This window comes from Hyperoodon ampullatus (assembly GCF_949752795.1).
Source record: "Hyperoodon ampullatus genome assembly, chromosome: 6".
In the NCBI taxonomy this organism is placed as follows: domain Eukaryota; kingdom Metazoa; phylum Chordata; class Mammalia; order Artiodactyla; family Ziphiidae; genus Hyperoodon; species Hyperoodon ampullatus.
The window spans coordinates 122,334,454-122,478,632 of record NC_136919.1 but is presented as its reverse complement, the minus strand read 5'-3'; the positions used below and the strand labels follow the sequence as shown (position 1 = coordinate 122,478,632).

General features: G+C 46.6%; 1 protein-coding gene and 2 long non-coding RNA genes across 3 annotated transcripts; 1 reads left to right on the top strand and 2 right to left on the bottom strand.

Annotated features, from left to right (window-relative positions):
• Positions 1–25,742: 25,742 nt before the first annotated feature.
• LOC307054448 lies at positions 25,743–88,658 on the bottom strand. The gene is made up of 5 exons (XR_013810938.1): positions 88,504–88,658; positions 86,901–87,012; positions 61,819–62,002; positions 32,537–32,682; positions 25,743–25,882 (listed from the first exon to the last, which is right to left on the bottom strand). It is a non-coding gene; the product is annotated as an uncharacterized lncRNA (long non-coding RNA).
• Positions 28,225–30,782, top strand: LOC307054178. The gene is made up of 3 exons (XR_013810930.1): positions 28,225–28,725; positions 28,869–28,917; positions 30,481–30,782. It is a non-coding gene; the product is annotated as an uncharacterized lncRNA (long non-coding RNA).
• A 26,164-nt stretch (positions 88,659–114,822) lies between the features above and the next one.
• Positions 114,823–116,812, bottom strand: HAND2 (heart and neural crest derivatives expressed 2; the record flags this gene model as incomplete). The annotated part of the gene is made up of 2 exons (XM_079706359.1): positions 114,823–114,921; positions 116,258–116,812. The coding sequence occupies 2 exons, from the start codon at positions 116,810–116,812 to the stop codon at positions 114,823–114,825; spliced, it is 654 nt and encodes a 217-aa protein (XP_079562485.1).
• Positions 116,813–144,179: the final 27,367 nt, after the last annotated feature.

Sequence of the window (144,179 nt, the reverse complement as noted above, 5' to 3'; positions counted from 1 at the left end):
AGTGATATAAAGAGTTTACAGGGTAACAGTTCCCTCTACTGCAAGTAGGTATCTCCATTTCGTGTCAGCATGTCTCTGAAAAATGACAAATATTCTCAGCTGCTTCTTCTCCTAACCCAGAGTCGCCTCCTTAAGTAACGTAAACTTGGGATATGTCAGGAGATCAGGAGGTACACGACGGGCACAGAGCGCCCTAAAGAGCAGCTGGTACGGAGCCAGGCTTCTGGACCATCAAACCCAAGGTCATTTTCTGTACACACTGAGCCTAAGAAATGTGTGCAGCTCCTCACTTTGATTTCACAAAGCAGACAAGCTGCTGTAGAAATTGTCAGTCATCATCTGTTTCTGCCCATTTTCCACATTCCTGTGCCAATCATCAGAAAGAAAATTACATATACACTTTATGACTTCTGAACTGACAAAAATTTGCTGCTGTGGAAATACTTGCATGGTTCTGTAACAATGAGTAAACCCAGAAGTAGAAGAATATTTTAAAGAAAAAGAAAAAAAAGGAGTTATCAGTGAGTTGCCAATTGCATGACCACCTCTTTGACTTAACTTTTTTGGTCCTGTGGCATTCTTTCCATTTTCCAAAAGATTTCTCATTACTCCTTAGCAGGGTTTAGCCAGAAACTCAGAGGGCATAAGCTGTTCAAAAAGATCACAGTATGTTTTTCTTGAGTTTCATTCAGCAGCCAGGAATTTTCTTGTTGTTTTAATTGGTAGCTGGCTTCCCAGTAGTTTTCCAATGCAGTCATACTACTTCACTCCACTTAATTTAAAAGACATCCATTTCTGTGTCTCTCACGCATCTACTGAATCTCTCCTACTTCCCCTAAGGAGTAAGTATGGTGGCCGCCGTGTCTCCAGGCCTCCGTCCCTTGTGCTCTTAGCTCTCTGTGCTCTTTCATTCCATCGGCCCAAGACCGATGAGATGCACAGAAAGGCTGGATCTGCGGCATTCATTCCTTGAACCAACATGTCTCACCCATCTTTTATCTTCCTATGTTAGCCCTCCAGTGCCAGTCCACCCCTGGAATAATAAGAATATCTCTTCTCTTGTTGCCTTCTGCCTTCCCCTCCCCACCCCTGCATCTTCTCCTGAGACCTAATGGCTTTCCCAATGGCTATAATAACAATAGGCAGTATTTATTGAGCATTCTCAAGCATTTCCCAGACAATTCAAGAACGTCACACGCAGAGCAGGCCTAGGGATTGACACCTCTGCTGCCACTTCTGTGCCATCACTCCCATGCCATCAGGGGCTGAGACCCCAAACCAAAAGTTCTCCTGGGGAAGAACTTTTAATTGCCAGACTTAGCAAATAGAATTACAGAAATCCCAGTGAAACTTGAATTTCAGATAAACAATGGGAAAAAATTTAGTGTAAGCGTGTCCCAAATATTGCATGAGAGGTACTTATACTTGAAAATGCTGTATTGTTTATATATCCTTGCTCTCCCAAACCAGGTCACTGGCTGTACCTCACTCTCGAGCTTTCTGTGATAACTCACTCACAAAACATGGGGAAGTGAGTTTTCAAAAAGCTCTCCTCGGAATAAACAATATAAAAATTCCTTGATTGTACAATTCTAGGTGTGTCCAGGAAACCCATGTGCAAACATAGGTTTGGAGGCAGCATGTTATAGCAGCAAGCACGCGGGCTTTGGAACAAAACAGATCTGTGTTGCCTGATAGCTCTACCACTACTGCCTGTAGGACTCTGGGTAAGGGCTTTAATCCTCCTATGATGCAGTGTCCTCCTTTATAGTAAAAAGAGAATAAGACTTAAATTGTAAGGTTGTGCATTAGTTTTCTAGGGCTGCTGTAACAAAGTACCACAAACTGGGTGCCTTAAACAACAGAAATGAGTTGTCTCACAGTCTGGAGGCTGGAAGTTTGGAATCAAGGTGTTGGCAGGGCTGGTTCCTCCTGAGGCTGTGAGGGAAGGGTTTGCTCCAGGTCTCTGTCCTCAGATAGTAGACAGCTGCCTTTATATTCACATGGCATTCTTCCTGTGTGTGTCTCTGTGTCCAAATTTCCCTTTTTTTCTAATAAGGATACCAGTCATCTTGGATGAGGGTCTTCCCTGATACATCACCTTGACCTAATTACCTTTGTAAAGACTTTATCTCCAAATAAGGTCCCACTTTGAGGTACTGTGAGTCTGGGCTCCAGTGTATCTTTTGCGGGGAGCAAAATTCGACTCATAACAGGTTGTGAAAAGAATGGAGTATGGTAACTTACGTGAGGCACCTAACAGAAACTCTGGATTATAATACTTAAGAAATAGCAGCTTTTATCGTTATTATCAACAGTTCTGTGTTCTGTTGTTTTGTAATGATCTTATGAATACACAGTTACTCTCTGGGATTAATGGACACATATATAGAAGGCCTAGGTGGGGAAAATGTGTAAGTATCTGGAAAATGTTAGACATAAGAATCAAATATTGAGGACTTCCCTGGTAGTGCAGTGGTTAAGAATCCGCCTGCCAATGCAGGAGACACAGGTTCGAGCCCTGGTCCGGGAAGATCCCACATACCATGGAGCAACTAAGCTTGTGAGCCACAGCTACTGAGCCTGTGCTCTAAAGCCTGCGAACCACAACTACTGAACCCACGCACATAGAGCCCGTGCTCCGCAACAAGAGAAGCCTCTGCAGTGAGAAGACCATGCACAGCAACGAAGAGTAGCCCCTGTTCGCCACAGCTAGAGAAAGCCCGCACGCAGCAACAAAGACCCAACGCAGCCAAAAATAAATAAATTTATTTTAAAAAAAGAATCAAATATTGAGAATAAAGGGCTTTATGTTTCTGTATGTATTTGGGGTAGAGGGGAGAGAAAGAGCAGGGACATAAGATAGATGGTGAATAGAAGTGATAGGATTTAACTATCCAGACTGACGCATGTTGAATTAACACTCCATTTTACTTCACTTTGAAAACAGAGTCAGAGAGAGACAGAATCAAAGTTTACCCTTGAACAATACAATCTGCCAGAAACAGTCAGAATCATTGTGGTTTTTAGAGCAAAAAAAAAAAAAGTCATCAGAGAACCAGTCACTCGATTCTGATGACAGAAAAAGTCAGACTGTAATTATTCTACAAACAGCATTACTTGGAAAATGTTTACTAAAGCAACAGTTTCAAGCCTCTGTGGGATCTAAAAGTGGTGCATTTTCTGTGGCACCCTTCATTTCAATGTATTACTTGAAGAGAGATTCTCACTGCTAATAAAACTAGAAAGGAGAAAATTGCATTTGTTAGTTCGTGAAGAGAGACACCCCGTTTGATCTTGGACATTTCCCTCCAGCATACCCTCTGTGCGGCTGGGTTACTCAGACAGTGCAGTGGAATGTGTGGCAGGGAGGTTGGGTCTTCAGTACCATGAAGAAGGGTGATTATTTAAGGAGTCTGGCCTCCATTAAGAATAGAACAAGAGGGGGCTTCCCTAGTGGCACAGTGGTTAAGAATCTACCTGCCAATTCAGGGGACACGGGTTCAAGCCCTGGGCCGGGAAGATCCCAAATGCCGTGGAGCAGCTAAGCCTGTGCGTCACAACTACTGAGACTGCACCCTAGACCCTGCGAGCCACAACTGCTGAGCCCACGTGCCACAACTACTGAAGCCTGTGCTCCACAACAAGAGAAACCACTGCAATGAGAAACCCGCGCACTGCAACGAAGAGTAGCCCCTGCTCGCCACAACTAGAGAAAGCCCATGTGCAGCAACGAAGACCCAATGCAGCCAAAAATAAATAAATAAATTTTTTTAAAAAAGAAAAAGAATAGAACAAGAGGAAATATGTTTGATTTGCAGAAGAAAGGATTTAGGCTGGATCCATATACTCTCTGTATTGGTAAACAGTAAAATAGATGCTCAAGAGAGGCTAAGTAATACCACTCCTAAGAAGATCTATAAAATTATGATAGAAATTGCATTGTTAATAGTATTTGAAAATCATAAGGCCTTATGAATCTTCAATCCAGCATATGAGATTTGCGTAGGGTAATGCAGCCTGAGGCTCTCATGTGTTTGCAGATTCTCAGGGTTTTACTTTCCATCTCCTTTCCCCCATAGGTCAGGCTAAACAGAAGAATTTCCTTTAAGTCTCGCTTTGGGAGGGGATAAATGTTTTCATTTCTCCCCTTTCACAGATGTATAGTAATTCAAGGGTTCTTTATTTGAGGGTGCTAGGTCCAAATTTCTGCCCCTCGTGGACCCCAAAATTTGCCTCCTGTACTTTCATAGACATTAAAACTCAAACCCATTTTTAAACCCGGAACAGTCAAAATATCAGTTTCTGGAGTATTATTTCCCTTACTTTCCTATTAGCACTTAAAAGCATACTTGTTATATTTTTGTCCAGTACATCTAAGTGATTTGTAGTAAGAGGGTTTTCAGATTATCTAATCAGCACTATTGCTAGCAGTGAAAGTCCTGTGTTGTTTTTCATGTATTTATACTTTGAACATTTCGTTCTTATTTTTTGTCAAGATTCCTTTGTGTATGTAGTCACTTCTGAATATGAACTTGCTTGATAACCACTTCTGATCCTATATAGACTTACACTGAAAATACCTTATTAGGCAAAGTGAAAAGAAGATTTGTGCAAGGTCAGCTTCAGGTTGCCCTCCCTCGGGTTTAAGGTTTGAATTTGGACTGTCTGGAGGGCCTAGATTCCCTAACAAAATAGTTTGAAATGCAGTCTCAGGCAGATAACAATCCTGGAGTCTTCAATAAAAGTTATTAAAAGCCTTCTCTAGAAAGGTGTATTTTCAGCCCTACACAGAATTCCTATAGATAGTCTCACCAAAATGAACTTGCAATTCTAAATTACAAAATACATGAAAGAAACAATCCAGAATCATCAGCAATAACAACCTGTATAATTAGACCTTAAGAACTTCAGGAAAAATATTTTAAGTACATTTAAAATTGTTAAAGAGAAAAAGCAAACGTTGCTGAAATATTTACAAGGAGTAATTTTTCAAGCCTACAAAGGGGTTAACTTGTAGGCTCTCCCATAGGTCATTTTACTTATGAAGTAACTCAGGGCCAGAGTTCTGCTTATGGGCAGGAGGGCACTCGGTTATTTTCAGACCACCCTCTGCACGTGCTAGGGTTCAGTGAGCAGAACTAAACTTGGGAACGGGAGCCACTGCTGGCCTTCAGTCATGGGCCACTGAGCAAAGGGAAATTTAAATCTGTATTCCAGCTGAAGTCAAGTTTGGAAAGCAAATGGATTAATTCCAAAAGGGTAGAAAGAATGAGAATCAAGCGAACGAGAAGCAGGACAAAAGCCAGTGAATTTAGGAGGTGGACAAGGTGCTGTTCCTTCAGGCAAAAGCATACAAGTGGGAGCAACCTTCATAGGTCACCTTCCCGGGAGGCTATGGTTGGGAACTAGCTTGGGGGATGTTCAGAAGTGTTGTTTTGACGGTGAAGTGAGGCCAGACATGCTGAAAGAAGTCTAATTCCAGAAAGAGACTGTGTCTGCTAGGGTGTTAATAGGAGATTCTAATCCCTGGGACTATACATATTTACCTGGGCTTGGTTTCTCCTGCCTCTGCCCCAGGAACTTCTGTCCTTTGTTGTGTGGGTGTTGGACACAAAGCTACCAGAGACTCTGTCTCAACTGATCAGCTTCCAGATGAATGGGACAGAAATGTTTCTCAGGATTAGAATCAGGCCGGAATGTTTTAATATGAATCTAGTGCCATGTCAGGTCTGTAGATAGCAAGTCATAATGAAAAGAAATAAGCTGGGGCTTCCCTGGTGGTGCAGTGGTTGAGAGTCCACCTGCCGATGCAGGGGACACAGGTTCATGCCCCTGTCTGGGAGGATCCCACATGCCACGGAGCGGCTGGGCCCGTGAGCCATGGCCGCTGAGCCTGCGCGTCTGGAGCCTGTGCTCCGTAACGGGAGAGGCCACAGCAGTGAGAGGCCCGCGTACCGCAAAAAAAAAAAAAAGAAAGAAATAGGCTGAAGTCATGTGATAGCTACTTGCATCCACATTTAAGTGTTTGGAATTTTTGGTACCTGTTTTTAGGGTACAGAATGGAATAAATAGGATACAGTTAAATAAGTAAAATCAATTCAAACTGCTTTTGCATAAGAAATTTCCAGATTTCCAGAGAGGAAAGAGCTGTCTTCATGAATGAAATCCAGCTCAAAGGTAAAAGCCAGATTAGCATCACTTGATGTGAGTGTGGGATATGTCTATGAGTTGGAAACGTTCTAGTTGAACAGGGATAATTTAGAGCCCGTTTCCAGGGCGTCTAGAAGATCACCAGGCAGCTGTTTTTCCTTCCTTCCTTCCACCCTCCTCCCCCTCCCCCCTCTCCGTCTTCCCCGTCTCCTCCACCCTCTCCGTCCTGGTTGCTCCTTTTCTCTCAGCGTCTGCCTCTGCAGACAACCTCTCAACCCCGACGTCTGCATCTGCCACAGAGAGCTTTGCTGCCCTGCACCCTCTGTTTCCGGGTCAGCCTGTGTCGGGGGTCAAATCAGATGCCTCTTCCAGCCTGAGGCAGGGGTGGAGGAGGTCGAAATGATCAGAGTCCTGAAAGTGATGGAAAGGTAGAGAGTGGAGCTGCCTTTTACGGCCTTGAATGAAAGTGGAGCTGCCCTTAGCCCCATGGGGTAACTGTCAGGCCACTCTGCGTGTTTCAGGGCAGTGGGCGCCCAGGCCTCTCTGTGATGCTGTGTGCAGCTCCATGGAGCACTTCCCCGTTTCTCTCAGGTTATGTCGAGGCTGGTGGTCTTTGGTTAGTGGTGCTCATGGTTAGTGATTCTTCTGGAGGTGGAGTGAGGAATTCTCTTCCTCACAGTATGGTGAAGGGCGGGGGGGATGTCCCCTCTACAGATAAGAGGGACCGTGGAAGTGAAATAGACTCAATACTTTGCAGGTAGGATTCTGTTTTTCTTCCTATTTCACGTCTATATGTTATTTTTTTCCAGCTCCAGAAGCTAACAGATAAAAAAGCAGTTTGGGCTGAGGTAGTGCCTTTTTTAGAATGGCATTTACAACACAGTTTGCGTGCTCTGAGGAATATTATATCTGAAAAAATAAGGAATTCATACTAAATAAATTTGAGAAACAATTAACAAAGTAAAGCAGGATCCTTTACTGTAGGACTTCTCAGATCCTTCAATATGCTAATGGCATTGGTTTTCCCAAATTTATTTGACCATCAGAAAAGCAGCCGCAGGAACATCCCTGGTGGTCTAGTGGTTAAGACTCCATACTTCCAATGCAGGGGGCGCAGGTTCAATCCCTGGTCAGGGCGCTAAGAGCCCACATGCTGTAGGGTGCGGCCAAAAAAAAGTAAAAAAAAAAAAAAAAAAAAAGCAGCCGCAGAAACAAAAGCTTTTAACCTTGTTTCTGCCAATGCAATTTTCCCTACTCTCTTGACCCAAAGGTTCATCTGATGCTGTGCTTGACCAAGACACTGCCCCCCACCCCCAGCTCCAGACCTTCCCTTCTCTACTCTGTTTTGTGACACAGGGGCCAAGGCTCTGGAGACCATCCTTTGTGCTGGTCAACTGGCTTCCTACTGATGCACCCAAGAGGGAGACTGGGCAGCAGAAGGGAGCGGGGGTTTTCCTTCTTCCCTTTTGTTTGCTGCTTCTGGGTGTCAGCCTATCAATGGCTCTTCACCAGGCAGTAGTGGCTGGTTGCTGTCTTCAGCCTCTCTCCATGGTCCCAGAACCTCACTGCAATCCATCTGAGGTAGCAGTGGTCCCAGGGAGTCAGAGCCCTAGATCCAAGAGGCCTCTCCTCCCACCTCCTGAGGTACCAGTGTTACTGAACTCAGGTTCAGCTGCTCGCTGCTCAAAAGCCAATCATTGGAGAGGCAAGTGTCCGTAGAGGGGAAAGGTGCTTTAATCAGAAAAGCTGGCAATCTGGGGAGAAGGTAGACTTGTGTCCAGAGACCAGCTCTGAAGATTCTGCTCAGCCATGACAGTCTTTAAAGGGAAACCATGTGGGGAGGAGGAGAATCTCAGGGAATCATCAAGGCAGGAGGTTGGGTTCTGCATCTCCATTGCATGCAGACTGGCTGACTCTCTCTTCAGATGTCATCTTGTCCGAGTGATCTGCCAGCAGGATTGCTAAGGGGGCTGCTGGGGGTAGAGAGCTAGTCATTCTTTAACTACTTCAGTCTTCATTCTTCTTTTTATCTAGGGAAAGAATCAACAGGTCAGGCAAATCATGGTGTGCATTCAGGAGAGCATAAGTCAGGGTGTAGTTTCTATTGGTTAGTGACCTCATTCCTATAATTCAGTTTTTAAGGTTAAAGAGGGACAGAAATGAGTAAACAGGAAAGGGGCAAAAGAGCTGCTTTCAATTCCCCACGGTTAAACATCGTCCCATTTCTGTGGGATTAGGGGCGAATGTCCATCTTCTGTAACTGCTGCATGCTGACATTGGGCGCCTTCTCAGAGTGGAACTTGTCAACATGGGTCTGTAGCATCTCTTTGCTGACAATTGTAGTTGTCATGTAGGGGCAGAGCAAGCTATAATTATTTTGATGTCACAAAGGTACAGATTGTTATGAGCAATGATATTAATCCCATTCTCTTGAGGCCAGTTCTTGGAATTGTGCTGGCCACAGAGTCAGTGCTGCTCAGGATGGAGCAGCTTGTGTCGTGCCCTCTGGTGGCTGTTACAGTATCTGTAAAACAGCTCAGGAATGCCCATCAGACACTGAGTCTGTGACTCTGTTGTCCTAATCATTAACTACTTGAGCCTACGCTTTTGTGACTCAGGAAGGCCTGGGAGACGAGCTTTTCCACAAACAAGAGGCAGGGGACATGGGGGGCGTTTGTACTTGTGGGGACGGGGCTGCGGGGTTCGCTGCGTTCCACCAGCAGTGGCTCAGCCGGGCCCTACCCTGAGACCTGGGTCCCAGCCCTGTGTCGCCCTCAATCAACTTCCAGGTCTGGTGACTCAAACTCTTCCCCAAGAATGGAAGCTGCTTCCTACCTATCTCTGTATCCTAGTGTCCTGTTTTGCCTTTTTCGTCTTCTAACGTCTGTAACAGACTTCCTGTATCAAATCCCCTCTGTTGCAATACCTAGTGTGGTGTCTGTCTTCCTGATTGGACCTCAATGGGAAAAGAATGCACATGAGAGCTTCCCCTGCAGAGGAGTGTCTTTGGAGACGGAAGGAGGGTGGGAGGGTGGGTAGAGGGGGCGGGGGGAAACTCCTGGAATTCTTCCCTTGAATGGAAAGCAGTGTTCTCCAAACCTTACAGGTTTAAATGAACTCAAATGAAGTTAATCTAGGAAATGTCACAGCATGCCTTGAGATAGTAGGAGACATTCTGGGGTGCTGTTAAAATAGAATTATGAATTGCTTTCTCATCTCTTAAGTTACTCAGCAATTTTAGTAAAAGTGGAATGAAATGTCTCTTTCTGTACGACTGTATCTGCCACACCTATAAACCGCAGATTAGTCATTCCAAGACAGTGGAAGAAGACAGTTAGTAGAGGGTTGGAAATGGGAGTAAAACACAAGCAGTACCTTCCAAATGGAACCTCCAAAGATACATTTTTAAATATTTGGTTTTTAAAAATAACTAAACTAGGGCTTCCCTGGTGGCGCAGAGGGTAAGAATCCGCCTGCCAGTGCAGGGGACACAGGTTCAATCTCTGGTCCAGGAAGATCCCACATGCTGTGGAGCAACTAAGCCTGTGCGCCACAACTACTGAGCCTGTGCTCTAGAGCCCACGAGCCACAACTACTGAAGCCCACACGCCTAGAGCCCGTGCTCCGCAACAAGAGAAGCCACCACAACGAGAAGCCCACGCACCACAATGAAGAGTAACCCCCGCTCGCCACAACTAGAGAAAGCCCGCGTGCAGCAACGAAGACCCAACGCAGCCAAAAGTAAATAAATAAAAAACAAAACAAAACAAAAAACACTAAACTAAGTTCTAGTTCTCAAATATGGATGATCATTAGAATCATTGGGGGGAGAATTAAAAATACAGAGTGCAGAAACTGACCCTACGACCAGGATTCAGACTCTCCCAGTTTGGGGCCCCGGAACTGGTATTTTTTGAAACCTTATGTGAACAAAGGGTTCTGATAATCAACAGGTTTAGGATCCATTATTATACAGAATTTTAAATTTTCGATTTTTTTTTTCTAACACTTAGATTCAGAATTCAGTCTTTTGGGTTTTCTTCCACTAAAGGTCTGTGCGAGGAGCCGAGCTGACATTCTCTGTCCTGGCGGGGACAGAAGGCAGCGGAGCGCCGCCCTGAGACTGGCTTTTGAAGGGCTTCTGATCACCTCCACCCCCTGCCAGAGCCAATCTCGGATGTCAGAGCCCAGGCAGCTGTGGCAGCTCAGTTTCCATGGCAACACTGCCTCTGTCAGGAAGCTGGGATTCCCTGATCCCTGGGCCTTTCCCGCATCAGCGCTGAGCTTTTCCCAGCTGTGGGATCCTAAGGATGACCAGGCATCTGGCTCCTTCAAGAAACAGCCCCAAATGTCCATAGGTCCTGCCAGGAGCTTATCAAGTCCCTGGAAAAGGAAATAAAGGAAAGAACGTAGCCAGGGTCAGCAGCGAGAAGGAGTCTCATTTACCTGTAGCCGGGTCAGTTTTCTGGCTTGGTGACTTTGAAATGAAATACAGAGCAGAGGAGAGCCTCAGTATGAAAAACAAACCCACAAGCAAACGAACAACCACCGTTTATGAAAAGAGTGCAAAGGGTGTCCCCTTTTCCTGCTGCCCCCTGGCCACCTGTTGCAGCATTGAGGAAGTCAGGAACTTTCTGCTCACAGCCAGAGGAAAGGACACCAGGTCTGTTAAGATCAAGAAAAATAAGGATCGCGTGAAGGTGGGAGTTGGGTGCAGCGGTGCCCTTTACACGGTGGGTGTCACGGACCGAGGGAAGGCAGAGAAAAGAGGCAGCCCTGACCTGGGGTTGCAGCTGAAGCCACCAGTCCCGCTGATTTAAGTATGTTAGAATTTCAAAAATTCAAACAAACTAATTTTTTAAAGGGATGAAGAGGCTGCTTGTCTTCCAGCTGAGCCGGCCGGTCACCTGTGCCGCCCAGCGTGGCTGATGCTGGTGGGGACTTAGCACGGAAGAGCGGGTCCTGGATGTGATCCGGAAACTCATCAGGCATGTGGCTTCGCAGTAGTGGAATCTGTCGACGTGAACAATCCTCAGCACGTTGGGTGATTCGAGTGCACTTTCATGATTCCCTCTCATTTTACCCCCCTGCAATTTCCACACGCCACAGGAATCCCTCACTCCCCTCTGAATTATGTGCCACTGGAGACGGATGCTCGGACCTCCCACTCAGGCGGGGCAGTCCCAGCGCCAACTCACAGGACCTTTTGTTCGTCCCTTCCTTACCCAGTGCTGTGACTGCAGCCCGGCGCTCTGCAGCCCAGCCGGGAGGGCGGGAAACCAGTCCCCCGACAGCCATCCATCACGCTCGTAAACGCTCTGTATTTTACTAAGTTCCATCAAAGTTCACGTACACACCAAAGCAGAACCATCCTCCTCTATGCATTCTTTTTTTCTCAACCTATATGCAGCCCACAGACGTGCGTGAAACGTTCGCGGGTGTGTGCTGGGAGCACTTTGAAGCCCTGCGCGCATCTGTGCAGTGGTGCGTGTGCGCACCAGGCCGCGTGCCAGGGCGCACAGGACACCTGGTGCCGGGTGGGACCGCCTCCTTCGCAGGCTGCACATGGAGGCCGAGCTGCTCCTAGGCTGGACCCTCATGAATCACTCTTTGGCAGTTTCCTCCCCAGCGTGCCATGTATTGGTTTTTTGTTTGTTTTTTGTCTTTTTTCCTTTTAATAACCATTTCTTTAAAACGGAAGTGTAGTTAATTTACAATGTTGTGTTAGTTTCAGGTGTACAGCAAAGTGGTTCAGTGATACATATATATGTATAATAATATAAATATATTACATATATATAATTTTTCAGATTCTTTTCCATTATAGCTTATTGCAAGATACTGACTGTACTTCCCTGTGCTATACAGTAGGTCCTTGTTGGTTATCTGTTCTGTATATAGTAGCGGGCGCATCCCATGTGTTGGTTTTAACTGCCTCACTCATCTCAGCATCTCCAAAGACTGTGTGATGAGTTGGTGTCCCAGCCTGCTGCCGGCTCTCTCCTCCCCCTCTTATGCCCCCACACCCAGATTCGCCGGGAATGTTTATCGCTCAGTAAACGATAAGGGATTCCTTCCGCGAGTCCAGGAAGACACGAAAGGCAGCTGTCTTTTGTGTTAGCATCAACTCCGGCTCTCCTTCCCGTCTTCTTTCTACTTGTAGGCCCTCTGCCCACATACTTTAGAAAAGAAGCAAACGTTACCTGAGCTCCCCAGACCATGCAGTCCTGTTCTTGAACAACCTTCCAATGGTTTACTATGTAAGATACCTGGAGCAACACACACACACACACACACACACACACACACACACACACACACACACACACACACACACACACACACACACACACACACACACACACACACACACACACACACACACACACACACACACACACACACACACACACACACACGTTAAAACCAAGCAGTTTGGCATCCTCTCCTTGTTTTTAATCAACGGCTGCTTCCCATACACATGAGAAATCTGAAGTCATCACCTCAGCTTCAGACTGAGTGTTCTGAGGAGTCCTAGAGGGCAGATGGGACAGGAATTTGAAGGCTGTTTCTCCATATTCTTGGATCCTTTCAATATGCATCTTTTAGCCCGATGCTTGGTGCATCACAGTGCACATCTGAAGTATCAGGTTAGGAAAGTACCAAGAGTGGCAGTTTTGAAGCTAACGAGAAGTACCTGCAGATTCCTTTCTCGTTCAGCTCGAGGATTTTCTAATCTCTTTCAGTGTAAATCCTCTTGACTGGAGTGAGGCTTCTAGTATTACCTCTTACGATGAGTGCTTTTCAGACCCCTTAGAAGGCATCCTAATAGTCGAGAACAAGAGAGAATTACCACAGAACAGGAGGGAAATGATACAGGACTTGTATCAACAGGGTTGGACAACAATGATGAAATTCCACATTTTTATCTAGAATCATCCTGGAATGATTAAGGCTGAGAAGACATGAGGAAGGCCAGGGGACTGTCCCGTTACAGCCTGTGGTGCCAGCGTCCAGACCAGCCTGCATGTGCTGGTCACCTGTCTTTGGAGAGTGAGCCCCCAGATGCAGGGAGGCTGGAGAGAGCAGCATCTGTGTCTCGTCTCCAGACATCTAGGGGAGAATTCGTGTCCTGGGGTGATGCTTTTGCCTTGCCTTTATTGATGACTTTCTCCTCTGAATTCTCACATTACTTTTTTTTTTAAGTAATTTTTATTGGAGTATAGTTGCTTTACGATGTTGTGTTAGTTTCTGCTGTACAGCAAAGTGAATGAGCTATACGTATACATATATCCCCTCCTTTTAAGATTTCCTTCCCATGTAGGTCAGCACGGAGCATTGAGTAGAGTTCCCTGTGCTATACAGCAGGTCCTCATTAGTTATCTGTTTTATACACAGTAGTGTGTATATGTCAGTCCCAATCTCCCAGTTCATCCACTCCCCTTCCCCCTTGGTGTCCACACATTTGTTCTCTACGTCTGGGTCTCTGTTTCTGCTTTAATCTTCATGCATAGTTTATATGATCCGTGTAGTGTGATGATACGCCGTTAGCTTTCTCTCTGCATTTCGAGGACAGAGTTTGTTTTTAGGGCCACACTGACTTGCAACAGTCATTGTGGGTGATCTGTCTCCATCTTATCCCGCCCTAAGCATCCTCTACATGAGAGGTCAGCAAATATTTTCTGTAAAAGGCCAGTGTGTTTGGTTTGAATGTTTGTGTCTCCCCAAAATTCAGATGTTGAAACTTGATATCCAAGTGGTGGTGTGTGGAGATGAGAACTCTGGGAGGCGAGTGGGTCGTGAGGGCAGAGCCCTCAGAAGGGGCGTTGGGGCCCCCTCAGAGGGCTCCCTTGCCCCTGCTCCACGTGACACACAGCCAAAAGGTGGCCGTCTCTGAACCAGGATATGGACTCTCTCCAGACACTGAATCTGCCAGCGCCTTGACCTCAGACTCCGCAGCCTCTAGAACTGTGAGAAAGAGATGTCTGTTGTTTACAAGCCTCCCAGTTTATGGTAGCCCAGGGACTTCCCTGGTGGCGCAGTGGTTAAGAATCCACCTGCCAATGCACGGCACATGGGTACGATCCCTGGTCTGGGAAGATCCCACATGCCACGGAGCAACCAAGCCCATGTGCCACAACTACTGAGCCTGCGCTCTAGAGCCTGCGTGCAGCAACTACTGAGCCTGCGTGCCACAACTACTGAAGCCCGCACGCCTAGAGCCCGTGCTCTACAACAAGAGAAGCCACCACAATGAGAAGCCCACGCACTGCAACAAAGTGTAGCCCCCGTTCGCCACAACTAGAGAAAGCCTGCGTGCAGCAACAAAGACCCAATGCAGCCAAAAATAAATTAAAAAAAAAAAGAAAAAAGAAGCAGCCCAAACAAACTAAGACAGCCAGACAGGACACATTTAGGCTTTGTGAACCACATGGTCTCTGTTGTAACAGCTCTGCTCTGCGAGAAAGCAGCCAGAAACAATCATATGTAAATGAGCAAGGCTGTGTTACAATAAAACTTTATTGAAAAACAGGCTGAGGGCCAGAAGCAATCCTTGGCAATAGTTTGATGATTGCTGGTCTAAGTCAATTCTAGTCATCCCATTTCCCTTGTTAGTGATCAGACCAGGCAGGCATGTGTGTGTGTGACCTTATCCTCGTCAGGAAACAGGAGGAGACATCTGGTACGGGCCTCTGGAAAAGGCTTCCTTGATTCTAAGACCTTGTCCCTTATTCCCTCTGGACCTTGCTGTGTTGGGAGCAGCCATCATACTCCCTGGCTGAGGAAGGCCCAACACTGGAAGGAGGACAAGGCTGAGAGGAACACAAAGAGGAGAGAGACCCTGAGGCCCTGACATTCTCACCCAAGCCTGCTCTGGTCTCCAAACTATGCAGATTCATCGATGTCCTTCTTGGGTAAGCCAGTTAGCCTTTTTGTTTGCAAGAAAGCATAGTAATTGATACAGCTCTACCCCGAAATGTTTAAAATGATGTTAAATTGATGTAAATCGAATCTGGCTTCTCCTTGGGGAAAAATTATATACTTCATACTACATTTCTGATAAAGAGCCCAGTGTCCAACTTTTTACAAAAATGATAAAAAATGCCATGTTGAGTCAAACATACATGGCGTGTTTCTAGAAAGTTGTTTTTACAGTGTTTATAACTGATGACTAGGACAGAAGACAGTGAGTCGCTTCAAATTCAAATTCGCGTGAGTGTGTATCACCTGAAGTTCTCGTCTTACATCTTCATAATTCCTACGTCTTCGTGCAGGGAATATAGTAAACACTCAGGTCACAGAATCGACTGGGAGTTTTAGGGAACATTTCACAAGACTCTTTGAGGAGAATTTTAAGGATATTTGGGTCCACATGATAAATCTAAAGAGTGTAAAGGGGTCCAGAACCACTGACTTGGAAGTATACTTCATGAAACATGGAAATATGGGAAATACGATGTCAGGGGGTAAAAAGCAGAACACTGAAGTGGACATGCAGGGACTCCAACTATGCAAAAAATATATGTGCACAGAAAAGGAATACGATGAAACTATAAAATAATAATAATTTAGGTAATTCAAGTTTTCATAAAATTTCCAAGTTTTCTACAATAAAAAAGTTTTGCTTCTATAATTGGGAAGAATAAAATTTCAGTACCAACCACAGAGCACACGTTTGCCTTATGACAGCGGCTGCCACCAAAAGAACATCATTCCTTTTATAAGTTGTGTATAAAGATTTAATAGGCCTGACTATAAGACAGTGAGATTTTTAAATAAAGAAACTCCAAAATCAAATGGATGTATTCCTTCCTGGTAGTTCCTTTAGGAGACGATATGCTTATTCAAATGACGTTTTCTGGAGCTCCTATGGAAGAACTGCCTGTGAAGAGTCAGCCACGGAAGAAATGGATCTCCTGTCTCTATGGAGGCACAGCGTTCTCTCTCCTCCCTCCTCAGCCAGCTTCAGCTAATGGTTTGTGTGCCTGTTGACACCTTCAGCGCCATTGGGAAGGGCTGTGGGGTCATGGGCAGGGGTGGAGCCCAGAAGCGCCCTCAGTCTCCATGTAAGAGCAGGTCTCTGTGGATTCCAAGATCCTTTAGGAGTTAGCATAGGTTTACTTGGCTGTACCCTGTAAAGGTGAATTCAAAGAAGGTGAGGAATTACTTGCACTTTCCTTTTTATTTTTATTTATTTATTTTTAATTTTAATTTTTTTAACATATTTAATGGAGTATAATTGCTTTACAATGGTGTGTTAGTTTCTGCTGTATAACAAAGTGAATCAGCTATATGTATACATATGTCCTCATATCTCTTCCCTCTTGCATCTCCCTCCCACCCTCCCTATCCCACCCCTCTAGGTGGTCACAAAGCACTGAGCTGATCTCCCTGTGCTATGCGGGTGCTTCCCTCTAGCTGTCTATTTTGGTAGTGTATATATGTCCATGCCACTCTCTCACTTCGTGCCAGCTTACCCTTTCCCCTCCCCATGTCCTCAAGTCCATTCTCTATATCTGTGTCTTTATTCCTGTCCTGCCCCTAAGTTCTTCAGAACCATTTTTTTCCTTTAGATTCCATATATATGTGTTAGCATAACTAAGGAATGGATGGATAAGCCAGGAATCCAATGCAGCCATAAATATATACATACATACATACATAACTAAGGAATGGATGGATAAGCCAGGAACTCAACACAGCCATAAATATATACATACATACATACATACATACATACATACATAACTAAGGAATGGATGGATAAGCCAGGAATCCAACGCAGCCATAAATATATACATATATACATACATACATACATACATACATAACTAAGGAATGGATGGATAAGCCAGGAACCCAACACAGCCATAAATATATACATATATACATACATACATACATAACTAAGGAATGGATGGATAAGCCAGGAATCCAATGCAGCCATAAATATATACATATATACATACATACATACATAACTAAGGAATGGGTGGATAAGCCAGGAACTCAACGCAGCCATAAATATATACATACATACATACATACATACATACATACATACATAACTAAGGAATGGATGGATAAGCCAGGAACCCAACACAGCCATAAATATATACATACATACATACATACATACATAACTAAGGAATAGATGGATAGCCAGGAACCCAAACTCTCCCAGGAAAATTATAACCAGGTTATATGTGTCGGGCCCTGTCTCTGTGCAGTTCATCCCTTTGTTCTGGCTTGTTCATCTCCAGGACAAAAACACACAGCAGAGGTCGGATGGCTGGGCCACTGGATGCCTCCATCCAGCCTTGGGTATGTATGTATGTATGTATGTATGTATGTATGTATGTATGTATGTATGTGTATATTTATGGCTGCATTGGGTTCCTGGCTTATCCGTCCATTCCTTAGTTATGTATGTATGTATGTATGTATGTATATATTTATGGCTGCATTGGGTTCCTGGCTTATCCGTCCATTCCTTAGTTATGTATGTATGTATGTATGTATGTATATATTTATGGCTGCGTTGGATTCCTGGCTTATCCATCCATTCCTTAGTTATGTATGTATGTATGTATGTATGTATATATTTATGGCTGCGTTGGGTTCCTGGCTTATCCATCCATTCCTTAGTTATGTATGTATGTATGTATATATTTATGGCTGCGTTGGATTCCTGGCTTATCCATCCATTCCTTAGTTATGTATGTATGTATGTATATATGTATATATTTATGGCTGTGTTGGGTTCCTGGCTTATCCATCCATTCCTTAGTTATGTATGTATGTATGTATATATGTATATATTTATGGCTGCATTGGGTTCCTGGCTTATCCATCCATTGCTTAGTTATGTATGTATGTATGTATATATTTATGGCTGCGTTGGATTCCTGGCTTATCCATCCATTCCTTAGTTATGTATGTATGTATGTATATATTTATGGCTGCGTTGGGTTCCTGGCTTATCCATCCATTCCTTAGTTATGTATGTATGTATGTATATATTTATGGCTGCGTTGGATTCCTGGCTTATCCATCCATTCCTTAGTTATGTATGTATGTATGTATATATGTATATATTTATGGCTGCATTGGGTTCCTGGCTTATCCATCCATTGCTTAGTTATGTATGTATGTATGTATATATTTATGGCTGCGTTGGATTCCTGGCTTATCCATCCATTCCTTAGTTATGTATGTATGTATGTATGTATGTATATATTTATGGCTGCGTTGGGTTCCTGGCTTATCCGTCCACTCCTTATTTATTCATTTATTTGTTTATTTATTTATTTATTTACTTATCTTTGGCTGCCTTGGGTCTTCGTTGCTGCGTGCGGGCTTTCTCTAGCTGTGGCGAGCGGGGGCTCCTCATCATTGCAGTGCGCGGGCTTCTCATTGCAGTGGCTTCTCTTGTTGTGGAGCATGGGCTCTAGGCACGCGGGCTTCAGTAGCTGTGGCACACGGGCTCAGTAGTTGTGGCTCGTGGGCTCTATAGCACAGGACCAGTAGTTGTGGCGCACGGGCTTAGTTGCTCCGCGGCATGTGGGATCTTCCCCAGCCGGGGCTCGAACCCATGTTCCTGGCATTGGCAGGTGGATTCTCAACCACTGCGCCACCAGGGAAGCCCCTGTCCACTCCTTGTAAAGAACAACTGCCTCTCAGGTTGGCTCATCACTTCTGTTTTGCCTGCGACATACAGAAAGGCAAACTGACCAGCCCAACATGACCCTGCTCAGAACAAGGTTTTCTGCCAGGTTTTCACATGCTAGAAAACTTGTGTCCCTTGGAAAGAAACCCCAGCAAAATGAAGCCTAATTTTTATTTATTTTTGCATTCAGAGAGGAATGGCGATGTCTTCCATGTCCTAGACACATCTTAATTTGTGGATTTTTTTCTTATTTGACTCTCTTAATAGGAGGAAAGTATGCCAGGGCTGATTTATGGGTCTCCAATGGTGCCAGGCATCATTTCGCATGTGCACAGCTGCTCCACAGTAGTTTAACTTGGCGGATAGTATTAAACCCTGGAATCGTGTCATCTATTCGTACACGTGCACAATAGTCTCCTTGTGCAGGTTCTTCAAGGATCCTCGCAGGCATGGCTGAGACTGGGCGTTCACGGAGTCTCACAGAGTGATTTATTCTGTTGGAAGGCTTTCAGAGTTTCCAGAATGAAGGATGAGATAGCATTTTGTGCCACCGATTAAGTTCCCCGGGGAATTAGAGTTGGGCTAACGTGGAGAGGCCTCAAGCCCACGGTGGGAACTCCCGTTTCAGTGGTCGTCCAGGCGATGTGGGACATGTGACTGCTGACAGCAGGCTGGCTTTCATTCTGACTTGTAGCAGGGAAGCAGCTAAAAGTGGGGGCGGGGTGATCTAATGCAAGTTGCCGCGGGCGTAAATAACTTGAGAAGCTCTGTTGACAGCAGAAAGTCCACCCTCTGCAGTAGTTAACAAGGCTATCTTCAAATTCAAAGGGCCCTGACATTTGTCACAGTTGTCCTTTGTAGTCGAGGGTGCTACTGCGGACACTGTGTTTATCCCTGCAGCAGAGTGTGGCTGAAAATACCCGTGTGTGACAGATGATAAGGCCTTTCTGTGGAGGGGGTCAGGGTGGACGTGAAAGCCTGGCTGGGGTTTGTGTGCGGGCCTCCCAGCACACAGCTTGGCGTGTCACAGAGCATCTTGTCTCCATCTGCAGCGACCTGGCCGCTCTGTCGGCCCCTCGGCTCCAGTGGCCCGCGAGTGTCTCCATTCTTGAGCGACTTTCCCTGGGTCTTGCTTGCTGTCTCCCCTGCCCGCACAGGGCAGGTAGGCTGGTGCCAGACTCCCTCCTACACCCCGGCTCGGGGGAGAAGGCCTTTGAGGTGGGCTGGGTCCCTCGACACTTTTGTCAATGGGTGATTTTATTTTGCTACTTCAGCACTGAGTGTTTTCAACTGGAAAGACCTTGGAGGCTGAAAGGACTTTCCTCCCTTTCTCGGTGTCACCTGTCTTAGGACAGGGAAAGGCAGAGGCAGTGCTTTGGGTTCAGGGTGCCTCTCCGTCGGTGGACTAGGTGGACACTTACACAGTTTGTTGCCTTAAAAAATGGTACCTCACCAGCCTATTCTCAAAATCCTTTTTTAAGGCTAGAAATTCCTAAAGGCTCATCTTGGAAGTCTAATAATGGGTTCACAAGCCAGCGACAGGGCTCAGAAAGCCTTTCTGCTCGAGTGTCTTGCTGGGAGCAGCAGTTAAGGTCAGGCCTGGGCGGCGCTGGTGGCCTCAGCCCATGGCCAGCACTGCGTGACTGCTTATTACTTCGCCTCTTTGGCAAATAAAAATCTTTTTACCCGTGGGTTCAAGATGGGGCTTAGGAAAGAGAATAAAAGGGCTTCTTGGTGATACCTTAGCCTTAAAATCTCCTATGGGAGGAACTGCTAATTGTCTTGAACAGGGAAACCCCAAGAACCTTACGAGCTCCTTAACCACTGAGTGAATCGCCTTATCAGACCTTCTTTTAGAAGAGTCTGGTGCATAAGGAAGTTGTGATGAGGATGACTGAGAGATGAGAGTGTGGTGCCTGAGACCCACCCTGGGCACTGGACTTCCCCGGGAGGGAAAGACGACCTGAGCCTCCATGAGCAGCTAAGGGACATCTGGTGTCCAAGAACGGACATCTTCTCAGGAGGGAGAGGGGTTCTGGAATTGGGAGGCAGGGGAACTGGGCACAGACTTTGTCTCCTTCACAGTTCTGCCCCTTTGGTTTGAGGTCATCCAGTAGAGTTCCATCCCACACAAGTCTTGAAGTTGTTTCTCCAAGGAACATCTCTGAATCAGCTTTCATCTCTTCTTGACCCTCTAAGGACACTGGGAGGCAGGCCCAGAGTCCCCAAGGCTCCAGCACTTGTAGCAACGGTCTCTGATCCTGTAGATATTGTTGTTTTTTGTTTTGTTTGTTTTTTGAGAAACTAGGAGGAATGGGATTGAAAGTAACAAGCATCTAGTATGTTCTGTCATTCCCATTTTATAGATGAGGAAACTGAAGTTCAGTTATGGGACCAGGATTACGTGAAAGCAAATAGCAAAGCTGGGGTCTAAACGTAGGCCACCTACCAGGGGTGAGCAGGTTGACATGTTAGCCCAGCTCAGAGAGCCCCCTGCATCTGACTTCTGTGCTCCATCTCAGAACTGTGGGCTTCTGTCTACAGTCCTGACTGAGCACTTCACCAGGAAGACAGCAGGTTCTCCTCATGGTGTTTGAGAAGCCACTGACTAAAGAATGAGCCTCGCCTGTATCCCTGATGATCTTTTAAAATAGTGAATAGTAGCACTGCTATAATGGTGAACATTGAAATGCCACCATCTGCCCTTGGTCTTTCGGAAGGTACCAGGCAAATCTTGCTGTTCTGAGACCGATATCTAAATTCTTTTAATTAACTCATTTATTGACCAGGGGATTTTTTCAGAATCTAACGCTTGTGGCTGGTGATTTGTTATGTAAATCAATATTGAAACGTCTCTGGTCAATAACGTTTGGGTAACAAAAGACGTATTAATAAGTCTCTGGTCAATATTAATAAACCTTATTTGGTTTGATGAGTTAAAGCAATACCCTTAGCCTCCACTGTGTATGTTGGACAAGAGGTCAGAAGGAAACAGTTCCTCTGAGATAACTCCCCAAAGAAGATCCTAATAGGTTTGGGTTGATAGACATCCAAGAAGTTACAGATGATAGGGGTTGACACCCTTCCAAAATTAATATATGCCCAGTAGGCTAAGTCCGTGGTTTCCTTCCTTTTCCATTGGATTTCTAAATGTCAGAAGTCCCCGTCTTCATGGTCTGTGAGATGATGGGGCCCTTCTAGTTACAGAGCTCTTCCTCGTGAATTGCTCTGTGAAACCTCAGAGACTGTGCTTCATTCCTTTTCTGTCAGGTGAGGACACGGAGACAGAACGCCCGTGCATTGCTGACGGCAGCACAACTGGTGCACCACGGAGCTGGGGCTAGAATCTAGAACGTGAGTGCTTTTACCATTGCCCCGCCGGGCTCCCTCTCCACATTCCACAGAAGGGTTTCTTAAGGATCCCATTTTGCATAAGGCAGCTGATGGTAGCAATGGTCACCTGAAGCCAAGGTCCCAGGCTGTGGAGCTGGTAGGGCTGGGGCGTCTCTTGCCTTGGCTTGGGGTTGGCCCAAGGGATTAAAATCACTGGGGTACAAGAGGAAGGATGCCAAGGTTGGAAGCCGGGCCCAGCCTGAATTGGGCTGTGCTGACGGCATGCGAAGTTATGAAGCATTTTCAAAGTACCTGTGACCTTTTTCTTTTAGGTAATAAAATCTTTACGTTCAAACTGTTAGAAAATATTTGAAACAAGCCATTCCTAAATATGTTTATGTAAGTATTCCTAAGACACACTACACACATGTGTGAGTCAGACTAAGTTCTTCATAAAATAGAATTGAATTCAGTTGTTTAAAATGGGTTTGCTGGGCTTCCCTGGTGGTGCAGTGGTTGGGAGTCTGCCTGACGATGCAGGGGACGCGGGTTCATGCCCCGGTCTGGGAAGATCCCACATGCCGTGGAGCGGCTGGGCCCGTGAGCCATGGCCGCTGAGCCTGCGCGTCCGGAGCCTGTGCTCCGCAGCGGGACAGGCCACAACAGTGAGGCCCGCATACCGCAAAAAAAAAAAAAAATGGGTTTGGTGTTGGGTTGCATGGAGACGTGTACGTGGTTTGATCGTAGCCCTCACTTTTCAATGTTTTGAGTGTCAAAAGGACATAGGATGGCACCTTTCTTAGAAAGTGTGATTTATAATATACTCTACACTCAGTGAAAATTGAGTTTGTATAGTAGTTAGGATTAGGTTACTAGAAGATCCAAAATAACTGGTTTAAAGAAAATAGAAGTTTCTTTTTCTCTCATGAAACGAAGTCAGGAGTCAGTTCACAGATGGTTTGGTGGCTTCGTGGTATCAGGGGCTCATGCTCCTCCTATCTTGTTACTCACTATGCATGAATTCTATTTCCAAATTCACCTCATGGGCCAACATGTCTCCTGGAGTGCTAACAATTATATCTGCAATCCAGGCAGTAGGAAGAAAAAAGGAGTGAAAATGAGGGAACGCTCTCTTCCACTTCCACTATGTGTCCTCAACTAGAACTCTGTGATACGCCAGATCTGGCTACAAAGCAGACTGAGAAATGTATGATTTTTAGCTAGCCATGATGTTCTCAGCTAAAACAATAATCAGGATTATTTTTACAAAGAAAACAAAGGGAGAATGAATATTGAGTGGCAGTTAGGAATCTCTGCCACAGCTTGGTTATGGGACCTGTTCCCTGCATCTTGTTCCCTAGGCTCCCTACACTTGCTCCTTGCCCATCCCCTCTTGCACACATGCAATTAAAAAAAAAGACCCTATTGCTTGAGAGACCCAGAGCCATGCAGAACAGAAAAGATCATTATGGGTGGAAACTGAGTCAAACTAGGGAGCTTCTTGCTATGATTATTTGCCTTTATTATCAATGTCATTTATTTCATCATCAAAAAACCTTACTGTGTACTAGAATGTGTAGGGGAAAACATCAGAGGTGTTAGGAAATATAATACAGGATTTCTGTCTCTATCCTTGACTTTCTCATGTGGGGGAGACGAGACTCCCAGAGTAAGGTCCTGTCAAGAGCTGTGAAAGGGCTGAGATTTTCCCCCACTTGTAAGTGAGGAGCTAGCCCGCCAGTGTCCTGGGTGCTGGCAGGAGACGCAGGACCCTGGGTCAGAGATAAAGGACTTAATTATAGCAGTAGTCTGGGTGCCAGTCTTTTCTTGTGCTAGTTCCCCAGTTCCCGCAGGGTGACTCAGGTGGCCACATGGCGACTGAACGGCAGCGGGTGGCATTACAGGAGAGGAACCTGGAGACCAAGGCAGGCAAGCCTTGTACGATGGGAAGTAAGGCTGCCGCCCGTTCTCCAGAGGGAACCTCCGTCTCCGAGGTTCCAGGCTGTCCACGGTGTAAGCATCCTTGTAAAGACGGTCCATCCAGAACAGAGGTGTCAGCGTCTCCGCCTGCAAGATGTCAGACACAGGAGAGGCCCTTGGAGAACCGTCTCCCGCCCGACGAGGCACAGCGCACGCCAAGCACGGCACCAAGACAGAAGCACCCCGGTCCCCTGTGAGCAGAGCGCGCTGGGGGCCACGCAATCGGGGGCCTGGAAGGGAGGGCGAGGCTGGACCAAGAGCGGGGAGAGGGCTCCACCCCCCGTGCTGGTGCGCAGACGTGGTACGAGGCGTTCGCAGACCTACCGAAGAGCAGTTTGGTGGAAGGGAGGGTGTTACAGGAAAGCCGTGGGGTCTGGACGTCCCGGGAGGGCCTGGGATGCCTGAGGGACTTCCCACAGTGAGGAGGAGGGTCGGTAATGGTGCCGCCGGCGACACGGCTCGGGATGGCCGGAGCGGAGGAGACGGGAGGCGAGGCAGGGACCGGTCTGGGCATCAAGTGCTGGGTACGCGAGCGCTTCCCACAGGGCAGGGCAGCGCACCCGTATTTATTGTTTCGCTTCCTTTACTGTGGAGCAGGCAGGCAGGCTTGCAGGGAACGTCGTGCCTGTAAGGATGAAGGCGTCGCACCATTGATAGACCCGTTACCTCAAGCGGCATTTCCCGAATTTCTCACGAGGGCATCACCCGGGTGTTCCGTGCTGGATCCTCTCGTGTGTTTTAGGATCAGGCCCCTCCCTGCAGGTATCAGTGTCAGGTTCTAAAGGACCCCGGCGGCCCTTCCTGCCCAGGATAAGGGAGGGCTTTGGTGTGGGGCGGATGGATAGAAATACCTGTGTCGTACCTGGGTGACCAGTCACGATAGCAGCTCTGAAAGTGAGAGAACTAGTGTAAAGGACACATCCCCAGGGAAGCCCGGATACTAACAGGCAAACGGCTTCAACAGAGGAGCCCCTGACAAAGACGATGCTGGACATCCCTGTCCCTAACCCTCAGACTGGAGACGGAAATTCGGCGTGTCCTCGAGTGGCTTCCTACTCTTCTCACAGCACAGTCTTGGCTCCTCGACCTGGTGTGAGAAGCAGCAGCACGTGCCCCGGCCCCGCACCTCCACAGTGAGTGAAGTGCCCCCGACTCGGCTTGGCTGCCGCCATCCATCATAGAAGGCTTGGCAGACTGCTGTGGAAGCCAGCTCCTAAGTATTTTAAACAGAGACCATGGCTGACAGGAGTCAAACTTTCTGTATTCAGGGAGGATCAAAACCTCAGCTATTTCCAGTAATTTATTATGCACCCGCTCATCATAAGCACACTGCACTGGTCATGGAATGCATACGTGTAGCAGGCCATCCAGAGACAGATGAAGAACACTCCAAGGGCACCCAGGTTCCAGCATGGAAGCACAGTCACAGTTGTTTGTATGTGTGCGTATCAGTATGCACTGGTCAGTGGAAACGTCTTCGGTAACAGGGTATCCTTCCCTACTGTGTTGGGTTTCGCCTGGGGTCGAGCCTTGGTTGGGATTTTCCTTTTGCAGTGAATGGGTATCTCCCTTTCTGGCGCTAGGGAACTGTGATCCTGAAACACCATTTTGCATTGCATTTGTTTGCTTTATTAATATTAGATAACACCGGCCATGAATGAATAAGTATGGATAATCAGAGCTCTGTTCCATCTTATAGTCCCCCTAGCATGTATTTTGCAAAACTGGGAGATCTTCAGTATGCTCCTAGAAAGAGAGAGAAAGAAGATTTTTTTTAACACCTCACCACCACTACATTCTCTGGACTCTGGACTAAATTAAGATGAAACTCTCTTAAAATTCCAAAACTGGTTATTTTTGCATATGCAGTTAAGAGAAAGCTGGCTTGATAAAATACCTTTTTTTCAGAATTCTGACCCCAAGAGAACGAAAATATTCTGAGGAGCAAGCTTGAAGGTAGCTAAGTAAATTCAACCTATTCCAACTGTTATTTTTGCTTTGCATTTGCCAGGTGAATTGCCGTGACACGTGTGGTAATGATTCCTTATCTTTACATTTGTATGTTGTTTGTTGTTAAAACGTGGGATCCTTGTTTGAAAAAGTTGAGGAAATTGTTGGACTTCACCCTTTTGTTTTTGTTCTGCAGGAATTAGATTTTGTTCTTTGTGTGTTTACATTTGTCTTGCATATAAGTATGCTGGCTATGAGATCTCTGCCTATCTGAATGTATGTACATTTCATTATGATTAGGTGTCTTTGTCTTTGGATAGTATTGCTGAGGTTAACTTGTAAATGAGCTCTATTTAATAGACTTAAAAGTAAATGCTTACAAATTAAATACTACTATTTAGAAAACAGGCCAAAATGAATTTCAGCTCCTCATGATCTGGGAAATATTCAGTATGGAATTGATATCTGGTATTGAAGCTAGCTTAAGCTTGTTGGTTTGACTAATACAGACATGTCTTTTAGAAAATTCAAACTATTTAGGATAAACCTTATAACCAGCGATAGAAATTTGTCATGTCTTTTAGAAAATTCAAACTATTTAGGATAAACCTTATAACCAGCGATAGAAATTTCTAGTAAGCGTTTCCGAAAAGTAAGTATAAATTGTGAGAGATGCCTTTAACATTATTACTTAGGATGCTTTTAAATGCTTGTAATAGAAAACACAACTAAAAGTATCTTAAACAATTATGACTAATTCCTAATGGTTCCAGCATAGATTCAATCAGTGAATCAGCGACATCAAGGATCCAGGTTCTTGCCATATTTTCCTCTGCCATTCTTACATGTCAGTTTTGTCCTCAGATTTGTTCCCTCATGATCTTAAGACAGCTTCCACGGCACCAGTCCTCAGCCAACAATGACCAGATTCAGGAAAGTATGAACCTTTTGTCCCTTTTAAGAGCAAAGGAAACCCAAAAGTTCCCTTATTTGCCTTCACAGTTCTTAAGCAAGGTTGCACCTGTATTAAATCAAATATTGCCAAGAAGAAAAGGAATTACACCAGGATTGCCTTAACCTAATCCTCATTCACCCACTGGGGCTAAGGAGGGAACAATGAAAATCATGGGCCTAATAACTGAACAGTACTGGGGCTCTCTTGGCAAGGAAGTATGAAAGGAATTGTTGGTGTGGTCAATACAGACATGTCTTTTATTGTGCCTGGGTTTACTGAGGGTGAATGGGTTTATGTTGTTTCTGTTGCACAGTCTGTCAACAGAGAAAAAAATTAGCTTGGTATGATGAAATTCTTAAAGTAAATTAGATGCAAATAGGATGAGAGCTTTTGGGTGACCTCTTTAGAAATGGCTCTGATTTGGGAATGTCTACTTAAGGGTGGTCCCTCCAGATATTTGGTATTAAATTTTAGAGTTGTGCTAGTTTGGGTTGGATGGTGGGGGATTACTGAATAGCTAGGTCGTTCCCAGGCAGGGTGCTGAAACATTAAGTACTGAATATAGAAGCTAAAGGTGTCTGGGACTGTTTGGTGCCACACTGAGATATTTTCTATAAAAAGCAGATGTTTTGAAAAATTATTATAGTTGTTTCCCAACCTACAGAATGCTAAAGGACAGTTAATAATTGATTGCTTCTTGGTTTTCACTAGAAATTAAGGGTTTTTTTTAGAGCTTCGGATTCAAATTTAAATATGTAATTAAAGCTACTAAAATAATAAAGGAAATATTTTAGTATACAGCAGGAAAGTAGGATATGTTCTTTTAAAAGGGAGTTTTACACATGGTTGGGCTGAGATTAGGTTAAACTTAAATGGATTTTGTTATTAAAAATAGGCTGGTTCAAGCCTAGATTTGGCCCCTCTCTACTAAGGGAACAAGTTTACTTAGAATGCTGCTTTTGATAACAGATTATGTGAACTCCCCTGCCTTTAAGTGATCTATATTTGCTTCTGAGGCCTCTTCTCACTTTGATTAAGAAACAAGTATTGTCTTACAGTGACCTGTGATCTTTTTTGACGAACTTCCCAAATATCAAATCTTAGTTAAAATTCTTTTGCCCTCCAGCTAACTTTGGGATGCTTTAGAGGGCCCTTGACGCATCTTAGAAGTATTTAACTCGTATTATTTGGTATGTTGAATTACATGGGAAGCATTGTCAAGTGGGTGATAAGCCTCCTCAGATTATACAGTACAGATGTTATTAATATAGATATTCTAGAAATTATGTAAAGTTTCTGAAATGTAGATATGTCCTGGTATAATGCTATCAGTCATAATTCTGGTTATCTTAAAAAATGTTGTATATCGCAGCAATGTGACTAAGCTTTTTTGTTAACACACTGTAATCAGATCTTTAACCTTGCCTTTTTAAGTCTTTAATAGACAGTTAAGCTGATGCTTTGCAAAACTGCTTCATCTTCAAGAAGATTCATAGGAAGGACTAATACATTTTAGATTATACACCTTTTTTTTTTTTTTTTTTTTTGCTGCACGACATGGCAAAATTAAGTCACGATCTTAATTCCCCGACCGGGGATTGAACCCGTGCCCCCTGCAGTGGAAGTGCAGAGTCTTAACCACTGGACCGCCAGGGAAGGCCCTCAGATTATACTGCTGAACTGGGTAAGAAATTAAAAACCCTAATGGAAATCCTGATGGCTTCATAAAAAGTTAACAAAAGGATTGGCTACTAAGTGAACGGGTGAACACGGTTATGTTTGTGGGTTTTGTCTGGAATATTACTGATTTTGATTTGTGTTTTCCAGATATAGGGAAGCACTTCCCCTGAAGTTACTCATGACTTACAGCAATTTGGTAAATTATACCTTGTTGAGTAAAACTGAAATGTTTTTCTTTTCTCTCTGGCTGGTCCCTCCAGAAACTAGAGATCCTTGGGTTCTGAGCAGCCTTATCAGGTGAATGGGAAAGACTGTCTCCTGGCATGTACAGGAATCTTGGTATTTTGGGGACCAAGAATGCCATCGAGGCAGAATCTGATGGCAGGCCTTTGGCATGGATTTCCTGGCCTTGAGAGGCCTTTGGGAATTCAGTCTAAGACTCCTGAGGGGTTCTACCACAGCCAGTTTGGGAAAGCCTATGTAGTCAATGGACCAGACTTAATTTACATGTTTGTGGAGAACACTGCCTGCTTTAAGTCTACTGCTAGAAGCACATGTACAATGCTCATGTGGCAATTGGGTATAAGTGATAAAATGTATGGCCTATACCCATTAACATACCTCTGAGCCTGTTCACAATATTTGATCAGTTTTCCCCCATCATGAGTATCTAGGCAAATATAAAGGAGGCCTAGCACCAAGGGACACGATCTAGACCTGGGGCAAGAAGCTAAATCAATCACCCTGGCATCAAGGGACATGTTTTGGTCTGTTAAAGAATTTGCAATTAACAAGGGAGATGATGGGAAATCTGTACATATTTTGAGGTCTGGGGAAGTCATTCTAGCTGATACATGATTTAACTTAAACTTTACTGACCAGAGCAGCCTGTTTTGTGGCCTTTCGGACATGCATTGTACATCTGCCTTGGCCACTGAGGAGTGGAATACATTTGAAAGTCAAAACTGGAGTAGATGTGGTTCAGACGTTCAACGTAAAAAACTAGGTGGCCATTGTGCATGTGATTTCAGGCACATTCCTATATTGCTGAAAACTTGAATTTTCTGAGCTCTGTCATACTTGGGAGGCCACCAGCCATTCTCAAGCAGTGTCTGCTGGCAGATGGCAGCTGTAACCATATGACCTCAAGATCTCCTCTTGTAACTATTAAAGTTTTAGACAATAAAATTGTTTTAGTCACATGTCAGCAGAAAAAGGAGACGTGGTCAATTGCCCCTGTTATATATATGTTAATACCACATCAGAAGTTAAAACCTACTTAGATAAAAGTACACAAATGGCTACCTGGCTACAAGTCTCCCCCAAAGTGCCAGGTCCAGACTGGTTTTCAGGCTTATTCTCCTGAATTCCTCAGGGAATGAGATTTTTAAGATCCAGGACTTGGAATTCGAGAATATTTCCAGCTCTGTGTCTGTTCCCCAAATCCAGGTAGGACTATGTCCCATTTCAGCAGGAAGTAGCCAGAGTGGTAATCACCCCATTCCCTGAAAGAACTGGGGAAGGATGAAACGGGAGTGGAGTTTGAAACCAAATCACTGTGAGATGGAGTTCCTCTGCTGAGTTTATGATTAACCTCTCCATCCAAAACACCGTTCCCCTCTTGTGGTCCAACCCCTTCTCCTCAAGATTGAGGACTATCAAAGAAAAGGGAAGAACTGTAATATGCAGGAACAAATCTGACTCCGTATTAGGTCTGCTCCTTTCACTTTAACCTTTGTGTTCTATTGCCTGTGCTTAGTCACGCTGGCTCTGCATCTTTTGTAAAAGAATGCTGCCTAGAGCCTGAAATATACAGGAGAGCCTACAGGACATCCTAACCTTGACCTGACCTGAACAGAGAATAACAGGAACATCAGGACCTGACTGAGCTGGCCTACATAGACAGCTACATCCAACACAAAGAAGTGTGCAACAACTAACCACGCCCCTCCCTCATCTTGCCTTTAAAGGGCTTTGCTAAAAAGCCTTTGGGGAGTTACGGCTTTTTAAGGCATGAGCCACCCATCTCCTTGCCTGGCCCTGCAATAAACATTTCTCTGCTCCAAACTCCGATGTTTCAGTATTGTTTGGCCTCACTGTGCATCGAGCACACAGTGTGTGTGTGTGCTGCATGTTGTTATGTGTAGACTGTGTGTGTGGTATGCATGATGTGGTGTTTGTGTGGTATGGGTATGTGTGGTGTGTGTGTGGTGTATATGGTGTGTGTCTGTGGTTTGTGTGGTGTGTGTGTGGTATGTAGGAGTGTGTGTGATAGGTGTGCATGGTATATGTATGTGTGTGGTCTGTGTGTGTGGGGGGGGTATGTCCAGTGTGTGGTCTGTTTGTGGTTTGTGTGCTGTCTGTGGTGTGTTGTATGTGTGGTGTGTTGTGTGTGTGTGTTGTGTGTGGTCTGTGTCTGTGGGGTGCGTGTATGTGTGTGATCTATGTGTGTGTCATCTGTATGGTGTGCATGTAGTGTGTGTATGGTATATGTGTCTGTAATTTGTGTGGTGTCCATGGTGTGGGGTGTGTGTGGGGAGTGTGCGTCTGTGGTTAGTGTGGTGTGTGTCATGTGTTTGGTATATGTGTGTATATGGTATATGTGTATGTGGTGTTTCTATCTTCTGTGCTGTGTTTAGGGGGTGTGTTTGGTGTGTGGTATGTGTGTGGAATACATAGTGTGTGTGTGTGGTCTGTGTGTATAAGAAGTATGTGTGGTCTGTGTGGTGTGCATGTGTGTGTGTGGTATGTGTATCTGTGGTTTGTGTGGTGTCTGTGGTGTGTGTCTGGTGTGTGGTGTATGTCATGTGTTTGGTGTATGTGTGATATATGTATGTGTGGTGTTTGTGATGTGTGTGGTTTGTGTGTCTGTGATCTGTGTTGGGAATGTGGGGTGTGTGGTCTGTGTGTGTGTGGTATGTGTGTGTGTGGTATCTGTGATGTATGTGTTGTGTGTGTGGTATGTGTGGTGTGTCTGATATATGTGTATGTGCGCGGGTGTGGCGTTATGTGGTGTAGTGTATAGTGTATTTGGTGTGTGTGGTCTGTGTGTCTGTGGTTTGTGTGGTGTCTGTGGTGTATGTCATGTGTTTGGTGTATGTGTGATATATGTGTGGTGTTTGTGATGTGTGTGGTTTGTGTGTCTGTGATCTGTGTTGGGAATGTGTCTGTGGTGTGGGGGGTGTGGTCTGTGTGTGTGTGGTTTGTGTGGTGTCTGATGTATGTGTTGTGTGGTATGTGTGGTGTATGTGTCTGATATATGTGTATGTGTGGGTGTGGCGTATGTGGTGTGTGTGTGGTCTGTGTGTGGGTTTTGTGGTGTCTGTGGTATATGTGTTGTGTGAGGTCTGTGTATGTGGTATATGTGTGTGGTGTGTAGTGTATGTGTGTGTGTGGTGTGTCTGTGGTGTTTGGGTGAGGCATGTGGTATATGTGTGGTGTATGTGTGTGTCTGTGAACGTGTTGTGTGGTATTTGTGTGTATTTGTGTGTGTGATCTATGTGTGGTGTGTTTGTGGCGTATGTGGTGGGTGTGTGTTTCTGTGGTTTGTGTATGTGTGTTTGTGGTCTCTGTGGTATGTTGTGTTTGTGTATGGTGTGTGTGGTTTGTGTTGTATGTGTAATGTGTGTGGTCTGTGGTGTGTGTTTTGTGTGTGTGCTTTGCATGGTGTGTGTGGTGTGTGATGTCTGTGCGTGGTTTGTGCTGTGTGTAGTGTACGTGGTGTATGTGTGTGGTGTCAGTGGTGCTTGTACGCAGACAGTACACATAACGTCCTGACACTGTCCTCTGTGTATGGGATGAGGGCTCCGTCTTACCAGCCGTGACAGGGGTGTCCTTTTCTTTTCCTCATGCCTTCCTTTACACACACAGGAAAACCAACGACAGGGGAGACTTGGCAGTAGCTTAGAGCCAGGCCCACTTTCGGTTAGTTTAAAGAACATTTATGGATGAAACGGCCAATCTGAAGTAAAAAAAAAAAAAAAAAAAAAAAAGAGGTTGTGGGGAGGGAGACAGGTTAAACAGAGAAGAGGAAGCAGCAGGAGGAGGAGGAGGAGAAAAGCCTGTGAGCTTCAGTGCACTACACTTGTGGTCACACACAACAAATTCCTTTTTACTTGGTACATAAACTTGTCCTAAGCAATGTGCTCGAAGGGAAAATTCCCAAGCTGCAGTGCTAGGTTCGGAGTCATTTATCAAGTTAATCATGATCTATTTTCTTGCCCTGAATAGCGTCAGCTGGAATGTGTTACATTCCATCTCAGGAAGGGAATCCAAGGGAACAATTCCCAGCAAGCAACTGTTCAGTCTGCAGAGTGAAAACCTCCAAGTCCTTTCATTACTGTTGACAATATTTTTCCATCATCTTCCAATTGGGGAGATAATAGTCAAATGGGAAAATAAGGATTGGAACATACATTATACAGTTTGGGAACCAACACGGTGTTGGTGTCAGGAGAGACCAAGATTCCAATCAGAAGGCAAGGCGAGGTTTGGTACAAGATACTCACTTACGGAGGGTGGAAAAAATAATAAGGTGGGCCTGGTACATACTTGGCACAAACTTGTAAGAGTACAAATGCTTAACTCAGTTCCTTTCACAAGTACCTGAAATAAGTGGTTGGCCTAATGATATTTTAGCATTCAGCTATGTAATATTTGACAGAATAACAGAATATGCAAAACTATGAAAATGTAGTGAATTGTACACTGTGAATTGTAAAAATGAATATCAATTTGAGGGATACAACAGATCTAAAATGTAAATTTTTATAATTCTGAAGTGTTATTATGTTCATTTACTTCATTTGAGATAAAAAATGCCAATATTCTATTTGACTCACAGACCTGATGTAGCCACCTTAACCATGAATGTCCACAGGAAAAAAAATGAATTGGGCTATGAACTAGTTTCTCTAGTTTATGAATTATTTGTCAGCCATGAGTTCTCTCCCTCTTCCAAATTTTGGCCTGATATTAATACTACAAGGGACATATGTATCTATATATGAAAAGGAGGAAGCTGGGAATTTTCTGGATCACGTGGGCTAACAAAATATTTCTCATGGAATACACAGTGAATTGAAACAATATTTTTAAAGAAAATTTACTTAATTATAATTTATCAAGTTAATTTCTTCTATTCTTCCTTATTTGGATGTGAGTAAACAGTCTACCGACAAAAGATATTTTCCTGTTGTACTAAAGAATCACATTATCCAGTTTTTGGCATTGGTCTAGAGTCTAGATATTTTTATATCAATATTATGCAAAGAAATCACTAGAATTTAACCTAATTGACTACTTAAGGCACTAGATTAAAAGTCGGTGAATCCACCCAGGAGACAAGCGAGCACAGGTGCACAGCAGTTGACCCCTGGCATTTGCCAGCTGTTGCCTTCTGGGTTCGTGTGAATGTGGGGAGGGAGGAAAAGAGCGCATTTGTTGACACAATTTGCTCGTCACCCAAGGCCAGAGTTTTTGCCTTGCATTGTTTTGGGAGAACACTGCCAACATTTAGGAAAGATGATAACTTGGACATTTGCCTATAATTCTTGTAACCCCTCCCAGCTGGAGCTAAGTATTAGCATTAAAACACTCATGTTAAAATGGTCCTCCAAGGTTCAGCATCTCTAGGCTGCCTTAATCTGCTCCCCGTTCCATTTCACCTCAATTCTAAAAGCCCCATGTGTTCTTCCTCTATCCCAGTGATGCTGAGTTGCATCAAGTTGGCCGAGCCAGCAAGCTTTGGGAGTTGGTGGAGGAGAACATTTTGAAATCATCTAAAAAGAACATGCTTTTTAATTACAAGAGGGTGGGGAGTGAGGAGACTTCTCCCCAGATAACTGGACCCAAATGGAAATAAGGCTTTGCAAAAATAGAATTATTGAAAAACATCAGCAACAGTGATGTCTAGATGGTAAGTCAAACAGGGGCTCCCTACAAAATCCACCGATGTATCCATTCCCTGATGAAGACCTTTACTCAGTGTTTCCTCTGAGAAACACTGCCAAGCACACGGGTGGGTGTTAGACAACACTCGTGTAAGGGAGATGGCCCTGCTCGGAGAGCCATTCTCAGAGCTCCAAACGGACAAGGACAGCTGCCTGATGCCCGTAGTCTCTCTACCACTGACATTTCCTCACGTAACCCAAAAGGAGGAGTCTGTGACTCAAAAGGTCCTTAGAAGTATTTCATGGCTCCACCCTTTTCAACTGACAGGCATCAGAGAAAGATCCTGACAAGGATCCTGACAAGGATAGCCGAGCACACTAATGACACAAAGCATGGCTTAAGTGAACTCATCCCTGTTTTGAAACCCACTGATACACACAAACTTTTTGCAGATAAAACAACAGAGGCAGAGAACAGAAGGTGGTTGCCAGGGGTCAGTGGGGGAGGAGGGAGCTGACCACCAAGGGCAGCAGAGGGAGCTTTCTGTGGGAGGGAGTGGTTGGTTCTGTGTCCTGATTGTGGTATATCTATGACTCTGTGCATTTCTCAAAGTTTACAGAAATGTACATACACAAAAAGTGAATGGTACTGTATGCCCATTCACAGTAAACTTAAAGAAAAGGGGACCCTCATGCACTGTTGGTGGGAATGTAAATTGGTGCAGCCACTATGGACAACAGTATGGAGGTTCCTTAGAAAACTCAATAGAGCTACCATACGATCCAGCAATCCCACTCCTGGGCATGTATCAGGAGAAAATGTATATTTGAAAAGATACATGCACCCCAATGTTCACAGCAGCACTATTTACACAAGCCAAGACACGGAAGCAACCTAATGTCCATCAACAGAGAAAGGAATAAAGAAGATATGGTATATATACACAATGGAATATTACTCAGCCATAAAAAGGAATGAAATAATGCCATTTGCAGCAACATGGATGAACCCAGAGATGATCATACTAAGTGAAGTAAGCCAGACAAATACCATATGATATCACTTATATGTATCATCTAAAATATGACACAATTGAACTTATTTACAAAACAGAAATAGACTCAGACATAGAAAACTTATAATTATCAGAGGGAAAAGGGGGTGGGGAGGGATAAATTAGGGGTTTGGGATTAGCAGATACACACGACTATATATAAAATAGATAAACAACAAGGTCCCACTGTATAGCACAGGGAACTATATTTAATATCTTGTAGTAAACCATAATGGAAAAGGATGTGAAAAAGAATATAAACACGCACACACATATCTGAATCACTATGCTGTACAACAGAAAGTAATACAACATTGTAAGTCAACTACACTTGAATAAAAAGTTATTTTAAAAGTGAACTCAAAAATTATATACATAACACTATCTTTAGTCAAGTGTGGAAACAGAAACCATAAAATAACCCATTGGAAATATACAGCACTTTCCAGGTTAAAACTCCTCAATGTAATTTAAACTGCATACTCCCATTTGTCTTGACTTTAAAAGATTAGGAGACATGTTGATATGAAGATACATGTTTAATAGATGTATTGGACAAGAATAAAACTCTGTCTCCTAACAAACAGCCAGGGCAAGAACTTTTTGCCCCCAGAGACAGAGTGTGCAGTGACAGCACAGTTCAAGACACCATTCCAACCATGTCCATCAAATTGGGCACTCAGCCTGATCCACCTTTGTATTTTCAGCACTGTTTTGCTAAGAGTAGGTGCTCGAAAAATCTTGTTTTACCTAAAATGAAGGGAGGAGAAGGCTTCTAGCTGGTACATACAGAGCAGAAGCTCGAAGTATCCCCCGTGTGGGATCCATGTAACTTCAAGTTAATTTTGCCACCGTGTGTAAACCAAGACTGCCCAAGGTATTTTCATTTCATTTAGTTTGGAAGTCACTCAAGGTGGAGTTCAGAATTAAGAAACTGGATGCTATCTTGGATATTGGTGATGGGCCATGAAAAATAAATTAGGTCCTTTAAATAGTAAGTACTGTATAAAACAACCCAGGAGTTAGCCAGAGAAAAAAATGGCAAGGCCAATTTTTAAATAAACTTTTCTGTAATCAATCAAATCTTTCTAGAATTCAGATAATATAACAGACTCAGAATTTGGTCATAAAAAGAAAGCTGCCAAAATAACAACATAAAATAAATGTACAACACTTCATTTTTACGAATTTGTTTTTGCAAAAGAAAACAGAGACGCTGCCAATTTATCCCTCAGCAACCTTCCAACTGGGTAAAGCACTAATACATGCTATTTAAAAATTATAAGGAATCCATTAAATTGCCAAGATCTCAGATTTCATGTATTGAGGATTTTGCTTTGATGGGAAGCAAATGCTATACATTCCCTATTGGAATTAGGTATTTCTGGATGTGAGCAGCAGTTTTCTTCGAACTGGAAGGAGAATGCTGTATAAATGAGAGTGAATAATAAAGACTTGCCTGTGGAGTCCTCTCTCAGCGTCAGACACCAACAAAGCAGCCTGCAGGAAGGAGGAAGAAGCTGGCCTGGGCTCGTGGATCCCCCCTTCCAGGTTTAGACAGGGAACAGTTGACCTTCAGCTCCTTCGGAGTTCCTGCCGCCTTACTGTCTACACGAGGACACTGACTCTGTTAGAGGCCTATGTTGTTGCTCATCCTGCTTTGTAGCTACCCAGGCTCTGTGCCTGTGTGCCCGACTCTCTAGTACACCAATGACAGCCTTTCCAGGGGTCTTACCTTCGCTGGGAGGCCGAACATCTGGCCCACCCCAGGCAGAGAACCCAGACAGAGTTAGGAACAAGGGTTACGGTTCTGGCCCTTTCCTATCTCTTCTTTTTTCCCCTTCCCTCTCTCTCTCTCACCCGTTTGTCATTGATACGCACCATAATGTGTTTACCAGGTGGTATAAGCTGTTACAGCAGAAGGTAACAAGGCTTTTAATTGGTGCAGAAGCCTGCACTGGGCATCTCTTATAAGCATTCCACCAAGCCAGGCACAGGGAGAGGAGAGAGGAGTGGGACCCAGCCCCTCTCTCCCCATTGGCATTCACAGTCTAAATGACTGAGATCAACTCACAGGCGCATTGATTTTCAGATAGACCCTGGTTGCTGAGCAAGTGGTCATAAAGACTGTACGAAAAAAGAAACAAACAAAACCAACAAAAAACCAAATTGCCTTTCCTCCAAAGCAAATTAAACAACAGAGATCCAAATTGGATCACTTAACATTTTCTGTTTTAAATGTACTTAAGAACATTTGCTTACTAAGACAAGTTTTTGTTTTATACAACCTTAGAGAAGCCCTATGACTTTTGTCTTTATTTCCTTTTAATACAGTTCATTGAAATTATCTGGATTTGGTACCTTGATTTGTTGCTTTTTAGCATTATGTGAACTTTTAGAAACAATCATCCTAATAGCCATGTAATATAAGTTTTATTTAATAGTTTTTAAAAGTGAGATATGTTCATAGTTTAGTACCAAAAAGTGACTAAAATGAACAAATCTCATGAAATTATCAGTGGACTCTAGGAAACAAAGCATTAAAAGAAACCTCTGTGAGCAACAGACTTTAAACATATTTTCCCCCAAATATCAAAGGGTAAGATTAAAATGTCAAAAGTGTGATGATTTTTAACCTTTGAAGGTTAGGTATTTATAAAGAAATAAAAGCTGAAAATATTATATATATTTTGAAAATTAAAAGAAAAACAGCAGCTCAGTTCATGTGATGAAATAATATTGACTATGCACCAAGATTTTAAAGTCCTCTAGTTCTGGATACTGAGATTAGAAATGCAGTATAGACCGAGTTAGGATAAAATCATCTGATTGACTTATGGGAATAAATTCCAGGTTTATTTGAAGGCAAAGAATTAAAATCACCCTCTACAATGTCCAACACATACTCAGTTCTTAATAAATACTGGGTGCACGGGGGGAAAACAATGCATTTTCGGCTTGGAGGTTTAAAAAAGGCTTTGGCTCTTCTTGGTTTCTTGACTGTGGTTCAGCATGCTGACCTGGATTCTGTATGAGAATCTCCCTATCCACGGGGCAGCTCAGCAGGAAAACCGAGACAGTCTCCTCTTAAGCTTCTACCAATCCTCACACCCCACGCACACTGTTTTATACTCAAATGAGTATTTAATTCAATTAAAAAATTTTAATGGCCATTTCAGAGTTTAAAAAATCAGGCAAAACAGTTTTTGGAATGGACTGCCTGGTCAATATAGTGCAATGGTCACCCTGGTAGCCTGTGCAGCCCCGACACATGAGAGGTACTAACTTCTGGGGGAGTCAGGGAGGGGAATGACCTTAAAGTGAGAATCATACTGACTCCTTTCTACCTCTGCTTCTTCCTTTGCTTACCTGTTTCTCCCTTAATTTCAGAAAGAGGTTTCATTTGTTATATGGTAAATTTACCATGAAAGAGTCTTTTAAGGAGGAAAATAAAATTCAATGTCTAACACTTGGCTAGCTAATAAGAGACATGTTCACAGATATTTTATCTTTATCATGTATGATTTCCTCTACAAGTTACAGCTCCAGTATGTCAGCTTTAGAAGTGTTATTTTTATGTGAAGCTTTGTGATACTTCATGGCTGAACCTGACAAATTAGATTTCCTTTTGCCAGGTGTACTAGTCAGGGTTCTCTAGAGAAACAGAACCAGTAGGGTGTGTGTGTGTGTGTGTGCGCGTGCACGTGTATACACGAGTTTATTGTAAAGAACTGGTTCAGGTGATTATGGAGGCTGAGACTACAAGATCTGTAGTCAGCAAGCTGGAGATGCAGGGGAACTGATGTAGCTCCAGACTGAATCTGAAGGCCTGAGAACCAGAAGAACTGATGGTAGGATTTTAGTCTGAAAACCAGCAGTTCTGACACCCAAGAAGAGCTGATGTTTCAGTTTTAGTCCAAAGGCAAGAAAAAACTGATGTCTCAGCTCAGGGGCAGTCGGGCAGGAAGAGTTCCCTCTCAAGACAGGAAAGTCAGCCTTTTTTGTTCCATTCAGACCTTCAGTTGGTTGGATGAGGCCCATCCACATTAGGGAGGGCCACCCCCTTTACTCAGTCTACTGATTCAAACACGAATCTCATTCACAACCCCCCTCACAGACACATACACCCAGAATTATGTTTGACCAAATGTCTGAGCACCCCTTGGGCCAGTAAAGTTAACACATAAAAATTAACCATCACACCAGGTGAGACTCAATTGTACGATTAAACAAGTGCTGATAAATTTACATGCCAAAAATTATGTTTATATCATAAGTTCAAGCTTTTGGTTACAGAACATTGAAGACTTAATGAACCATTTTAAGGGGAAATTAGTTAGCCTTTGCAGTGTTACCAGGAAAACGATTGTTTAACCAAAAACAATTCTAAAAATATTAGCCACTATTTAATTAGTTCATTAATTCATCTATCAATCATGCATGTGTTCAGCAGACCTCAGTTGAGTATGTATTTTGTGCCAGGCACTGTGCCAGACACAGGGTATTCAGATGCCAAAGGAGAGAAACCCATTCCTGTCAGCCAGGAACTTACTGTCTAGTAGGTGAGACAGCCAAATAAATTAGGAAGTAAAGTGGGTTACTGAATATGTTTTTTTGAGATATAACTGACATTAACATTATATTAGTTTCAGATTGGAGGTGGAGACAAGATAGTGGAGTGCAAGGACTTGAGCTCACCTCCTTTCATGAAAACACCAAAACCACAACTAACTGCTCACAACCAGTGATAATAAAGACTGCAACCCACCCCAAAAGATATTCTACACCTAAAGACAAAGAAGAAGCCACAAGATGGTAGGAGGGGCACTTTCACGATATAATCAAATCCCATACCCACCGGGTGGGCAACTCACAAACTGGAAAATAATTATATTGCAGAGGTTCTCCCACAGGAGTGAGAGTTCTGAGCCCCAAGTCAGGCTCCCCAGCCTGGGAGGAGCCCCTAGAGCATTTGGCTTTGAAGGCCAACAGGGCTTGAGTGCAGGCGCTCCACAGGACTGGGGGAAACAGAGACTCCACTCTTGGAGGGCACACGCAAGGTTTCACGTGCACGGGGATCCAGGGCAAAGCAGTGACTCCACAGGAGCCTGGGCCAGAACTACCTGTGGGTCCTGGAGGCAGGGATTGGCCGTGGCTCACTGCGGGGGGAAGGACACTGGTGGTGGAGGCCCCAGAGAATATTCATAGGCGTGAGCTCTCCTGGAGGTCGCCATTTTTGCACCGAGACCTGGCCCCACCCAACAGCCTGCAGGCTCCAGTGCTGGGATGCCTCAGGCCAGACAACCAACAGGGGTAGGGGGACACAGCCCCACCCATCAACAGACATGATGCCTAAAGTCATGTCCTGAGCCCACAGCTACCCCTAAACACACCCTTGACGTGGCCCTGCCCACCAGAGGGACAAGACCTAGCTCTACCCACTAGTGGGCAGGCATCAGTCCCTCACACCAGGAAGCCTACAAAAGCCCCTGGACCAACCTCACCCACCAGGGCACATACACCAGAAGCAAGAGGAACTACAGTCCTGAAACCTGCAGACCGGAAACCACAAACACAGAAAGCTAGACAAAATGAGATGGCAGAGAAATATGTTCCACATGAAGGAACAAGATAAAATGCCAGAAGAACAATGAAGTGAAGTGGAGACAGGCAATCTGTCTGAAAAAGAATTCAGAATAATGATGGTAAAGGTGATCCAAGATCTCGAAAAAAGAATGGAGGCACAGACCAAGAAGATATAAGAAATGTTTAACAAAGAGCAAGAAGATTTAAAGAACAAACAGATGAACAATACGATAACTGAAATGAAAAATATACCAGAAGGAATCAATAGCAGAATTAATGAGGCAGCAGAATGAATAAGTGAGCTGTAAGACAGATTGGCGGAAATCACTACTGTGGAACAGAATAAAGAAAAAAGAATGAAAAGAAATGAGGACAGTCTAAGAGACCTCTGGGACAAAATTAAATGCACCAACATTTGCATTATAGGGGTCTCAGAAGGAGGAAAAAGAGAGAAAGGGCATGAGAAAATATTTGAAGAGATTATAGGCAAAAACTTCCCTAATATGAGAAAGGAAACACTCAAGTCCAGGAAGCACAGAGAGTCCCATACAGGATAAACCCAAGGAGGAACATGCCGACACACATATTAACCAAAAATAACAAAATAAACGACAAAGAGAAAATATTAAAATCAACAAGGGAAAAGCAACAAATAACATACAAGGGAATCCCCATAAGGTTATCAGCTGACTTTTCAGCAGAAACCGCAGGCCAGAAGGGAGTGGCAGGATGTATTTAAAGTGATGAAAGAGAAAAACCTACAACCAAGAATATTCAGCAAGGCTCTCGTTCAGATTCAATGGAGAAATCAAAAGCTTTACAGAAAAGGAAAAGCTAAGAGAATTCAGCACCACCAAACCAGCTTTACAACAAATGCTAAAGGAACTTCTCTAGGTGGAAAAGAAAAGGCTACAAGTAGAAACAAGAAAATTACGAATGGGAAAGCTCACCAGTAAAGGCAAACACACCGTAAAGGTAGGAAATCATCCACAAACAAATATGATCTCAAAAGCAGCAATCATGAGGGCAGTACAAACGCAGGATATTGGAAATGCATTTGAAATTAAGAGACCAGTAACTTAAAACAATCTTGTATATATAAAGACTGCTATATCAAACCTCATGGTAACTGCAAACCAAAAATCTACAATAGATACCAACACAAAAAAGAAAAAGCAATCCAAACACTAAAGATAGTCATCAAATCACAAGTGAAGAGAAGAAAAGAGGAAGGGAAGAAAAGAGACCTACAAAACAAATCTAAAACAATTAACAGAATGGCGATAAGAACATACATATCGGTAATTATCTTAAATGTAAACAGATTAAATGCTCCAACTAAAAAACAAAGACTGGCTGAATGGATACAAAAACAAGACCCATATATATATGCTGTCTACAAGAGACCCACTTCAGATCTAGGGACACATACACAGTGAAAGTGAAAGGATGGAACAGGTATTCCATGTAAATGGAAATCAAAAGAAATCTGGGATAGCAATATTCATATAAGACAATATATACTTTAAAATAAAGTCTGTTACAAGACACAAAGAAGGACACTTCATAATGATCAAGGGATCAATCCAAGAAGACATAACAATTGTCAATACATATGCATCCAACATAGGAGCACCTCAATATATAAGGCAAATATTAACAGCCATAAAAGGAGAAATTGACAGTAACACAATAATACTGGGGGACTTTAACAGCCCACTTACATCAATGGACAGATCATCCAGACAGAAAATCAATAAGGAAACATGGGCCTTAAATGACACATTAGACCAGATGGACTTAATTATGGAGCATTCCATTCGAAAGCAGCAGAATACACATTCTTCTCAAGTGCACATGGAACATTCTCCAGAATAGATCACATGCTGGGCCACAAAGCAAGCCTCAGTAAATTTAAGAAAACTGAAATCATATCAAGCATCTTTTCCAACCACAACACTATGAGATTCGAAATAAACTACAAGAATAAAACTGTAAAAAAACACAAACGCGCGGAGGCTAAACAATATGTTACTAAACAACAAATGGATCACTGAAGAAATCAAAGAGGAAATCAAACAATATCTAGAGACAAATGAAAATGCAAAAAAGATGATCTAAAACCTATGGTGTGCAGCAAAAGCTGTTCTAAGAGGGAAGTTTATAGCAATACAATCTTACCTTAGGAAACAAGAAAAATCTCAAATAAACAACCTAACCTTAAACCTAAAGCCACTAGAGAAAAAAGAACAAACAAAGCCCAAAGTTAGTAGAAGGAAAGAAATCATAAAGATCAGAGCAGAAATAAATGAAATCGAGACAAAATAGAAAAGATCAATGAAACTAAAAGCTGGTTCTTTGAAAAGATAAACAAAATTGATAAACCTTTAGCCAGACCCATCAAGAAAAAGAGGGAGAAGACTCAAATCAATAAAATTAGAAATGAAAAAGAAGTTACAACAGACACTACAGCAATACAAAGGATCGTAAGAGACTACTACAAGCACCTATACTCCAATAAAATGGACAACCTAGAAGGACAAATTCTTAGAAAGGTACAACCTTCTAAGACTGAACCAGGAAGAAGTGGAATATATGAACAGACCAATCACAAGTACTGAAATTGAAACTGTGATTAGAAACTCCCAACAAATGGAAGTCCAGGACCAGAGGGCTTCACAGGTGAATTCTATCAAACACTTAGAGAAGAGTTAACACCTACCCTTCCAAAACTCTTCCAAAAAATTGAAGAGGAAGGAACACTCCCAAGCTCATTCTACGAGGACACCATTACCCTGATACCAAAACCAGACAAAGAAACCACAAAAAAAGAAAATTACAGGCCAATATCACTGATGAACATAGACGCAAAAATCCTCAACAAAATACTAGCAAACCGAATCCAAAAATGCATTAAAAGGATCATACACCACGATCAAGTGGGATTTATCTCAGGGATGCAAGGATTCTTCAATATCTGCAAATCAATCAGTGTGATACACCACACTAACAAAATGAAGAATAAAAAACTTATGATCATCTCAATAGATACAGAAAAAGCTTTTGACAAAATTCAACACCATTTATGATAAAAACTCTCCAGAAAGTGGGCAGAGAGGAAACCTGCCTCAACATAATAAAGGCCATATATGACAAACCCACAGCTAACATCATACTCAACAATGAAAAGCTGAAAGCATTTCCTCTAAGATCAGGAACAAGATAAGGATGTCCACTCTCACCACTTTTATTCAACACAGTTTTGGAAGTCCTAGCCATGGCAATCAGAGAAGAAAAAGAAGTAAAGAATCCAAACTGGAAAGTAAGAAGTAAAACTGTCAGTTTGCAGATGACATGATAGTATACATAGAAAATCTTAATGATGCTACCATAAAACTACTAGAGCTCAGCAATGAATTCAGTTAAGTTGCAGGATAGAAAATTAATACACAGAAATCTCTTGCATTTCTATACACTAACAATAAGAGATCAGAAAGAGAAATTAAGGAAACAATGCCATTTACCATAGCATCAAACAGCAAAAAATACCTAGGGACAAACATACCTAAGGAGGCAACAGACCTGTACACGGAAAACTATAAGACACTGATGAAAGAAACTGAAGATGACATAAACAGATGGAAAGATATACCACATGCTGTGATTGAAAGAATACTGTCAAAATGAATATACTACCCAAGGCAATCTAGAGATTCAACGCAATCCCTATCAAACTACCAATGACAACTTTCACAGAACTAGAATAAAAACTTTTAATATGGGTATGGAAACAGAAAAGACCCTGAACAGCCAAAGCAATCCTGACAGAGAAAAATGGAGCTGAAGGAATCCGACTCCCAGACTTCAGACTATACTACAAAGCTACAGTAATCAAAACAGTATAGCACTGGCACCAAAACAGAAATGTACATCAATGGGACAAGATAGTAAGCCCAGAAATAAACCCACGCACCTATGGTCAATTAATCTATGACAAAGGAGGCAAGAATGTACAATGGAGGTAAGACAGTCTCTCTTTAGTAAGTGCTGCTGAGAAAACTGGACAGCCACATGTAAAAGAATGAAATTAGAACACTCTCTTACCAGCATAAACACACACACAAAAAAACCTCAAAATGGATTAAAGACCTAAATGTAAGACCAGATACTATAAAACTCTTAGAGGAAAACATAGGCAGAACACCCTAGGACATAAGTTGCAGCAATATCTTTTTTGGTCCACCTCCTACAGTAATGAAAATGAAAACAAAAATAAATGGGACCTAATTAAACTTAAAAGCTTTTGCACAGCAAAAGAAACCATAAACAAAATGAAAAGTCAACCCAAAGACTGGGAGAAAATATTTGCCAATGAAGTGACTGACAAGGGATTAATCTCCAAAATATACAAGCAGCTCATACAGCTCAATGTCAAAAAAACAAACAACCCAATCAAAAAATGGACAGAAGATCTAAATAGACATTTCTCCAAAGAAGACAAACAGATGGGCCAAAAGCACATGAAAAGATGCTTAACATCACTAATACAATGAGGTATCATCTCATACGAGTTAGGACAGCCATCATTAAAAATTCTACAAACAGAGAGTGGAGTCAAGGTGGCAGACAAGGAGGATGCAGAATTCGCGTCTCCTCACAACTAGGGCACCTACCGGGCACCAGTGGGGGACCACAGATACCTAAGGGGACAGGAGGAACCCCCAGCGACCGGGTAGGACGTGGGGTGTGGGGGGAGTGTAAGGGGAGGAGAAGTGGAGGCGGGACGGGACTGGTGCCCCTGAGGGGAGGCTGGGGAGGGGAAGGTATCCATGCTGAAGTGGGAAACTGGGGGACCATTGGGAGGACAGAGGATCAAAAGGGAGCGTGGCCAAGTTTCCCCTGCCCACTTGGGCCCCTGAAAGCCTGCTGAGATTCTGGCCTGATTCTCTGCCCACCAAAGCCCCCTCTAGCCACACAGGCCCTGAGGGAGTGGGAAGGAGGGAAGGGGGAACAAAAGTAAAGGCCGGACCTCTGGGACCGGCACCCCTGAGGGGGGTGGCTGGGGGAGGGGAAGACTTCCTACACCCAGCAGGACCCACCCATGGGTTAGAGGTCCAGCAGCAATGGGGGAGACCCTGGGGTTGATGGGGGAGGGGCACAGAGGAACAGAAGGGAACGTGGCCAATGCCTTCTCTGTCCACTTAAGCAACGGGGAGCTTGCTGGGCCCCCAGGTCTAATCCTCTGCCCTTGGAGCCTCCCTCCTGCTGCGCAGAGCCCAAGCCCCGCCCCTACACCCCACCCAGGGCCCCACCTCTACACTCGGAGACCCCCCTGAGACCCCCTCCAACGTGCTGGGCCTAAACCCCACCCACACACCCTCACCCAGGGCCCCACCTCCAAACTCCAGAACTCCACACTCCAGAGGCCCTCCTTCCAACGAGCTGCCTTTCCCCTTCTGCGCAGGTCCTAAGCAGAGGCCCCACCCCACGCATGAACATCGCCCCCCCACCAACCTAGGTCCTGTCCCACCTTAAACCCCGCCCCTGCCTAAGTTCCAACCCCGCCTAAACTCCACCCCCACAGGCAAGGCTTTTTTTTTTTTTCTTCTTTTTTCCTCTTTTAGATTGGGGCTCTGTTTTACCCTGTTGATACATTGCTGTTCATTCATTTATATTTTTATTTTTCCTAATCTTTTATTTTTCTAATTTAATTTTATTCTTTATACTTTGTTATTGTTCTCTCCTTCTGGCTTGTTCCCCCCACACACCCACCCACACCTTTTTTTTTTTCTATTGTGGTTTTATTTTACCCTGTTGCAGTGGTTTCAATTATATTTTTCCTAATATATTTTTTACCTTTCTAATTTTATTTTGTTTTTATTCCTTGATATTGTAATGCTCCTTTTTTTCTTTTCTTTTTTTTTTTTTTGCCACGCCACGCAGCTTGCAGGATCTTGGTTCCCAGGCTGGAGGTCGGGCCTGAGCTCCTGTGGTGGGAGTTCTGAGTCCAAACAGCTGGGCTAACAGAGAACCTCAGACCACAGGGGATATTAATCAGAGTGAGATCTCCCAAAGGTCCTAATCTCAGCACCAAGACCTGGTTCTATCCAACTGCCTGCAAACTCCAGTGCTGGACGCCTCAGGCCAAACAACCAGTAAGACAGGAATACAGCCCCATCCATCAAAAAAAAAAAAAAAAGAAACAACAAAAAAATATGTTACAGACAAAGAAGCAAGGTAAAACCCTACAAAACCAAAGAAATGTAGACAAAATAGGCAACCTACCTAAAAAAGAATTCAAAGTAATGATAGTAAAGATGATCCAAAAGCTCAGAAACAGGATGGAGGAAATACAAGAAATATTTAACAAGGATCTAGAAGAACTGAAGGGCAAACAAACAGTGATGAACAATACAATAACTGAAATTAAAAACACTCTAGAAGGAATCAATAGCAGAACAACTGAGGCAGAAGAACGGATGAGTGACCTGGAAAAAAAAATGGTGGAAAAAACTGCCAGGGAGCAGAATAAAGAAAAAAGAATGAAAACAATTGAGGAGAGTCTCAGAGACCTCTGGGACAACATTAAAGGCACCGACATTCGAATTATAGGGGTCCCAGAAGAAGAAGAGAAAAAGAAAGGGTCTGAGAAAATATTTGAAGAGACTATAGTCAAAAACTTCCCTAACATGGGAAAGGAAATAGTCAATCAAGTCCAGGAAGCGCAGAGGCTCCCATACAGGATAAAGAGAAACATGCCAAGACACATATTAATCAAACTATCAAAAATTAAATACAAAGAAAAAATATTAAAAGCAGCAAGGGAAAAGCAACAAAAACATACAAGGGAATCCCCATAAGGTTAACAGCTGATCTTTCAGCAGAAACTCTGCAAGCCAGAAGGGACTGGCAGGACATATTTAAAGTGATGAAAGGGAAAAACCTACAACCAAGATTACTCTATCCAGCAAAGATCTCATTCAGATTTGATGGAGAAATTAAAACATTTACACACAAGCAAAAGCTAAGAGGATTCAGCACCACCACACCAGCTTTACAACAAATGCTAAAGGAACTTCTTTAGACAGGAAACACAAGAGAAGGAAAAGACCTACAAAAACAAACCCAAAACAATTAAAAAAATGGTAATAGGAACACACATATCGATAACTACCTTAAATGTAAATGGATTAAATGCTCCAAGCAAAAGGCATAGACTGGCTGAATGGATACAAAAATAAGACATGTATACATGCTGTCTACAAGAGACCCACTTCAGACCTAGGGACACATACAGAATGAAAGTGAGGGGATGGGAAAAGATATTCCATGCAAATGAAGATCAAAAGAAAGCTGGAGAAGCAATTCTTGTATCAGACAAAATAGACTTTAAAATAAAGACTATTACAAGAGACAAAGAAGGACATTACATAATGATCAAGGGATCGATCCAAGATATAACAATTGTAACTATTTATGCCCCCAACACAGGAGCACCTCAACACATAAGGCAAATGCTAACTGCCATAAAAGGGGAAATCAACAGTAACACAACCATAGTAGGGGACTTTAACACCCCACCTTCACCAATGGACAGATCATCCAAAATGAAAATAAATAAGGAAACACAAGCTTTAAATGACATATTAGACAAGGTGGACTTGACTGATATTTATAGGACCTTCCATCCAAAAACAACAGAATACACTTTCTTCTCAAGTGCTCACAGAACACTCTCCAGGATAGACCATATCTTGGGTCACAAATCAAGCCTTGATAAATTTAAGAAAACTGAAATCATATCAAGTATCTTTTCCGACCACAACACTATGAGACTAGATAATAATTACAGGAAAAAAACCTGTAAAAAATACAAACACACAGAGGCTAAACAATACACTACTAAATAACCAAGAGATCGCTGAAGAAATCAAAGAGGAAATCAAAAAATACCTAGAAACAGGGCTTCCCTGGTGGCGCAGTGGTTGAGAGTCCGCCTGCTGATGCAGGGGACGCAGGTTCGTGCCCCGGTCCGGGAAGATCCCACATGCTGTGGAGCGGCTGAGCCCGTGAACCATGGCCACTGAGCCTGCATGTCCAGAGCCCGTGCTCTGCAACAGGAGAGGCCACAACAATGAGAGGCCCGCATACCACACACACACACACACACACACACACACACAAAAAAAAAAACCTAGAAACAAATGACAATGAAAACACGATGACCCAAAACCTATGGGATGCGGCAAAAGCAGTTCTAAGACGGAAGTTTATAGCAATACAATCCTACCTCAAGAAACAAGAAAAATCTCAAACAAACAACCTAACTTTATACCTAAAGCAATTAGGAAAGAAATCATAAAGATGAGATCAGAAATAAATGAAAAAGGAAGGGAGGAAACAACAGCAAAGATCAATAAAACTAAAAGTTGGTTCCTTGAGAAGATAAACAAAATCCATAAAGCATTAGCTACACTCATCAAGAAAAAAAGGGAGAAGACCTATATCAACAGAATTAGAAATGAAAAAGAAGTAACAACTGACACTGCAGAAATACAAAGGATCATGAGAGATTACTACAAGCAACTATATGCCAATAAAATGGACAACCTGGAAGAAATGGACTAATTCTTAGAAAAGTACAACCTTCCAGGACTGAACCAGGAAGAAATAAAAAATATAAACACACCAATCACAAGCACTGAAACTGAAACTGTGATTTAAAATCTTCCAACAAACAAAAGCCCAGGACTAGATGGCTTCACAGGTGGATTCTATCAAACATTTAGAGAACACCTATCCTTCCCAAACTCTTCCAAAATACAGCAGAGGGAGGAACACTCCCAAACTCATTCTATGAGGCCACCATCACCCTGATAACAAAACCAGAGAAAGATGTCACAAAAAAAGAAAACTACAGGCCAGTATCACTGATGAACATAGATGCAAAAATCCTCAACAAAATACTAGCAAACAGAATCCAACAGCACATTAAAAGGATCATACACCATGATCAAGTGGGGTACAGCCCAGGAATGCAAGGATTCTTCAATATGTTCAAATCAATCAATGTGATATACCATATTCACAAACTGAAGGAGAAAAAATATATGATCATCTCAACAGATGCAGAAAAAGCTTTCGACAAAATTCAACACCCATTTATGATAAAAAACCCTCCGGAAAGTAGACAGAAAGGGAAGCTACCTCAACACAGTAAGGCCGTATGTGACAAACATCGTTCTCAATGGTGAAAAACCGAACCATTTCCTCTAAGATCAGGAATAACACAAGGCTTCCCACTCTCACCACTATTATTCAACATAGTTTTGAAGTTTTAGCCGCAGCAATCAGAGACGAAAAAGAAATAAAAGGAATCCAAATAGGAAAAGAAGTAAAACTGTCACTGTTTGCAGATGATATGACACTATACACAGAGAATCCTAAAGATGCTACCAGAAAACTACTAGAGCTAATCAATGAATTTGTAGAGTAGCAAGCAGGATACAAAATTAATGTACAGAAATCTCTTGCATTCCTATACACTAATGATGAAAAATCTGAAAGAGAAATTAAGGAAACACCCACATTTACCAGTGCAACAAAAATAATCAAATACCTAGGAATAAACCTACCTGAGGAGACAAAAGACCTATATGCAGAAAATTATAAGACACTGATGAAAGAAATTAAAGATGATACAAACAGATGGAGAGATACACCATGTCCTTGGACTGGAAGAATCAACCCTGTGAAAATGACTCTACTACCCAAAGCAATCTACAGATTCAATGCAATCCCTATCAAACTACCACTGGCATTTTTCAGACAACTAGAACAAAAAATTTCAAAATTTCTATGGAAACACAGAAGACCCCGAATAGCCAAAGCAATTTTGAGAAAGAAACATGGAGCTGGAGGAATCAGGCTCCCTGACTTCAGACTATACTACAAAGCTACAGTAATCAAGACAGTATGGTACTGGCACAAAAACAGAAATACAGATCAAAGGAACAGGATAGAGAGCCCAGAGATAAACCCATGCACATATCGTCACCTTATCTTTGATAAAGGAGACAAGAGTATACAATGGAGAAAAGACAGCCTCTTCAATAAGTGGTGATGGGAAAACTAGACAGCTACATGTAAAAGAATGAAATTAGAACACTTCCTAACACCATACACAAAAATAAACTCAAAATGGATTAAAGACCTACATGTAAGGCCAGAAACTATAAAACTCTTAGAGGAAAACATAGGCAGAACACTCCATGACATAAATCACAGCAAGATCCTTTTTGACCCACCTCCTAGAGAAATGGAAATAAAAACAAAGATAAACAAATGGGACCTAATGAAACTTAAAATCTTTTGCAGAGCAAAGGAAACCATAAACAAGATGAAAAGACAACCCTCAGAATGGGAGAAAATATTTGTAAACGAAGTAACTGACAAAGGATTAATCTCCAAAATATACAAGCAGCTCATGCAGCTCAATATCAAAAAAACAAACAATCCAATCCAAAAATAGGCAGAAGACCTAAACAGACATTTCTCCAAAGAAGACATACAGACTGCCAACAAACACATGAAAGAATGCTCAACATCACTTACCATTAGAGAAATGCAAATCAAAACTACAATGAGATATCACCTCACAGCAGTCAGAATGGCCATCATCAATAAATCTACAAACAGTAAATGCTGGAAAGGGTGTGGAGAAAAGGGAACCCTCTCGCACTGTTGGTGGGAATGTAAACTGATACAGCCACTATGGAGAACAGTATGGAAGTTCCTTAAAAAACTACAAATAGAACTACCATATGACCCAGCAATCCCACTACTGGGCATATACTCTGAGAAAATTGTAATTTACAAAGAGTCATGTACCACAATGTTCACTGCAGCTCTATTTACAATAGCCAAGACACGGAAGCAACCTAAGTGTCCATCGACATATGAATGGATAAAGAAGATGTGGCACATATATACAATGGAATATTACTCAGCCATAAAAAGAAATGAAATTGAGTTATTTGTAGTGAGGTGGATGGACCTATAGTCTGTCATACAGAGTGAAGTCAGTCAGAAAGAGAAGAACAAACACCATATGCTAACACATATATATGTAATCTAAAAAAAAAATGGTTCTGAAGAACCTAGGGGCAAGACAGGAATAAAGACGCAGACGCAGAGAATGGACTTGAGGACTCGAGGAGGGGGAAGGGTACGCCGGGATGAAGTGAGAGAGTAGCACTGACATATACACACTACCAAATGTAAAACAGATACCTAGTGGGAAGCAGCTGAGTAGCACAGGGAGATCAGCTCGGTGCTTTGTAACCACCTAGAGGGGTGGGATAGGGAGGGTGGGAGAGAGATGAAAGAGGGAGGAGATATGGGAATGTAAGTATATGTATAGCTGATTCATTTTGTTTTACAGCGGAAACTAACACACCATTGTAAAGCAATTATAGTCCAATAAAGATGTTAAAAAAAAAAGTCTACAAACAATAAATGCCAGAGAGGGTGTGGAGAAAAGGGAACCCTCTTGCACTGTTGGTGGGAATGTAAATTGGTACAACCACTATGGAGAACAGTATGGAGGTTCCTTAAAAAACTACGATATGATCCAGCAATCCCACTCCTGGGCATATACCTGGCAAAACCTAGAATTTGAAAGGATACATGCACCCCAATGTTCACAGCAGGTCTATTTACAACAGCCAAGACATGGAAGCAACCTAAATGTCCATCAACAGAGGAATGGATAAAGAAGATGTGGTACATATATACAATGGAATATTAGCCATAAAAAAAGAATGAAAAAATGCCATTTGCAGAGCTTTCCTGGTGGCGCAGTGGTTGAGAGTCCGCCTGCCAATGCAGGGGACGCGGGTTCATGCCCCGGTCCGAGAGAGGACCCCACATGCTGTGGAGCGGCTGGGCCCATGAGCCACGGCCGCTGGGCCTGCACCCGTGAGCCACAGCCGCTGGGCCTGCGCGTCCGGAGCCTGTGCTCCGCAACGGGAGAGACCGTGGCGGTGAGAGGCCCACGTACCACACACACGCACACACACACACACACACACACAAAATGCCATTTGTAGCAACATGGATGGACCTAGAGATTGTCATACTAAGTGAAGTCAGACAGAGAAAGACAAATATGGTATCACGTATATATGAAATCTAAAAAAAATAATACAAATGAGCTTATTTACAAAACAGAAATGGACTCACAAACTTCAAAAACAAAACTTATGGTTACCAAAGGGGAAAGGCTGGGGGTGGGGAGGGATGAATTAGGATTTTAGGATTAACATATACACACTACTATATATAAAATAGATAATCAACAAGGACCTACTGTATAGCACAGGGAACTCTACTCAATATTCTGTAATAACTTATATGGGAAAAGAATCTGAAAAAGAATGGATATATGTATAACTGAGTCACTTTGCTGTACACCTGAAACTAACACAACATTGTAAATCAACTATACTCCAGTATAAAATAAAAATTAAATTTAAAAAACACTGTACTAGTTTCAGGTGTGCAACATAATGATTCAATACACGCATGCATGAAATAGTGGTTAATGGTAAGATGACCACACATGCTACTAGCCTAGAGCAGACCCCTGTACACCTGTAGTCCCAATGAACTAATTAAAAGCTCCCTATTGTTTGCAAAAGTGTCCTTATTTGGGCAATAAATTTTTCAGCCACCTAGCTAGAAGAGATGAGAGAGAAGTTTCTATAAGATACAGGAGGGGTGCCCATGAGGAAGAGGCTGAGCTACCTGCAGGCAGGGACAGGAGAGCTCTCAACAGATCCTGGGACTGACCCTGAGAATGAGGCAGAGTGTGTACTGGGCAGAGAGAGAGAGGGAAAGGGCGCTCTGTGCCTGATGGCCAGGGGGCAGGGATCAGCTGTGGCACCGGAGCACGGAAGATTCTGGTATGTCTGGGCAGCAGGGGAGGGGGGAGGGTTGGAGGAGGCAGTCGGGGGTTCCTGACTGAATCGGGGGGGTTCATGGTAGCTGAATCCTAAAGGCTTCTGTGTGTTGGGCTGGGGAGTCTGAACACATGCTGCTGGTAATGACGACGTCCCAGCAGATAGTTTAGGTGAGATTTGTGATTTAGAAAAACAAACATGTCTGTTAAAACTTGAATTTCTGAGTATTTACCGATTTGAACCAACTTTTAAAAAATTACATCAGTGTTAGAATTATTGGCACCATTATCTTCATCATCACAAATTTAGAGCTTTTTATTGGATGGTTATTTAGTTCTAGGCATTACGCAAGGCAGGTTACATACACTGCCTCAATTAATCCTCACAACAGCCTTTTGAAGTTAGCCTTAGATCTGATTCCCATGCACGTGAAATTCTGAGTGGGGGAATCACCAAGAAATGTTCAACCTTTGAAAATAAATAAGCAGTGATTTCAACTTAGCACATTTAATAACGTTTGCAGAAATGTTTGATTTTCTCGCTGGCCCTTCTGAAGCCCTGCCAGGAGTCAGGGTTTTCTCAGACGGTTGCCACCTGTCTGTTGACACCAAGGTTATCCTGATAGCCTGCGAGTAGGCTCTATGGATTCCTGTGCTTCCTCAGGAACTACTTATTCTGTAATTTTAGATGAAACCAGGAGTAAGAAACGTTGTTGAATAACTCAGGATCCCACAGATAAAGAAGTGAAAGTTTATGCAAAGAATAAAGGAGCCAAATGGAGGTTCAGTTGGACAGGGATGCCCAGCTCCTCTCTCAGTAACTGCCCGTAAACAATACAGAGCAAGGCCCCCAAGTTAAAGAATGTCTTGGTGCAGGGACTTCGCAGGCAAGGACTCTTGTAAGGAAGCTCTAGAATAATGGGGCTGGGCTAACGTCACCTGTGACTCCACCTGGCATTGTTAGTGACTTCAAAATTTTTTATTTTATAAATTTTAAAAAACTTATAAACTCAACTGTTACGTATTTTCACTTAAGACTGTTGCCTAACTGTTCATGTTCATGTAATACACCAAGGTAAGGAGGCATAGCTAACATTTTTCCTCTTGACTGGAATGCATCTTTTACTTTGTCTTTTTTCCTTAGAGAATTAATTTAATCTAAGCATTATTTAATTACATTCGGATGGCCAACAGACATATGAAAAGATGCTCAACATCACTAATTATTAGAGAAATGCAAATCAAAACTACAATTAGGTATCACCTCACACTGGTCAGGATGGCCATTATTAAAAAGTCTACAAATAATAAATGCTGGAGAGGGTGTGGAGAAAAGGGAACCCTCCTGCACTGTTGGTGGGAATGTAAATTGATACAGCCACTATGGAGAACAGTATGGAGGTTCCTCAGAAAGCTAAGAATAGAATGACCATATGATCCAGCAATCCCACTCCTGGGCATATATCCGGACAAAGCTATAACTCAAAAAGATACATGCATCCTAGTGTTCACAGCAGCACTATTCACAATAGCCAAGACATGGAAATGACCTAAGTGTCCATCAACAGATGAATGGATAAAGAAGATGTGGTGCATATATACAATGGAATACTACTCAACCATAAAAAGAATGAAATAATGCCATTTGCAGCAACATAGATGGACCAAGAGATTATACTAAGTGAAGTTAGACAAAGACAAATACTGTATGATATCACTTATATGTGGAATCTAAAACATGACACAAATGAACTTATCTATGAAACAGAAACAGGCTCAAAGACATAGAGAACAGACTTGTGGCTGCCAAGGGGAAGGGAGGGTGATGGAGGGATGCAGTGGGAGTTTGGGGTTGGTAGATGCAAACTAGTAGATACAGGATGGATAAACAACGAGGTCCTACTGTATAGCACGGGGAACTATATTCAACAGACAAACCATAACAGAAAAGAGAAGAAAAATAAAAAGAGTATTTGATTTTACCTTACATAATTCCTTATTTAATGCTCTTCCTTTCTTTATATAAATCTAAGTTGTACCTTATCATATTCCTTCTCCCAAAAGAACTTCTTTTAACATTTCTTGCAGAGTCAGCTGTTTTTGTTTGTCTGATAAAATATTTCTCCTATACTTTTGAGGTATAATTTTTGCTGGATATAGAATTCTACACATTACTCTATATAAAATACATAAACAACAAGGATCTACTCTATAGCACAGGGAGCTATATTCAGTATCTTGTAATAACCTATAATGGAAAAGAATCTGAAGTTGTACACCTGAAACTAACACAATATTGTAAATCAACTATAGTTAAATATAAAAAAATTCGTAACTATGTATGGTGGTGATGAATGTTAACTAAACTTATTGTGGTGATCATTTTGCAACATATACAAATATTGAATCACTATATGAAACTAATATAATGCTATACATAAATTATACCTCAATTTAAAAAATAAAGGACAAATTTTTTTTTTTAATTAAAAAAAAAAAACGGGGCTTCCCTGGTGGCGCAGTGGTTGAGAGTCCGGCTGCCGATGCAGGGGACGTGGGTTCGTGCCCCGGTCCGGGAGGATCCCACATACCATGGAGCGGCTGGGCCCGTGAGACATGGCTGCTGAGCCTGCGCATCCAGAGCCTGTGCTCCGCAACGGGAGAGGCCACAACAGTGAGAGGCCCGCATACAGCAAAACAGACAAACAAACAAACAAACAAACAAAAAAACGTTACCAGTTTTAAGGAACTGAATCACTGCGTAAATCCAGAGATTTGTGGATGAGGAGGCAGACTCAGAGTAAATCCCTTGGTCTGAAAGCAGCCAGGTCTCTGACTTCAAAGCCCTTAACCACTTAAGGAAGCAGGTCACTTGAACATTAGAAAGTAGGAAAATAAAAACGTAAAGTTTAAGATAAAAACAAAGTTTAAATGAAGAGGAACAAGTCAGAAATTCTTTACATTTTAGAATATCTAGTAGCACCTCCATATGATGATATGTGAATTCTTATGATTATTTACTGGTCACGGTCTACAATCACACTGTTTTTAAGGGATGACACTTAATGATCATTTAATTCAAAGTCTCTGGAGTTACCTGTGGTCATGAGATGTCAACAGACTTGACAGGTCACAGCTGCCTGCAGATCACTCGTCTGTGGGTAAGCTACAGCTAGAGACGAGTCACTAGACCAGTATCACGTCCCAGGAAAGAGCGGTGTGATATTGTGATTTATAAGAGAGGGGCAGGGGGTCGAATCAATCACCAGCAGTCTGTGATTTAATCAATTCTGCCTATGTGGTGGGGCCTCCAAAAAACCCCAAGGACGGTGTTGGGAGAGCTGCAGAGTTGAGGGACACGTGGACGTGCTGGGAGAGGTGTCACTCTGAGAGGGACGGAAGCTCCTTGCCCTCCCCAGGCCTTGCCCTATACACCTCTTCCATCTGGCTGCTCCTGAGTTATATCCTTTTATGCTAGATTACCAAATCCAGTTAAGTAAAATCCTTCTCTGAGTCCTGTGAGCCACTCCAGCAAATTAATTGAACTCAGGAGGGGGTCGTGGGCACCTCTGATTTATGGCTGGTTTGTCAAAAGCACAGGTGACAACCTGCACTTATGACTGGCATCTGAAGTGGAGCGGGCCGTCTTGCAGGACCGAGCCCTTAACCTGTGCGACCTGATGCTCTCTCCAGCTAGGCAGTTATCAGAATTGAGTTAGAGTGCAGGAACCCAGCTGGTGTTACAGAATTGCTTGATGGGTGGAAAACCCACCTGCCTGGTGTCAAAGTGAAGTAGTATAACAGAGCATATTAAAGTAAGGAGACACACAGGAGTGATACTTATCACTGCATTCATTGCGTTAATACAGTTCACATGCTTTTTTGAAGGACGTGTTGTATGCCAAGTCTAGGGCCTTTTGGAAAATCTAAATTGGCTAGACAAGAAAATAAAGATCACCAACATTTGTAGTTATTCAAGAGAAGAAAGGAAACAAGATGAGGAATCCTTGTGTAGTGAGTCAGTATTTTGAAATAGTAATCTCTTTCCTCCCTCCTCCTCCTCTCCCTTCCTTTCAATCAAATTACCTCATTCTTTACTAATTGAATCAAGGAAGGGATGTGACAGCAAGACAGAGAAAAAAGAGCCTCTTCCAGGTTTCTGAGTTTCCAGGGACAAAGCTTTCAGGCATCGCACCAGGGGTTCTAACTATGCGGCTTCTTCTCAACCCTTAGGGGATATTTGAAAGGCGTTGTATACTAGTTGGGGGGTAGATGTTTTTCACAACAACCGGGGACATTATTCCATCATCTGAAAATAGCGGGTGAGGCCAGGGATGCTACAGAGTGGGGAAAATCCTGCAGGACAAGGAAGGGCTGACCCCAAGTGCCAAGAGCACCTCTGTTAGAACTCACTGACAGGCAAGGATATGGAGAAAATGGAACCCTGTGCATTCAGCCACTCTGGAAAACAATACAGCAGTTCCTCAAAAATTAAATTTAGAATTACCACATGACCCAGCAATTCTACCTCTGGGTATAGACCCCTCCGAAAATTGAAAGCAGGGACCCAAACAGATACTTGTACAACAGTGTTCATAGCAGAATTATTCATGATAGCCAAAAGGCGGAAACAACCAAAATGTCCATCGTCGCGCAAATGTGGTCCATCCATACAATGGAATATTATTCAGCCTTAAAAAGGAAGGACATTCTGACACAGGCTACGACATGGATGAACACTGAAGACATTATGCTAAGTGAAATAAGCCAGACACAAAAGGACATATATTGTACAGTTCCACTTGTATGATGTACTTAGTCAAATTCATAGCGACAGGAAGCAGAATGGCTATTCCCAGGGGCTGGGGGTGCGGAATGGGGAGTTAGTGTTTAACGGGGACAGTTTCAGTTTGGGAAGATGAAGTTCTGGAAATGGAGAGCAGTGATGGTCACACAACCATCAGAATGTACTTAATGCCACTTAAAATTGGTTAAAATGATAAATTTTATGTTATGTGTATTTTACCACAATTAAAATAAAACAAAACTCACTCAGTGGCAGAGGAGACCTTGAAAACAAGTCTTTTCTGCCTTGAGGCCCATAAAAAGACTCCTAGGCTGGGAGAAGCAGCAAGGGAGGCCAGCAGGAGAGGCAGGCAGTGATGGGCTTCTGAGAAAGGCCCTGCTCGCTGTTCTGGGGGAATGGTCAAAACCTTCACAGATCTCAGAAGGGGAAACTTGGACCACACTTCCTGGTACAGCCGTGAGAATGGCAAGAATTTGGAAGAGGGACAAATATGGCTCTGTGCCGTGTCTTGGCCACCCCAGGTCTTAGCCTCACAAAATCCCCAGGCCCTAGTGAGTGTACGAGCAGAAGAACAATTACTGAGTGCCCAAGAGTGGTGGGGAAGTGGAAGAAAGAGGCACAGGAGCTGAGGGCAGGCAGAGGAAGCTGAAGGGACCTCCCAGGATTGAATTTATGACCAGGGACAGCTCCGGCTGATGGGCAGCTCAGTGTCCCCCGAGCACACAGACACTGTGGAGGATCAGATGAGTCCTGTGTAAGCCTCCCCGGAATCTGCGTGTGATGCCAGAAATCGAGAAAGGTCTTGAAGTGACTGAATGAGGGTCTGAAACAGAACCGTAGCTGCACCACAAGGTTACATTTATTGCAGCTGAACCTCCAGCCCTACATGCAAAGCCATCCTCACTCCCTCCAGCTCTCTAAAGGTTACGGAGCCACTAGGGGCCTTGAGCAGAACATCCTGTCTCATTTTCCACTCGTATGAGGACCTCCACCATTATTGAGTTCAATCGCTATCACTGTGCTTTTCCTCTGTTCACAAAATGTTTCTGCACCGTGTCGGGTGGACGTGCTTCAGCAGAGCACCCCCCTGCCTATGGAACGCTGCACCCCCAGCCCTCGTCCGAGGCAGCACAGCCTGCCCGGAAGTTTTCCACTGTAGGTGCCTATTTTCTGTTTGGGCACGGAGCAAGGAAGTGAGCTGAATGAATATGATTAAGCTCCTGGCCTGCGATGCTCCCCACATGGTCTTGTTTTTTTCTTTAAAGGAATGATGCTAAACCCTAGTGGCTCCCCCAAACACCTGGATTTTAGTATCTGAAAATTTAAGATAATTAGCAAAACATAATTCCTACTTAATATAGCTTTCATCTGCTCGTATCAATTTAATATGATTATTCCCAATGTTAATTTCAAGTTCTAAATACAGTCTCCTGTAACAGGCGGCTCACATAGAATCCCATCTCTTCATTTCACTAATTCTACTGCAGATAAGTGTTCCCTTGGCTATTCAGGCAAATCCTTGTAATCCTGGGAATGTGGTCGTTAAGTAACTAACCTCTGGTTGGAAAAAACAAATACCAGTCCTGGTCTTCATCACATTTTGATCCTCTATGGGGCCCAGGTTTGGGCAGTTTCCAGTTTTCTTGTGTCTCGAGACTTCAGCTGCCTGTAAGGCTTCTGAATTCTGTCTTCCCGGCATGTCTGCTGTGGGGCGTCTCACAGCACTAGCTCAGCCCACCCCGGCACACTCTCGGGCTTGCTCCCTCTCCCTCTCCCACTCCCTCTCACCCTGGGAATTAAAGGTATGTGCTCTGCAGTCTCAGTAACCTGGCTTTTAAGTGAGACCACAGTACAAAATAATAAATGAGATTTTAAACAATGTTTGAAGTGGGTGCGAGCCACGCTGTAGGTTTCCAGACGGATATTCTTGCAGAAGCCATTGTGGAAGATGACGAAAGGCAAATGAATCACAGATGAGGGTGAAACAAAAACAAATGAAGTAAGGAAAATGCACAGACACAGATTTTAGAAGTGATTTTCTATTCCTAATTAGGCTTGATACCACCATGCTTGGTTACTAGTATGCCTTCATTCACGTCTTTCGACCTTCTTAAAAAAAGAAACAAAGAAGTCACCTCAAGGGACCCCCCGTTTCAGTTCCGGTGTGTGGCTCAATACATGTACGGCCAGAGTCTGGCAGCCATCACACACCTGTGGTAATGCCCGCCTTCTTGGTCACGGGGTGCTGCCTGGATCTCATTTCATTACTCAGGACAATACGACATTCATGTCCACAGCACTCTATGTTTCTCCAGGTCTGAATATGGGCATGGAGTAACCATAAAATAAAAGGAGTGTATAAAGGGACTACAACACATAGCTCTGGGAACCCACTGATAGCCAATTTACTAGCCCAGGTAGGCACGACCACTGTAAGCTAGAACAGTACCCAAATGACAAAGACAGGAGCAAGAGAATGAATAATTACCTAATAGCTGACTGCAGACGCTGATTTCTTTTCATAATTTTAGGTTGAATATACCAGCTTGATGCAAGCTTTGAAAAACCGAGTATAATTCATTAAAAGAAAAAGCACAGTGAGTGATGCTTTTAAAAAAGACTAACTTTAGGGAACTAGATATTTTCATGGCTCCACTGATGACTTGCTAATTGACAAAGGGAAAATGCATCTTGCGAGTTCAGAAAGCTGGGGCTGCAACTAGTCTACTTATTTTGACCAGTCTACTTTCCTATCTGGATGTATGTGTAGAATATGCAAATCAAATAAAATACTTACATTTTACTGTATACATATGAGTCAAACTGTTGTCCAGATTTGGTTGTCAAAAGTTGACTTTGGGAGCTGAGGCTCGGGATTCGGTTGGATTGCAGGGAGAAGACTGGGGTTGGCAGCGTGACACAGCCTGAAGGGGTTAGTGCACCACGGCTGGCTGGGAGGGAGTCCGGGAAAAATTCTGGAGCTGCAGAAGAGACAAGAGACTTTTTCTTCCCTCTCTGTTTCCTGGCGTGCGAGGAGAGGGGATTCAGAGCGCTGCTTAAAGGAGCTCCAGAGACGGGCGCGAGGCGCGGCTGAAAGCGCGGACCCCAGAGACGGGCGTGGGACGCTGGGGCTGCTGCTGCTGCCACCAAGAAGCCTGTGTGTGAGCACAGGGCACTATCCACACCTCCCTTCCGGGGAGCCTGTGCAGCCTGACACTGCCAGGGTCCCGGGATCCAGGGACAACTTCCCCGAGAGAGCGCACAGCACGCCTCAGGCTGGTGCAACGTCACGCCAGCCTCTGCCGCCGCAGGCTCGCCCCGCCTCCGTGCCCCTCCCTCCCCCCGGCCTGAGTGAGCCGGAGCCCCCGAATCAGCGGCTCCTTTAACCCCATTCTGTCTGAGCAAAGAACAGATGCCTTCCTGAGACCCACATGCAGAGGCAGGGCCAAATCCAAAGCTGAGCCCCGGGAGCTGTGTGAACAAAGAAGAGAAAGGGAAATCTCTGCCAGCAGCCTCAGAAGCAGTGGATTAAAGCTCCACAATCAACTTGATGTATCCTGCATCTGTGGAATACCTGAAGAGACAATGAATCATCCCAAATTGAGGAGGTGGACTTTGAGAGCAAGATTTATTATTTTTTCCCCTTCTCCTCTTTTTGTGAGTATGTATGTGTATGCTTCTGTGTGAGATTTTGTCTGTATAGCTTTGCTTTCACCATTTGTCCTAGGGTTCTATCCATCCGTTTTTTTTTTTTTTTTACTTAAAAAAAATTTTTTTTCTTAATAATAATTTTTTTATTTTAATAACTTTATTTTACCTTATTTTCTTTTCTTTTACCCTCTTTCTTTCTTTCTACTTTTTCTCCCTTTTATTCTGAGCCGTGTGGATGAAAGGCTCTTGGTGCTCTAGCCAGGAGTCAGTGCTGTGCCTCTGAGGTGGGAGAGCCAACTTCAGGACACTGGTCCACAAGAGACCTCCCAGCTCCATGCAATATCAAACAGCGAAAATCTCCCAGAGATCTCCATCTCAACACCAAGACCCAGGTTCACTCAACGACCAGCAAGCTACAGTGCTGGACACCCTATGCCAAACAACTAGCAAGACGGGAACACAACCCTACCCATTAGCAGAGAGGCTGCCTAAAATCATAATAAGTCCAAAGACACACCGAAACACACCACCAGACGTGGACCTGCCCACCAGAAAGACAAGATCCAGCCTCATTCACTAGAACACAGGCACTAGTACCCTCCATCAGGAAGCCTACACAACCCACTGAACCAACTTTAGCCACTGGGGACAGACACCAAAAACAACGGGAACTATGAACCTGCAGCCCGCAAAAAGGAGATCCCAAACACAGTAAGATAAGCAAAATGAGAAGACAGAAAAACACACAGCAGATGAAGGAGCAAGATAAAAACTCACCAGACCTAACAAATGAAGAGGAAATAGGCAGTCTACCTGAAAAAGAATTCAGAATAATGATAGTAAAGATGATCCAAAATCTTGTAAATAGAATAGAGAAAATGCAAGAAACATTTAACAAGGACCTAGAAGAACTAAAGATGAAACAAACAATGATGAACAACACAATAAATGAAATTAAAAATACTCTAGAAGGGATCAGTAGCAGAATAACTGAGGCAGAAGAACGGATAAGTGACCTGGAATATAAAACAGTGGAAATAACTACTGCAGAGCAGAATAAAGAAAAAAGAATGAAAATAACTGTGAGGACAGTCTCAGAGACCTCTGGGACAACATTAAACGCACCAACATTCGAATTATAGGGGTTCCAGAAGAAGAAGAGAAAAAGAAACGGACTGAGAAAATATTTGAAGAGATTATAGTTGAAAACTTCCCTAATATGGGAAAGGAAATAGTTAGTCAAGTCCAGGAAGCACAGAGAGTTCCATACAGGATAAATCCAAGGAGAAACACGCCAAGACACATGTTAATCAAACTGTCAAAAATTAAATACAAGGAAAACATATTAAAAGCAGCAAGGGAAAAACAACAAATAACATACAAGGGAATCCCCATAAGGTTAACAGCTGATCTTTCAGCAGAAACTCTGCAAGCCAGAATGGAGTGGCAGTACACATTTAAAGTGATGAAGGAGAAAAACCTGCAACCAAGATTACTCTACCCAGCAAGGATCTCATTCAGATTTGATGGAGAAATTAAAAACCTTTACAGACAAGCAAAAGCTGAGAGAGTTCAGCACCACCAAACCAGCTTTACAACAAATGCTGAAGGATCTTCTCTAGGCAAGAAACACAAGAGAAGGAAAAGACCTATAATAACAAACCCAAAACAATTAAGAAAATGGGAATAGGAACATACATATCGATAATCACCTTAAATGTAAAAGGATTAAATGCTCCCACCAAAAGACACAGACTGGCTGAATGGATATAAAAACAAGACCCATATATATGCTATCTACAAGAGACCCACTTCAGACCTAGGGACACATACAGACTGAAAGTGAGGGGATGGAAAAAGATATTCCATGCAAATGGAAACCAAAAGAAAGCTGGAGTAGCAATTCTCATATCAGACAAAATAGACTTTAAAATAAAGACTATTAGAAGAGACAAAGAAGGACACTACATAATGATCAAGGGATCAATCCAAGAAGAAGATATAACAATTGTAAATATTTATGCACCCAACATAGGAGCACCTCAATACATAAGGCAAATACTAGCAGCCATAAAAGGGGAAATCGACAGTAACACATTCATAGTAGGGGACTTTAACACCCCACTTTCACCAATGGACAGATCATCCAAAATGAAAATAAATAAGGAAACACAAGCTTTAAATGATACATTAAACAAGATGGACTTAATTGATATTTATAGGACATTCCATCCAAAAACAACAGAATACACATTTTTCTCAAGTGCTCATGGAACATTCTCCAGGATAGATCATATCTTGGGTCACAAATCAAGCCTTGGTAAATTTAAGAAAACTGAAATTGTATCAAGTATCTTTTCCAACCACAATGCTATGAGACTAGATATCAATTACAGGGAAAGATCTGTGAAAAATACAAACACATGGAGGCTAAACAATACACTACTTAATAACTAAGTGACCACTGAAGAAATCAAAGAGGAAATCAAAAAATACCTAAAAACAAATGACAATGGAGACACGACGACCCAAAACCTACGGGATGCAGCAAAAGCAGTTCTAAGAGGGGAGTTTATAGCAATACAATCCTACCTTAAAAAACAGGAATCATCTTAAATAAACAACCTAAACTTGCACCTAAAGCAATTAGAGAAAGAAGAACAAAAAAACCCCCAAAGTTAGCAGAAGGAAAGAAATCATAAAGATCAGATCAGAAATAAATGAAAAAGAAATGAAGGAAACGATAGCAAAGATCAATAAAACTAAAAGCGGGTTCTATGAGAAGATAAACAAAATTGATAAACCATTAGCCAGACTCATCAAGAAAAAAAGCGAGAAGACTCAAATCAATAGAATTAGAAATGAAAAAGGAGAAGTAACAACTGACACTGCAGAAATACAAAAGATCATGAGAGATTACTACAAGCAACTCTATGCCAATAAAATGGACAACCTGGAAGAAATGGACAAATTCTTAGAAATGCACAAACTTCCAAGACTGAATCAGGAAGAAACAGAAAATATGAATAGACCAATCACAAGCACTGAAATGGAAACTGTAAGGCCAACTGGCCCGAGGCAGGGGAACGCGATCAGATTCACAGGTTGCATCAGACCGAAACTCTCCGGACCACCCAGTTCCAGAAACTGACCTGGAGACATTCCGGACCACCCAGTTCCAGGAACTGACCTGGGGACTTCCCACCCGGCCCAGCCTTCCTGCCTTTCGAGGGACGGGACTAGCGGTCCCAAGACTGATGTAACCGGCACCAGATAGTGCCACGATACCTGAAGAGACCACCAAATAAGGAATACCCTGCGCCCTCCCAGGTTCACCACACCCCTTTCCCTTCTTCCCCTATAAAATCTTGCCCAACCATCGCCCGGGGGCGACTTCTCTGGCCCCTTTCTCTCGGACCAGTGAACCTCGCCCAGGAGCGGCCCCTAAATAAAGCTCACTTGAAGCTTTCCTCTGTTTCGCGATGCCGTTTGTTAAGATCCGGCCTTACATTTGGTGCCGAAACCCGGGAGGGGTACCAAGCCCCGCGGGTTACCGCGCGGGCCGCTCCTCCCCTCCCCCAGGAGACAACCAGGGAACCTCCACTCATCCACCCGATCCGGCAGAAAACGGGGTAAGTCCCCCTCCCTTGTTCCCTCCGAACCCCAGAGTCCCTACCCACCGGACTCCGTGTCCCTAGTCGCGGCCGCGTCAGGGACTCCTCCGTCCTCTCTCCAGGCTTCGGGCAACTGTGGAGACGTCCCAATTGCCTGACCGCTCTCTGACCCGCCAGGCCTCGGGTGATTGTGGAGACGTCCCAATCGCCTGACCGCCCTCCGACCTGCCGTGAATTGGAGACTGAGACCAGGGACGCCTCTCTCCCTCTCCATTCACTCAGGGACAGACTGGGGGTCATGGGAACCTCTCAATCGAAACCAGATTCTAAGACACCCCTGGGGTGTCTCTTAGCCAATTTTACAGCCCTCGGTTTCTCCCAAGATCTCCATGCCAAAGGCTTATTTTCTATTCCACTGTGGCCTGGCCACAATATCCTCTAGACAATCAATCCAAAATGGCCTCCTGAAGGGACTTTCGATTTTAACATCCTCCGTGATGTAGATAATTACTGCCGCAGGACGGGCAAATGGTCCGAGGTCTGCTATGTTCAGGCCTTCTGGTATTTACGCTCCCGCCCCTCCCTCCGCATCGATTGTTCCACTGCCCAGATCCTTCTTGCCAGACAGACATCTCCTACATCCAAGCCCCTAATTGCCTTTGACGATGACCCCTCTCCACTAGCCAACACACCGGAATCTCTCGCCTCTCCCCCCTCCAGAGGTCCTCTCCAGCCTCCACCCTACCCTGAAGCGGTTCCTCCTCCTCCCGAACCCGCTCCAGCCCATCCAACCGCTCCCCCGCCTCCCTCAATGCTTTCTCCTCCCACGCCCCTTGCCTCGCCAATTAGTGCACATACACGCCCTCACGACTCCCAAGATCCAAATATCCTCTGCCCTCTGAGGGAGGTAGCAGGAGCGGAAGGATTAGTTAGAGTTCATGTTCCCTTTTCCCTCCAAGATCTCTCTCAAACAGAAAAGCGATTAGGCTCCTCTTCTGCCAACTCTTCCCGCTACATCAAAGAATTTCGCTACCTCTCTCAAGCTTACGATCTAACCTGGCACGATATCTTTGTGATCCTATCTTCTACTCTGACCCGACGAGAGGGAAAGAATTCAAACTGCTGCCCGAAACCACGCAGATCAGGTTCACCTTACCGACAACTCCATGCCTGTCGGAGCGACTGCCGTACCTGGCACCGATCCAGGCTGGACTTATCAGGATGGCCAAGATGGCCGTCATAAACACGACCTCATGATCCAGTGCCTCCTGGCTGGCATACAGGCTGCAGCTCATAAGGTAGTCAATTTTGAAAAACTAAAAGAGATAACCCAAGAACCTAACGAAAATCCAGCTATCTTTCTCAATCGCCTTCCAGAGGCCTTAACTCTCTACACCCAGCTGGATCCCAACACCCCGGCAGGGGCAGCGGTCCTAGCCACCCATTTTATCACCCAATCAGCCCCGGACATCCGAAAGAAATTAAAACGGGCAGAAGACGGCCCTCAAACCCCTATTCGAGATCTGGTAAAGATGGCCTTTAAAGTCTACAATGGCCGTGAGGATTTGGCAGAATCCAGCCGACAGGCTCGGATGCACCAGAAGGTGGCCCTCCAAACCCAAGCTCTTGTAGCTGCCCTAAGGCCGGCCATCTCCCATGGATCACAGCATCCACGGGGTCCGCAAAAGGCAACCCCACCGGGGGCCTGCTTCAAATGCGGAAAAGGCCACTGGGCTCGCCAATGTCCCGATCCCCGACCTCCTACTAAGCCCTGTCCCAGCTGCGGGCTAACGGGCCACTGGAAGAGCGACTGCCCTACGACTGGCCCTCCCTCGGCGTCTCCACACGGGGGGCAGGCCGACCCCACGGCATTACCACTCGAGCTGCTGGGATTGGCTGACGACTGACGGCGCCCGGACTCGAAGACGCCCATCACTCTCGCCGAGCCCAGGGTAACGCTACAGGTAGCGGGTAAGTCCGTCTCATTTCTGGTGGACACGGGGGCTGCCCATTCGGTCCTGCCTACTTATTCCGGGCCAGTTACTCCTTCCCAGATCTCGGTCATGGGTACTGATGGCAAACCATCCTTCCCACTCCAGACCGGTCCACTCCCAAGTCATATCGAAGGCCTCCCTTTTACTCATTCCTTCTTAGCCATACCATCCTGCCCAGTTCCCTTGCTAGGCCGAGGTGTCCTTTTCCACTTAGGGGCCTCCCTCCAGCTGGTTAGACTTGACCCTAAGGTCCCCTCCTCCCAACTCCTGCTTCCTCTTCTCGGCCTGTCTCTAGAACCCTCCCCCTCCTATCCCCCTCTTCCAATCACACCAACCCCATCAATCCCCAAGTCTGGGATACTTCTAAGCCCATAATAGCAACACACCATTCCCCCGTCCTCATCCGCCTAAAGGACCCCTCCAAATTTCCATCAAGGCCCCAATTTCCCATCTCTGAGACTCACCTTAGGGGCCTACAACCTATTATCACCAGACTCCTAAACCAGGGACTCCTTATTCCCACTGACTCTCCCTGCAACACCCCCATCCTGCCTGTCCGCAAGGCCTCTGGGGATTATCGCCTGGTCCAGGACCTCCAACTAATCAATGAGGCCATAATTCCTCTCCACCCAGTAGTGCCAAACCCATACACCTTGCTCTCCCATATCTCCCCATCCACAACCCAGTTTACGGTTCTGGATCTCAAAGATGCCTTTTTCACGATCCCCCTACATCCCGACTCCTATTTCCTCTTCGCCTTTACCTGGACGGATCCGCATACTCATACTTCCAGTCAGCTCACCTGGACAGTTCTTCCCCAGGACTTCTGCGACAGTCCTCACCTCTTCGGTCAGGCGCTGGCACGGGACCTCACTTCCTGCTCCCTTACCCCCAACACACTCCTTCAATATGTAGATGACCTCCTCCTTTGTAGCCCATCTCTCAGCCTCTCAAGACAACATACTGCAGATCTCAATTACCTTGGCTCTCGCGGTTATCGGGTCTCCCCAGCCAAGGCTCAGTTATCTGTATCTTCTGTAACCTACCTGGGGCTCCATCTTACCCCTACCACAAAAGGTCTAACAGCCGATCGCACCCGGATTATCCGTGAACTCCAGCCTCCGGAAACAGCGGAACAAATTCTCTCCTTTTTGGGCCTTATAGGATTTTTCCGACACTGGATCCCTAACTTTGCTCTCCTCGCTAAACCCTTATATCTAGCCGCTAAAGAAACCCGTCAAGGACCCCTCACCTCTCCTTCCGCCGTTCGACAGGCCTTTCTCACCCTCCGTAATGCTCTGGTATCTTCTCCTCCCCTTTCTCTGCCCAACCCAAACCGACCTTTTCACCTTTTTGTGGATGAACGGGCCGGAATAGCCACTGGACTCCTTGCCCAGCCTGTAGGGCCTTCCTACCGCCCCGTGGCTTACCTCTCCAAACAGCTAGACCCAACCATTCGGGGATGGCAACCATGCCTTCGGGCCCTAGCAGCAGCAACCGAACTGACCAAACAAACACTACAGATACTCAACCACACAGGAATAGGTAACATCTCCGACTGCTTTCTATGTGCCTCGCTTGGCCGGCCACCCTTGGCTGCTGTCCCACTCGACCAGCCCTTCAATTCTACTTCCTACACCTCCCAAAACCCACCTTTTTTCCCGTTAAAAGTCCCCATATTCCTTGATTCAAAAAATCTCACCATCTGTTACGGCAGCCGCCCAAATCTAGCTGATACTGGGTTTCTTTGCAACTCATCCCTCACGGTAAACACATCAATTGAAGCACCACCAGGCATGGTTTTGTGGTGCAATGGTTCCCTCACAAAAGAGAATCAATTCTTCCTCCCCCTTCCCATGTATCCCCGTTACTCTCGTCCCACAACTCACACTGTATAGCCAAGCCGAATTTTCCTCGCTAATCACGCCGCCCTTTACCCCACGGAAAAGAGCTATCTTTCTTCCTCTGGTCGCAGGCATCTCTCTCACCTCCTCCCTGGTCGCTGCAGGCCTCGGCGGTAGGGGAGCTCTAACACATAGTGTTTCAACATCCCGCGACTTAGAACATAAACTCCAGCTAGCCATTGAAGCCTCCGCCGCCTCCATCTCCTCTCTCCAGCGCCAAATCACCTCCATAGCCCGAGTCGCTCTCCAGAATCGACGAGCCCTGGATCTCCTGATGGCTGACAAAGGAGGTACCTGCCTCTTCCTACAGGAGGAATGCTGCTGTAAATGCCCTCCATCGCTTAAGAGAAGAACTCCAATGCAAACACCAACAGTCCGCCTCCCCAATTCCCGATTGGTGGCGATCCACCCTGTATACCTGGCTAACACCAATCTTAGGCCCCTTAATTCTCATCTGTATCTTGCTCATGTTTGCCCCGTTTTCTTAGGTTCCTTCACAGGCGCATGGAGGAAGTCCCTCGGGTGGCCACAAACCAAATGCTCCTCGGTCCTTACACCTTGCTTCCTACAGAACCCCCCACTGGTCTCCCCTAAGCCTCGGACCTCTGGTCGCCCGACTCCCCTTTCGACACCCCCATTCAGCATGAAGTAGCCAGAGATCACAACACCGCCCCATTACACCAAAGATGTCGGGATGTAAGGCCAACTGGCCCGAGGCAGGGGAACGCGATCAGATTCACAGGTTGCATCAGACCGAAACTCTCCGGACCACCCAGTTCCAGAAACTGACCTGGAGACATTCTGGACCACCCAGTTCCAGGAACTGACCTGGGGACTTTCCACCCGGCCCAGTCTTCCTGCCTTTCGAGGGGCGGGACTAGCTGTCCCAAGACTGATGTAACCGGCACCAGATAGTGCCACGATACCCGAAGAGACCACCAAATAAGGAATACCCTGCGCCCTCCCAGATTCACCACACCCCTTTCCCTTCTTCCCCTATAAAATCTTGCCCAACCCTCGCCCGGGTGCGACTTCTCTGGCCCCTTTCTCTTGGACCAGTGAACCTCGCCCAGGAGCGCCCCCTAATAAAGCTCACTTGAAGCTTTCCTCTGTTTCGCAATGCCGCTTGTTAAGGTCTGACCTTACAGAAACTGTGATTAAAAATCTTCCAACAAACAAAAGCCCAGGACTAGATGGCTTCACAGGCGAATTCTATCAAACATTTAGAGAAGAGCTAACACCTATCCTTCTCAAACTCTTCCAAAATATAGCAGAGGGAGGAACACTCCCAAACTCATTCTACAAGGCCACCATCATCCGGATACCAAAACCAGACAAGGATGTCACAAAGAAAGAAAACTACAGCCCAATATCACTGATGAACATAGATGCAAAAATCCTGAACAAAATACTAGCAAACAGAATCCAACAGCACATTAAAAGGATCATACACCATGATCAAGTGGGGTTTATTCCAGGAATGCAAGGATTCTTCAATATATGCAAATCAATCAATGTGATACATCATATTAACAAATTGAAGGAGAAAAACCATATGATCATCTCAATAGATGCAGAAAAAGCTTTTGACAAAATTCAACACCCATTTATGATAAAAACCCTCCAGAGTAGGCACAGAGGGAACTTACCTCAACATAATAAAGGCCATATATGACAAACCCACAGCCAACATCGTCCTCAATGGTGAAAAACTGAAATCATTTCCACTAAGATCAGGAACAAGACAAGGTTGCCCGCTCTCACCACTCTTATTCAACATAGTTTTGGAAGTTTTAGCAACAGCAATCAGAGAAGAAAAGGCAATAAAAGGAATCCAGGGGCTTTCCTGGTGGTGCAGTGGTTGAGAGTCCACCTGCCGATGGAGGGGACATGGGTTCATGCCCCGGTCCGGGAAGATCCCACATGCCGTGGAGAGGCTGGGCCCTGAGCCGTGGCTGTTGAGCCTGCGCGTCCGGAGCCTGTGCTCCACAATGGGAGAGGCCACAACAGTGAGAGGCCCACGTACCGCAAAAAAAAAAAAAAAAAAAAAAAAAAAAGAACCCAAATTGGAAAAGAAGAAGTAAAGCTGTCACTGTTTGCAAATAACATGATACTATACATAGAGAATCCTAAAGATGCTACCAGAAAACTACTAGGGCTAATCAGTGAATTTGGTAAAGTAGCTGGATACAAAATTAACGCACAGAAATCTCTGGCATTCCTATACACTAATGATGAAAAATCTGAAAGTGAAATCAAGAAAACACTCCCATTTACCACTGCAGCAAAAAGAATAAAATATCTAGGAATAAACCTACCTAAGGAGACAAAAGACCTGTATGCAGAAAATTATAAGACACTGATGAAAGAAATTAAAGATGATACAAATAGATGGAGAGATATACCATGTTCTTGGATTAGAAGAATCAACATTGTGAAAATGGCTCTACTACCCAAAGCAATCTACAGATTCAATGCAATCCCTATCAAACTACCACTGGCATTTTTCACAGAACTAGAACAAAAAATTTCACAATTTGTATAGAAACACAAAAGACCCCGAATAGCCAAAGCAATCTTGAGAACGAAAAACGGAGCTGGAGGAATCAGGCTCCCTGACTTCAGACTATACTACAAAGCTACAGTAATCAACACAGTATGGTACTAGCACAAAAACAGAAATATAGATAAATGGAACAGGATAGAAAGCCCAGAGATAAACCCATTCACATATGGTCACCGTACGTTTGATAAAGGAGGCAGGAATGTACAGTGGAGAAAGGACAGCCTCTTCAATAAGTGGTGCTGGGAAAACTGGACAGGGACATGTAAAAGTATGAGATTAGATCATTCCCTAACACCATAAACAAAAATAAGCTCAAAATGGGTTAAAGACCTAAATATAAGGCCAGAAACCATCAAACTCTTAGAAGAAAACACAGGCAGAACAGTCTATGACATAAATCACAGCAAGATCCTTTTTGACCCATGTCCTAGAGAAATGGAAATAAAAACAAAAATAAACAAATGGCACCTAATGAAACTTAAAACCTTTTGCACAGCAAAGGAACCATAAAGAAGACCAAAATACAACCCTCAGAATGGGAGAAAATATTTGCAAATGAAGCAACTGACAAAGGATTAATATCCAAAATTTACAAGCAGCTCATGCAGCTCAATAACAAAAAAACAAACAACGCAATTCAAAAATGGGCAGAAGACCTAAATGGACATTTCTCCAAAGAAGATATACAGACTGCCAACAAACACATGGAAGAATGCTCAACATCATTAATCATTAGAGAAATGCAAATCAAAACTACAATGAGATATCATCTCACACCAGTCAGAATGGTCATCATCAAAAAATCTAGAAACAATAAATGCTGGAGAGGGTGTGGAGAAGAGGGAACACTCTTGCACAGCTGGTGGGAATGTGAACTGGTACAGCCACTATGGAGAACAGTATGGAGGTTCCTTAAGAAAACTACAAATAGAACTACCATATGACCCAGCAATCCCACTACTGGGTATATACCGTGAGAAAAGCATAATTCAAAAAGAGTCAAGTACCAGAATGTTCACTGCAGCTCTATTTACAATAACCAGGAGATGGAAACAACCTAAGTGTCCATCATCGGATGAATGGATAAAGAAGATGTGGCACATATATACGATGGAATATTACTCAGCCATAAAAAGAAACGAAATTGAGCTATTTGTAATGAGGTGGATGGACCTAGAGTCTGTCATACAGAGTGAAGTAAGTCAGAAAGAGAAAGACAAATACCGTATGCTAACACATATATATGGAATCTAAAATAAAATGGCTCTGATGAACCTAGGGGCAGGACAGGAATAAAGACGCAGACGTAGAGAATGGACTTGAGGACAAGGGGAGGGGGAAGGGTAAGCTGTGACAAAGTGAGAGAGAGGCATGGACATATATACACTACCAAACGTAAAATAGATAGCTAGTGGGAAGCAGCCACATAGCACAGGGAGATCAGCTCGGTGCTTTGTGGCCACCTAGAGGAGTGGGATAGGGAGGGTGGGAGGGAGGGAGACGCAAGAGGGAAGAGATATGGGAACATATGTATAACTGATTCACTTTGTTATAAAGCAGAAACTAACACACCATTGTGAAGCAATTATACTCCAATAAAGATGTAAAAAAAAAAAAGTTGACTTTGGAAATTGCTAAAATCCACTTCCGATAATAATGAGGTGATTATCAACTGGGCATGAGGAAAACAGCACAGGATTGGGAGCTGTAACACCTATGTGACAGCCCACTCTCCTATGCTTGTATACTTAACAAACAGTCCTTAGTGTCTTTGGACCTCAATTTCCTTGCTTAAATATGCCAATGGTTAGAATAAAGACTCTTAACTTGGGTTGAAAGTGTCCATGAATCCCCTGAAATTAAACTATTTCATGTGTATTCGTGTAGAGGCCTTTCTCTGAGGAGAGGTGTGGTAGATTAGACACACAAGCAGCAACAACTCTCATCTAAAGGTATTATGCGACCCCCTGTCCCTGGGTATGGGGTGGTCTTGCAACTTGCCCTGACCAACAGGATGAGGCAGAAGTGATGTTATGTGACTTCTAAACCTTGACCTTGCTGCTGATGCCCTCGTTCTCCTGGAAGGCTGCCCACCATGTAAACAAGCCCTGGCACCCCTGCTGGAGAGCTGCGGCTCAGCGGGCAGCCAGCAACAACCGTTGGGCATGTGGCTGAGGCTGTCCTGGACCATCCAGTCTCAGTTAAGCTAAGGATGACTGAAGCTGCCTGAGGGATCCCAGATGAAACCAGCCAGCTGGGCCCAGGAAAACAGCAGAATTGTGAGCAAATTAATAGTAGCTGCTTTAAGCCACAAAGTTCTGGAGTGGTCAGTTACACTGCATTATTTAACTATTCCAAGAGTGTATTAAGCTTTTATCGAATTCTCAAGGGTTATGACTTTCTGAATTTGAATTAGATTATTTCAAAGGTTATGCTTCCTTGTCTCTGCTCTCTGTTAACTATGTCATAGGTATAATTTAACATGGCAGTCTTGCATTCAAACTGCATTTTAAAGTAAATTCTAGAATTTTTGAACTGAAGAATCAGCAGGTCGTTGAGTCTGTAGTTCAAAGACGTTTTCTACTTTCCTCTTAAAAAAAATGTGGAACAGTCCTCAGGCACATCTTACAATCTTCATATTTTTAATGATTAAAGCAATTTCATCTGAAACTCCTATTAATATTTGTTATTTGCAGACCAATGTTTGAACTTATTTAGGACAGCGAGCATTGCTCCCAAGTGATCTTATCCTTCAATCCCTCTTCCCAAACTCTGGCCCATCCTTTCTAGCCTAAAGGGTAACACAGAGTCTGAGGGGGTGGTCACCCTGTATCTTTACTGCTGACATAACATGGATGAAACGCCATCCCAGCCGTGCATGGATTCTACACTTGCTTTTGTTTCAAACAGCCCTCTTCATCATTGGGAATGTTAGGCTCCTTCTGGATTTAGTCTTTCTGACTCTTTTCTCGCATGTGCTTGGCAGTTTTTTTGTATCCATGCTTGTTTTTCCAGATCATCTTTCACACTTTACATACACCATTTAAAAATATACCTGATCTCAACAAACAGCTTCCTGCACAAAGAGAGTAAATCTTCTTGGCTACCTCCTTCCCTTTTCTTCTTCTCCTCCCCACCCCCACCTGCCCTCGCTTTGGACCATTTACAGCTGTAGCATCAGAAGTTCATTCTGAGGACTCTCCCCTGCTTCTTTTTGGAATCTCAGACCAGGGTGTCAAAGTCAAGCTTTTGTAATTTCCTGAGATATTTTAAAACTCAAACTAACCGACTGTATGTCTGGCAGTGACCACATCCCTCTGGAATTTTCTGACGGCCAGGTGGCCCTCTTCCAGGATTCCTGTCACTTCTGACTTTCCATGCAGAGCCTCTGAGTTGGCCAGAATTAGAAGCAGGGTGTTAATCCTCTTCATCACTTCCTCTCCCTTCTGAAAGATGAAATTATCATGTGGGTTAGCGATTCTCAACCTGGCTGCACACTGGAATCACTAGGGGGCGGGGGCACTTAAAAACAAAGAAACCAATGTCTGGGGCCCTACCCTGAGAGATTCTGCTTCAATTAGAATGGGTGGAGCCTGCCTATCCATTTAAAAAAAAAAAAAGTCTGGGATTATTCTAATGTGCAGCCGGGGCCGAGAGCACTAATTGAGGTAATCATGAATTTATCAGAGGTTCTGAGTTTAGAAAATGAGACATCTGGCAGATGCCGGGGTAGCTGAAGCCCCCATCATTGAGAGTCCGAATGCTTCTCTTCCCTAATCCATTAATTTTTAACACAGGCAATCTAGTTCTAGCATGTCTACACAGGACAATGACAACCAGACCATGATATTACTTTCTGATTGTTGATATTAATCTCAACACAGCTCTAACATCTTTAAACAAGATGAAGCTAGACAGCAAAAAGTCCTTTGAAAAGTTCAGAAAATAGTTGGGGACAGTAGCTTTTCTGAAATTCCACATAAAGATGAGCTACACTGCTGTGGATGGTTTTCCTTATTAGTTAAGACAGCAGTCTGACAAAGGAAGTGTACTGCAAATGAAAAGATAAAGCAAAATTTTTTCTCCTTCTTTGATCAATTTTCAGGATGCTAATTCTGCCTTAGTCAAAAGGCAACTGAGATGTCAAATACATTATACTTTTGAAAAATTCTCTCTCCCCATACATCGCATACATTACACATAGGCTTAAAAATTTTTTTAAATTCTAATTGTTAATTATTATCACCAAGTATGCAAATGCAACTTTTCATGAGGCTATTACTCTTTCACAATGGAAACGGCCTTGTTTCTAGTTAGTGGCAGAACTGATTTTGGTGTCATCTGCAGAAGTAGGCTAAGTGTCAGCCAAGCTGGGATGCTGAGGCATGATTCTGAAGGAGCATCTTTTCAAAGGACCTACTGAGGACACAGCTGCATCCTGGCGACCACAGCACACGCTGAGATTGCACAAGCATGATTACGCCAGGGAGGTGGTGTTAGACACTAGAGGCATGCAGGGGAATTCAGCCTCCTATGAACTAGAGGTGCCCAGGGGAGAGCAGTTTTCCTGAATGCTTACTCCAGGAATAGAAGCTGCAGAGTCTAGCTCTAACCTGTTCTAAGTTAGCTGTGTAGAAACTGCTTTCTGCGGACAGAAGTCCAGAGGTATGCTCTGTAGAATCTAAAAACAGAAAGACAACAGAAAGGATGAGCAATATTCTCATGCTGAAATACTGCAACTGCTTTCAATCAAGCAGGCCCTTTTGGGATCACATGCGTTTTGTCAATAATTCAGTTTTGCCAACATTTTGCAATATGGTATCATCTGACAAACTCTCAATAATGTATATTTCCACTTTCTAAAGAAAGCACATGTACAAAATGGTGTCAAATAACATGAAAGGGTGTGTTTTGAAACTGTGGACACTAAGAAAACTAGTGTTGCTTCTCTTTCCAACTCTAACTCATGCCACATTGAGCTAGGATTACAGGAGTTGAAAACAATGCATGAGAAGATTGTGGAATGAAAAAGAAATCTTGACAAAACAAGACAGAGCTAACAGCAGAGTGAAGGCAACTGCTACAGGGTTTCCTAAAATTGGTGCATGTAACTCAGACCGAGAGTTAATTTAACACCTCTTTCATTTCACTTAGACACACCCAAATACACATTAATATTTCACCATCTACTGCCAAACATCAACCATGAAAACGATGTATACTTTTGTTCTGTATCAGGGCAAGAACTGCAGATACATGTATAAGTGTTTACAGAAGTTTTAAAAAATCTTGTTAGATTTCTCCTCCTACCGAAATTGTGCAGTCTTTCTAAACAACTCTGTTGACTTTCCTGGAGAAAAGAGAAGATTCCCACTGCTTCAAATTAAGGTCCACATACTAGCAGAGGAATTACTGGTTATGACCAATGGAAGACAGATTGGCTGTTCCTTCAATTATAAGTATGTACATTCAGTTTATAAATAGTTTGCCGTTGGAAAGCAAGCACTTCACATCCCCGGTGTGCATCCGTGATTACTTTTTCCACCTCTTTCCTTAGTAGGACAGGAAAAAACATACTTAGTACCCTAATGTTTTGATTTTGCAAGCAATACAACCAACCTCCTGATTTCATGGTAAACCAGGAGGCCTTCCTACTTTGGCACAGTTCAGCTAGGACTGCACAAATGACTGGGATCAAAAGAAGACATTCTGCTTCTTCACTTGAACTGAGTCAGTGTGAACTAATTTAAAATGTCAAACTTGATTTCGATAAAAGAGAGTTGAAAAACAATACTGTTTGGTTAAGAAAGAGGTTAATGAGGAAAATGTAATCCCCACTCAAATGCCATTGGAATGCAAAGCCACATTTACTTGCATGTGTGGTAGCTGTAAAAGGTCCAAGGAATTTTGTTTTCAGTGTTTTGAATTGTTTATAATATATTCTCTTTTTATTCCATCTACTAACAATTCCCAGAAATGATGGAAATCAAAAGATGGAAAAACATAATGGCACTTGGGTTCTAAGAAAATTACCAGTTGCAACATCTGCTCTAGCCACAGTTCATGAAGCAGGTGATTATGGAGACAATAAAGAAAAATGTTATTAAGTCAGTAAAAATCCCTTGAACCTTGCCAATTCTGTGATAGCGCCTTGAAGTCTGACACTCCAAAACAGTCCATGAAAAATTTTGCAACAAAATTTTCACTACTAATGATGCTCGTTTGCAAGCACAGAGTTCAGATATTCCAGGCTGTGGGGCATAAAACACACTGTACAATTTCTTTGACCTTGTTACGTTTTATTAAAGCATTTACCAAAGTGTCAAATAAAACAAATCTATTATTTAAAAATCAACCCTGGAAAGGTCACTGGCTTTTCAACAGACAAGTTTTTCATCGCACTTTTAAGTATTTTTCCGCACATTTCAGGGCCAGGAACTGCTTCATTAAGAGCACTGGGTTTCAAAACAACGCCGTTTCCCCAGGCTCGGCAGCCAGAGCAGAGCGCTGTGCTGGGAGCCCCGGCCATCAGCTAACAAGGAGCCAGGCCCTCGCAGTCTTGGCAGAAAGTCTGCCCTGTTAAGGTTCAGGCCACAGTTCACCTACTATGGAGCTGCTGCTCTATCGGTTAAGATTACCGTTGCTTAAAGTTTTATTTAATGCCTTAATCCATCACTTGAATGGCCTCCTTAGGCTTTCAAATATGCAAGAATGAAAATGAGACAAGAATTAACGTTTTTATGGCCTCTCCTAATATTTCTATTTCTGGCAAATTCTTTCAGATACAGAGAGTGATACAATTCTACAGTGATGAAATCCCTTCAGAAACCTCTATTTCTCTCCCCTGAAGTTTTCAGGGGACAGGACCGCCTGTGGAGTAACTCCCTGCACCCCTTCCTGACCCAGCCCATTGGTGCATCTGGAAGAACCTTTGGACCCAGCCTTTTTGGACTAAACCCTGGCTGGGGTGAGAGGTGCAATGTATTAGGCCTCTAAAGTCCCAACCACTTCACAGAAATCAATAAACTAATACAGAATTAATATTTTTTGAAAGTTTTAGCACCATGTCCCTCCTGGGTTCCTGCAGCCAGGCTCCACGCCATCATCACTGCGGCGTTGCCTCTATCTGCATCATTGCTGGCGTGTAGCAAGAGAGACTAAAGACCAAGTGCAGACCAAGGGCAGTCATTTCCACTTCACTGGCCAGAGCAAGTTCACAGGATCACACCCAAGTGCAGCAGACATCTCCTCCTGCAGGGAGGGGTACCGTGCCCGAGAGCACTGAGGCCATTCCCAGAGCAACCAAGTCCTTCTGGACAACAATCAGTAAGGGACATATATTCAATCTTGTCTCTGCTCAGGAAGAACTGCTGAGCCAGAGAATCAGCTCCGGAATAAGAGCTGCAGTTCAGGGCATTAAGGTGGGGCCAGGCAGCAAGGCAGATGGAGGAGATGGCCCCGGAGTCCGCCACTGTGGCCGGGATCGGCAGTGCCCGTCCAGCACTGTGGTCACACTGAACCAGGCTGACTTGCTCAAGCCACTTGCTGTTCAGTCTCGGGCTGGAAACCGAAAACTCGCTCTCTTCCCTTAACTAGGGAAAAGGCTCACTGGGGAGTGAATGTCCAGAAATTAGAGCACAGGACAGGTCAATATTCCATCAAGTAACAAAATGGGCACAGCAGACGGTCATGGAGCCCTAGCGAAAACGTGTGCCTACACTCTCCAAAAAACTGCTCGTTTTCCTGCTTTGCTGCAAAATCCAAAGAGGGAAGCTGGAGAAGGGAGGCTTTGTGGTGAGAGAGGCACAACAAGCTGCGGGTTTCAGGACAGCAGGCAAGCTCTCCTGGCCCTGGCTCATCACTCCCAAAGGTACCCCCGCCCAGGACGGTCACCTCACCAGCTGCAGGGTCTACGCCACAATCTGTGCCCAGACCGTCCTCTCCCTGTGTCAGTCAGGGCTCAATACAGGAAACGGAAAACACTCCAGATCTTTCAAGCTCAGAGGGATTTAATACGAGCTATCACATGGAAGGGCTGGAGGAGCAGCCGTGAGAGCCCCCATACCCTCTAAGCTGGGGACCAGGCAGCGGGCCATGGGATGCAGCCACTGCCCACGCTCATGCCTTCCAGAGCCCTCCTGGGCACCTACACAGCTGAGGAAAGACAGCGTCCCCCTCTTTTCTGCCTTTCAAATCCTATGTGACCGCATTTCATTATCAGAACCTGCCCTGCATCCTGCCTCTGGCTGCAGAAGTGACTGGGAATTCTAGTTTGTGTACCCCAGGCCCCGCAGCACAAGGAGTTCCATCGGCAAGAGCATGGCTCTCCTCCAGGGACAGGCAACCACAGTCCTCAGTGGCTGCCGAGACTAAGGTGCCCTGGACCCCTCTTCTCCTGAGTCCCCTCAAGATGGAGAGTCCCCAAACTAACCAGTCAGAGCCACTGTTACTGAGTCACCCTCCTCCAGATGTGATCCCCTGGCAGCCTTGAGTGTCAGGGGACTGGCTTGGGGGCAGGGGCGGGCAGGGTTCATGGAATTAAGGTGGTATTAAGGCCAAGATCTCAGGAGGGCTCTCCTCTTGCCCTGCCAGTCACCTTCTCCCCCAACACCCTTCTCAAAACAGACCGCTGGTTCTCAAGGTCTGGTCCTGGGCCAGCAGCATCGGCATCACTCGGGAATGTGTTAGAAACGCACCCCAGCCTGGGTGCATCAAAGCTGGCAGGTGGTAGAGCCAAGCAATCTGTAGCTTAACAAGCCCTCCGGCTGATCCTGCTGCACCCCGCAGTTTGAGAACCCCTGCAGTTGGGAATTAGACATTTCTGGAACGAGAAAAAGTGGAAACAATGCCCACCTGATTAATAGGGGTGAACATGGCATACATCTCAGCAGAGGTCTGGTCAGGCTAAGATGGAGCCTGGGCTAGGTCCATTGCCCCAAAGTCCAAATCTACGTCTCCTTTCCCTCTGGTTGACCACGTGGCACAGGGTCAAAGTCATGACCAGCATGTTTGCAGGGGAAGAGAGAGAAGGGAGGCCATACCCAATCTGGATCTGGCTCAGGTAAGCAATCCCAGTATCTGGAGTGGAAAAGACAGGCCTGGTTGACATTCCTGAGGACACGCTCCTATACCAGGAAATTGGAGAAAAAGCCAAAGGGAGCCATCAACTCTTAAAACAAAAAACCTGCCCCTCTAGTAAACACGATTTAATCTAAGTCTTGTAGTATCTGCTCCCCTTAGACACTGGGGCGGAGAGGAAGATGAGGGACAGAAGCATTCCTCACGCCCCGTGTCAATCCCTGAGCTCCTGAATTGGTCTAAGACTATTCTACCTGCCCCTGCTAAGATAAGCTAAGACAAAGACTCCCCGTTCCAAAACTTCTGACTCCAGCTGCCCCTCCCCCTGCACACCCAGGTTGAATAAGCAGAATTCTGCTTTGGACTTTGCTGCAGAGGTCTTGTTCCCATCTTCCTGTTGCCACCTTCCTCGCTGAGGCCTGGGGCTCCATCTCATTCTTCCATGCCCATCTTTTTTCCCAGGGTCTGAGGCCTGATGTGATCTCTTATCAAGCATTACTTTTGCAACCAGGAAAGAACCCACTGTGCTGAGATTTTAAAAACTGAACACCCACCTCCCAATCTCATTTCCCTGAGGGTCATGCTCAGTGTCAGGTCTACAAGGGGGCATATACCCTCTAGTTCACTCCAGAGCACCAGGAGGTGGCAAGAGCCCCAACCCTGCACCCCAAACCTCAAGAGCGTAACATGCATGGGGACCTTGTTGGATTTTTCTACAACCATAGCTTTCAAACTTCTTTTTACTGTAATCCATGATAAGAAATACATTTTGCACTGTAACTCAGTACACACGTATATACACGAGCAAAAAAGACTCATGAAAGAATATCCTTAACATCCTTTTAATATTTTCTATTCTATTCTATTCCACTTTAAAAATGGTAGTCAAATCCCACATTACTGAGTTACTAATGGTTGGCAACCTGTGGTATGAAAAACACTGAAGTCCACACTGTAATAAACACACCACCGGCACCCCAGAGAAGGCAGCATTAATAGCACACTCTCATCGTGACCAGCATTGCTGAGAGCTCTATGTGTTTGTATGTGTGTTACTATCATTTCAATTAAAATCCTAAAATTGCTACAGGCCATAATTCCAACTCTAGGCTCCTAGTATTCCAACAAATACAAAAAAATTACTTTTACTGGATTCGTCTTAACTTCAAATTTGGTGATGATTTCAAACAGCAGCACGTGTGGATGGCTAAATTCTCATTACCAGATAAGCAGTTATTTTCTAAGTTTCAACAAACATTTTGTAGTTTGGTTTAAATCAAGTAAATGGATATAATCGTATAATCGAGTTTCTCTCTTCTCCCTGTTAAATAAAAGCAGTTCAAAGACTGGAAACGTTTCAAGGATAAAAAATGGGGTTTGAAAGCTGAAACGTGTGCCTTTCCTAATAGATTCAGACCCTCAGCTGTCATACGAGGGCAGCTGGAAGCCCTCCTTTCACAGCTGGGCCGGTTCTGCCTCTTTGGGACCTGCACCGACTCTGTCCCTCATCTCAGGTAGGCCCAGCACACGACACCGGGGCCTCTCCTGTCCCCGCAGTGCGGGCCTGTGCGTCATCTGCAGCGCAGACAGGCAGACACAGGATGCTGGCAGATTGGAACGGGCTTGCCCCGCTCCGCGCCCTCCTTCCCCAAATCAAAACCCACCGAAAACACCGCGAAGAGCCAGGAAACCTCATGGCGTTAATTGCTTCCATTCCCCAAGCTGCATGTGGCACACAGGACACCTCGTATCCCTCCAGGGGTGCGCAGGGGAGGGCGGAGGGTGCAGGGAGGAAGCGCCAGCCCGGCCCACCCTTCCTCCCGGCTCTGCGCCCTGGGCTTGGGCCTGGCTTGAGGGTTGGCGCCCCCTGGCTTTTTCCGAGCAGAAGGAGAGGCGGGAGGTCTAGGAGGTGGGTGAGGGGCTGCGGGCACTGCAGAGGGAAGGCGCCCCGGAGCGCCCCCCCTTCAAAGCCCTGGGGCGGCCGGGCAGCTGGCAACAGCGCACTGCGGAAGGACAGGCAACTACCCTCCAGGGAGCCGAAAACCCAGGAATTTCCCTCTCTACTGATGTTAGAAGAGCGGATTCCACACTTAGGGCAGGCCCGAAGCGCAGAAATAACTGTGGCAACTCAAAGCATTATAAATCAGCACTGGTCCGTTTACGCCTTGATGGGCTCTGGCTAGTTTTACCGATCAGCTATTCTGCTCAAACTTCCTACACCAACCTGTGGGAAACGAAAGGAGCCAGGAGAACGGGCTCTGATCTCCACGCAGTTGCAGCACTGGAAAGGGGGCACCTTGTTAAAGGAACCCCGTTCCTGGGTTTGTTCACATGCAAAATGGGGAAAACCACATGTTCAGTAACTGCTACAAGTGACCTATGTGAAAATAAAACAAAAGCCCACCAGGAAGTGTTTTCGACGTTACCGCTTTAGTAGAAAAGTACAATCACAGTCGTAATAAAAATGGTAATGGACTCTAATACCCATTCAGTGCTCTATAAGTCTGCACCGTTTGTGTGCATGGGTGTGACGAACTCACAGAAGGACAATGGAGGACACTACTACTAAACCCGGACTAGTTATCTAAAGTACTTACCTATCCACCTATTTCAGCTGGCCTTTTAAAGGGGGGAGGATCTAGAGAAAGGTATGTTTGGAAGCTGCTTTTCCATGTAACCATGAAGGTGCACCAACAGACACATGGATGCATGTAACAGGCACACATTACGTCCATGAATGGAAATGTGTACATGCACGGGAAGTGTGGGTTTGCATTTATTATAATAATGACTCAGGTACAGTGCTACACAATTTACTGGAGACTCTGGCATTCACTTTTCATTTAACCCTCACAACATTAGGGGGCATCATTAATCCCCACTTTACAGGTGAAAAAACTGCAGCTCAGAAAAAAATAACTTGCCCCAAATCTTGATGATGAGAAGCTATAAAACCAAAGATATTTATTCTAATTCTGGGCCATTCTCATATTCAGCAAACACGTGATGGACACCCACTGTATGCCACTAAAGCATTGTGGCCACAAAGATTAAAGATCTATTCTACTGCCCTCGGGAACTCACACCTAGTGGAAAAGAGAGAAATGACACTCCTGTAGAATATAAACTCTGTAGTCAGCCGGAGGCTTAGTGAAGGCTTCCAAAAAGAGCAGACACCCAGGTGGAATCTTGAAGGACAAGGAGAATGACATCCTTCTACCTTATGGAAAAGGAGGGAGGTATGCAGCAGGCAGAGGGACAACACGTGCAGAGACATGAAGGCAAAAGAAACTGGCCTGTTCAACACAGTTCAGCAGAGCCAGGGCTCAGCGTGTGTGAAGGCAAAGTGGTGAGAAAGGAGAGGTTATGTGAGGAGCATCACACGCTCGCACTTGGGTTTTCCTGAAGTCTATGCAGAGTGAATGAAAGATTTAGAGTTGGGGCATGACGTGATCAAATTGCATTATATAAAGATGACACCGGCTGCTGTGAGCACACACTGGAGAGCACACTGGCAGTAGGAGAAATAATGGAATGACGCAAACTCAGTACCTGTCATCACTGAGGCAGGAGGTAGAGAGGGTGGATCTGAAAGATAATCGGAGGACCTGGGGGCAGCTGCCAGGTTACGGCCTAGCTCCTGACTGATGGCGGTGCCATTCATAGAGCCTAGGAGAACAGACTACGAGTGTGCAACAGGGACTAGAAACACATTCCGTTCTGAGTGTGACGAGTTTTAAAAATCTAAGTACATCTACTTAGGACGTGAAAATGTCCTCCAGCAGCGGGTGGGATATTTGGGTCTAGCACTCCTAGAAGAGGTCTGGATTGTAGAAAAATATGCCATCAACGTCATGTGAAACCATAGAATGGCTAATAAAAACAATAACGATAATAATCATTGCTAACATGCATCTAGTACTTACTACATACGTAGCACTGTGAAAAGCACTTTTAGTAGATTTTCTCATTTAATCCTCAAAACCATCTTAGGAAGTATTTAGATTGACTATAGCCCAGGGAGAGGTTTTCATATAGGAAGAGAAAAGGTCCAGAACAGGACCCTGAGGATGAGGTTTAGGAGGAACGGGCGGAGAGCTCTTTGTACTCTACTGCACAGCTAGAGTTGCAACGAACACCTTACATCATGGCCCAGATTCAAAGGTGGAAGGTGGGTACCCTTGCTCCGGTCCTACCTAGGACAACAGCCTGGAGTGGCTGTCTGGGCTGGGTAGCCCATTGCCACAGGCCTAAGGTCCCTGCTGAGGGAGACCCCCTCAGCCCTGGTGCTATGTGGGGGCCTTTTAGCCTCCAAGTTGTCAAGGTCCCCCAGCCTGCAGGTGAGAGAGGAAGAGACTGCTTCAGTGCAGAGAAACTGCCTGTTGCGCTACACACCCAGGGGAAACACAGTACAACTGTTCCCCTGAAACACTCTGGATTCCAGCCAGGCAGCATCCACAGGCTCCTCAAGGTCACCCAAGGCAGGAGAAAGCGCCCACACTTAATTTCCAACATGGCAGACAGTTCCCCACATCCTTATCTCACATCGAGAAGGTGCTTCCCCAAAGCAAGCAAGAGCAGCTTTACCATCTTACTATTAATGCTGGACAATTCCTTTGTTAGCTCTTCCACCTGCTCCCAATGTTGATAATTTGGGAGTGTGTTGTGTGAGGGAAAAGGATCAGTGAAATATTAGTCTGAACATTGGCTTTACTTTATAAATTTGTTAATTATTGTTTTGCCTCTTTATTAAGTCTGATCATGGATTTCTACCTCTAAAGAGACTCTAAAGACATGTGAGACCTGTGGCTGTATCCTCATTACAGGACTTATAACCTTGTCCCAAAGCTCCTTGTGGGCTCACAGTCCACACAATAGAGCAGGAATGTTTAAAGAAGCGCAGCCCAAGTGACACGGTGCTGACTTCGAGTTTTGCTTTAAATTTGTACTCCTGAACCCAAGACTATTACGTTCTGGTCTGGGTATTGCTGTTCTGAATGAGAAAGTGGCGTGAGGAGTGTGGATGGCTGGGTGGTAGAAGGAAATATCCTAGAGACTTGACCCATGCTCACCTGGCACGTCTCTCCAATAACTTTCACGGAGTATGGCACTGAGCAAGAAGCCATCCTGGGCTCTTTAGCTGTGCGACCGGGGGAAATCAGCTCTCTGGGCTCGTGTGCTCATCTGCAAGAAGGAGCAGAAGCAGCTCTATAAAGAACTATGCAGGTTTGCGGGGCTTCCCTGGTGGCGCAGTGGTTGAGAGTCCGCCTGCCGATGCAGGGGACACGGGTTCGTGCCCCGGTCCGGGAAGATCCCACATGCCGCGGAGCGGCTGGGCCCGTGAGCCATGGCCGCTGAGCCTACGCGTCCGGAGCCTGCGCTCCGCAACGGGAGAGGCCACAGCAGTGAGAGGCCCGCGTACCGCAAAAAAAAAAAAAAAAAGGAACTATGCAGGTTTAACATTCACTGATTAACTTATTAACTTAATACAAGAATAAGCAGGGTGTGGTGCTGGCTCTGTTGCTTCTGCATCTGGTCGGGGTAAGGGACTCACTGTATGTTGATACATACAACAGCATCAGAGAATATAAAAACAGAAATTGGGTTTGTGAACCAACAGGTTACCAAGATTAAAAATTAATAACATAAGTACACGCATATGCATACACACAAATATATAATACACACATATAATAAAAATTAAAAACGTGTATATATCGAGAGAAATAAATCCAGAGAAATTTACTGGTCAGGACATGCAGCAGGTTGATGGCAAAGCCAGGTGTAAAGAAAGTCCAGATTTTCTAACTGCTTGTCAGGTAATTTGCCCACCGGTCTGGGTATATAAGCCACATAAGTCACCAGACACTGGAAGATTTGATGAGGTTCATGTTTAACCAGCTCCAGGTGCGGTGGTGTGTTTCCTCCCCCCACTATCATCAGTAGCGCATTAGACAAAGCTGCATGTTCTGGCGACGGCATGGATCTTCTGTTAAATGGGAGCCCCCAAGAATTTACCCCTACCTTTGATACTAACGCTACGTGCAAATGTGCTGAAGGAGAATAGCCTGAGATCATTTTTCAGAGGCGACAGCGATCCATTTAACAGAAGCAGCCAGAAGAGACGAAATGATCCAGCTTGTCCTTCCACTGAGGCCGGTGAGGGGCAGTGAGCTCTTGGGCATCAGCCTGGGAGAGATCGCGCTTCCCCAGCTCCACCCTAGCCAATGCCCTGGGCTAGTAACTACCTAGTTAGGGCCCAGCTCACCTTCCGGGAAGTTCAGAAGTTGAAACGAGATCATTTTAAAGACCTCCCACATTCTGAGATTTCACCTTGAGAAATTCCTGAAGCAAACCGCCTGAACTTTTGAGCCAACTGTCCCTTGCCTCTCTGCTAGGTTATTTAAAGAACTGCGATACTGGTCTCCTATTGTTTAGCAGTAATAATAATTTTAACATAGCTGTTAAGGAGGAAGAGAAGCTTTGCACCTAAATCTTGTTTAGACTGAAGTAAAAAGTAAACTGAAGCCAGGTTTGCAGGCTTTTGCCTTCCCTCAACTTCAATATTCATTAACTACCGAAGAGCCCTGACCTAAGGAGAGCAAGGCGCTGAGGCCTGAGGACTCAGCTGGTGTAACGTGACAGTAAGGGCGCGCTTACCAGCAGGAAACTTACCTGCTTTTGCAGGTAAAATGCCAGAAGCGACCTGGCGCTTCTGCTCTGGGTCCCGGGCGAGTCACGGCTCTGCGGTCCCCACAGCCCCTTCCCGGGCGAGCAGCACATCCCGAAAGGCCGAGGAACGCCTCGCAGCCTCCTCGCGAGCCCGTGGCTCCCTCCCACTGGGGAAGAAAACAAGAAAAACCTGGGGTGAGGGCGGAGCGGGGACGGACAAAAAGGGAAGGAGAAAATCCTGCGAAACGTGTTTTGGCAGGTCCGGCATTCGGAGACCGCCATGTGCGCTCCATATTGCGCAGCCCCGGTCTTTGATGTTTTTCCTGAAAGTAGAGACATTATTCTTTCTCCAACCGCGCCTGAGCCCCACAGACAGGAAAACAGCGAGGCCAGGGCGCGGGCCCCCGGTAGGCCGGGCACGTGGACCGAGGCGCTGCCCCGACGCCCGCGGCCCCGGGCTCTCCCGTCGCGGACACCGGCCCGGCTGGCCCCCAGGCGTCCTGCCCACGGCGGTTAGGAGTTAGGAGTCACCTCAGGACCCTCGTCTCTCTGGAGTTTACCGAATGGCCCCCCACGGGCCCACTGTCAAGTCCTCCTTCTCTTTGCCTCCCTCTACCCGTGGCCGGACGGCACGGCGGACTTCCGAGGACTCTAAATCCGCTCGCGCTCCTACCGGGGACGGGGAGGAGACGGCCGCCACCAGCCGGGACCCTGAGGCGGGAAAGTCCCCGCTGCCGGGCGGGAGGGCGGCGCGTACGCGGTCGCAGGTCTCGCGCGACGCGAGGCTTCGACAACCCCGGCGCCTCGCAAGTGGGCGGGGCGGGAAGGACGCGCCCGCGAGAGCAGGGACGTTGGAGCTCCCGCCGCTTCCGGGTCTCCACGAGCTCTTCCGGGGTGCGCGCCACGCGGACGGAGTCGGCGCCTGTGGATAGCTATAAATGCGTAGGGGAAGGTTAGCGCCGAAAAAGAGCTGTAACAACGTTAGCCGACAGTAACGTCCGGGTGGCCGACAGCAGGGTCCCTCCAGTTAGTCACGATCAAGCTCCAGTGCTCAAGCAAGTCAGCGTCTGCTCTCCGCCCGCCCAGAGAAGCGGGAAGCGGGGGACCAGGGGGCGACCTCAGCATCCCCGCCCCCACCCGTGGTCGCGAGTACTCGGGCACGGCCCGGGCGCCCCATTAGCTAGCGTAAATTCACTGGGCGCAGAAGACACGGCTTTTCTGCACTCTCGCCTCCGGGAAGGTCTCTGCTCCTGGTTGTCTGGAGTGAGTCTGGCCTGAGTGTGAATTCGGTCGGGCTGGCTCAGCTCACCTCGAGCCTCGAGGGTCAGGAGAGGAACACTATCGGCAGAAGTCATAATGATGCCCTGTCCGTTCAATGGGTCAGCTGAAGCGGGCTCCCTCTTGTTTGGACGCTGTGTTGAAAGTGGGAGCAGATCCTCCTGAGGTGATCTCCTTTGTGAGCCTGAAATTAACTGGACACACCTGGCGCCTTTACGTATAGTTGCTCTCAAACAATTGCTCCTTTTCCTTCAGAGCATCCGTCTGTCAACCAGGATCAATTGTCTCAGGGCCTACTGTGTGCTCAGATCTTTACCAGCCCCTTCTGGGGATACCAGGCCACAGAAGGCCAGGTTCCTGCCCGTGAACCTGGCTCAGGACTTGGGAATGAGCGCGTTAGTGGAAGAAAGGGAGGGGGCACATTAAAATTACTTATTCTGCTGCACTTTTTTTCTGGAATGACTCAAAGTCACCTGAAGAAGAATATAATATTGCACGCCTGGCCTTGGGCTCGGCTTCCTTTTTCTGACCCTTCCTCAACCCGGCTTTCCCTCCTCAGGAGATTGGGAATTCCCCCTACGGAGGGTGGGTGGGGAAGGAGCCAGCCCAGGTAAGTATGGGAACCACATGGTGTCGGGAATGGACAAAAGGAAATCATCGCCAAATGCAGCCAGGCAGGTGGGGGTAGATTGAAGCAGAAAGGGAATAGGAAATGTGAATAACCCCCAAGGCAGCAGACTCCGGTGGTGAGGTGTGAGGAACAGTCAACATTTGGAGCTCTGGAGTCAGAAGATTTTTGGCAGCTGTTAGATAACTTCCTGATCTGCAGTAAAGTTCACGTGACCCAGAGGATGTTTCCGCAATTCCGTTGCCTGGCTACCTTCCTCCCTTTCCAAGTCTGCAAGCTTAAGAGATTTTACTGGGTCCCAGTTGAATGGTGGTGCTGGCCAAATACGGGCCCAGGAAGGAGTCCTGACCTCCTACAGGGGCAGCCCCAATCTCACTCACCTGTTGCCTACCCAGCTCTCAACTGCAAGGTGACATAGAAGCCCCCGTTTCCAGCCGCCAACCTGTCGGTTCCGGACACTCCACAAACGGTCCAAACTGAACATTTTTTTCCTGTTTATGTATAGTTCCGAGCGTCTTCCACTGCCCCAGCACCCTCCTGCCCCATCAGCAGGAGGAACGCGATTTCCCATAATTAGGGCCTGACCAATATGGAAATATATGCAAGGTGTTTAACTTTCCTTAGTGAAAAAATTTTTTAAAGGATCCTGGCCCGCAATGCAGGATTCCCTGGGAAGCAGCGCTCAGTTAGCGGGGCGCAGCACCCGCCAATCCTGAACCCTTCTCTGCGCGGGCGAAGGCGGAGGAGGGGCTAAAGAGCCCAGGCCCACGCGGCTCCCTACGGCCCAAATCCCTGGGTTCTTCCAGGGCCAGTGCAGTTGTCGCCTCTTGGTCCCTGCGGCCAGCTGGCCCTCGCATCGTTCCCACTCCCAGGCCCCCTAGTCACGCACGTGGGGCCTGGCCCGCCCGGCAGGTGGGTAGGAGCTCTTGCTCCACGGGCATCGCGAGTCCGGGTTTTTGCGCAGGTTCCGGCCGGCTCGGAGGGATCATCCTCCGGGGCGGTCTAATGTGGGCTTTCCAGACGTGCAGCGAGAGGGTTATAGAACAAGCTGGAGAGCAGTCGCAAGAAAGCAAGGATCAGACCTCGCCCGCCGGTCGGAGAATGTAAACTACGGTGCAAGGCGCTTGTGAGACCCAAGGGAAGGACCTGGAGACCCCAGAGTCGCGGGTCGGGGGAGGGAGGCCGTCGCTTAGGAAGCCACACCTCGCGGTGGGAAGAGGGGATGGCAGTTCCGTCACGTTTCCCGCGTTTCTAGGAAGAAAGTGCGGTGATTTCCCCGGAGATGAATAAATACGCAGCGATGAAGCTCACCGGGGCTAGGAGCTAGGAACTTTCAAACCCTTAGTGGGCATATGTCCCCATTTTTCAAACGCGAAAACAAACCCGGCGAGGCCAAGATGCTGGCTCAAGATCATAAAGCCAGTAAGTCCAGAAGCCAGGACCCAGCCCAGGTGCACCTGGCCCCGAAATGCATTAAGGCACCTGCCACTCAGCCTCTGGCAAGGGGCTCAATCTGGATCGTCGCTACATCCCTAATTCTACAAGAGTCGCAGATCTGTCCGAACTCTTGAATGTTTTGGGGGGCGGGGGGCGGTGTCATCCTTAGCAAAGGAGAGATTTACTTTAAACCTGCCTCTCGGAGGAAGTGGTGGTGGTGGGGTGGTTAGTAAGTCTTCTTAAGTATGCCAGGGATGTCTTCTATTTCCGCCGACCATAAGCACGGTGTGGTCGAACTGTTTCACGTAACTGCCTTCCAGCCCCGCACCACTGCACACTCAGCAGCTCACAGCCCGCCGCCGTCGTGCGCCTGTCCGCTGGCACGGAGTGATGCCGAAGCAGCCGCTGGGGACGTCGCTGGTGCCAGCCCCACTCACAGCCACCGCGCAGAGCGCAGCTGCACTGGCGTGCTCGCTTGGAGCCATTTCTTTTTGGTCTTGGCTTAAGAAATCTTCCCGATCATGAATAACTGTAATAAGATCACTCTGGCCCCAGCTGTCCGGAACGGTGAGCAGCCCAGAGGCTCCCCTGGGACGGCCGGCGCGGCACCCCTCCGGTATCTGGTCGGGGAGGGCCTCGCCCGGACCTGCCCGCACCCCCCGGGGCTTCCCCCACCACCAGGCAGCGCCCGCAGCTTTCCTACCACCCCCCGTGGGCAGAACCCTCCAGGAGGCCAGCCCCGCTGGAAAGCGCCCTTCCCACGCAAAGACCCCCAGAGATACTGAGCAAGGGAACTGCGCGCTAGAAACCGCGTGGAGAAACCCAGCGAAGTGGAGACAAACAAGCTTTAACTCGGGTTGCTGGAAACGCAGGCAGAATTCCGAAAGCCCTTCGATTTTTGTGCACAATTGTTTTCCTTTTGCTTTCCCTCTCTTACTACAGTTTCTGGTTCTTTTCATCTCCTTCTTGAATTTCTTGATTTTTAGAGTTTCCAGACTGCCAGAATCCCTGACAGGCGAGGAGATATCACTTCCGGGTCGCGGCATCCTGCTTGGAGGCGGGAAGACCAAGTTCAACTCAAATTGGCAACCTAGTCCCAGTCTCTGCTCAGCCTCTTGGACTTGGGGTTCCTAAAGTTGAGTGTGGCCCACCAGCCACAAGTCGGGGCAGAAACTATACCAGAGGATGACAGAGGAGAAATACTGCGGCTTTCTAACTTGGTTTGTACTTGTCTATCAGCCTTGTTTGTCACCAGAGTCAGATCATCAATTGTTGTTTATTAAACAAAACGGTGGGATACAGGAGCTACTTACTACTTGGCGTTTAGGCAATCATCATAGTCACTCCCTCTCCCCCACTCCCCCCATGACTGTAAAATGAATGAATATAGCCTGCAGGGTTAAAAAATAAGGACCACTCATTTAGCTGCCTCCAAGCTTGGAACAGTGCTCCAGGGGAAATGAGGGTCCAGAGCTCCTAGGTTAACCAGAAATTCAGAAACTGCCCCAGAACTTCCCCACCATGCCCAAAGGAAAGAGGGGGCTCGACAGGGATGAGCACGGCTGCAGGGGCTCTTTAAAACAACTTGTCCTCAGTGTCCACCTGGAGTCGCTACTGTGTGTGGCAGACTGCCCCGAAGAGAAGGATGTGGGTTCCTGCTCCATAATTCTTCCTGCCCAGGCTCAGCATCAGGAGAGTAAAGAAAGAGGGAAAGGAGGAAGTAACTAGGGGATGGAGAGGATCTGGGCTGGGACTGTCTTTGTAGGAGAAGAGCAAACAGAAAGAAACGCTTCCCTAAGCAACTCCCAATCCACAGCTGCCACAGGCCCGCACGCTCTCCTTCCTTGCCTTCTGGCTTTGCCTGTTCTCTCTCACTCTCTTATCCTACCTTCCGCACAAATGCCTCAAATCCAAACTCTAGGCATTTTCTCAAGCAGTCACCAGACTGCCTCTCTGTAGACGGAAGGGGGGTCCAGGACACCACGAGGCGACCGCTGAACGAGTGCTGGGAGGGGGAGGGAGGCAAATAACAATGTTGGGGAGCTGGAGCTCCTGGGGTTTCGCTGCCAAAAGTTGAAACGTGGGTTTCCAGAGCCCCACACTCAGTCCTCCCCCCAGCTTAGGGGTGGGTGGTCCCTTTTGCTTGCTGGACAGACTCTAACCTCTGGCCCTGACAAGTGGAGAAAGGGCAGAGGTGGCCCTTGGAAGTTAGGAACCGCGTTAATCCCTTCCCAGGCCTCCCCAGGCTGACGGGGAGAGCTGTGGATTCAGCTGAGATATTAGCGGTAGAGCAGAAACAAGTCCAGTGAATGTGAGTTTAAATCTTCTCAATGCCGGTGTGGTGGGGCAAGAAAAGTGACACTGAGGGGACACATGTGGTGGCCTCTGGGCTCCCCTGGCTGAGTAAGAGAGTCTGGTAACTTTGGCTCTCATGGGTATTTTGGAGGAATAGGGATAAAGGCAGTACAGCTTGTACAGTGCCCAAAGCTTCGAGTCCCTGCTCCCGAAGTTCCCATGGCCTCAATCACCCTCTAGGAGTGCACGGTAGAGGCTCATGGAAGGCAGCTCAACTCCCTCTCAAGGTCCCCGGGAGACCTGGCCCAGGCTGCAGGACCCCTCAGTGTGTCATCAGCTCCCAGGACATTGCTAGAAGCACAGAAGGGTAGTGAGGGGGCCTGGAGTTTGTTTGCAGGCACGGATCTGTGGCTCCGGCCAGGTCCCTCCTCTCTGCACCTCAGCTTCCTTGCAGTCACACAGGGTTTGGAAATACTCCTCTTACACTTCGTGAAGATTAAACAATATGCAGCCTGCAAAACGCTCCACACATAACAGGCTCCCCTTAGAAGTTAGCTCCTCCCCTCACGCCACCCACCCTGTCTCCCCAGGTAGAGGGCAGGCGGATTTCATTACCCCCCTTGATGGAAGAACTGAGGTGGGGTCCTGGAGGAGCGGCAGAGAATCACTCTTACCTTCCCCTAACTTTTCAGATTGAAGCCCCAGGGCCACTGGCCTCAGTCCTGCTCAGGTGGCAAACCCGGGCCCCTCCCGGCCCCGCAGCGCCCTCAAGGAACGCAGGCTCAGGAGAGGGCGGGGACCACGGTCTCCACCGCGCCAATCAGGGTCCAGTGCACTGTACCTGGACTCTGAGACCCCTGCAGCCCTCTGTCTGGGAGCGAGTGCCACTCCACAGAACGCACTCAACAGCCAAAGCGCTAGCGACTCTTGGTGCGGGGAGCTGTGGCTTCCACGCCAGCCTGACTTGCTTTCTCCTCTCTCTCCTGCCTGGGCGCTTGGCTCTAACTCCTCCACCCCGGGCCCCTCAGTGCCCAGATGCTACGCCTTGGGCCCGGTGCTCCTGAAGGGAAGGCGGGACTTACGATGCAGGCCAGGTCCTACTTCTTGTCTTGCTGGAGGCCCGGAGTGAGGCCTTGTTCGTTGAAAAATCGCCCGTCTAGTCGCCCATAATTTACCAAAAGTCGGGACAGTCCCCGCAGCCTTTTTGTTCCCACAACCGCTCCCTCCAACCTGCTTGAAGGCCAGGGTTAAGACCTCCTCCACACCTGTGCGTCCCTACCCAGGGGCCACCACCGGCACCGCCTTCCTGGGGTCTGGAGATAGATCCCAGGAGAGGAGAGAAGAAGGAAGCCAAGGAGGCCTCACGCTGAGAGAGCCGGCATCGTTCCCATGACCAGGAGAAGGCCGGTGAAGGCCGTGGTCCTGGGAGGGCTGGCTTGGTGCATGGAAGTATTTAGCAGGTCCAGGGCTATCACTGCCTAACAGGGTGTGAAAAGTAATATGAATGTGAAATACTGTGGGAAAACGGAGAGCTTCCAAAGCAGGCAGCGAGGCCCCTCTGCGGCCTGGCCTGCAAGGCCCAGAGCCTCGGCTGCAACACACGTGGCGCCAGGAGACACTGCTGCGGGCAGGGACCGCAAAGGGGACTTGGGGGGAGGGAGGTGGGACCGGAGCGGGGGTGGGGTGCGCATCGAGACGTCGGGAGGGGCCGGGGGAGGGCAAGCTGACAGCACCCCGGGGAACCTGGGTAAAGCACCCGCTCGTGACTGCCCAGGTTGACACAGGACAGCTTCACTACCTCCGCCCTAAATGTGCAGAGGAAGACCTGGAGTTTTAAAATAGATAACCATAGGTTAGGTTAGTAAACAAGATTTTACGGATTTTATGAGACAACCTATCCATCCACTGGATAGAGATGCCAGGAGGTATGCGGGTGCTTTCTGTAGGAGGTGGATGGAGGTGAAAAGGCGAGGTCTTACTCGATGCAAATTTCTCCAATCGATTCCAGATCAAGAGCACATAAACATGACCAGCGTTCCCACACGGTGCCCTGCAGACAAGGACCCGTCCTCGTGGTCTGACCATAACCCCTACGCCCGACCCAAAGAGGCCTTCGGACTCTCCCAGCTCCCAGGCCTCCCCAATCCCTAACTGTCTGGCGCCCGAACCAAAGGCCGGCCTCACCGGGAGCCAGGCCACGGGCCGAGCCCCCGCGCAGCGTCGGCGCCCAGGCACCTTCCCCTCGGGCGAGGGCAGGGCCCTCCAGCAAGGCCTGGAGAAAGCCCGAGGCCGGGGTCTGCCCGCAGGGCCTAGAGCTACATCCCCTGCCCCCGCCACCACCACCACACACACACACCCTGCCCCGAGCCGGGTTCCGGACTGACGCAACGCGACCGGTCTGGCTGGAGCAGCATCGCGGCCCGGGAGGCCTAGGTGCGAAGGCTCCCTTTGGCCAGATGCCCCTGCGTCGTCAGGCGCCTCGTCAGTTTGGAAATGCTCGTACCGCTCGCTCCCGTTTCTTGCTTTCGGGGCCTCGTGCCGGGCGAGACAGCCAGCCTCGCTCTGTCAACCTTTCCCAGACAGGACTGCAGCGGAGCAGCGGGGTGACGGCGCGGCCGGTGGCAGACGGTACAGGTTTGGAGACGGACCCGCAGCTCACTATTCTGAAGCACGAGGACTGAGCGTATTCACGAGGGGATGGCCGCGGTCGCCCTGGTTAGCTCCTGCAAACAGCTCCACGTTCGGAGGGTAAACCCGAGCTCCAGGACCCGGCGTTGGCAGGGGCGCGGACGCAGGCGCAGGGGAGGTGGGCGCGGGCGCGCGCTGGAGGGCCGGGGGCGCGCTCACGCGGCGGGAGGGTGGGGCAGCTGGGCCGGGGCCGCGCCCCCGGGAACCCGGAGCTCACAGGGCCCCAGCCTCCGGGTTCTGTTCTGGAAGCCCGAGACTCGCGAGTCCTCCCCCGCGCGCTCCCTCCCGCGGCCGCGAAGCGGCGAGTGCGCGGCCGAGAGCGAGTCGAGTCCCACGGCCCCGGCCTCCTCCCCGGTCTCCCCAAGCCTCCCGGCGCCGCGCCGCGAGCCTGCCTCCCCCGTGAGCTCACTTCCTCCCCGGCGGCCCCCGGAACCGCTCCCGGCCGGCGCGCGGGCCTGGGGCGCTGGGCCTGCTCCGAGCTCCTGGGCTCTGCTCGGGCCGAAGTCCGCGAGCTGCGAGGGGGTCGGCCGGGAGGAGAGGAGAAGTCGAAACTTCTGGAAAGAGAGGAAATGGCTTCATTCGTGGCCCAACTCAGAGCGCGGGCCGAGGCCGCCCGCTGCCCCTGACTCGGCGCGGAGGCCTGCGTCTCTCTCCGTCCTTCTTTCTTTTTATTCTTTTCTTCTTTCTCCTCCGCCCCTGGTCCCCTAGTTTCTCCTTTAGTTTTCACTTGTGTTTTAAAAACTCATATGCAGGCACGTTAAAAAAGTAATTTCTTATGTAAAGTCGGCAGCGGCGGAGGGAGAATTACAGATAGGCTTGGATTTAATTAGCTGGTAATTCTCCTCTCCTGCCCCCTTAAACGGAGATTCTAGTGGTGCTTCAGGGCCCACAAGTGACTATGACAAGCATATTTTACCTTGACATTAAAATGCTGTCCCCGGGGCGTAATCCAAGACCGGGCTCCACTTATTCGGATTTCGAACTTGAGCTCTGAGGCCTAAACACTGCTCCCCAGCCCTGGAATGATGGCTTGTGGGCGCTGTTTAGTTTCCCTGCTGATTTTTCATTTTGTCCGGTTCTGTTTCTGAGGCTTCAGGAAGGACGGCCCATGGCTGCCAAGGACCCTCAGTATCCGACCGGACCGCCTCCAGCCTCACACCCCACCGAGACCCACGCCCAGAGAATGAAAGAATAGTTTTAAAAGCGTGAATGTGGGCAGAACCAAGAGACACCTCTTGGTTCCGCCACGCAGAGAGGAGCCCGAACAGAATCTTCAGCCGGGACAGCTGACCGCATCTGGCGGCGGTGCGGGTGGACTGTTTCCCTGTAGAATCCAGCAGCCCGGTTTCGTGTTTCGTGACCGCGCCATGTCTCTCCTCCCGCGCTCTCCTCTCCCCCACCTCGCCTTTCTCTGTCGCAGTGATCGACCAGCCTCCCTTCCTCTGCGATTCCCTACGAATCGTTACTAGTCCCCTGGCCCGACCACAGCCCCTCTCCGGCCCAGGGATGCAGCTGCCCGGAACCCGGTACCCGCCTGACAACTTCCAGGCTCTAAGGGAATCGCGTGTCCGTGTTGTCACCAGATCCACCAGCGCTTTTGATGAGAGCTGCTTCGCTTTTGGAAACATCACTCCCTCTTTTTTCCCAAGACAGAAGAATTTCTTCTCCTGGACTGGCTTAAACACACACACACACACACACACACATGACAAAGTATCTGTGTTGTGAAAACATCAGGCCCTAACAGCTGTCTTGGAGTCCAGTAAAGACTTTCAAGAAATATGAAGATAGGCCTCCAGTAACCCACCCCCAGATTATCATTTCTCTGGCAACCTTTCTTCCCGCCTGGTCCTCTACATCATTTTTTTTTTTTCTTCAAAACTTTTCCTACCGCCACCTCCTCCTTACTTATACCTTCATCTTTCTTAAAGGAGAGATCCCTGAAAATAACTATCTAAGGAGAGCAGAGGAAGCCACCACCCCCAGTTTCACTCATTAGTGGCACATGCTGGCCAGGAACCAGCAGCATCTTTGAGTCTTCTCATCTGTAAAGAAGGGGTTAGAACTCCCAAGACCCATTTCCACTCTTAAATGCTCTACTGTTAAGACAAAACTTTTCTTCTGTATTTCTGAACGATTGAAGATTATATATACATATATATATATGTATATTCCAATAATGTCCTGTGTCAAGAAGAGGAGGACATTTTAAACTTCTGCCAGTACCCTCTTTAGCCCTCCCAGACCAGCCTTCCCTGCAGGCATGAAAAGACCCTCAGGGTGGAGAACACCAGGGGTAAGTCTCCTGATCACAGCCACCATCCAAGACCACTTATGGTCACATGACTCATTAGGACCCTTAATCCTCATCTGACCTGCCGATTCAAGCACCGCCAGTGAAACCTCATAAAACTGGTCAAGAGGCTGGCCAACATATGCACACATTAATTAGAGTTATGTGAGCCTTAGGATTCCAGTCTGATGAACAGCTCCAGGGCTGTAGAGGGCAGGGGTTTGGGGTCCTTTTCGCCTACCAATGCCCTTTGGTCTTACCAGGACATCATTTGAACTCAGTGGGTGATCTGAAAGCTACCCCCCTTCAGAAGGTGGCTTAACCACAGTAACTAAGGCTGAAACCTGGCAGTGGGTCCCTAAGAGGGACAGGCAGGAATCTGTTCAGAGGAGGAAAAGGGAATCAGCAGTGAGCTTTTATTGTTATTATTGCATCTAGTATTACTATGAGAGAGAGGCAGGGAGAATCCCAAAGTGAAGGAAGAGATTTTGGGCATTAATGGAAGGCGTGGATACTGAGCAATCCTGTCCCTGAACACACACACACACACACACACACACACACACACACACACACACACACACACACACACACACACAGGGTAATAGATAGCTATAGATGCTTTCAGTCCCACTGACAAGGATAAGGGAAGGCATGGTGAGGAGGAGTGTGGGCTTCAGCCAATTTAGCAACTGCAATTCTGGCCAGGTACCAAGAAGTCACAGAACACCCTAGATAGCAGAACTGGCCCCATCTCTGGCAGGGGCCCCTGTGCATGACACTTTTCCTACAAGGCATGTCTTCTTCTCCATCTGCATCTGACTCCTAGATAGACGATGGTCAGGGTCAGTCACTGTTGGACAGCAAGACCACTTGGCCTCTCTGAGAACTGCGCTGATAAAACTGATGTAACTGGAGGTGCCCTCTGCTCTGTATAGGGAGCAATTAACCCTGGCTTTATTTTTGTCTCGTTGAATTGTAAAGGACAAAACGCCTGAGGTCTATCAAGTCTACATATACTAACTTATTATACTGCAGGGTTTATCTCAGCTGTGTTAAAATACAGGTGCATTTCCCAATCACTCCCCCGCCACCCTCCACTGCATTTATAACCCATACAAAATACCTACAGGCTAGAACATGGCAAAACCTCTCTGAAAGTAGGAGGAAGTTTATTTGTGATTTCCTTGGTGCACAACAATTTAGTCCTTTTAACTTTGACTGGGGGTGTGTGTGTCAAATTTGGGGACACACCAAAAAAGGAGAAGCCACATTCCTACAGTTCTAAATTTGATAACGTCACTCTTTCTACTTGCTTTTCTTCCTTTCCTTCTTCCCCTTTGCCTTAATCTTTGGATTCAGCAACAGAGAAAAGAAAATCGAGTTTGGAGCCTTAAGGATCATTTGTTCTGCATGTGCCCTGTCTTCCCTTTCCCAGATTTTTTTTTTTTTGTGGTATGCGGGCCTCTCACTGTTGTGGCCTCTCCCGTTGCGGAGCACAGGCTCTGGACACGCAGGCCCAGCGGCCATGGCTCACGGGTCCAGCCGCTCCGCGGCATGTGGGATCTTCCCGGACCGGGGCACGAACCCGTGTCCCCTGCATCGGCAGGCGGACTCTCAACCACTGCGCCACCAGGGAAGCCTCCCAGATATTTTTAAATTGCAAATGGGAGGCATCTCACACTCTAACCAGATTTAAGCCTCTTCAAGTTCTTCAAAGCTTCCAGGGATCTGCCCCCATCCCCCAATCCCTCCTGATCAGCAGAACAGATACAAATGGAATAACTTGCAGCCTTCCAGATCCAGAGCAGTTCTATTCCTATTTGCTTTCTATGCATTAGGAAGCTCTGGAGGAATATGCAAGAAATTAATAACAATGAGAAAGAAACTGGACAGATAGAGAAAGGCTATTCACACAGACCTTTTGTATATTTTTGAACCATGAGAATGTACTGCGAATTCATGAGAAGTTAACTGATCAGGGCATATATGAGAGACATTAGGTGTTGAGTACACTTAGACATGATATCACATTTTGAGGAGGATCTAGAGGCCATCTACGGAGAATATGGGATTGAAAAACATATAATAAAACTTTCTGTTTTGCTCAATGGGTCATAAGTTGGAAATCTGACTAGAAAATAATATTTTAATGCAGAAGTATAAAACTTTAGGTGAGGCAGAATGTACACTACTCCTCTCCTGTTCTCAGATGGGAATATTTGCCAATTGAAAGCCATTTGCCCCTCCAGTTAAGCCAGGTTACTAGAAACACTGACTTGCAGGACTGGCCAAACCCTCTATCCTAAGTGGAAAGACTGAGCTAGAACACAACTGAAGAAGAAAGATTGATGCTTCCTAATAGATGCTTGAAAATGGACAATTTCTTGTAAAGGAGGACAAGACCCTTCCTTAGAAATGGCTGCCTGTCAGCCTACTCCTGCCTTACCCCTCTCAGGGTGGGCTGAACACTTCACCCTAGGACAGCTGCCCATTTCCCTAGGCTTTAACCAGCTGCAAAAGTTCTTCTTAGTCAAATTCTACTCAGGAAGCCTAAATCAAAAAGAGAGTAAAAATTCCCTTAGTGATGTTAACTCAGAAACTAACGGATCAACTAAGCAGTGAGTTGAACAATCAACCCACTCCACCCCCGGATCATTGCACGGTCCCTGGATGCCAAAAAAACCTTTAAGTTAGACTGCCTTGCTCTTTAAAAAATATGCAAATACAGATAAACAACAAGATCCTACTGTATAGCACAGGGAATGCTTTTCAATATCCTGTGATAAACCATAACGGAAAAGAATATGAAAAAGAATATATATGTATAACTGACTCACTTTGCTGTACAGCAGAAATTAACACAACATTGTAAATCAACTCTACTTCAATAAAAATTTTAAATATGCAAATAACTCCACGCCCACTGGGGACCCATCCCATCAGCTCACACTAGAGTTTACACACCACCTGCAGTTTTTCTGGTGGCATTAGCTCCTGCTAGTAAACAACTTAAACCATTCCTGTGGCAAAGGTCAACTGCAAAATGAAAGGGACCTTAGAAAACTTTTATATAAAGGTATGGTATACGGAAAATCACAAGGGGGCTTACCTTCGTTCTATCCACTCGTGTTAATAAACAATCCTCCCCCAAACACAAAATCGGACCCTCTTTTCCCCACGAAAACATGTGATTTCTAAGGAGGAAGTCGGTTATATCAAAAAATGGGAGAGATTTCTGAAGAGGGACTGGGAGAAAGAGCAGGGCGATGTTTCTGAGACCCCCAAAGGTGGTATTTGGGGGAAACGGTAGGGCAGGAGGGAAAGGGAGGGAGTTGAAAGAGTCCTTGGTTTCCCCAGCTGTTTGCGGCCGTTGGAATATATGGAGCCGGGGTTTTCCAAAGATGACAAGGGATAGAAAGTACAAGTCTCCCTCCTCCCCCCTCCCAGGCAGGCCTTCCCCCAAATGAAGATATATCTTCAGGCTGGAGACTTTTCCTCCTTCCACAGGGAATGAGCCGAGGTCACTTGGAACAAAGTCTCAACATTTAGTTAAAAATAGCAGAGTGATGATGGAAGCAACAAAAGGAGTCAAGGTCTTTGTGCTAAAAAAACCCTTCAATCTCAGGTCTGGCCGGTAGTGGGAATATCCAAACGGGTTCTTTATATTTCACGTTTTATAGACAGTCTTTTCCCTAAAGGATATACTTCCATTAGGTCATAAATGCACCAGCAGATGAGAGAGATGAGAGAGAGGCAGGAGGTGTGCACGCGCGCGCGCGGATCAGCGGGGTCTTGGTGGGAGGCGGCGTCCCGGCGTGGGGCTCCGTGCCACCCACTCCTGTGGGCGGAGGTCGGGGACCGCGAGTGGAAGCAGCCGTTGGAGACGCTTCCTCTCTGCTGCTTCGCTTTCTTAGTTCTTACGTTTCCGGTGGGTCCACCGAATCTTCCAACTGCCCAAGGTCCAAGCATTTACTCACCACAGGCCACAGAGGGGTGGGGGAAATGACGTGCCTTTTCAAGAGAGTTTAAAATTTTCACTCGATGAAGTTTACTTGTTGGGGCCTCAGGGCCAGAGCCTAGGAGGGAGGAAAAGGGGTTTTCTGGCGACTTTCACTTCCCACTGGACCGGGTTGGAGAGGTTTACCTCCCCCAGCACCCAAGGACTGCGACTAGGTACCCTGCTCCAGACAGGAGAGGGCTCTGCAGACGGGAATCGCCCGTCGCCGACAGCCACTTTGGCTTCTTTCAGCCTATTTCTCCAAGTGAGTCGGAGTTATATACGCAACCAGCATCAGTTCACCGCCTATATCGAGTCCCGGAAACTTGAATCCGCAGCACTGATCTCACACTTAGAAGTTGGTACCAGTTTTGAAATTATTGTAAAATGCCACCTGGATGATATATCGTCTGTCTAGGCCAGATTAGCAAGCCACGAGCGCATACTCTATGTTTAAATCACACCCCGAAACGCGGAGAAAATGTTTCAATAGGGATCTACACGCAACAGAGGGAAACTGGAGCAATAATTATTTCCCTCTTTTTTGATTTCCTGTTTCTAAAGAAAGCATTGTTATCAAGGACGAGTTAGGTAATGTGAACTAAAAGGCTAGCGGGTCGCTGTCGTTTAAGCCCAATCACAGTTCGTAGTTCAAGGAAAACTGCCTTTAATTGACACCGTGTATATATTCCTCTGCTACTCTCGGGCTCCCCAGGCAGGGACGCCCCCAAGAGTATTTATTTCTAGGGCTGGAAACAAAACAACTAACCCGGTCTGCTGCGTAAGAGAGCGTTCCAAGATGGACTGCCGGAGAAAGGCTTTTTGACCCCTGTGGAAATTAGTCATATTGACAGACGCCCGGGGAAGGTAAATTACCCCGCGCGCTGACGTTACGCAGAAGCGCGCCCGGTTGCGCCTCCGCCGCGGCGCCCGCCGGGCCAGAGGCTCTCAGTTGGTTTCTCCAGATTCAGACAAAGCCCCGCTCTGCTTCTCTGGGCCTGGGATTTCAACGTGAAGGCGATGGAGAGAGCGGTAAAAAAGATGCTAGAGAGGGCAAGAGAAAACCAAAAAAGTGGAGGGGAAGAGAAAACGCTGTGCGCCCGTGGCACGGGCGAGCTGGATGGAGACCCGGAGAAAAGGAGCAGTGTCCGCAGGGGAGGGAGGGAGGAGGAGGCGCGAGGGAGAGGGCCGCGCGGCTCCCGGCTCCCAGGTCCGCCACTTGGGAGGTCCCGGCCCCAGCGCAGGCCCGGCCAAACGTCCCCCCGGGAGGCTCGCGGATCGGGCGGGGTCGCAATTACACCTCGGCTCCAGGCGAGGACTTAAAAACCAAGTGGCTGGGGCTGCAGTCTGGAAGCAAGGCCCTGCGGTCATGGGGGGGGGGGGCGGGGGGGCGGGCCCGTGCACTGAAAACTTTTACAGGGCATGTGGGTACAAGAAAAAAAAAACCAAATAAACCACTTTCATCCAGCGTGGGCCGTGAAAATAAAAGCTGCCTTCTGAAGGGGGCGAGCGGGAGTTTTGAAATTCAGTGTGTGTTTTGCTCTTGTATAAAGAGTTTTGTGATTTTACCTGATAACCAGGGGGAATGGTAGGGGAAATAACTGAGATTTTTTTTTTTTTTTTCCGGGAGAGGGCTGTAATAGGGGTTCACAGGTTTCTCCCAAATCATCCTGTGTCCCCGGACTGCAAACAACTGCATACATCCATATGGATCATTATACACAGTGTGGCGGGACCCTGCGAGACCGGGTTATTGTTGACGTAAAATAGGATCTAGTGGTCCTACCTCTTTGCTTTCTCAGATTGAGTCTGCAAAGAGGGCAGAATGGAGAGCGTGAAAAGCGTGGCATCTGATTTTACCAGAGATTGGACCCGAAGGCTTGGCTACAGAAGGCCCGGGTCAGGGCGCAAAGACAAGGCGAAAGTCGCCCAGAGGCTGCCGGGCGGGCGCCCAGCGAAGCCCGAGCCGGGCCCTCGAGGTGCAGAAGGCGGTGTCTCCAGGGCAGGCCGGGGCTGGGGGTGGCCGCCAGCTCTTCCCCCACCCCCAGCACCTTGGGCCTCGCGTCTGCGGTATTTTTAGCGCCTCTCTCGGTTCCATAGAGACTCTTTTGAAAGCCAAACTGAGCCTCTCCAAGCTGGGAGGGGTGGTGTGGGAGTACATGGAGGCGGCTGCATGGGTATTTTGATGGAGAGAGCAGTGTCTTATCTTTAAATGAAAGGAAAACTCGCTCTCTCCAGGTCTCTTCCTTCCTTTTCTCTCTTTCGCCCCCGGCTCAGGCCCGTGGGAACACGCCGAGTGCCCCAGTTAAGAGGATCGTGGGGTAGGGATGGGTGGGGTCTAGAAATCTGAGCAGAATCGGGGTGCCGCGCGCGCTCCGCTCCGCCGTTCACCCCCTTTTCCAGGCCTAGGCACCGTCGGGAGGGGCCGGCACCGGGCTAGGAATCTCCATCGCCTCCGAGGAGGTAGCGACGGGGCTGTTTAATTTTTTTTTTTTTTTTTTTTTTTTTGCGGTACGCGGGCCTCTCACTGTTGTGGCCACTCCCGTTGCAGAGCACAGGCTCCGGACGCGCAGGCTCAGCGGCCATGGCTCACGGGCCCAGCCGCTCCGCGGCATGTGGGATCTTCCCAGACCGGGGCACGAACCCGTATCCCCTGCATCGGCAGGCGGACTCTCAACCACTGCGCCACCAGGGAAGCCCTGTTTAATTTTTAAATAAAGGTTGAACATAAGTCCAAATGTTTCTGCAACGGAGTTTCCAACCCGATGTGTGTCCAGGAATGAGAAACTTGGGGCCCGGACCTGCAGCCGGCCGCTCTCAAGTGGGCGCATGTAGATTGCGCGGAAAGCTGGGACGCGCTGCGCCCCCATCTCACCTGGGAGATGCCCCGGTCCAGCTTCCGCCGCCGCATCTCCCCACACCGGCTCACGCGGAGCCCCGGAGGCTCGCGAGGCGGCCTGCACGCCCTTCCCGGTCCCGGAGGCAGCCCCCGCCCCCTTCCCGGGCTTGGCGCGGCCCCTGAAATTGCCGGGGCTGGCGGGACGGCGCTCCGCCGGGGAAAACGGGCAAGGGAAGCAGGAGGCCAGGCCGGGTGCTCTCCGCTTCCTCCTAAGTTTCGATCCTCGCGGCCCCCGCCCCCCAGCTTTCCCCGTGCCGTCCACCCCGGCTGCCTGGGGCGCTCCGAGTTGCCCCCAGGTTTCAGACGCCGCGCCCCTACCCACCGGATTGCCTTCGGGACCCCTTGGTGCTGAGTCGACGGCGCGGCGGCGCTGGGCCGGGCGAACGGGAACCACCAGGCCCACCAGGTCTGCGCTCTTAGCAGCCGGGTAGCCCTTCGGGTCGAAGATGCTCAGAGGAGAAGGAAGTGCAGAGGAAAAAGAAAGGCGGGGGGAGCCTAACCTACAGGCACGCACGCGAGACCGACTTTGGGGTTGGACTTTTTCAGTTTCACACGAAGCGACCTGGAGTATCTGGAGAAGGTTTTTGAAGACGTTTAGCAGGGAGGGTGAGTGTTCTGCTGAGAAACTCAATCTGCCATACAGTAGCGGCCCCATCTGGGATCTGTCACTGCTGACAGCACCACAGGGCACAGCCGTGATCTTCTGCACAGCCTGCACTCCCCGAAATACCCTCCTTAATCAAAGGATGTCTGCGCGCCGGGGCTCAGCTGACCGCGCCGGGAGCAGAGCGGCCGGCGAATTCCACCCCCTCCCCCCGCCCGGCCCCTCCCCACGGACAGAGCCCCGGCCCCTCTGTCTTCCCAGCACATTAATTAAAAGCGGAAAATAGACAGAGGCTGATGTCATTGCTCTCAGAAGATCATAAACGTAAAAGAGTCATCCTGTGAGAATCCCTGAAAATGACTTTAATGAATAATTTCAGAGACAGTTATGGCTTTGGGTGATTACTGAGGGAGAATATGAAAACCAGATTTGCAAAGGGAGGGCGATGGTCAGGCGGCTTGGCGAACACTTTCTCCCAGTAAAACCGCACCAGTTTTCCTTCGCCGCCAAGTTCTACTTACAGACTTAGCCTGCGTTTTCTTCTTCAAAAATAAAAGCAACAAACACACGGTTTTTGTTTCCTGCGTTTCTGCCTTATCCTAAAGACAAAACGTCAGCTCAAGGCAACAACGACTCACTTTAAGTAGAAGGCAGTCATGCACTGGCCTAGAGGTCACTGGCTTCCATCTTTCCAGAAGGAGGTATTTACTGCCATCTTAATTTAGAATGATACCTTTTTTGGCCTCTTCTCTAGGCAATGTACTTAAGGAAGGTTGAAAACTCTCTCTGCCCGAGTAAGTGCACTGTTTGTTCTGAGTTCTTTCAGCGGGGGGAGCCAGCAAACAAGCAAGCAGCAAATGACCCCACGTCCTACAGAAAAATCTGCAGGTCTCCCCGACTCTTTAGCCCTTGCTCACCATTGAACTGAAAGATGATTTGGTGCTACAAGGAATGACATTTTGAAACCCTCCATCTGCTCACAGGGAAATATCAGGTTGAATCTGGTTGTTCAGGATTAGTTGTGCATTAAATATACTATTTGAGAAAACGGGGTTGTAAGTTAGGGTGGGGGGTCTGGTGAGTACCCTATGATCCTTTATATAAATGATTTAGCTGCCTGCAAGCCTGCCTCCTTTGCTTAGAAATATACACAGGAATTCTCTGGGCCTGTGGACCACATTGATTCATTCCATTTAATTCCAGTAAAAGTTCATTTATGCTAAGTGCAAGTGCATGGGAAGAAGCAGTGTGGTTTTGTTGTTGTTGCTGTTGTTAGTTTTGTTTGTTTGTGAGTGGTCTGAATGACTCAGAAAACTGCCTGTTTGCCTGAGCGGACTCCACCATTAAGGCAGAACCTGGAGAAGCCACTTACCAGCGCTGTGGGAAACTGCTTCTTGCAGCGATCCTGCCCCTCCCACCCTCTAGGAGCTCAGATAGGCCCCTCCTCCTCCAGTTATTACGGATTCAGTCTCTAAAAGCCTCATTCTCTATCCCCACCCCGCCCCCATATTTCCTCTCCCCTCTGCTGGGGATAGGGGTGTGTGGGAGGGGATAGGGGGCGCTAAGCTCTCTCAGTGTGATGCTTTCACCGACTTCGGAGGAGATGGTTCTCTTCCCTTCTAGATTACAAGAAGACACTTTAGAGGTTGCCGTATTGAGTGGTCTCAAAGAATCGAGGAGGGGTGAACATTTGGGACATTTTCTCGACTGGATCCCCTGTTTATTTTAGATACTCTTGGCTGCCCAAATAGATCTTCTCATCACTACACTCAAATCATGGGCTATGACTTCTTTTCCCTCTAGCTAAATTATCTGTAGCTTCTGAGTAAACCATCAGCTCAGCCTTTGCAGCCTGTGCCGAAATAAATAGCAGCTTCTGGCTTTGCTTTGAATCCATGCCGTTGTCCAGTTAAATCAAGGTGTGGGACTGATCCATGATATGGCCAATTCTCTCCCAGTAGAGATTATAAATAATGCAGGCCTCACCCTCTCCGGAGAAAGCCATCTCCATCCATTGTTCCACATGGGCCTTTGAGAGAGTGCCAAGGTCGAGGGGCTGGCTGCAGTGGGTGTGTGTGGCCTCAGGAAGTGGTTCCGGAATCCCCTAGGGGAGTTTTGAAAACTGCAGACTTCAGGTCTCACTCCTGACTGGCTGAATCAGAATTTCTGGTAGAGGTGGGGGCTGAATTTATATCTTTATCAGGTTCTTCGGGGATTTTGGATCACTAGGTAAGTGTGGGAAGCTCCAACCTAAACGGTTCTGGAGTCGGATTCATCCCAAAGACCAGGCCAGCGCCCCAGGGCACCAGGGTCGGAGGTCAGGGGTGTCATCCTCCCGCCCAGGAATTGTACAAATATACCCAGCCTCTGCTCTGGGCACTGAGACATAGTAGGGGACAAAGCTGCTGCCCGGCAAACTTGCCCTTGCAAGATGTCAGGGTTTGTGTCAAGGACAACTCCTGAGGGGGAGGGGGAGGCAGGAGAGGGTCCAGAGCCTCTGCTTCTCAGATTCTTTGGGCTGTAATAGCAGGTGCAAAGACGGAGGCATGGAGAGACATCCTGCTCCATAACCAGCGTCTGCCGGGCCGCCCTGCTAGGCAGAAACTCTCACTGTTTTGGCTCGAGGGCTGTAGGGGCCAAGCGGGTGCCAGTACCAGGAGAGCGGCCCTAAGAGCCCCCTGGACCCCTAAGAGCCACCTCCTCCTGGCAGCCCGGCCTGCATGGGCATGGCTGCAGGGGCCGCAGCTGTTGGTGTAGGAGAGCAGCACCCCGGCCCAGGGATAGCAGAGGACCGCCGGCGGTCAGGGCCAGACGCGGGAGCCTTTTCCAGGCCGGATTCACCAGATGCAGTGAGTTGGAAAACTTAAAGTGGGGAGGGGGCCCGTAGAGACGTTCCCCGGCCACACCTCACCTCCAACAAGGAAAACAAAACGTCTTCTGGACTAAAAATACATATTGAGAAAGTCCCCGCGCGCAGGCGGGCGGCGCGTTCCAGCTGCCGGCCTGGCCCGGGAGGACTTGGCCGCGCGGTCGCCGATTACACCCAGCTCGGCTGGGATGGCTCCGAGCCGTCTGCCCTGACGTCAGCCAGGCTCCGGCCCCGCCGCGGCGAGATAGGCAGCGCGGCCGGGCGCGGGCGCGGCGCTAATCACTCCCAGATGGCCCTAATAGCGGAGATAAAGACGGACGGAGCGGCCGGGAATAAATTTGTAATCAGGGCTCTACCATCTGATCATCAAAGCGGCCCAACTGCCGGGAGAATTGGAAGGGAATGCGTGTGTAGGGGGGTCGGTTCTGGGGAGAGGCGGGGGGCGCGCTCCAGCAGGGAGCTGGCTTGGGCAGGGTGGCGGGGACAGGAGAGGAGGCTCGTCGGTGCGCCTGTGAGTCAGTGCCCCGCGCCCCTGGACGGCCACCAGCCGACCGGCCGCCGCCGGGGAGCTGAGTCTGGCCGGGCGGCACCCGCGGACCCGCTGCGGGCAGTGCCTGCTTCCAGCCGTCCGCCCCCAAACGTGGGACGGGTTCCTCTCCTGGAGCTGCCCCTCTCCCCTCCTCTCTTGCCAAAGCGTTAAACAACACTTGGTCCCCCGTGCCCCCGTGGACGTAAACCCGACAGCACAACTGGGCTTCCGGGGAAGAGGGCCGCCGGGGCCTCGGGGCCGCTCCAGGATCTCTGACTCCGAGGGATGCGCGGGCTCCCACAGGCCCGAGGAGTCAGGCCCGGTCGAACGAAAGGGTCCCCTCAGGTCAACAGATCCGAAAGAGACAGGCGGCGCCTAGGGTCCAGCTGCAGCCCTCCCCGGGGCACACGCCCCAAGCCTCCTTTCCTCATCGTCTCCGCTTGGCACCGACCACCAGTCTGGTCTCCAAATCCAGGCGCGTGGGTGGGACTCGCGGGCAGGGAGCACGCAGGGCAGCCGTGAGGGAGAAAACCGCCGGCCACACGCGCAGCGGGAGACGCGCGGTTTCCTTAAAGCTACAGGAAGAGCTGAGCCGTTTCCTGCGCTCTGTGGAGCCTCTGTACAAATGCGGTTCCGGCTGTTGTGGCATCCTGTGCCCAGTTTACGGCCCCCCCGCACACACACCTGAGGCCCTCGCAGCCGGCTCGGGCTCTCGCTGCAAAACTAGTCTCGGAAGCAGCTCGCAGGCCTCCTCCGGCTGCCTGTGGCTTTGCCTCGGGATCACTCTCACCCGCGGCCCCCCTTCCTGCGAAATCCGCGTGCGCGCAACTCACCCCTCTTGCCACCTTAACAACGGGGTGTGGGATACCAGCCCCGGACGGCGGCCAGCAGTGGCCCAGGCGAGGGGGCAGGGATGCAGCCGCCCTCCTGTCCCGACTCTTGCACACTTGGTTTCCAAAGGGCCCGAAGGTTGTCGTCCCTGGCTCCACTGCTGCACTCACCTCACCGCGGAGACGACCAGGACGCCTGGTCCTGCCGCCCCTGAGGAGGGCAGCCTAGGTGAGAGGCCCACCTTTCCTAGATGCCCGCACCTACTGGCTAACCGACTGGGAGGATGGAGCTTCCCACCGTGCCCCCAGAGTGTGGCCCCGGGATTTAGAAGGCGAGAAGAACTCCAAGTGATCTCGCTGTTATCTCCTTGGCATGTAGACCTGAAAAAAAAAAAGAAAAAAGAAAAAAGGAAAAAAAACCCAAACAACTCTGAAAGCCACAGTAAGTGTCCTGCCTGGGGGGCGAAAAGTCCTGGAAAATTGGGGTTGGGAGCAGGGGGTGCTCTGGTCTCCCTCTGTCGAGTTTCCCAAATTACTTCCCAAGAAGGTGAGAATGGGTCTGTTGGCACACACGCACGCACACGCGCGCACACACACACACACACACACACACACACACACACACACACACACACACACACGGCGAGCCCTCGCCCCGCCGGTGCTCCAGGGTTATCAGGCTCTCGGCCCGCGCGGCGGTCTGGGGCCGGGCCCTGACAACCAGATCCACCATCAATTTACCTTCCGCCGCCCCAGCTTCCCATTTAGCTTTTAACGTCAAATCCTGCATTTTTGTCGGCTCCGGCCTGTCTAGAGAGCTTGCGATTTCGCTGCAGGAGTGATTGCTTTTAACAAAATGGCAGCAACCACATTATCCGAGCAATTAAAACAGAGGCCTTTTAGCCAGTCCCACAAGGCAGGAGCTTGGAAACTTTTTTTTTTTTTAAGCAAAGAAGAAAAGGAGTTAAAAGAGAAAGAAACGTGTAGAAGAGAAAAGCATGGAAGCGTGGAAGAAACGCCTGCCTCGCCCACCACTCAGTGCCCTGGGACTTGACGACGTGGGGCGGGAGGTGGGGTGGCACTGCGCACTGGGAGGGTGGGGACGTGCGGCTGCGGGAGTGACCGACAATCTGGGGTGTCTTGCTGTTGAAGCGTTCGGCCGGGTAGTGCGCTCGCCCGGTTAGGTTAGGGGGTTCGGCCCCCTGGCGTGTCGGGTCTGCCGGATGTCTGGCCCGTTGAGGTGTCCGCTGAGTTGGAACGTCCAGGTGGTGGAAGTGTCGGGGCCGGGTGCTGCGGAGCCCGAGGAAGCGGCGCGGCGGGCGGGCAGGAGAGCGGGCGGGCAGCGCCGGGCCCAGGCCAGACAAAGACGCCAGACCCGCGTTTCTGGAGCGCGGGTTTAAAAGCATGTGCAGCAGCCGGCGGCCTCGTAGCGACGGTGCTGCCAGGGTCTTCTGGCTCCCTTCTGCTGGTGTTTAACAAACCAGAAAAAGTGTTAAGGCGGCAGCAATGCGTTAAGGCCCAGGCGGCGAGGAAGACCACAGCCAAGCCAGGCCCGCACCCAGCCAGCACAGGCACGTGAAGATAACTGCTCTGGGGTTCCTGTTTTGAAAACCTCACCGCCTCCACCACCGTGCATGCCACTACCTCGGTAAACTCTATCCCTCCGCCCCTAGGATCTGGCATCTTTCTCTCGAACGGATTAAAGTAAAAGGCGGCTGGAGGCGGGAGAGGGAGGGAGCCCCTCGGTCAAGCGGACAGGGATCCCGAGAGTAACAGAAAATCAGGGCGCGCCTCCCTCCGCCCCCCAGCGTTATAAACAAAGGCAAGTGTCTGTAAACACAGCCCCGCGCCCACCATGTCGGCCCAGCGCCGGCTGACCCGAGGGGAGAAAGTTCAGATCGCTTTGGCCGAGTTGTTCTAACCCCGCGCCCTCGAGTCGGCGGCCGCCCGCAGCAGAACCCCGCAGCGCCGCTCGCCCGCCTCCCGCCCGGCGCTAGCGAATTCACCGGCTGCCGGCGGTGGGCTCAGAGGCGGCACCCGCCAGAGTGGGACCCCTGGGGTGGCGGGGGAGGGTCCGTGCCCGAGGCCGAGGTGAGAACATCACCCCGAGGATGGGTTCCAAGGTGGGAACCCTCTGGCCAGCCTCCCTAGCCCCAGATCTGTACACGCGGCGTTTCCTGAAGCAAACCGCTTTTTAATAAGTTTCGCCCTTCTCCCTCCCCCCTCCGCACCCCCCCATCCCTCCCTCCGCTCCCCCTCCCCGGCCTGCCGAGCCCTTTCCGGCACTCCAGCTTCTCCGACTCTTACAGCAGAGATTCCGCTCTGGCCAAGCCCACGGGCAAAGGAAGCCTCGGGAACTTCCTTCCGGGATGTGCCTGGGCTCCCGGAGCCCGAACCTCCGACGGGGGTGGGGTGGGGGGGAGTCCTGGCGGCTGAGAGCTGGGGACGGAGCCCCGGGCTGGCCTGGCCTGCGGCCGGGAGGACTTCAGACACCGCACAGTTAATACTGAGTTCCCTATAGCTCCTTGTAAATCTAGCGCCCGCTCCACCCCTCCCTCCCCCTTTAGATCCTCGGTCGCGTTCGCGATTCCTTACTTGATGTAGAATTCCTGGTTACCTAATCACGGATTTTTTCCCCCCGAAGGGCCTCCCCCTCCCCCGGCCTGCTCAGACCAGTCCCCCCCTCCCCACCTACCCCCCGCCATCGAGACGACCAGCCCAAACCTCCTTTCTCCTGGTCTTTTCTCCCCTTTCTTGGATGAAAGCCCTATATTTTGAATTAAAAACTCTAGACTAGTTCCTGCAGCTGCAATAACGCGTGGGTTTGTCCCCAAAACGCCTTCAACCGAAAATGGCTCCTCAAACAAAACCCGAAGCCCCCCGCCACCAATGGCATCTGGTTGATTTCAGGAAAAGAAGGACACCTTTCCACCTCCTGAGCAAACCGCCCAGGCCCCTCTCCGGCCAGACCCTCCTTCCACAGCCCACTCAGCGCTCTCCTGGGGGCCAGGGACAGAGGGAAGGGAGGCAGGACTCGATGGCGTCCAGGCCCTTTGGCAGGATTTTCACCAAGGACACTTCTCTTTAAAGGGCCTCCTCGCCAGCCCTGCGAGGCCGGGAGCTCAAGTTGATGACTGGTCTGAACCACTGACTCTATCAAACAAAGTTAGAGGCAATCATGATAATTTAGTTTACTTCTGAATATTTTAAATATAATGAAAACAAGTATAACAGTTTTGTTTTCAAAACTCTTTTGAGGTATCCACCATTAAAAGATTGGGGTTTTGTAAAAAAAAAAAAAACACACAGTGGTTTATTGAATACTTACAACGTTTACACCTTCAATATTAATTAAATTCCACTTAGTTTTAGAGGACGGAAGTGCACAAAACAAGTAGCTGTTGGAAACATCTTCACATAGGGAACCACCACAGATGAAATGGCAGCACTAGATACCGACCCCAACGGAAATGTTAGCGGCCCCGTTTTCTGCTTTGAAATAAAACTTTATAATCCCCAGGAATATTTATATCCAAAGGCCAAGTATTAAAGGTACACTTCACATACACACTATTGTCCGCTGTCTTTTTCTGGAGGGGGTTGGGGAGAGGGCACCGCTGGTGTCTACACAGCCAGGAGGAAACATTCACAAACAGAGAATCTACGAGACGCCGGGATCCCTTACCACGCGGGAGTGTCCTCTTCATATTAAAATATGGAATGCTTTTCTTCAAATATCCACTTTGTTTTTGGAGGGGAAGGTGGGGGAGCGGATGCCTCGAAGGGGGGCAAAGAGAGGGAGGCACATTGCACATAAATAAACCGGATGATCCAAATGCAGGAAGTCCTCAGAGCGGAGCGCGCGGAGCTTGCCCGGAGTCCTGGGTCTGCATCCGGCTCCTGGGCCCGGCTCGCGCTCTCCTCCGCCTCTTCTCCTTCTTCTTCTCCTCCTCCTCTTCCTCTCCCTCCTCCTCACTGCTTGAGCTCCAGGGCCCAGACGTGCTGCGGCCAGCCCGTCCGGCCTTTGGTTTTCTTGTCGTTGCTGCTTACTGTGCTTTTCAAGATTTCGTTCTGGGCAGAGGGGACGCGACGGGGAGAAAAGGAGAAAGAGAGAATCAGAGAGGAGACCCGGTTCCACGCCACCCCCGCGCTTTTCCCGGCCAGAGGAGAGAGTAAGAGAGCCAGCCAGGGATGACGTGTGGGACGCTTTCAAGTCCCAGCCCCGGCAGAAGAGCTGAGGAGGCTGGCCGCTGCCATAGCTCCCGCCCGGGCTTCCAGACGCCGGCCGCGCTCAACTCCCGATCGGCAGGTTTATAAACAACCACCCGTTCTCACGTCGTTTATGGAGGAACCGGGGGCCTTCTCTCTAACTCTAGATGTAGGGGCGCGAGCGGGGGTCATCGCAGCCCCAGCTCCGCGCTCTAGGGAAGATGGGGTGAGGTGCCCCCGCCTTGGCCTGGGCCTGTCGGCATGCAGCTCGGCCTCCGGCTCGGTTCGGCAGTGCCTCTCCTTCCAAGGCCTCTGAAATCCCCGGTTACTCGGGATCTCTCGACTGTGTAGCGACTAAAGCGCCATAGGCCCCAAAGAAGAAAACCTCGACAAATGGGATAATTTTCCAGGCCCTTCGTGGCCATAGCCCTGCTCTGAACACCACTACCCTCTGGGCACCTGGTAGGAACTTGAGAAAACTAATTTTCAGTTATAATTTCCTGTTACTGTTAACAACAATTCCAGTGACCAAGGTAATATTTACTATTTGTCTTAAAATGTACAGGCTCATGCAAACAAAACAAGAAATACCGTGAAGTATACTCAGCTGGGAAGTCACATTTTAGTCTCACTGCCAAAGAGAAGCTGCATTTTGAAGTTAAAAGTACTTATTTTATGTTTACCTTGACGTCTTCCCGGCACAGAAATCAGAACAAGGATCAAATTCTTAGGATCAGTGGCTGCCTCATTCTCAAGAGGGGGGAATGCGATCACTAGCGAAATAATTGGGATCAAGCGCTTCTGAGCAACTTATTTTAGAAATATCGGAAAGCAAGATCGCATTGCAGGCCAGATGAAGGCTCTACAGGACAGGGAATGAGGGGTCCGGGCCAGTGCGATCGGGAGATCAAGCCGGACCCTGAGTCCGCGAGGCCCGCCCTGAGTGCCGGGGGGAGCGGCGATAACCCGGGGGTAAGATCACCAGCGCGAAGCATCGCTCTTAACCTCCTCCGCGTGCTGACACCCTCCCCCACCCCCTCCGCTTCTGCGGGAAACCAACCCGACCAGAACCTGGTGCAAGCAACCTTGGCTCAAGACGCAGCCAAAGAACGCGGAGAGCCATTCCTCAGCCCAACTGGAAAGAGACCGGCATTCCCGGTCCCCCGTACCCCACTGCCCGCTGCCCCCTGGTACTGACCAGTTCCTTCTTCCTCTTCTCTTCTTTCACATCTGTCTTCTTGATCTCCGCCTTGAAGGCCTCCGCCTCGCCGTTCTGGTCGTCCTTGGCCAGCAGGTCCATGAGGTAGGCGATGTAGCTGGTGGCCAGGCGCAGCGTCTTGATCTTGGAGAGTTTGGTGTCGGCGGGCACGTTGGGGATGCACTCGCGCAGTTCAGCGAAGGCGCTGTTGATGCTCTGAGTCCTGCGCCGCTCCTTGCGGTTGGCGGTGCCCCGGCGCTTCACCGGGCGCGGCCCCCCCAGGCCCGGGGGCCCGGCGCCCGGCGGCACCCCCCCGTAATGGGAGTGGTCCAGGCCGGCGGCGCCGCTGGCGTACTCGGGGCTGTAGGACAGGGCCATGCTGTAGTCGGGGGGCGACATCTCGGGGTGGCCGATGAGCCAGCCATGGAAGTAGGGGTTCTCCTCGTGGCTGCAGCGGCTGGCGGCGGCGGCGGCGGCTGCGGCGGCGGCGGCGGCGAACGGATAGCCCTCATGGTGCACCACCGGGTGGTGGGGGAAGCCCCCCACCAGACTCATCTCGCCCTCCGCGCCCCTCCACGCGCCCCAGCGTGCGCACAGTCCCGCCGCGCCCTCGGCCCGGGCCCCCGCTCCGGCGCTCGGCGGCCTCCCCCACCCCCCAGCCCCCAGCCCCCGGGCGCCCCGGCCGGCCCGGCAGCCGCAGAGGGGGCTGCTGCAGCCCGGGCCCCGGCCCCCCGCCTGGCCCGCGGGGCCCGCCTCAGCAGCGCCGCGGCCGCCGGCTCCCCATAGGGCGCGGCGAGGTGGTCCCGGCACCGTGCGCCCCTGGCCGCCGCCGCCGCCGCCGCCGGCTCCCGCCTCGCTCCACGGCCCGCTCGCAGGCTTCTGCTTCCCGGGCGTCTGCGGGCAGGCACAGTCCTCTCGTGCTCATGCAAAGGTGCCCGGGCTCCGGCGGGGCTGCTCGGCGGAGTCGCCGGGCTCCGCGCCCCGGCCGCGCGCCCGGCGCCGCTGCTACTCGGAGTCCCGGGGCGAGTCCAAGCCGCGGCTGGAAGAGCCGGCGGGGTCGACTGCTCACTGTGAAGCTACCTCCATGCGACCCTCCCCTTCCCGCCCTTTCCCCTCCCCCCACCAGCCTGATCTGTGTTCTTGGGCGCTTATTGTTTTAATGAAATTTTTGGTTGTTGTTGTTTTGGTCCTTGAATGTGATTTTAGCTGCGAGTAACGTGTCCCGCGCTCCTCTCGGGCTCCCTCGGAGGGTTTTCAGAGAGGTCTCAGTGCATCCATTTTCTCAGATCCTCTCCTTCTTTCGGGGGGAAGGATCTGGGCCCTGCAGGCGCCCTGGAGCGCGAAGGCGGCGGCTGGGGCTCGGAGGGGTCTGCGCGGCGGCCTTGGGAGCTCCCGGGCGGCGGCGGCGGCGGTTCTCCGGGACTGGACACCGTGAGGGGAGCAAGAGGATTTTCCCAGCAAGATCTCCATGTACAGCTACATCTTTAGGGCCGTTCGGGTTAATATATGTCGTCAGAGGCTCCTCACGCCAATCCCGGGGCGGCGGGGGCGGCGCCTCGCGCGCTCTGCAATAAAACTTTTTGATGTTCTCCTTGCTAATTGCCGAGGTCCTCATCCAGGATTGGCTGCCCCTTCATAACCAGAAGATAATTAAAACGAGGGGGGGAGGGTTAAAAAAACTTTTTTATCAGCCGGAGGTTAATGCAAGTGTTTAACAGATGCTTCACTATTAAAATATTTTACCCCCAAGTCTAAAATATCGAAGAATCTTAAACCAGGTACGGTATCACTCGGCTTTCTTTTCTGGTTAAAAAAAAAAAAAAAAAAAAAAAAGGAAGCAGATATTGCTTTTCGAAGTGTTTTGTAGGTAACCGAGGCAAGAAAACCAGAAGGCAGCGGGAGCAGTTCCGTGCGGGGCCGGGAGCAGAGGCGGCGGGCGGTCCCCACGGAGGCGCGTCTCCAGCCCAGGCGGGCGCGGGGCCCGGGGCGCGGGGCGCGGGGAGCGGCGGGGCACGGCTGCGGCTTTGACCTGGGCACGGGCTGGAAACGCCCGCCTCAGCGTCGCTGGACTTACCCGCCATCACGTTACCCAGGCCAGGGCCGTCTTGGGTAGCTCATGTTATTGTGGCTGCTTTTGGAGATCATGGTGGAGACCCCGGGACCGGCGGCCAAGCCGATTATAAATACTCTTACTTCCATGTTCTTCAGGGACACCAGCCCCAGCGAAGGAAGACCTTGAGCGATTTCAAAGCGCAGGCACCTCGATTCCCCGAATTTGTTGTGTGGCTGGTATCGGTGTTCCCCTGGTTTAACTAGCCTGTCTGGTAAGTAACTGAATATTTTTTACAGCGTGTTCTGAGCTTATTTTCCAGTTTTTATGAACAAACATATAAATACATCTCGGCATTCCTGCCTCTCCCATAAAAGCGGGCATCTGTGGAAAGCAGGTTTAGTTATCGGAGGGGAACCATTAAACACCAGTTTAAGAGGCAGGCCGGGAGGACGGCTCGTGGATGTTTAGACTGCTGGCCTTGGTGATCTTGAACGCATTATAACGGAAAATGGATCTCCAGTTGTGAGTCACCCGGCCGCAGGGCACCGGGCCCACGGTGCCCCGAGCGGCGTGAGCGTCTCCAGAAAGCTCGCAGGAGGTTGGGGGTGGTGGTGGACGGTGGCAGGAGCTGAAATGATCCCCGGGGCTTGGCCGGGAGCCGCAAGGGGAGGCTGATGTGTAGCTGAGGATTCCGCCCAAAGGGTCGGTGTGGAAAAGGGTGTCTACAGAAGCCCGCGGGCCGTAAATTAGAGGGAGCCCACGCGGAGTGTGCAGGAGCCCGCGCTGAGCCCGGGACTGGCCGCTGGGCCTGGCGAGGGTCGCCCAGGGGAGACCAACTACACTACCTTGGGCGTCGTCTCTGGCAGGCAGGCAGAGTCAGGCCCCAGGCCGCAAAGGGAGTCCCAGCCAAAGGACTCAGCGAGCACAGTCCTTTTCTTGCCTGCTGCGTGCGTTTTGCGGGGTACACTGGTTGGGGATGGAAGGCCAGGTCAGCACGAATAGAGGGCGGGGTTGGGGGGTACCCAACTCCTGAGCTGCCAGGGACTGGGGCAGCCGCCAGCCACTAACCCCAGAGCCCTGGGCAACAGCTTTGGGAAACATGTTTTAGCTTTTAGGTGGCCGGGCTGCAGCAGAGGGAAAGGAACCCAGAGAGGGTCGTAGAAATCCAGTCTGGGAGTCCTCATGACGGCCCATTCAGTCCTTTCAGCAAGGGGTCAGTTTCCCTGGATGCCCCCAGCAGAGGTGTTAAGGCAGAGGACAGGAGTTGGGGAGTAGCTGAAACCAGACTGGTTGGTAAGTGCCCTTTGGGCTCAGAACAAAACAGCCACCTAGAGCTTCGAACCCTCACCTTGGGTAGGTCTGCAGTTTTGAGCACAAGGAGAGTCTTTTAAAGACCTTGTTCTTCAAGGAAAGAATATAGGTAGTGTGGTCAGGGTTCTGTTTACATTTTCACCGGGGGAGGCCAACCCTGAATGTGTAAATACTGGTAGTTCAATCCTCTGACATTTGATACATTTTTAAAAGTCTGTCTATAAAAACACATCTAGGCCTTGGGAGCAGGTAGACAAAGTACGATGATTGCACCCTGGCTGGGAACGGATAAAAATGCAGGGAAAGTAGATGCAAGCTGCTTTCAGGCCAGGGGGAGTTTGGGGAATTCAAAGGAGGAGGAAGAGGCCAGGCAGAGGGCTGAGCAGGGGACTGGGATGCAGTGTCCACCAGAGGCGAGGGGCCTCCATGGGAAAGGCATCAGAACTTGCCACTTTCAGCCTTTCCCATGCTCTTTTCATTGAAACAAAAAATGGACGAACCCCTTCATGGTCCCAGAGAGCCTGGCAAGTGATAGAAGACATGGACAATATGGGACAGAAAAAAGTCATAAAAGATGCTAATCTGAACATCCGTCCTCATTGCAGTGTCATTATCAGTTAATTAATGTGATCTGAGGGTCCAGGGCTTCATGAATCTCCAAAAGCCAAAATGCAGAGGCTACAGCCCTAGAAAGGGGGCTTGGAGGCAGGGGACAAATGAGAGGATTCTAGGGTCCCTAACTGGCTGAGTTCCACTGTGAATGCACAACTGAGTCCACTTTTTTGTGTTAGTACTCTCTTTGGGACATTTTGCTCCGGGTCTAGTGGGATGCTGGATTAGTCTGCTGCTTTGGAAAGCTGTGAGGCAAAGATGCCGTCTCAGGTTTGCCCCCAGTTTAGGTGGCCTGTGCCTTCTGGGGGGCTACTGATGGAGCTGGTGGTAGTGGTGGTGATGGAGGGGAAAGTGGGAAAAGAAAAGAAGGAGGGGGAAGTTCCTGGCTTAGTTATCAGCCCAGGGACCCCATCCTGGTCTGTACTACTGTGGCCTCTGGTGTGCTGCTCCCCAAAGGGCATGCATTCCGAGTACTCCAGGGGAGGTGAGACGATGCAGGCTGAGGACCACTGAGCAGCTGAGAAGATGCGGGCTGGGGGCCGCCTGGGGTGCCTGCAGGAGGAATCCTGCAAGGGTGAGGACGTGCTAACATCTTCCCCTTTTCTGAGGCCCTGAGCTGAGCTGCAACCAGTCTTACCTAGGCGGGGAGACTGCTTCACAGGAGGGGGGCTGGGGATGATGTTTGCGATCCTTGTAGCTGAAGATGTACCCACTGTGCTGCACATTACATCTGCCTTCTTCAGCTAAGCAGCCAGAACTGGGGTCCAACATTTATTCTGGGCCCGTGTCTCCTGTCTCTTTTCCCTCACTCCTACCCTTTCCCCTGAAAGGGAGTCAAAGGGCACGGGAATGGCTGCACACTCCCTTGCAAACGTTCTGGTCTTGTGAGATGTTACTTTCAAAATAAATCTGGTTTAAACTAAATATTTTCTTAAAAACTTCAGTCTGTTTTTAGGGAAAATACAGATCTTTTCGAGGTATTTATTATTTCAAAGGCGAGGGCAGTTTGTATCTTGTGTTTTGCTCATGAGAACTCAAAATAAACTGGACCTGAAAATAACCAGGCCAGAGGGCCATAAACACACATTTTATGTTTACGGGAATTATGGCTCAATTCCCTTCAGCGTCTTTCAAATCTCGTTTTCCCTTATTTTCTTAACCAACCTAGTAGAAGTGACTCTGGGCATCCCTTTAAATATCTATAATGCTCTTCTGTGAGGTGAACCCCAGAACGTGCTAAGAAGCCCAGAAAGAACATCAAACCCAGAAAGTGGCAGCAAAAGCAGTGTGTTCTTGAAGATGTCACCCCAGCCTCACCTGCTCCAAGGAGGTGTTTCTTGTGACACCCTAATTGCTCTGCATTTCTGCCTGTCCAAGGGTGGGGTTGAGTCATTGTACCTGCTGGCCACTCAGCCCCAGAACCTCTAGGACAATCTAGAACCAGGCATATTGTCTGAGGGGCAACAAGAGTCTCCCTCTAACTGGGGTTTTGTAGTCCCTCCCTTTCTTGTGTACCTTTTGGCGAGTGACAGTGGCCCCAGAAACGTGGTGGTGCTCCAAGTACACATCTACAAAGCAGAATCAAGTTTGATGGGACTCACGTCTGTTTCAGAAACGAAGGACAGGAAGAGCTGCCCTTGGCTCTCCGGAGGTTTCATTTCTCGTGAGCATTTTCTTGTTGGATTTTGGGGTGGGCCTGGGGTATCTGGTGAGTGAGCCCTCGTCCCTCCTCTTCCCCATCCGTACAGATCTGTGGCGACAGGGTGGGGAGGGGCTGATCCAGTTGCAGTGATGGCTCTGGAGGGGCTGATGGCTCCGTGTTGATCAGGAAACAGTTAAGTCAGTGGAGAAAATTGGAACTTGCTGGGTGCTTGTAACCCCCCCTGCATTAGCCCTTCTCTCTCTCTTTCTCTCTTCTCTCCTCCCTTTCTACCTTCCTTTCCCTCTCTACCTCCTTCCTCCTTCTCTCTTTCCCTTGCTTCTAATTTGCCTTCCAGCAGTGTTTGGATTTACAGGGTTTTTGGTGTCATAGAACCTGAAAGTGGTGAAGAATAAGACCCTGGCTCATCCTTAAATAAAGTCCTTTAGAAAAATATTTTTAAAAATTGAAATACGACAGACATATAACATTGTGTACAATAATTAAGGTGTACACCGTACAACAAACATCTTAATGTCCCCTATGAAGGGTGGTGGGAATTTGCATTTTCTCCAAATAATCAATGACTAGATCTTCTTATTAACTGGCAAATGTGCTGCTGCTCTGGAGGGTCCTTATTGATAAGGGGGAACCTTTGCCAGGTATCCACATGTGTCTGTAAAGCTAAAATCCTTACTCAGACCGAAGGGAACAAAAGATAATGCACATGAAGGGTCCTCACTCCGGGCGGCATGCTGTATATATACATGGGAAGTGTTACTAATGTAATTATGGTGGTCCTAAGAGGTATGATAAATCTGATCTTTGCTACTTTGTAGTAAAATATAGATGGAGTTTAGAGCAGAAGTGGTGTAAGAAAATACACCTCACAGGATTTATGTCAACTACTCACTCACATTCTTGTTTCAATCAAATCACCTACACACACAAGCAATATTTTCTTCCAAGCCGGGAGGAAAGCCTTCAACATGCAGAAGAGGAAGTAATTGTAATTTTGCATACATGCTCTAAGGAAATGGTAAGGAAGAGACTTCAACTAGTCTGCAATACAGTCTGCGGTTCAGAATAAAATATGAAAGCAAATGGCAGCTTAAAATGCAGGGCTTTGGACAAACCACTCAAGTGACGGAAGGGTCTGTTTGTGTCTGGAAGCCCCGGTGCCTTCCCAGTTCTAACTGCAGTGTGGCTCACATTCCTGTTCTGAAGCCTCCTTTGCAAATTCACAGAGATAGATTTCTCTAGCCAGGGCAGTTGCTTCCAAACCCTTGCTAGTTTCTTCCGGGGCCTTTGCTTCTAGACGAGGGCTCGCCACGATGGCTAGGTTTCAGGTTAACAAAAAGAAACCGTTTTATTGTCGATATTAATGGCAAACCTCGATGTTTACAAGGCTTGGGTTCAGCAGATCAAAAGCAGCTTGGCTTGACTTCTCAATATTCTCTGGAGCTTAGACAATTAACTGCAATTTTGCTCCTAACGGAACAACACAGAGAAGTTCGTTCCAGAAACGCTGAAGGTAGCCTTTCAGCAGAGATTTTTTTTTTTAACCTGTGTACAACCTGTCAGAATCTAAAACATTTGTCCACTGAAGCTGACCTGAGTTTTGAAGGAAACCTCCTTAAGAAAATGTGTTGGCAAAGTGTCTTCGTTTGCAACGCCACGAGCCTGTTCAGCCCTGCATTCCTTGCTTGCCTTTCTGGATCCCGCAGACTGAGGTCTCCCTGGTAATTTGGGTACACCGAGTCTCCAGTTAATGACAGATAATCAGCCTTTGGGTCATTCGGTCATTCTCTTATTACAAACCCCTCCTGCTCTCTCTGATCTCCTTTCAAACTATATTTCACACAAACAAATAAAGCAAGACAGGGACAAGTTCTTAAAAGAGAGAGAGAGAGAGAGAGAGAGAGAGAGAGAGAAATATTAGAAACTCCCGATACAGAACGCTACACAAGGCAAGGCAAGCTAAAAGGGGATAGGAAAGGACATCTTATCCCAATGAACATGTTGTGTACAAAACATTAAAGGAGAAGGCTCTGGATTCTGTTAAAGTGACAGAAAATTAAAATAAAAATAATTGCAGGCAGAAAAGTTATAACATAAACAGAGAAGGCAGGATGCTTGCTGGAAATGCGCAGCACCAGCAGGCGAATTTGTTGTTACAGATTATATATCTGCAGTGTGATTGGAGAGGCGAGACTTTGTTTCATTTTCCAGGATAGAATGGATTTCTTTTTAATACTTGTGTGAGTGCCCACTTAAGTTAACACAGGCCAAAACCTCGAGGAACAAAAAATGGAATTGCATTCTGCTTCTTGCAAAGCATCCAACTTCAAACGAAGGAATTGGTTGCATACAGAAAAAGCAGAATTCCATTCAAAACACATTGAGAGACTCCACTAGACACGGATGACTGATGCTTTTTTTTTGTTTTGCTGACAGAAAGCACAGATCACTCTTGGGGAAGTACCACCGAAGCCAGTTCTCCCTGCCCCCGCCTCACCCGCCCCCCCCACCCCGGGGTCTCCATTTGCCCAGTCTACCTTTGGCTGTGACTCCAGAAAGACAAACTTCTGATTGGCCAAGGTACATCTCTGACCACATCCCTCTGGGAAAAGCCTGGGAACGTGTAGCTCTAATAAGAGCCCTGGGGAGAGTGCCCCAGTGCCATTTTCCTGGCCCTGCCTGCCCTTAACAGTCCCCTTTGGCCCAAGTCCAGGGCCCCTGAAAGGTCAAAGTCTAGCCGCTGGTGCCATCTGCAAGCCCTAGGTTTTCAGTCCTAAGAGAGACTGGAACTTATTGCTCAGGACTCGATCAACTCAAGTTCTCCAAGTCAGAGGGGCAGCTGGGGGATCAGCAGGTGACGAAAGTGTGACCCCTACATTGTCCTCAGCTGTGTGTGTGGCACCCCTCGACTTGCCAGCGGAGCTGGCAAAAAACCCATGTCTCTCCCATGTTAAAGAATCCACACTTCTTGGTTTCTTCTAGGCCCAGAGTAAATGCCACCTCCTCCAGGAAGCCTTTCCAGGTACGGCTTTCCTTCTCTCTGCTCCTGCAAATCAGGTCTCCCTTCTTCTGAACTCCGTTCTGATGCCCCCCGCAACCCCCATCTTCTCTCCGGTAGATCTCTGGGCACACATCTTTCCCCTCCTGTGACTGTGGGTTCCCTGAGAGCCCAGTCGAGGCACTGTACCCAGTAGGTACTTAAACAACTTGTGTAAAGGGTGAAGGAGAAGTCTGGTGAATTCCGCGTACCCCAGTTGCAATCGGATTGCAATTTTCTTTGTTTTGAAAGCGACCAAAGCTAGCGGCGGAGGCGGACGTCGTTCCGAAGGGCACAGACCTTCATCGCCAAGCCCTCGGGAGAAGCAGGGAAGGCTCCTCGGCTGGACCGCGCGTCCGAGGGCTCCGCATCGCCGGCGTGGGATGGAGAGCGGGGACCCAGCCCGGCCTGGTCTCCCCTGGCCCCTCCGCCTCCTGAGCTGTGGAGCCAGAGCTGGCCGGGCGGACGCCGCGGACTGGTCTCTCTAAGCCTTGGTTTCCGCATCTGAGCAATGGGGTAGCCACGCCGGCCGCGAGGATGCGCATGAGAGATGAATGAGATCAAGGCGCGCGCGGGGCTGGACGCCGGACGCACAGGCTGCGCGCAATAAATGTGTGTGTGTTTTCTCTTCCTTCCTCTTGCGTGTCTCGCCTTGACTTCCAGCCGCCGCGACCCCCAGCCCGACAACCAGGGCCGGGTCGCGCCGGAGGGCCCCATCGGGCCTCGGGGCCCCAACCGCGCGGGCCGCGGGCGCGGGGTGGGGGGAGATGCGAGCGCGGGCGGAGTTGAGGCCGCGGCCGGCGGGAGGTCACAGCGCGGGGCGGGACGGGACGGACCCCTGCTCCCCCTTCTACCCCCGCTCGGCTCCGGGGCTTTTCGCCCGAGGCGGGCAGGAAGGGGTTAACGGCGCCCCTCCCCCCCCAGCTTCCCTCCCGAGGTCTCATTAGGGAACCCTCCCCGCTATTTTCAACATTTCCTCAATCAAGGGCCTTTAAATAGAGCTGCACAAACAAATTGGCGGCAAAAGCGTAGATCTTGTCACGATTGAGACCAATCCAATATTTCAGCCTTGTTTGCTTTGCAATTACGGGCAGGCTTGTGGCTTCGGTGCCACCGGGGCAAATCTGCCGCCGCCCGCTTTCTCTCCGCACCGGGCGGCGGAGGAAGGACCCGCGGAGCCGGAGTGGGGAGGGGCGGGGGGGGCGGAGAGGAGGCGGGTAGGGGGCCGGGCCGGGGGCCTTTCCTGCACCCGGTGCGGAGGCGCGCGGAGCCGAGTTGAAGGGCTTCTCCTTCCCAGCCGAGCGGCTGGGGCGCACCTAGTGGTAACGCACCGTGCAGCGCGCACGTGGAGTCCAGGGTGTGCCCTTGCCCAGCTTCCTTTATCCCCTCTTCCGTTCCCCTCTCGTCCATCCCATCCCATTTTCCCCCAGTACTTCAGGAGGTTCCTGGATTTCCCGCTCTCTCTCGCTGTTAAACCTACTAGCCGGCTCCGTGCCGTTTTCCATGGCTGCTTATTCTGTTTGACTTTTTGTGCAAAGTCACTTTAACTCGCTTGCAGGAGGATAAAGCTCCAAGGCGTCCGGCCCGGCTCCCGCGGCCGCCCAGTCTTCCTTGAACCTGCTCGTTCGGCCACTGCGGGCTAGCCTACTTGGTCTCAGCAGAACAGTAGTTAACTCGAACCAGGTCCTAAGCCTTATATTTCACAGACAATTATATCTTGGCTGCTGTTTCACAAAATTTAATATTTGCTTTATACCGAGGAGCATTTTTAAAGTCAAAAACAAATACTACATTTCAAAAAGAAAATATGATAATAAATCTCTTTTTATGGATTTTCTCTGTATACGTGGAAACCACATGATTTAACTCCTCGACCCCCGCCCCTTCAGGCGGAGCTGAAGTTATACAGATACCGGCTTTTAATACACGGTCTCTGTGTCTGCGGGGAGGCACCTGCATTTGTCACGTTCAGTATAGTTTCCAAGATTTCCCACCCTACCCTGACCCGTGTAGCTGAGTGCAACAAGGATTATAATATAATTAGGTCTGAGATGTGAGGTCCATTTTCACATGAATTCAAGAAAGATGGGCAAAACGGGTAATTAATCCACAGTTTCATATTATTTTCTAAATGACTACCCATTTTCCTCTCCTGTCCAGATGGGAAAGTTGAGGCAAAGAGATATTTTTATGAGTCTCTGGGGTGCATATTAAAATATGCTTCTAATGTGTTAAGGACCTACATTTCTTTGCTGGTGGTTATAAAAGAAATCCATAGCTGTTCTTGCCAATTGGCAATCTCTTTTAGGCTGTTTTTTTTTTTTTCTTTTTAATAATCCCACCTTCATTCTTCTAGATTGTCATGTTTTGGTTCTCAATTTTATTTAAAGCAAACTTCAGAAATGAGGGTTTCATGAAATTGTGCGATGACAAAGACACAGAATAAATTTCAAGTCCGTGAGTCATGCACACCTATGTGTATCTCTCATGCAGTTTTCTAGCTGATTGCTTTAGTATGTCTATAAGAAATACAAAGCAGTAGCTAGAAAGAATTCTCTCTTCACCAAAAGAATTGGCTTGACATATTATTCAGTGCACAAATTATATTACTTTCATGTGTGTTAATCTGTTTGGTATTAAAACTGCTAGAGTGTTTTAACCATTAACATGTTTTACCACGCCACTTTCAAATTCGTGATCTCAAATAATTATAAAGGTTTTGATGTTAATCCCACGTTAAGTGAACAACTATGAAAATACCCTGAAAGCATTATTATGCTTATATAAATGCCAACAAACACAAATGTACGGGGAACACGATTACTTTTTATCTGACATTATCGTATAGGGATATACATTCATTTCTTTTTAAATCAGAGCAGTTTTCAATTACTTTTTAACAGATTTTTTTTTTCAACACAGCATTTTGCAATGCCTACAAACCACAGCAACTTTGTCCTGACAGATACATATTTTTCCTTCATTGTTATTCATTAGCTTCTTTGCAAACTCACTATAATAGAATAATATAAAAATATCAAAATATAGAAAACAATTATTAGACTCTACATATTTATTTCAGTAAGCTAATGATATTAAAATTAAAAACATGTGCCTGGCATATAAATGTTTCTCTAAGAATTCTTTTTTGGATGCATAGTTATTATTTTTTAAACCAACTCAGATTTTCAAGTACTGATTTTTTCCCTCTAAACAGGCATTGCATTGTTTTAAACAGTAGCTCCTGGAACAGTACCACCCTTAGTATTTTAGACTTTCAAACGACAATTGGAATTGGATAAATACTTTCAGCTGGCAGCACTTTCCTAATACCTTTGTAGGTAATAGGAGTCCCTACTTGTGCTGGGTGACAAACAGACAGTGCACTGGACATTCAGATTCTACCCTTTGTACAACCTACCAGAAAATGGAGTTTTCCTATAAGATTGCTGTGGTCCATCTAAAAAAAATTCTGCGAAGATGTAAAATCAGAGAAAATGAGTGAGTGCTTTTTCTCATGACAGTTATGAAATGATGGCTTAAAGAGGGATGCAAAATATGACACAGGAGGAATGCAGAAACATAAAATCTAAAAAAGAAAGTTTCCTTAGGCAGCATCTGGCTCTTTGTGTATAACAGGAGAGGCATGGGTTGGATCTGCAAAACCAAGTAGATTGAGTTTGTTTGTTTCAATTCAGTGATTTTTAAAATAGATTTTTCACTGCGTGAAGAAGACCCATCAAGGAAATATATACAAATTCTTGCATATAGAAAATACTAGCTACCTTGATTTTTCATACTGGGTTAAAATATAAGGACCTTTAACCTACTATATATACCACTGTTCTTTCTAAATGAATGCATGTTGTCATAACTGGTGTCAAAAAGCATTGATTTTTTTTCACATTGGTGTTAAACTGGAGTAATAAAGTATATCCATGAGAGGATTTCCATAAACTCCAACTTGTGGAGAAAACGGTGAAAAAACTTTTTCAGGAAGCAACCAGGCAACTTTAACTGTTATTAATCTGGGATAAATAAAGTGAGAAACTGCCTCCTTACATTCCTAGTAATTCTTTCTGCTTTTCCAAACATTGTTCAGTTCTCTGAATCTTGCGCTAGCCAAGTCAAGAGGATGTTAGCAATAAAATTACATAATCTAATCAAGTGGCTATTTTTGCTTTATTACAAATATGAATTATATGTGGGCTGTTGAAGTGCTTTTTCTTTGAAAGCTGAATTTTTCCTTTTTCAGATACAGCGATGTTTAATGAAGTGTTCCTAAGGATAAATATGATGGCTCATCAAGGTTAAAAAAGCTATGTCAAAAAAGTGGCATTTGAGTCCACTTGGTGTGGGCTGTGCTTTGTAAATTAAATTTGTAAATTTTAAAATCACAACCTAGGTATTTGTAATGAGAACACCTGAGAAGAGAACTCAGGTGTCCTCAGTGTACGCAGGGAAGAACATCTGAATGTGAGGAAATAACCAGAGCACACGCTGAATTTTTCTCGTTGCCTTGGATGCCAGGAGTTTTAAATGATAACCTCAGATACATCTGAACAAGTAGTAAGCCAGATACATTTTATTGTATTATTGTTTATACCCTGCTTCATGTTAGAAATAATTTACAGCAGTTGTTTTTCAAGAATTGGTAAGATACATTTTTCAAAATCTGTAAGAATAATTCCTGTAAATATAATTGTAATTTATTTTGTTGATTACAAGGTCAGTGATGTGCTCTGGTAAATATTTGATCCCAAGATGAAGGAACATCACATTTGGAATGAGACAAATTTGAGAAATTAATTTTGAGTACATCGTAAGGAAATCTTAGTACATACAAATAAAGCTTTTATTACGCGTGGAGAGTAGCATAACAGTGATTAAGAGCAAGTCTCTGGAGTCGGAGGCACGATTTTGAATCTTGACTAGAGCAGCTATCAACATGTGATCTTGGGAAAATTACTTAACCATCCTTAGCTTCAATTACACTTCTGTACACTTCAAGGTGGATAATAATCGTCTATCACAATGTCATGATGAACATGTGGTGAGATGATTCACATGAGGCTCTTAATTGAGGGTCTGGCATACAGTAAGTGCTTAATAAACACTAGCTCTTCTCTTTGGCATAGCTGTCCAATGTTAAAGACTGGCATGCCAGGTACATTCCTGAAAGCTGTGGAACGTGGGGATGTTGACAGCCCATGGACTTCATAGAGATTTGTATGAGGAGATTGACTTCCAGACCTCAAGGTTGACAGGGTGAAGAAGAAGTCTTCTGTCTGTCTTTAGAGGCTCTAGAAAGGTATGGGGAGGTGGTCTTAGTGAGAGCAACCTGCTAAACTGGCAGAGGAAATCTACCTGCCTGCCATCTTGGCCATGTGTGGTGGTTTGTTGGTGTCTAACACAAAGGTCTGAACTAGGAGAAATGACATCTGAAAGAAATAGGATACCCTAGGTCAATGGTCTCCTCATTGTTTTAATTGTGCACCCCAAGAGTAAAACAGTTAAAGTATATTTATTGGCAAATTATATATCTGCACTACTTTACTGATATATTATGTACATTATATACCTACGCAAAAGTGAAACTACAAAAGGTCAAGATAAAGAAAAATTAAATAATAGGTTTAAATATTTAAAGGTGAGATTCAGCCTTATCAGTTGTGGATGCAAATCCACACTTTAAATAGCCTCGGTCACTTAAAAATACTTTAGTTGACTTACTGTTGGATTCATGTTGTCTGTGTTTCTGCCTTGTTTCATGGCTTTAGGACTAAAGTGCTTAACGTGGAGCAAGAACAGTATCAATTCTGTCATTTTCTTTTTGATGGTTTCTGCCTGTATTCTTTCAATTATCTTCAATATAAGGTTCTTTGCAGGAATCTTTTAAAGCCCTTTGTCCATTTAGTGAAGGTTAGTTTAGTTGCAACTGGATTATATAATCTGCTTCCACCTAACTGAGCCAGATAAACCATAACACATCTCAGTCAAGCTCATCTCTGTGAGCTTGTGGTGGTGTTACTGAGTCTAAGCTGATATTGCTCACTGCACAACAGGCCGATAAATCAAGAGATGACGTGTTGGGGCAAAGAATAGTGACTTTATTTGGAAAGCCAGCAGCCCAAGAAGATGGTGGACTAGTGTCCCAAAGAGCCATCTTACCCGAGTTAGATTTCAGACTTCTTTTACTAAAAGGGAAGGGGGGTGTGGTTGGTTGTTGCAGACTTCTTGGTGCCTGAATCCTTTGTTCTTACAGCTGTCCAGTTAGGTCTGGTCACAATGTTCCAATAAACCTCCAACAAGACAAATGGTATTCTCTGTTCTGCAAATTTTTATCTCTATATGAATAGGAAAATGTTATGCCTTTAAAGGTCAGAGCCTCAAGAATGGGCTATCCAGTATATTTCAGGCAACAGGCAACATTCTTTTGTGATTAACTTGTAGCAAAAGCAACAGAATACAAAGGTTAAAGTAAAAGAAACAGATCCAGTATGGAGTCAGATTTGTTCTTCCCTATTACAGTTGGGGGCACTGTTAGCCCCTCTGCCCTTCAGATCTCCCCCACCCCTGGGTGCCTGGGGCAACTGTTGATGAAGACCAAGTAAGGGTGTTGATGAACTCATTTCTAATTGTTTATATAAAAACAAAAGAGAATTTGTACTCTGGTCTTCCTGCACCCCATTCTTTGGGGCGTCACCATCCTAGGCTCAGAAGTCATTGTGGTTGCTGCCATTTTTCTACCTTGACATTCTATGGCAGAATGAATGAGACCCTTTGGTGCCCTGGACTTTGCTTTCTATGACTTGCCTTATTCTGCTAGCCATGTAGTTGTGTAGCTCTTCACTGTTTACAAGTTGCTTTCACATAGTTCTTTCATTTGAACTCAGCACCTCTGGAGGGCAGGTAAAGCAGGTCTGATTCTGTCCATTCTAAAGGGGAAGAGATGAGCCATCAGTAGTGTTGACTGGAGATGTGAAATAATGGCCCACGTTCACACAGTCAGTAGGCGGTTGATCTGGGTTTGAGCTTGTTTCCTGAAAGCAGTGTCATGCCATTTGTGTTCCATCATCTTAACTGAGTTTTTTTTTTTTTTTTTTTTTTTTGCGATACGCGGGCCTCTCACTGTTGTGGCCTCTCCTGTCTCCCGTTGCGGAGCACAGGCTCCGGACGCACAGGCTCAGCGGCCATGGCTCACGGGCCCAGCCGCTCCGCGGCATGTGGGATCTTCCCGGACCGGGGCACGAACCCGTGTCCCCTGCATCGGCAGGCGGACTCTCAACCACTGCGCCACCAGGGAAGCCCTTAACTGAGTTTTAAACTATTTTCATATTCGTCTGAATTGAGGTGAGCCAGAGCTATACAACTGAACAGAAGCAGTGGTTCTAAGTGGTTCTGGGAATGGATTGAGAGGAAGCCTGTAGGTTAGAATATATGAGGATCAAATGGAGTGATGTAGAGGAAAGGAATTAGCATTCATCGAACACTTATTTTATCCTATGCTCTATATACACATTATTACTTTAATATAGTTCTTTACCTGGAAGGAGTAGTTTTTACATATCAGGAAATTGAGGTTCAGAGATGTTAAGTAATTTGTCTAAAGTGCAGAGCTTTTGAGTTGTAGAGTTTAAACCAAAGCAAGCTAATGTTTAAATATATATAACTTATATACATATTTAATCGCTGTGTAGTGTTAAAAATACCAAAATGTGTTAAATTTGGAAGCCTTGCTAGCAGTTTTTGTCCTAAACTGGATTTCTGGCTTTGGCTAAAAATAAACCATGACAACACCACATGCTAATGAGGATGCAGAAAAAATGGATCACTCATACACTGCTGGTGGGGAGAAAAATTGGACAGCCAGTCTGGAAGAGAGTTTGGCAATTTCTTAAAAAGTAAACCTGTAACTGCCTTATGACTCAGCAGCTGCACTCCAGAGAATTTATCCCAGCTCAGTGAAGACTTAAATTCACACAGAAACCTGTGCATGAATGTTTATAGCAGCCTTATTCACAATAGCTCCAAACTGGACACAACTCAGATGTCCTTCAAAGGACACACAAACTGTTCACCATTTTGTTAACAGTTAAGCATGTACTGTTAATTATAGTACATCCATACCCTGGAATACTACTCAGCAATGAAAAGGAATAAATTATTGATAAGCTCAACAACGCAAACAAATCTCTGGGTAGAAAAGCCAACCCCAAATTGTCGTACACCGTCTGGTTCCATTTATGTAACAATTTTAAATGGCAAAATTATAGAAATAGGAAAAAGATTAGTGGTGACTAGGGGTTAAGGAGCCCGAGAGGGTGGAGGGAAAGTGGGCGTGGCTATAAAAGGGCAACAAGAGGGATCCTGGTGATGGAAAAGTCCTGTGTCTTGACTGTATTGATGTCCGCATCATGACTGGGACATTGCACTATAATTCTGCAAGATTAGGAAAAACTGGGTAAAGCGTGTGTGGGATCTCTATCATTTCTCACAACTGCGTGAGAATCTACAAGTACCTCAACACAGAAAGCTTCATAAAAAAGTGGGCTACCCTTCAGTGAATTCAATCCCTTGCCTTCCAGATCACCTGCAGACTGAGGAAGGTTGAGATTATGAGTTGGAGGCGTGAACTTTAAGGATGATGATGTGGTACCACACAAACTCTTCCAACTCTATTCCCTCTGACGATTTTTATTACTGATTGTAGTGCATTCTTACTGCTATTTTAGGGAAGCATAAAAATGCCACCTCTCTTGTCATGGGACTTCTGCTTTATAAACCGTGATTTTTTTTTAATCCATCAGGATTTACACATTAGAAGAAGAAACGAGACCACATTGGATCTGATTGTCTCAATCTATTTTTAAGTGAATCAGAGAAGAGTTTTTATTACCCTTTCCCCCCTTTTCTACTTATTTTTCTTCTTTTTCCCTTCTTCTATTCGAATCCATATTTCCCCATATCGTACTATGTAATCTGAAACACAATGTGTGCATATTACAGATGGAATTAGTAATGTCCTTCCTAAAATGGGAACTATAAAGATAATACTGAATCTCCGAGAGTAATGTACCATTTGCATTATGCCTGGATGTTCTTTCTTTTGGAGAGGTGTAGTGGAGATTATAAGTGTAACTAAAAAAAAAAAATCTATTGATGATTTGTTGAGACAATAAAGTAACAGCAATATTTCAGGGGGCTGGGCTTGCTTTCCCAGGCCACCAGAGCAGCCCCAGGGCCTCTGCTAACACCTGACAATGCCGGAGAGTGATTTAGTCACTGCAGAGGAGCTGCCTTCAATGACAAATAGGGGTTAAATTGTGAGAATTTCAGGACACATTTTGGGGAAGGATTAAATAAATCAGGGGACCTGCTGACAGCAAATAGTATCTTTGAGAGGCTGATTTGAAACACAGAATCAGAGAATTAAGATGAATCCCAGGTGGTCGTTGGGAGCTGGAAAAAGTCCCAATGAGTTGGCTGACTTCGTCTCAGCATCATTAAATAGTCTTTAAGTGATGCCTTATTAATTATCACCTTAAGAAAAGATGATGCAAATACAGTGGTGGAGTTAAGGTATGTTAATCGAGGGAATGATATTTGTAGTTCAGTTAAATGATTTCCCTCACGGTAAAGTTAAAAGGCCCGAGAACTGCCTCTTTATAACCTTTCCAATTCTATCACCGTTTGTGTTACTGTAACACATCTTTTCCGAGGAACTTAAACGTGCCTTCAATTTTTAACTGTCAGAATGCAAAAGAGTTTTTCATTCTGACAATGCATTTAAACATTTATTCTCTTCAATGGTGAATAATAAACTTTACTCAAGGATGCCCCTGTTGGATGTTGAAATGAAGCCTTTTAGCTCAACTAGCTCACCGCGGAATGAGAGATGCCAAGGAAGGCGATTGGTAGCACACAGTCTGAAAAAAAAAAAGGGCATTTCCAGCTGCTTACTAGGAGGAAATGGCACGGTGGAAGGGGAAGAAACTGGGAGACAGGTGAATACCAGGGAACAAAACTTCCTGGTTCCACATCTATTCAAGACACTTTAGAATGGCTGGGCTGCCTCACTTCATAGTTTTCCCAGACCAAATAGACAAAGGAGAAACAAACAAAAAAACTGAAAACAAGCAAAATCCTGAAAACGACAACAACACAACGAAAGCTTTAATTCGAGCCAAAACAAAAATTGGGCTTTTATGAGGTTGACTTGAGGTCAGGAAAAGAATGATAAACTTCGGAGAGGAAGAAAGAAATCATCAAAGCCAAGAGAAGCTCAAAGTGGAGTTTAATAGCAGCTATCGTATTGCGCCCAAGCCTGGACCACTCCTGCTGCAGCTGTTTCATTTTAAGATGCTCCGGTTCCTGGTCCCACTCACACAGCCCTCCACGGTGACCTGGGCGCACACACCCAGGCACCCGGGCTGTCCTAGATGACCGAAACCCCCCGGAGGAGGACTTCAGGGGCAGTGTGGGTGGAAACAAGGAAACCCAATACAGCAGTTTACTGAATCACATGTGAGGCCAAGCCCAGTAAACAATTAGCAATACCGGGGATCTCCTGGTACCTGTCAGAATTGCACTGATGGTATTTTGTGCAACTGATGCCCGTGTGAGGAAGCTATTTTTTCTGTTTAATGTCAATGGACCTTGGGTAGTAACTTGGATACAACTTAAAAAAAATTGCTTAAGGACAGAAGTGGTTATAAGCTTCTCACGCTGGAGGATCTCTTTTTTATTTTTTATTTTTTTTATATTTCAGATTTTATATATATAGTAAAAATATTGATTTATTCCTGCTATATTTACAAAGATATATAACTTTTATCGAGAATAGAGAATTCCTGCAAAAAATTGGTAGACCTTTCCTAAGTGGGATCTCTTTATTTTTAAATTTTATTTATTTAACTTTTAATTTTATATTGGAGTATAGTTGATTAACAATGTTGCATTAGTTTCAGGTGTACAGCAAAGTGATCCAGTTATACATATACATGTATCTATTCTTTTTCAAATTCTTTTCCCAGTTAGGTTGTTACAGAATATTGAGCAGAGGATCTTTTTAAACACTGCAAGACATTGGGCCTTTGCAGATTTCATATTACTGAGGGGCAAGCTTTGTCTTCCCCTTCACAAAAGGAGGATGATTCACTGTAGGTGTGACTGTTCCCACAGGGCTGTGAGCACCTCCAGGACAGCATGAAATCCTGGAAGCTGGGCAGGGCCACCCTACACCAGGAATTAGAGGTCGGAATAATGAATAATAATAATAATAATGATAGAAAATATAATAATACTATGTGCCAGGTCCTGTTCTAAGTGCGTTTCCCATATTAACTCATTTATTTTTCGTAGTCACCAACTAAGGTACAGTCATTATCCCTGTTTTACAGCTGAGAAGCTGCAGCACCAAAGTGTTCCAGGTCACACAGCTAGTGAGCTACAGGCAGGCGGGAAACCCACTCTTATCCACTGCCGTTCACTCAGGCGCTCAATAAAGAGCAGCTAAGGTGTGACAGGTATTGGGTTCTCTGCAGGCAAGCTAGTGAATCCGGATGGATGTCTCTGCCTTCTTTTAGCTTATCACCTATTGGGCATAAGGGCTAATGACTTACGGTGTTGGGAGAAGTTATTAGTCTTCTAATAACTAATAACTGGTGACTTTGATCTAAGCTCCTTAACAAACACAGGGAGCCCAACCCCCTCCCACACACCATGGCTGTCTTCTTCCTTTCGCTCCCCACTGGAGTGGCTCCTTTCCCTGGACTATGATGTGTGTCTCAGGCTAGGCGGGCAGGCTCCTCACCTGGATATGACTGCACCGGTAACAGTGGCAGTAGGGGTAGGAGGTGGTGGTAGGGTGATCTTTGAATGCATTGCTTTTCTTTTTTTTTTTTTTTTGGCCATGCCACGCGGCTTGTGGGATCTTAGTTCCCCGACCAGGGATCGAACCCGGGCCACGGCAGTGAGAGCGCCGAGTCTTAACCACTGGACAGCCAGGGAGTTCCCTGAATGCATTGCTCTTAACTCAAAACTTTGTTTTGATGTATAGCCATACAGCTCTGGAATGTGACTCTGGGATCACCCACTCAGAGATGGCCCCTTGAGGGGGTTTCGAGAAACTCCAAGGGCTCTCTTTTATACAAAGGAAGGTCCAAGCTACTTCTTCTGAAGTATAGTCACCTTTAGTTTCTTGGACCTCTGCCTAAACAATTCTGTTTGGATCTTTTGGAAACCTTAAGACGATTCAAACTCTGAATTAAGCAGAATCAATTACAGGAGGTAGATCTGAGCCTAGTTTTTGAGACTTTTATCTTGAATTCCATCTGGAATCTGCTCCAGGATATAGGCCTTTGTGATTATGGGTTGGGTTCCCAGGTTCAGGTGGTTGGAATTTATTCATTCATTCTTCAGTCGATGTTTAATTGAGTCCCTATTTTATACAAGACCTCAAATAAATCAAACTTGAGGTCCTAGACTTCATTGGTTTTCTTAAAGATTCTAAAAATATCAATGCTATCTTTAGATTCACATGAGTATTTAGGATGAAAAGGAAATAAGTCGTAGATTGTTCCGAAAACAATGGTTCATCTGCTCTGGAGGAGAATCTTCAATTATAAAACATACTGATATGTATAAACACATTTGGTAGGGAGACAATATAATTTTATAATATAATCACTACCACTGAGACCCAGCCTCTTCCAAGTGTGTAAAATAAGTTAGAGTTTTAGTCACACTAATGAAAATGGGAGTGACATATGTGCATGGAGTAAGTCTTTGGTTGAAGGCCCAACTGATTAGGAGCTGTGTTCTGTGGGTTTTGCCACTTGTGTGTGATTAAACCCTACAGAATAGAGTCTGTCCCCATGCATGGCTTATGAAGAAAACTAGTAATGTGATATTGAATTAATGATCCAGCTTCTCAAAAGGAGAGACTATTGGCCTAACACTTTCCTAAGTTGGAGCTGTCAACATGTTTAGTTTGCTTCTAATGGGAGCGAGGCTGGAGAAAGGAAAAGCTTTGTAGGAAAGGTTATGTGATATTAATAAGAACCACATTCTGTTTGATGTTCTCTCAAATTGTATGTGCTTTATCTTACTAAAAATTGAACCGTTCAAAAATAATAAATCCTCCTTTTCTACGGCCCACAGATGATCAACATTTTGGATGATCCACATTTTGGATGATCCAAAAACTTTTGTCCCAAAGATATCTCCACTTCTAGCCCACCTTTATTTGCTGGTGCTGATTTACAGCTGAAAGCACCGCTTCCTATTTTTTCTAAGCATAAAAGTCATAATGTGTTTTACAAATACTCAAAAGAGCTTAAAATCCATGAACCTCTGTATTTCTATTTTTTTATTCTTCTGTAAGAATGTATTCAAATTTGTTAAACAGATGTTAAACTTTCTGTTTTTTTAAAAAAAAAAACTGCTAAAAGTATTCACCTCAAGATGGAGAACTCGTAGGTTAAATTTCATTCTGGAGTGCACTTTTACAACCAAGTAATTAACCTTTCAATATGAGGGTATTTGAAGGAAACAAGAAAAATCTTAACAAGAGGATCTCACAAACACTGGTATGGAAGCCATCCCAGAGATGCTCCAGAAAGTTAATAATTAAAGACTTTAAAATAGTTTACAAACATTGTTTCATTTTCCAAGTTTTCCTGATTTCTCTCTTTATTACAATAACCTTAAGAGATAAATGTCAATACTCCAAGGAGTGCATAACAATAGAAATTGGCACAAAATTCTTAGTGGGAGGATGGAGCTGCAGACATTCAGTGTTTTTAGTCAGTTACATTTTTTGGGTACTTACCACATGTGGAAGTGGCTTCCATGCTTGTGAAGGGATACAGCACATGTAGAAGATGCTCTTTGAACCTACAATTTAGTGAGGCTGAGAAGAAATGGATTAAAGAAAAGTTAAAAGGACAAATAGAAAGAAATAATAAGTGGGGAGCTGAGGTAGTCTAGTCCATGATTGTTGTCTGAGACATTTTGTTAATAACGTTAAGTTAAAAGAATGAGAGACCATTATGGGATGGAGTGCACTGGAAAGAGCCCCTCTGCTTACAGCTTGCTCTCCACCTTGAGAGTCAGACCTATTTTGGAAAAGCAGAATTTGGGTACATGGGGGTGGGGTTGAGAGAAAACTCTAGAAGGGAGAAAAGTTTCATTTTGGAGACAGAGAGATCTGAGTACAAATCTTGGTTCCATGGGGTTCCCTGGGGGTCCAGGGGTTAAGACTCCCCGCTCCCAACACAGCAGGCCCAGGTTTGATCCCTGGTCAGGGAACTAGATCCCACAGGCTGCAACTAAGAGCCCCCACAGGGCAACGAGGATCCTGTGTGCCACAATTAAGACCCAGTGCAGCCAAAATAAGTAAACAAACAAAAACAAAACAAAACAAATGTTGGTTCCATTGCTCTCCAGCTGTAGAGTCTCGGAAAGTTACTCTACTTTTCTGAGTACCTTGTAGAAAATGGGTGTAGTAGTGACTGCTTAATTTTGTTTTAGAATTAAAGGAGATAACATATACAGAGGGATACATAGTAAGCACTCAACACATGCTAATATCCTTAGTTGGAGGGAACATCCTGAACAAGGATGGAGTGAGGAGAGAGCTGGCCGTGTCCACTGGGCAATGAGAAGAAATGAGTAGGATTCTCATTGCCCTGTGGACAATGAAAATGGAGGGGAGGATTAAGTAAGAGCAGCAAAGTGAGACAAAGTGAAAAGATAAAATAGGATCAGAGGGCTTCCCTGGTGGTGCAGTGGTTGAGAGTCCGCCTGCCGGTGCAGGGGACGCGGGTTCGTGCCCCGGTCCGGGAAGATCCCACATGCCGCGGAGCGGCTGGGCCCATGAGCCATGGCCGCTGAGCCTGCGCTCTGCAACGGGAGCAGCCGCAACAGTGAGAGGCCTGCGTACCGCAAAAAAAATAAATAAATAAAATAGGATCAGATATGTGTACTTGTCTCCTCATTCAACATGGATTGAACTCCTTTTATGCGGGAAGCCTTCTGCTAAGCATGGGGATGCAAAGAAGAAAAGACTGAGCCATGCATTTCTATTGGGCATCAACCTAAGCAATTGGAACTTTATCTCGAGGGGAACTTTCAAGAGGGGAGGTGCTTGAATGTGGTAGTTTTGGATGGTTAACTGGAATACATTTCTCGAGCCCCAAGACAATAAGTTCAATTGTTGTCTCCTAGTGGTTGGGGGTTAATGAGCCTGCAATCCCGTTGACCAGGGTCCCGTGATGGAGAGTCCATGCAGATGGATGAGGAGGAAAGGCCAAAGGGTGGAACTTCATCTCATCCCTTGAAATATAATCTTGGCACTGAAACTACTCATATTGCACTTGTGGTGAAGTTTCTCACCTAATCTGGGATTTTCCACACTCGGTGATTGTTGCGTTGGGCCTGCAGTCATGATGGCCCTTAGAGGTTGGCACCAGAGTCACTGTCTATTCAGGGCGAAGGACAATGTGAGAATGCAGACGTCGGTGACTTTCTCCATGATTCTGTTCTGTGAGCAGAACTCCCCTCCCTGTTGGTAGATCTCTGTAACCAGAGGCCCCGTGACACACCAAACACACGATACTCAACCAAAAGTTGTGGATGGAGCACAGACATTTCTTCATGAAGCTTTGCCTGGATGAACAGCTTCTATGTCTTCTACTCACGAATTCTTGGCTCTTGTTCTTACCTCTGCTTCTGTCAACTACCATTTTTATCTCTCCTTACCTTTTTAAAGCCCAGGGCTCAGGAGAACACAGATCAAATGAGATGTAGAATCTATTACTTTCTGGGATCTCCTAATCCATCCTAGTTAAGTACTATTTCAATGGCCATTGTCTTTATTTCAGGGTTGGTACCATATTGAGCTGTGGTATAGAACTGAAATATAATTCTTTTTAAGGTGATCATGTTTTTGTTCCCAGCTTGGAAAATGCCACTGGGGTGTGGGTTACAAGACACACAGTTTTTAGGAGGACAAGACACCCTCTTTTAATACCTAAACACCAGCATTATGTCCAGTATTGTGTATTGTTTTATACCCGGGTTTGGCACCCCCCTGAACAGACATCTATCAACCCAGCATTCAATCTACACGCTTTTTTGTGGCTGTTTAACTCAGGTGGTTAGGGCATTGAGCTAATGAGAACAAGGTCACAGGTTCAACCTTTGTGTGGGCCAGCAAGGTTTGCTTTGTTCAGTGGCCACAGACCTGGTCCAGCCAGCTGTCTAGCATATGTCTGCCCCAGGTCATAAGAGGACATGGCAGGAGTGTGTGGATGGACAAGAGAAAATCCATCACCACCATTAGAGAAAGCCACGGCGAGCACGTGTCCTACTAATGGGGGTCAATAATGTCTCATTCAAATGAGGCTGACATTTTAATACCTCTCGCTGAGAGGGACTTTTGAACACCACGTTTAAACATTGTTGCTTTTTTGTGTGAATTCTTCTCTCTAATAAATGGAAGCCTGGCTGTATAAGACCTCAGATGATTACAGATTTCCCAGTATAGATTAATGACTTGAATATTTGAAAAGTTGGTTTAGTATGAAAAAAGAAATTTCAGTATGGCTGTTCAGTTATCTTCCTTTTTTCTTAAAATCTGTTTAAGCTGGTGAAATAGAAAATTAATCAGTTCTTCAGAGAGTTGTTGATAATCATTACCCTCATTTACAAATGAAAACATTTTAATTAAACATTCTCATAATTAGACCATTAAAATGTTAGCAAGAAGGAAGCACAATTAATTCTGTGTTATTCAACTTTTTGGCCATCACCCAGACCACACAGTCCATCTTTCATTTCTATGCAAATATGTTCCCCAAATTACTTCACTATTTAGCATCATGTCTTCTTAGATTTCAAACTGGATCCAAATCAACTCCATTCCAAAGTGTTCTGCCTTAGCTCTTTCCCTCAGTTGGGTCTTTGTGAGCATTGAAAAGACATTTGATGTAAAAGAGAGGAGAGCACAGTTTACAAAAGGGAAACTTGGCAATAGAGGATGGAGAGTGACATATTGGGAATTCTTTTAAAATCCATTTATTAAACAAACATTAGACCAATGATAATGGATATACATATTAGATTTTTTGAATAGATAATACATGCACAAGATGAAGAATGAAAAATATAAAATGATAGATTGTGAAAAATTTTGCTCCCTCTCCCGCCCTGCGTGGACCCAAGGCTACCTCCCTCATAGAACCATGTTTATGAGTTTCTTGTGTCTTGTCTGGAATTTCTTTATGCAGGTATATCTGAAATGCTCCGCTCCTTGAATGCAAAAGTTAACACACTATAAACATTGTTCTTAATCTTGTTTTTGTCACTTAATAATGTATTTCAGATATCTTTCTGTATGTGCAGAGTAGCCTCATTTTTTACGGGTGTATACTATTCCACTGAATGGATGTACTCTAATTTACTTATCCAGTCACCATTGATGGATCTTGATAGAATTTCTAATATTTTCTATTACAAACAGCAATATAATAAATTACTTGGGGATGCATTACCTAGAAATCATTCTCATTCCTTTTTTATATATTTGCATATCATTCCACTGAAAGGATATATCATAATTTATTTATCTAGTCCTCTTTTGGTGGACATTGAGTTTCCAATCTTTTATTTTTATAGACCATATTGTAATAAATAACCTTGTATGTGCATTATCTTATATATGGGCAAGTAAATGTGTAGAATTAATGCCTAGAAGTCATATTTTTAGTAAAAATGGAAATTTTAATAGAGTAAAAGTCATGAAAAATGTATCATCACATTATACAATTAAATATTTTCACTTATTGTCCTTTAGGCAGTGTTAGAGTCATACAATGTCTGAAATTAGAGAAGTCTGTGTAGCCTACTTAAGGGTTCAGAAAATTACTTAACATGAGAAGTGTGAGCCCATGATAACTGCATGAGTGAAATATTTGATTGTGAATAATATTTTTCTGTTATGGATACTTTTCAGATACTATTAGCTGAGGAAGGTGCAGAAAAACCCTTCTGTCACCGAGTCTGAAATTTTATTTATTTATTTATTTGTTTGTTTTTTGCGGTATGCGGGCCTCTCACTGTTGTGGCCTCTCCCGTTGCGGAGCACAGGCTCCGGACACGCAGGCTCAGCGGCCATGGCTCATGGGCCCAGCCGCTCCGCGGCATGTGGGATCTTCCCAGACCGGGGCACAAACCCGTGTCCCCTGCATCGGCAGGTGGACTCTCAACCACTGCACCACCAGGGAAGCTCTGAAATTTTATGAGAAGAATAGTTAGTGCTAGTAATGATTAATATTGGCATGTACAATTTTAAATATTTACTACATTTAGGTAATTTTATTTGATGCCTAATTAAGAGTGATATGATGAATTCTAACAATTATTTAAGATTAAGAAACAAGAAGCAGAAAAGAAGGTAGAATTTAGAGAATATGGCTAGAGAATGCTTTCCTCAGTGGTTGTCAACCTACATATCCTTGTAGTTAACATTGTTCTTGGACATTTCTTGCTATCTGTCATCAATATGACTCTTCCCTTTAAAGAAAGGGAATTTAAGTAAATCATGGATGGAAGACTGGTTTAAGGTGGGACACATTAAGACCTGGGTTATTTTGGGACCATAGCAATGGGATTCACTATAGAGTATTCATTCATTCATAAATCCATTCATTGAATTCATTGATTAATTCATTCCTTGTCAGATTCCATATTTACTTTGCTCCTGGTGTGCTAATCATTGTGTTAAAACTCTGGAATATATAAGAAGTACAAAGTATAGGTCATACCTTACAGTCCTGTAAGGGAATTAAGGAATGCACAGGATACAATAAAAGGGTTCATGGTAAATACCTCAAGAATGATATAGGGACTTCCCTGGCAATCCAGTGGTTGGGACTCCGCGCTTCCAGTGAAAGGGCTCAGGTTCAATCCCAGGTCGGGGAACTAAGATCCCATGTGCCGAGTGGCGGTGACGTGGTAAAGAAAAAAACAAAGGAAAAGAAAACAAAACAAAACAATGATATAAAGTGCTATTGTGGGGCTTCCCTGGTGGCACAGTGGTTAAGAACCTGCCTGCCAATGCAGGGGACGCGGGTTCAAGCCCTGGCCCAGGAAGATCCCGCATGCCACAGAACAACTAAGCCCGTGAGCCACAGCTACTGAAGCCCACGCTCCTAGAGCCTGCGAACCACAACTACTGAGCCCA